This window comes from Brachyhypopomus gauderio, unplaced genomic scaffold, assembly GCF_052324685.1.
Source record: "Brachyhypopomus gauderio isolate BG-103 unplaced genomic scaffold, BGAUD_0.2 sc51, whole genome shotgun sequence".
Taxonomy (NCBI): Eukaryota; Metazoa; Chordata; class Actinopteri; order Gymnotiformes; family Hypopomidae; genus Brachyhypopomus; species Brachyhypopomus gauderio.
The window spans coordinates 1,457,640-1,569,160 of NW_027506876.1; the positions used below are offsets into that span (position 1 = coordinate 1,457,640).

General features: G+C 42.5%; 2 protein-coding genes and 1 long non-coding RNA gene across 10 annotated transcripts; 2 read left to right on the forward strand and 1 right to left on the reverse strand.

Moving 5' to 3' along the window:
* Positions 1-4,178: 4,178 nt before the first annotated feature.
* Positions 4,179-99,681, forward strand: LOC143487843 (uncharacterized). 8 transcript variants are annotated; one of them, XR_013124397.1, is made up of 4 exons: positions 4,179-4,442; positions 26,029-26,167; positions 26,907-26,966; positions 30,666-32,899. XR_013124397.1 is itself a non-coding variant. In XM_076987067.1 (4 exons), the coding sequence occupies exons 1-4, from the start codon at positions 94,405-94,407 to the stop codon at positions 98,895-98,897; spliced, it is 516 nt and encodes a 171-aa protein (XP_076843182.1). In that variant the 5' UTR covers positions 92,080-94,404; the 3' UTR covers positions 98,898-99,681. The 8 variants fall into 8 exon arrangements, 4 of the variants coding, with proteins under 4 accessions (XP_076843181.1, XP_076843179.1, XP_076843180.1 ...); XR_013124398.1 differs by having other exon boundaries at positions 26,032-26,167; XR_013124399.1 differs by lacking the exons at positions 4,179-4,442; positions 26,029-26,167; positions 26,907-26,966; positions 30,666-32,899 and adding exons at positions 50,138-50,395; positions 97,735-97,887; positions 98,226-98,318; positions 98,670-99,681.
* Positions 89,581-90,750, forward strand: LOC143487845 (uncharacterized). Its single transcript, XM_076987068.1, has 3 exons — positions 89,581-89,940; positions 90,247-90,378; positions 90,480-90,750. Exons 1-3 carry the CDS (start codon positions 89,856-89,858, stop codon positions 90,725-90,727), a joined length of 465 nt encoding a protein of 154 aa, XP_076843183.1. The 5' UTR covers positions 89,581-89,855; the 3' UTR covers positions 90,728-90,750.
* On the reverse strand, positions 95,235-96,128 carry LOC143487886 (uncharacterized). The gene is made up of 3 exons (XR_013124406.1): positions 96,081-96,128; positions 95,673-95,763; positions 95,235-95,343 (listed from the first exon to the last, which is right to left on the reverse strand). It is a non-coding gene; the product is annotated as an uncharacterized LOC143487886 (long non-coding RNA).
* Positions 99,682-111,521: the final 11,840 nt, after the last annotated feature.

Here is a 111,521-nt window from a genome sequence, read left to right on the forward strand (position 1 = left end):
TTTAATAATATCTAAATATTCTGCATACGCAGTCATTAATACTTCAAGCTACAGTGGTGTGAAATACGATGCTCGGCTGATTTTTGCGTTTAAGTCCATGATAAATCCTATTTATCTGCGTTCCATTAAGAATGCCTTTTATAGTTACGCGTGAACGCGCTTCTGTCTGGGTCAACCTACTCAGAGTTGAGCGACCCTGATTACTTTAACTCCAATCAGCCGTTTTGGAACCGAAAACTCTGAGTATGTTAGATCGGGGTAAGACAACTCAGAGTTCAGGGTTAAGTTTAGAGTTTGTTAAACCCGCTTTCTGGAATAGCCCCCTGGTTTGTTCACAACAGAAGTAAACTTAACAATAAAACCTCTATTCTTAATTAAATAAATCAAATACCCAGTCTGGTAGACATTCAGGAACTTCAAGTATTTTCTTAAATAATGTTTTTATCGCCACCTTGAAAATGCAAATTTTTCTTCGGCTTACTCCTGAGTCCCCATTTCTGACTCTTCTCAATTTGTGTCGTGTGTCACTGGTGTGCTTCGGCACGCGTGTAAAAACACTGGCTCTGATTGGCTACCATAACGCTGCCTTAGCCAATCGCTTACTGACTTGTTAAGTTAAACAGGTGTTACACCGATAACTGTGACTATCGAGATCTGTTACTCCTCACTAGCCTGGGCAGTGGTCTGCTCGGATTACTGTTAGTATATCAATATATAGTAACGCACCGCTTTTAATGACCAGTAACGTCAACGGCGTTGTAACGACAGGAAAAGTAATTAATTATATCCCGTTACTGACAAAATGACGCCGTACCTAACGCCATTATTTTGAATGGCGTTATTCGCAACACTGGTTATTCGTGATAGAAGGGTGTCGGCTAGAATGAAAGGAAAGATCTATAGGACAGTAGTGAGACCTGCTATGTTGTATGGATTGGAGACAGTGGCACTGACAAAGAGACAGGTGAGGGAAATGGAGATGTCTGAGATGAAGATGTTGAGATTCTCATGTGGAGTGATGAGGAAGGATAGTATCAGAAATGAGTTTATTAGAGTATCAGCACATGTAGCATGTTTTGGAGATAAAGTTAGAGAAGCGAGATTGAGATGGTTTGGACATGTACAGAGGAGGGAGGAGAGGTATATTGGTAGGAGGGGCTTGAGGATGGAACTTCCAGGCAAGAGGAGGAGAGGTAGACCTATGAGGAGGTTTATGGATGCAGTGGTAGAGGATATGAGAGTGGCTGGTTAAAGTGTTTTTATAATGGATGTTCTAGGACTAACTAACCCAGCCAGATAACGTAGCTACTTATTTGCTACTATACGAATATAATTCTATTTGGTTCTTTTGTTTAGTAGCTCAGTGGTTCCTGTTATAAGATAAAAGCTTATATGCTAGTTATATTGTATGGTTTTAAGATACAAACGTCGGCTGAAGTTTGTATCTTAATCATAAAGGGTGTGTTCACGTTGCGTGTTTGCTCCGCACTTTGTTTAACAGAGATGGATGAACCGCATGAACATGGGATCATAAATTTAAGAATTTGTTGTTTCCCATACTGATTTTGTTAATGAATGTTAAAGTAAAGAAACAATATTAAAATAAAGAAAGCATGTACAGTTTGTACATAATTGATTTTGTCTACATTTCTACTATATTGAAATCCTATCTTAGAAAGACTCACAGGCAGTTTCACAGGCATAGTGATGGCCTTATTCACAGCGGGCCAGATTAACCTGTTTTTCTTCAGCTTTTGGTTGATTTGTGTACTATGCATTAAAGTTCCAGTGATTTTGGTGTCAAATGTTTAATATTTTGGTTTATAATGGTACAATATAATAAAATATCAACTTCCTAACAAAAAGAAAAAAAAATCCTAATCCATAGGGTTCAATATGACGTTGGTCCACCCTTTGCAGCTAGAACAGCTTCAACTCTTTTGGGAAGGCTGTCCACAAGGTTTAGGAGTGTTTTTGACCATTCTTCTAGAAGCGCATTTTTGAGGTTACATACTCATAATACTGATATTGGACGAGAAGGCCTGGCTCTCATTCTCAGCTCTAATTCATCTCAAAGGTGTTCGATCAGGTTGAGGTCAGGACTCTGTTCAGGCCAATCAAGTTCATCCACACCAGCCTCTGCCATCCATGTCTTTATGGACCTTGCTTTGTGCACTGGTGCACAGTCATGTTGGAAGAGGAAGAGGCCTGCTCCAAACAATTGCCAAAAAGTTGGGAGAGGGAATTGTTCAAAATGTCTTGGTATGCTGAAACATTCAGAGTTCAAATTGCCCATTTGAATCAATTCACCTGTGCACACGATTACTCAAAGTGCCAGGTAAATTGAATTGAAAGTTAACAAATATGTTGGTGTCTTTAAAAGGTACTCCTGCTAAAAGTATAATAATACATTTTATGTAATGGCGCTTTTCTGACACTCAATGCCGCCTTACACAATAAAAGTATAAATATGGCAATAATAATAAATAATAAAACAACAAAAAGAGAGAAACAGTCTTCAACAAAAATGGATAAAATGAAGCGTTATTGGGGTCAGCGTTATAGGCAGCTCTTAACAAGTGCGTTTTGAGACCCGACTTAAATTCCTCAAGTCAGTAAGCAAAGCATTCTATAGCCTAGGGACAGAGCTACTACAAGCCCTACTCCCCATGGTGCTGACACGTATGGTGGGAACAGACATGTAGATAGAGGCAGATGCTCTCAATGATCGCTATAGTGAGAGGTGATATTAATAAGGTCTGACATATATGGTGGAGCAAGGTTGTGAAAATTTTGTACATGATATGTTGTCTAACCGGCAGCCAGTGCAGTTGATGTAAAACAGGATATGGTGATATGGTGATATGGTGAAAAGAAGGCGTTCTTGTGCCCTGTCCGTTTTTAACCAGACCCGTCATTAAGCGGGGACTCACTGTGTAAGCGAGATCTACTGCCATCTTCTGGTGAAATATATAATAGATTGTATGCTAGTTGTATATTGTACAGTTTTATTACAGTAGCTTTAATGCACGATTTAATTGATTTTATGCTGTTGATAAATTGTAATGATTTGTACACATACATTCTCTTTCATTTCACCTGACACATGGTGCTATTATAGGTGACACAGAGGCCACTTTATGCTTTATGCAACATGCCAAACAGGGACCAAACCATTACAGGATACTTGGCAGAAAAACGCACTTCCCAGTGACCTCAGAGATGTTTTATGATTGACGAGATGCGAGTTCGATTAGTTCTAAGTTTGTTTGCTCTTTCTAAGTCCCCTGGATATTTTCCCGATCTGAATTTTTTGGATGTCACAGACTTTTTTCAAGAAATCATAGTTTTGGGTAGGGGTTCTGGTGAAACTGATTTATCTCCATATTAACTCCATAACTCTCCCTATTAATTACAACTAACACAGTTGTGTTTCCACTGTAGTTAACAGCCCTGTTGCAAACTATACAGCTTGCTGTAGTTTCATTTTCTGCAATAAAATAAAGCCAAACGGCGCATGTCTTCCTCTCAGATATTTCAATACTCCGGTGGTGTCTCTCTCTCTCCGTACTGTAAGGTGTCGACTCGGGGAGAGCGCTGAGTGGGCGGGGCCAGGCGGAGCCTACCTGCATGGTTGCTGAGCAACGTGACGGTGTAAAGACTAAAGACGAGAGGGGGCGGGTGCGCTGCTCCGTGCTGTGTGACTATTTTAAAGCGACTAGCGACAAATCTAGCGACTTTTTGTGATGTTACTGGAGACTTTTGTAGACTCTGAGATGAACACACATGTTCTTCAGTTACTGTCCTGTTACCAGTCTGACAGTCAGAGCAGATCCGCACCGCTCCACGTCCACGCTGCAAATGAACTGCGCATGCCCAAACCCGCCGCTGATTGACCCCGCCCCGTATTTACAGAGCAGGATGTAAATATAAATGCGTCTTCAGTGTAATACAAAATAAATCACTGAATTTAACTCACACAGTCTCAGTCAGTCCCTGTAAAATATTTAGTGTATTTTTTACTCATTTTTCTCTCCCACAACGTTATTATTTTACAGCTTCAAAAACACATATTATGCAAATTAAGCGATGACGCCATTTAGAGACTTTTAGGACAGCCAATAGCGTCTTTCCTTACTGAGGAGTTGGCAACGCTGCTCTTACAGACAGAGAAGAGTCTTTGATGAATCCACGTACGCAGCAGTCGGTGTGTGCGAGAGAGTTAAAAAGATTGAGTATTAATCTTTTTACACGAGTATTGCTCCAAATCAATAGCAGCGTTGGTATCGATATTTGGATCGATCCGCCCACCTCTACCTACCATCACCATCGGACATTACAGACCACAGGTTTCCTTATTCTCAATATCAGCATCGGGCGTTTAGTGGAGTTGCGCCTATTGTCGTGTTGGTGTTTGGAAGTGTTGGACTACTGGTTGACCTGTAAGTACTTAACTTAGTAATACGTACCACTAACACCTTTTAACCACATCTTAACCACACTATTTTGTTCGTTCCGTTACCTCACGGTTGAATCTCGTGTCTTGACTAAGTTGGTGGAAAATTCAATGTGTTAAAGTGTTTTTATAATGTATGTTGTAGCGCTAACTAACCCAGCCAGATAACGTAGCTACTTATTTGATACTATACGAATATAATTATATTGGGTTCTTTTGTTTAGTAGCTCAGTGGTTCCTGTTACAAAGATAAAAGCTTATGTGCTAGTTATATTGTACGGTTTTATTACAGTAGCTTTAATGTACGATTTAATTGATTTTATGCTGTTATAGTGGATGTATTGTAATGTTAAATACATTTGATTTAGTTTGGTTATTCATTGGAGTGTTTTTACGTTTAGGTGAAATCATATAGATAGATATATACGGGTGTACTTTTCCTAAGCACAATAACAACATTTGGGAGAAGCTTTGACGCCCCCTCAGGAACTCCTTTAGAAAATGTTTACTGTACTGTATGTAATGAGAACCGGTTAGTGCAAAAACTGTAGCTACTCTACTGTTGCTGTTGTCGCGCGCCACTAACCACGAGCAATGCCAGTGCCGCGCGACAGTTGCCCGGTGGCTCACAGCGTTGTCTCGCGTCAGTTCTGGAGCGGTGGCTCGCCAAAGTTCTGTTGGCTTGCGTTCGGTGTCCTCTAAACAAGCGTACTTGCCGCGCATGCGCCCCGCACTTTTTGTAAACAAAATAGAAGAAAATACTTTTGGTAGTAATTTTCGGTAGATAAAACATGGGAGCTACAAATATTCGATCGAACAATTCCGTGGGATATCGTTAGGGTACACGCCTGCACGTTATAAATTTCTTGAATGTTTTCAAATGAAAATACAGCATACGTTAATTCGATTTAAATGGAAATAATTCTACATTCTGCAAGCCGTTTACAATTTTGCTAGTGTACATAAACAGAGATACTGTCATAGTTCCTACAGCCTATTTGGCTATTTTCGGTATGCAATTGTTTGTACCTTAAATAAGAGAGAGAGACTGAGACAATTGTCCAGTGTTGGATACCACAGTCTTTATTTCACATAACCAAAAAGGAAACAAACTAAACAAAAACAATGTAATTATTTTTCAGTGACAAAATATTGTAAAAAAAAAAATAGAATGTTTTCTCTTATTAAATATAAATAAAAATAGATAATAAATAAATACGGTAAAAAAAGATTTTAAAACTTAAATAAAAGATTTTTAAAGAATCACCAGAATTTAGTTTGATGCGGAATACTTACATTTCTAGTCATTATTCAAGTGTAGAAACTGACGCAATAAATACCTCAGCCATGTACCTTGAGAACCCTTCATGTTTGATGAGGATGTTGATGATCACCATTTGAAAAACAATAATGAAAACGATTTATATATTACATCAAACATAATAGCATCAGAGATGTCAAAACCAAATACAGGAAATAGTTGTGATTAATAAAGGAAAAAAATGTGGTACTGACCATTGTTGGTGACTACCAGCACCAAATAAATGTGCAATGTTTCACATGAAATAACATTACCAATTCTGTTTTCCCACAATAATTATTTGGCCATATCTTTGACAACATGCACATTAAATGTATAGACATGCATGCATATTTTGTATGCAGTAATGCAATGAACATATAAAAGCAGAAAACGTTTGTGGGCAGTACATCTTAATTAATTAAATGCATACATACATTCTCTTCACTGAAATGGCAAAACTTTGGCTTTAAAAGCTGCTTGAGTCGTAATGATGTTGCAGGATGTTTCCAAAGATACATCCGACTTGACTTTAGCTCTTCTGAATGGAGTGCTCGATGGACTTTCTGCCAAGAGGTTGTATGCAGAGTGTTAGACATACAAAACAGTTTTGATGGTGTGTATTTTCCATATTTGCTTAGTGAGCTAGACTTGCCTTTATATCCTCAGTGTCAGTTAGACCCTCCATTCCATCTTTATGCAGTATCATAAGAGTCCTACAAACAATAAGTCGTCAAACATTCATAAAAGCCTAAAATGAATAGGAGACTGAGACATTTAAACTGGAAACAAGAGAAAACCAAAGTAACCACATACCTATCAACATTTAGTGGCATTTTTTATCTGCAGCCACACATGAAAGGATCCTTGGTAGCCTCGTCACTCACGCCAGCACAATCTGTGTGTAGCCATTCCTTGCAGGATTCACACTGCACCCAGTTGAGATGTGTTACCTCAGGGTAGAGTGACCTGGATGTGGAGAAAACATATTATAAAAGCCCAAAATCTACTGCCAGTATTCCTATAGAGAAGAATGTTTTATAAAGTACCACCCTTCCTGTCCCCAGCTTTTGGAAGACACAGACGTTCATATCAGCTGCCATACACTCATGTTGTCGATTTTTCAGAACTTCTTGTTAATGTAACACATGCTCACAATGCAATAACATGCTGTTATATAATCATAAATGTGTCAACATTCTGATGTGTGTAATTTTTATGTGAAGTTTTCAGTTTGCCTTTGTATTTACATACTTTATCAGCTAATCCCTGTCACACTGTGAATATTTTTCTCTAACCTGGCTTTGGAAGTTTGTGATTTGAATACATGCCCTCGATGTTGCTACGTGCCTTTGTTTTGAGCACTGTTTATGATGACAGTAATGGTCCCTCTCCTCAGTAAAACTAGATGTTAAACTCATCTACTTACACTCTGCCTACAACTCACCTGTTACAGTACTGTATTAAAAACATTGTCACGTACCTCCACATTCACATCACAAATTAAGGTGGTTGCATGATATCGACGGAGATATTGCAGCTGAGAAACACTCAGTGTCTCTTCTCTTAGTTTTATCCCCCGCACCTCCATTTCAGCCATCTACGCAAAAAAACAGAAAACATAGAGGAATAAAGAATACTCTAAATATTCTATAAAGTATAGAGAAAAAAAAAGCAACACTTGTTTACTTACTCTGCATACGAAAACACCACCGTTTTGGGAATCCCTTTGGAGCCACTGTTGTGGATACTGTATGCTCCATTCAGCAAGGTTCCAGGTCTCCTGAAATCCCTGTCTATATATGAAAATCAAAGTTTTTTAACTGAACATAAAAATGCTTTCTTAACAAAACTAGTATATTTTAGTTACCTTAGTATATCTGTCAGGAATGGCAATCATACCCGTGACCGCCAGAGGGCACCATCGCCGGAATACTGACCAGCACACCTGACTCCAATGAAACACTCACCACACCCTACTTAAGGACTCTGTACACACACACCATTGCGAAGTATTGCCTCTCTGAGTGACTTTACCAAGCCTTATTTCTTGCATTACATGTCGGACTGATTCTGGTTTTTGATCCTCTGGTCTTTTGTTACCCTCCTGTTTCGCCTAGCCCTTTTGTACCTCTGCCTGCCTTCTGAAGTCTTTTGGTTTTTTGACATTCTCTGCCTGGTTTTTGACTCTCCTTTTTTGCCTTGCCCTTTTGTGCTGCTGCCTGCCTTCCCTACGGGGTCTGCTATTTGTTTATTGTTATTAAATCAAGTATAGTCATACCTGCTTATGGATCCATCTCTACCCTCGGGTTCACCACCGTTACAGAATACTTCGCCGTCACCGGATCCAGCAGGACTGTCATCGCTCCAAACTGCAGTTTTGAACCAGGGACGCATGCTAGGAGGACATGAGCAACTACTCACCCAACTAGTGTCTGCAGTCGGTGACTTGTCTCGTACATTGCAAGGACTCACCCTGTCTCCGGCCCAGCCAGCCATTCCGCAGCACTCACCACCACCTGAACGGGGCGGAGGGGGAACAGGAGCCTGGTTTGGGGCACTCTGCCCCTGTGCGTCTAGCGATCCCCGATAAGTATGACGGGTCTCCAAGTCTCTGTCAGGGGTTTCTGCTACAAAGTTCGTTGTATTTTAGCATGCTGCCAACAGCTTTTCCCTCTGATGCCGCTAAGATTGCTTTTGTTATGTTGCTACTTACGGGGAGAGCCTTCAAGTGGCCTACGACAGTTGTGGGTGCTGCCTCTACGGGTCAGACTTTTGCGGAGTTCGAGCTAAGATTCAAAGAAGTCTTCGACCACTCTGAGACGGGTAGGGACCCAGATGAGCAGCTTCTGCGTCTCCGCCAGGGTCGGTCCTCTGCCGCTGAGCACTCTCTGCAATTCTGCACCCTCGCAGCAGCCAGCGGTTGGGACGAGAAGGCTCTGCTCACAGTTTATCGTCAAAGTCTGAACTATAGTCTCCGGGCTGAACTGGCCTGTAAGGACGATAACCTTTCGTTGGATGCATACATCCGCCTGTCCATCAGGTTGGATAATTTGATCCGGTCACGGAGGTGGTCGACCACAACCACCGCGGCCCCAGTATCCCCCTCGTTTACCCAGCCTGAGCCCATGGAATTAGGACGCGCTCGCCTGTCGCAGACTGAACGCCAACGCCGTCTCCAAGGAAAACTCTGCATATACTGTGGCGAGCCAGGTCATTTCAAGGTGGACTGCCCATCACTGAGCAGTGGGGAGAGGAACCGACCAGTGAGTCCCATTGCCGCTCTGCCATATGACACACGAAAAATGACTCTGCCCGTGAAAGTAATGTGGGGTGTTTCTGCGCCTGTTGTTGCAGCCTTGGTAGATTCCGGAGCAGCTGGGAATTTTATTGATCGCCAGTTCGCCACCCATCTGTCTATTCCACTAATCCCATGCACTACTCCTCTCCGCATCAAGGGGATCGACGGTCAGCTCGTCGGATCAGGAGTAATCACAGAGCGCACCATACCCATCAGCATACGGGTTGGGTTATTACATACTGAAACAGTTTTTCTCCATGTTATACACGCCCCAGAACACCCCATTGTATTGGGTTTTCCGTGGTTAGCATAACACAATCCCACAATTTCATGGACGTCAGGAGAACTGGTTAAGTGGAGTGAATATTGTTATGAGCATTGCCTGCACACGGCGGTCAGAACGACTAATATTGAAAGCCCTATCGTCCACGACGCTGTTTGTCTCCCTCCCGAGTATACTGACTACACTGACATTTTCAGCAAAGTGAATGCAGCGAAACTGCCCCCTCATCGTCCCTCTGATTGTGCGATTGAGTTGCTGCCCGGAGCTATTTCACCCGAAGGACGGGCTTATCCCTTATCGATCCCCGAGACAAGGGCTATGGAGGAATATGTGGGTGAAGCATTGAAGCTAGGCTACATTCGCCCCTCAGTGTCACCTTGCTTATGGATCCATCTCTACCCTCGGGTTCACCACCGTTACAATATCCATTTCCCAGTCTTTTGGAGAAAGATAGAGGCTTAGAGTCATAGACTCTGATTTGTTTCAAGACACCGTCTATAACCTAATGTTAGGATTGAAAGAACATACAACAACAATTTAACAAAAGTTTTTGGCCAGTTTTAACGTGGTCCTTTGGTCAGATATACCTTAGTATACCTTAGGTGTTGTATAAAATCTGAATACTTACCCAAATAATAAAATGGTTCCCACTTTCAGGTGATTTGCCACCAACAATCCTGGGGAACAAGACGACTGTGTCTGGTGCAAGGTCCTGTTGGTATAGTTTTAAATGACATAGTACAGACATTTAGGGCAAGTCTTATAATTAAGCTTTTTAAAGACTCTTGATCATGGGTTAAAGTTCTCCGTCACTACGACGGATTTCCGTCATTTGATTTTTTTGGGGAAAAAATCCGTCAAATCATAATAAACCACACGCGCGTGCGTGCTATCTTTTGTGGCCGAAATATGATTCTCACTGGCGCTCATCAGCGCTGGATGGATGACGGCGGTGTCATTTGATTGACTTGCGGGTCATTCCGCCTTCAGATTTACGGACATTATGTAGAAAAGTGACCTCCCTCCTGCCTGGCGTGACCATAGCGCGCGACTCTGTGCACCCCGTGAACGGGGCGGAGGGGGAACAGGAGCCTGGTTTGGGGCACTCTGCCCCTGTGCGTCTAGCGATCCCCGATAAGTATGACGGGTCTCCAAGTCTCTGTCAGGGGTTTCTGCTACAAAGTTCGTTGTATTTTAGCATGCTGCCAACAGCTTTTCCCTCTGATGCCGCCAAGATTGCTTTTGTTATGTTGCTACTTACGGGGAGAGCCTTCAAGTGGCCTACGACAGTTGTGGGTGCTGCCTCTACGGGTCAGACTTTTGCGGAGTTCGAGCTAAGATTCAAAGAAGTCTTCGACCACTCTGAGACGGGTAGGGACCCAGATGAGCAGCTTCTGCGTCTCCGCCAGGGTCGGTCCTCTGCCGCTGAGCACTCTCTGCAATTCTGCACCCTCGCAGCAGCCAGCGGTTGGGACGAGAAGGCTCTGCTCACAGTTTATCGTCAAAGTCTGAACGATAGTCTCCGGGCTGAACTGGCCTGTAAGGACGATAACCTTTCGTTGGATGCATACATCCGCCTGTCCATCAGGTTGGATAATTTGATCCGGTCACGGAGGTGGTCGACCACAACCACCGCGGCCCCAGTATCCCCCTCGTTTACCCAGCCTGAGCCCATGGAATTAGGACGCGCTCGCCTGTCGCAGACTGAACGCCAACGCCGTCTCCAAGGAAAACTCTGCATATACTGTGGCGAGCCAGGTCATTTCAAGGTGGACTGCCCATCACTGAGCAGTGGGGAGAGGAACCGACCAGTGAGTCCCATTGCCGCTCTGCCATATGACACACGAAAAATGACTCTGCCCGTGAAAGTAATGTGGGGTGTTTCTGCGCCTGTTGTTGCAGCCTTGGTAGATTCCGGAGCAGCTGGGAATTTTATTGATCGCCAGTTCGCCACCCATCTGTCTATTCCACTAATCCCATGCACTACTCCTCTCCGCATCAAGGGGATCGACGGTCAGCTCGTCGGATCAGGAGTAATCACAGAGCGCACCATACCCATCAGCATACGGGTTGGGTTATTACATACTGAAACAGTTTCTCTCCATGTTATACACGCCCCAGAACACCCCATTGTATTGGGTTTTCCGTGGTTAGCATAACACAATCCCACAATTTCATGGACGTCAGGAGAACTGGTTAAGTGGAGTGAATATTGTTATGAGCATTGCCTGCACACGGCGGTCAGAACGACTAATATCGAAAGCCCTATCGTCCACGACGCTGTTTTTCTCCCTCCCGAGTATACTGACTACACTGACGTTTTCAGCAAAGTGAATGCAGCGAAACTGCCCCCTCATCGTCCCTCTGATTGTGCGATTGAGTTGCTGCCCGGAGCTATTTCACCCGAAGGACGGGCTTATCCCTTATCGATCCCCGAGACAAGGGCTATGGAGGAATATGTGGGTGAAGCATTGAAGCTAGGCTACATTCGCCCCTCAGTGTCACCTTGCTTATGGATCCATCTCTACCCTCGGGTTCACCACCGTTACAATATCCATTTCCCAGTCTTTTGGAGAAAGATAGAGGCTTAGAGAGTCATAGACTCTGATTTGTTTCAAGACACCGTCTATAACCTAATGTTAGGATTGAAAGAACATACAACAACAATTTAACAAAAGTTTTTGGCCAGTTTTAACGTGGTCCTTTGGTCAGATATACCTTAGTATACCTTAGGTGTTGTATAAAATCTGAATACTTACCCAAATAATAAAATGGTTCCCACTTTCAGGTGATTTGCCACCAACAATCCTGGGGAACAAGACGACTGTGTCTGGTGCAAGGTCCTGTTGGTATAGTTTTAAATGACATAGTACAGACATTTAGGGCAAGTCTTATAATTAAGCTTTTTAAAGACTCTTGATTGAATCACTGTTAATGATAGCTTAAATGTTACATAATTTTGCAAATCTCCGTTCCCTTTGTTTCCCAAAATCAAAGACTAGATCAACAAAATAATTTAGTAAATGTATAATACTTCCATGATCTTTTTGTTGCGGGATGTAATTGATCCTGAGGTTCTGTAGTTACGCCACCAGCAAACAATTTCAAATGTTGGGAGAACCTTGAACTGTGAAACAAAAGAATTTGTAAAATTGTTTGTTATGTGAAATTGCACATTAAGTAATGCATAAGCTTACCTTATATCCATCTGCTAACTGACTAATCCTGCAGTTTGCAATCTGTGAACATATAGGTTGGAGTTAAATGATATTCACATCATAATAACAGAGGTGGAAAGAGTACTGAAAAGTTGTAATTGAGTAAAAGTATCTTTACTTTGCCTAAATTCTACTCAGAGTAAAAGTAAAATTACCCATCTCAAAATTTACTCGAGTAAAAGTACAAAATTACTTCATTTAGAATGTAATTTGAGTACAAGTTACTTAGTTACTTTCAATTATTTAATGAAAAAAATCAAATTCAGCACAAGTTGTTTTAATCAATTTCAAAGTGCATATCCACACTGCAAAAGATCAGCTGGGCTCAGGAACATACATACATACATTTCTCACAGCACAAGGACAATGACAACCTGTACCATAAAGTGCAAAAAATTCAGTCCTATTGTCCAATGGACAACACTATGATAAGAATAAAGAAATTGAAATTACAAATTATTCAAAAAACAAAATGCACACAAAATTAAATGCCCACAAGATACCACAAATCAAACTAAAATGCCACAGCTAACCCTAAAATGCTAACCCTCAAACAACTCAAAATAAAACAATATAAAATGCCCACAGGATCTCACCTCAAAAAAAAAATGCTCATAGGATCCCACTATTTTAAAGTTCCCACAGGATCCCACTATTCACAATAAAATGCCCATAGGATGCCACATCTCAAATTAAAACAAAATGTGCACATGATACCACTATTTAAAACGTTCACGGATCCAACTATTCAAAATACAGTGCCCACAGGATTCCACTTTTCACAATAAAATGTCCACAGGATCACACAGATCCTGATAGATAGAAGATTTAAAGATAGAACAATCTCAGCCTTTTGGAAAAAAGTGCCCCGGATTATGACCTGATTAGGAGACAATGGAAAGGGCGCATGCAAGGCAAGGCCACGCATGTAACGTCGGGTGTACCCAGTGGCGCAAAAAGGGGGTATGCAGCGTATGCGACGCATAGGGGCACTGCACTAGAGGGGGCGCCGAATCGATGCCAGAAAATTGTTTGTTGAGTTGGTGGGGGTGGAGTGCGGGGGGCGCACACACACACACAAGCAGCAAAACCAATCACACGAGACACGGAATCAACTCAACGTGTAGAAAATAAGCTTGACCGCAAACACACGGGAGAAAAAATGCAACAGAAAAGACGCGGAGAAAACGAAACTTTTGTTTCGTCGCAGAACGCCGAGACGGGGCAGTCATGGCCTGGTGATAGGGAACTGGTCTTGTGACCGGAGGGTCATGGGTTCGATTCCCAGACCTGAGGCCATGACTGAGATGCCCTTGAGCAAGGCACCTAACCCCAACTGTTCCCCGGGCTAGGGCTAGGGCTGGCCACCGCTCTGGGCATGTGTGCACCACAGCCCCCTAGTAATCACTGGTGTGTGTGTGTGTGTTAACTGCACAGATGGGTTAAGATCCTTACATCATCAGTTGGCAAAGGATGATGTGCCAGCTTTCCCTTGGCTAAGTTTTCCAAATTCTCCACAGGCAGAAGAGACCGAAGATCTGGTAATCTTGCATGACAAAGGTCGAATTTCACCAGTGGCTGTTTCACACTATTGACCTTCTTGTGTAATATCACAAGCTTTTCCTTTGAAAAAAATGCATAGAATTATTTATTCAGAGGAGGGGCGCTAGTGAGTACCAGATGGAGTAGACACGTTTTTCTGAGCTCCTCTCCACATCGTAATATAATTGGGCATTTAATCTACAATTTGTCAGTTTACCCAACCCTTTTGTTGATTTAAGTGATTACTAAGAGTAATAAGATGCGAAGAGCGAAGGCAGAACGTGAAAAGCAGGATAAAGTTGTGTCGGCAACCCGTGCTTCACCGGAGCTAACTTCGCTAGTACCTACATTAGTGGGCGCTGAGGGCTTCACGGATTCCGGAGATACTGATGCAGACTTGGGCAGCATACTTTTGGCAATACAGAGCATGAACAAAACGATGACTGACAGATTTGATACATTAGGGCAGACCTGGGCAAACAACGGCCCGCGGGCCACATCCGGCCCGTTGTGCGTCCCTGTCCGGCCCGCGAGAGGCCAATCATAAATGAAACAAATATCTATGTCGTGCGTGCAATACAACTATGACGCTTTTATTTTGAAAGCGCTATGTTTGTGTTAATTCCGTGTGGACGTACCTGCGTGTGTGTGTGAGCTGTGCGAGAAACACTGTAGGTGATCAGCGACAAGTTGAGGCTGAATTTATACTTTCGGGAGTGAACGTTGCACCTCGCGCGAACCTCCGCAAACGGCGGAAAATTTACGTGACGAATTTTAATTGTGCATTGTGTTCCAGGTTTGAAAAGTGCTGGAATTTAGGCTAAAGTACTTGAAAATGCTTGAATATGTAACTGTTTTTCGATTCACAACAAATAGCTGACTCAACAGAGGGGTATTCCAGAAAGCGGGTAAGTAAACTCAGAGTTAACGAAAGCTCAGGTTTTCCGTTCCAGAAACCAAGCTTTGAGAGAACCTGAGTCAGCTGGGAAATATTGAAATGGACATTGAAAGTGCCGTAGAAGTGCTTTAAAGCTAGGTTTAAGCCTGGTTTATACTTGACGCGTGCGAGGGTCCGCGCGGCGAAAATGACGTAATTACGGTGGCCTCGCGCGCTGTCGATTCGCGAGGTCGTGCACCTCTCGAATTTTGTAACTTCGCGTGCGCCCCGCGCTTCAGCGCAATGAACAAAGTCATGTTTGCAGGGTTCATACACCTTTACAAGGTGGAATATACGTCACTTTCAAGGTCCATTTCAATATTTCCCAGCACGTTAAACTTAATTAAGTAAAATATTTATACATATATTCAAAGTGATCCGAAATAATTAGCTTTTTTATCACATTATTTAATTATTGTTTATTTTCAAAACGCCCAATCTGTCTTCACGTTCTCTCATGTTTCGTCCTGGAATTACAAGAGGCTCGTATTTGTTAACGTAATACAAGAAAACTGTTAATTCAGATGGCTATTTGTTGTGAAACGAAGTAGTTACAATTTCAAACATTTTCAAGTATTTAGCCTAAATTCCAGCACTTTTCAAATCTGAAACAAAAAGCAACATTAAAATTGGTCAGGTAAATGTTCCTTCCCCTGTTTTAGATGGGTGTTTCTTTATACCAACACACATCGTTTCGGAGAACACTGCACAGAATGTGACGCGGAGGTGGGCGGAGCCACTGTGATGACGTCATTATTGTTTGTGTGGCCCTCTGACACAATTCAGGTTTCTCATGTGGCCCCTTGTAAAAATTAATTGCCCACCCCTGCATTAGGGGCAACCTTGGCGTCCACTCAAGCATCTTTGTTGAGTCTTGGAGTAGCCACAATCGAGGAGGCTAATTCCAGTCAAGACATTCGCTCACAAAAGTTGAACAAACTTGCATGGAACTGCAGAAAGAAAACCGCGCATTGTACGCCAAAATAATCGATCTGGAGGCTCGCTCTAAACGTCAAAATATTAAGATTGTAGGCCTACCTGAGAAAATCGAGGGGGCGCGCCCTGTGGATTTTTTTGGAGAAGTTTATCTCTGATCTGTTAGGTGCCAGTGGTTTTCCAAAACCTGTTGTGGTGGATCGTGCGCACCGCCTGGGGAATAGATCTAATGAGGACAGCGAGGCACAGCCGCGTGTCATGATAGCCAAGATTCACCATTTTCAAGTCAAAGAGAAAATACTGCGATTATCTCACCAACAGTTTCCTTTGACATACAACGGGAGGGCAATTCATATTTTCTCCGATTATCCTGCAGAGGTGATCAAGCAATGCCAGGCGTTTGAGGGAGTTCGTAACAGGTTGAAGGGGGCTGGCGCCAAGGTCGGTTTTCGCTACCCAGCTCGGCTCAGGGTTACCGTGGGTACATCAGTGCAAGTTTTTTCTACACCGCAAGAAGCCGAGCAGTTCGCAATGACATTGGCTTGAGTGCAGGCGCAGTGCACGCTTTGAGTCGATGCATTTTCTGGTATGTAGCCTTTTATAATTACAGGTCAGGACATTTTTTCTTTTCTCCTCATGGACGATATTAGATCATTGGGTTTTTTTTTTTTGAGAGAGGGCTTGGGGCTCTTTACTTGCACTAAACTGTTTATTGCAATGGTCTGGCAGCCTCGATGCTTACCTGTGGGGGACCCAAATTTCTTTAGCAAGGTCTTTGGTTTGCTGCCTAATCTTTCAGACACAAATGTAATTGTTGGGGGTGACTTCAACTGTGTGATTGATAATTATCTGGACAGATCTTCTCAACCAACCCAGTTACCTTCTGCTGCCTCTGTAACTATAAACAACTTGATGTCATCTTGATGTCATCTACGAAATATGGAGACTTCAGCACCCTACAGATAGGGATTATTCTTTTTTTACCACAGTGTCACAAATCCTTCTCTAGAACTTGCTTGATTCAAACCTGATATCAAATGTGATCTCCACCAAATATCACAATATCCTAATCTCAGATCGATCGCCAGTGGAGGGCGACATAGATATGGATCGGAGGTAAATAAACTAGTTTCTTTTTTCTCGCCGTGTGAAATCGGAAGTGTGGCGTGTGAAGACGGTCAAATGCGTGTGTCACACGCTCAATGCGTGAGACTTGAGAGCCTTGCAGAACACAATTAAACTTAAATATGAATATAATGACATATTGTCTGCCCAGGTACAGAACCAACTATTTAAATTGAAACAAAAACAATTTGAACTGGGAGACAAACCTCAAAAACTTCTGGCACTACAGTTGAGGGGACTGCAGGCTAACAGAGCCATACACAAGATAAAATCGAAATCAGGAGATCTTGTTATTAACCCTTGAGATATAAATAAGTGTTTCAGGGAATATTATGAACAACTGTACACATCTAAATCTACAGGTGACATTTCTACATGGCTGGAGGATTTGAACATCCCTAAATTAAGTGATGAGGCATGTGAAGCGCTTAATGCTAATATCACCGCTGAAGAAATCCTTGAGGTAATAAAATCTCTCCCCAATGGGAAAAGTCCTGGGCCGGATGGATTTGGCATGGAGTGGTACAAGACACTCCACAAACAATTAACTCCACTCTTGCTTAGGATGTTGGAGCATTCATTTGAAAATCAAAAATTTCCTAACTCCTTATACGACGCTAACATTTCTCTAATTCCAAAGAAGGGGAGAGACGAGACTGAACCCTCATCTTACTGCCCAATTTGATTACTGAATTCTGATTTAAAAATTTTTACAAAATTAATGGCAAATAGGTTAAAAAAACATATAACCTCCATTATTCATAAAGACCAAACAGGTTTTATTCCAGGCAGGTTTTCATTCTGTAATGTTCGAAGGTTAATGAATATAATGTATCATAGCTACAAGAATGATCAGGATGTGGCGGTTTTGTGCCTGGATGCCGAGAAGGCATTCGACCAAATAGAAATGCCATACATGTTTAGGGTGCTGGAAGAATTTGGGTTTGGTCATCGTTTTATCTCATGGATTCAAATTTTGTATGTGAAACCGTCCTCTTGCATCCTTAAAAATGGAGATAGGTCCGCCTCATTCCGACTGCAGCGAGGGACGCGTCAGGGATGTCCCCTTAGCCCGCTCCTCTTCGCAATATGTATTGAACCCCTTGCAATCCGTATTAGACAGCATGAAACTCTCAACCCCATCCGTCTAGGAGGCGTGGACCACCATCTGTCCTTATACGCTGATGATGTGGCAATCTTTATGTCTCAGCCTGAATTATCCATTCCTATTCTGTTAGATCTTAAGTCATTTGGGGCCATTTCTGGGTACACAATCAACTGGCAAAAAAGTGAGTTCATGCCTCTGGGGAAAAATCCCAAATCACAGTTTTTGCATAGACTACCATTTAAAGTTACAGACAGGTTGAAGTACCTTGGAGTAACCCTCCCGAAAGACCCAAAATTAATTTTTAAATTGAATTTCTGTGAAAAGGTGGAAAAACTAAAAGCAGATATTGGAAGGTGGCGCACGCTTCCTCTCTCAATGGTGGGCCGTATAAATGCCATAAAGATGGTTTCGCTGGCAAGATTTCTTTGTTTGTTGTTCTTTATTTGTCCAATTTTTTAACCAAGTCTTTCTTCAAATTGTTGGACTCAATAATCATGCCATTTATATGGGGGTTTAAAGCCCACAGGATATCAAAAAAACATCTTCAAAAAACAAGAGAAGAAAAGGGTGGATTTGGACTGCCATGCTTTCAGCATTATTACTGGGCAGCGAACCTCAGAACTCTTGCTTACTGGGTTGAAGGTTACAGTCCTGGTGTTTCAACAGACACTCCAGCCTGGGTTGCCATTGAAAAGGCTGATGTTAAAAACATTTCACTCCCAGCTCTTCTTTTTTCAACACCTAGTCTTCTCAACCTAAAAGTAAATAACCGATTAATTCGTAGTAGTTTGAGAATATGGCAGCAAATTAGGAAGTGTTGCAAACTATCTGGTACCTCTGTTTATGCTCCTGTGTGTCATAATCATGCATTTCCACCTTCACTGTCTGATGCAACTTTTCACACTTGGAAATTAACAGGCATAGTTGCTTCAAAGGATTTGTACATCAATAAGCATTTTGCTTCATTTACTCAACTGCAACATAAGTTCTCCATCCCAGCATCACATTTCTTCAGGTACCTGCAAGTTAGGAACTATGTACGCCAAAACATAGATGATTTCAAAATTCTTCCTGAGATTTATAATCTTTTGTTTGGCCCACCAGATTCAAGGCACCTGATTTCAAATTTTGTTAAAATATTCTCTGAACAATTGGATTGTGCCACCCAGTCTGTGAAGAATGCTTGGGAAGAAGAGTTGAGTATCCAGATTGATGATATTGTTTGGGGGGAAGGTCTCAGTAGGATACAACGTTGTTCCATCAATGCTAGACATCACCTTATTCAGTTCAAGGTCATGCATAGGCTCCACTACTCTAAAACCAAATTGCATAAAATATAACCAACTGTCTCCCCTTTGTGTCAGAGATGCAAGTCTGCAGAGGGTACCCTAGCCCACCTTTTCTGGTCATGTCCAAAACTGTATGACTTTTGGTGTAGTGTATTTCAATGGTTTTCTGAGCTGTACAATTGTGTTTTCAAGCCCGACCCACAGGTGGCACTTTTTGGGTTCTCAATGTCTCTGTTGCCGCAAAGTATGCGTGTACAACATGCCATAATGTACGGAATGGTTATTGCAAAAAAACTAATTCTAATGCTCTGGAAGTCTGAGGCAGTGCCCCTTTTTAAGACATGGTTGTCTGAGCTCACATCTCTATTGGACATGGAGAAAATCAGGTACAATCTGTCTAACAATCTCAGAGAATTTTACAAGATATGGCGGCCATTCTTGGACCATCTCGAAGAGTTTGATGGAGACCTTGAAATAATGTGACGGGCTACCCGCCTCTTACTCTTTTCTTTTTTTTTATAAATGCTGGCTTTGCACTAGTGAAGATATGTCATTGCCTTAGTTTTTACGCCCCTTCTGTTTTGTTTTTGTGTGTGTTTTTATTTCCCTTTTTTTTCTTTCTTTTTCTTAAGCATATTGTATTTTTTCAGCTGGTTACCTGTCAATTTGTACATAACAACATTTCTGAAAAACTGTAATAAACATATTGATAAAAAAATAATTATTTATTCATTCATTCATTTACCTTCTAAACCACTTAATCCAGTTCTAGGTCATAATGAGCCTCCCTGCAGCCCTGGGCACATGTTATGAACCAGCCCTGGAGAATGTGCCAGTTCATCACAGGACACATGAAATGTGGGACAAAACAAGAATACACAGAGGAAACCTACATAGGAACAGAGAATATGCAAACCACACAGGCACTGGCTGAACCAGGAAATAAGCCTGAATCACTATAGCTGTGTGTGTATGGGTGCGTATGTATTTACATCAGTAGCGAACCGTGACCATTACACCTGGGCCCGCTCCCACCCCCCAAAAAAAAAAGTTTCCTCTCCTAATTAACTGCAATAAAAATAATAATAAATTGAGATGACAGTACAACTTTAGAAACGCAATAAACAATAATATCTGTACTAGATAACTTCTTAAGCAAAATAAGGTTCCAAACAAAATAAGGTTCACAGCTCCGTGTTCCTCGGGAGCGGAATATGTAAACAACACGAGGGCATCAAAGGCCTGAATCGAAACTAGCTAGCGGTGGTACGCTAATGACAGCAGACCTCTGAACTTGCCCCTTTGAACCATTTCACCTGTGCGCTTTACTCAATATGCCATGTTTCCTGTTAGACTTGAGGCATAAAATGACGGGCCAGGCCAAAATCAGGTTCCGGCTGTCTAGCATTGCTAGACTCTTCCGGCTTTCAAGAGAGGCGGTCGCACTTGATCTCTGCTCCTGCCCTGCTCAGCTTAGATTCTGTGTCTTGTCTTAGTAACCTGACGCTACTCTTCGAATTTTAACAAGAAAATGGATTTGATCAGGAGGTCTCAACTAGTGTTGTCACGATACTAAGAATTACAACTTCGATACGATACTTTAAAAAGTATTGAAATTCGATACGATTTTCGATACCAAAGTCAGATACTGTGCTCATTTCCGTTTTAAAGGCTTTTTATTTATTTTTTATAAACAAACAAATGAATATTGTATTTTGTTTCACAAATGTCAAATAAATAAAAGGTGTAGTCCCTACCACATTAAAACAGAAAAATAAATAATTGCACATTAATATAAATTAACATAAATAATAGTAGTGCACTCTGGAATTCACATTTAGAAGTTAAAAAAGGCTAGTGCAAAAAGTGTATTTTAAGTATACTTTAAACAACTTTAACTCTTTAAGTAACTAAAACTTCAGTATTCATAGATGATTGATCCATTGTAGTACGATCACTCTTTTTTTCTCCCTGTATGCTGTCGCACTTACGGCTCTTAAACCAAGAATATGACATTTGCTAGGATACCATAATCGGACACATAATTTTGTATGCTATAATACTAGAAATGGGAATAATCACCAACCTCTTGGAATGTTTTGTACAAATATGCGTGCCTTCAGGTGTTTGGCCAGATTTGTTGTGTTAAGCTAGGTTTAAACTTTCGCGAGTGACCGTAGCGCGCGAGTCCGCACACCTTGTCCGCGTGCTTGAAAATGCTTGAAACAAATAGCTGTCTGACTGAACCATTCTCTTGTATTACGTTAACAAATACGAGCCTCTTGTAATTCCAGGACGAAACATGAGAGAACGTGAAGACGTTAAAATTGAGCGTTTCGAAAATAAATAACCATTAAATAATGTGATAAAAAAGCGAATAATTTCGAGTATATGTATAAATATTTAACTAAAGTTTAACGTGCTGGGAAATATTGAAATGGACCTTGAAAGTGACGTACAAGTGCTTTAATTCCTGACTGTTCATTGCGCTGCGGCGCGCGCTAAGTTACAAAATTCTAGAGGTGCACGACCTCGCGAATTGACAGCGCGCGAGGCTACCGCGATTACATCATTTTCACCGGGCAGACCCTCACGCTGCTCGCGGCGCGTCAAGTATAAACCAGACTTTAGCGCCCTTCGTTGAAATGTTCCGAAAGCACCGCCTGCAAACTGGCTTGTTCATGTCCTTCGGTTTTCCATCTGTATCTGCTTCGGATCCAAAGTATTTCCACACAGCACTTCTGCTGCGAGCTGCGAACACACTGTGTTTGCTTTAGCTGCCATTTCAGCATTACCAACTGTTCTGTGCATTACGGCACCTTGGGTGGGTCAAACGAAAGCGCATTTTATGTAAAAAGAATCGATTGGCTCCTTTGGTTGGTACAGCTTTAAAGCACCGTTTGCAGACCGGTTTTGATGTGTCCACGGGGTTGCCATGACTGTCTGAAATGTATGCAAATAATTCCATATTTCGCTTAGTGCGTGTAGTTTTTCAACAAGCTGAGGACGGTCCGCAATATTGCTTGTATTATCAGCCATCGTACACCGTTTCTTCTTATTCTGCAGAGAGGAGGCAAGCGCTGCACTGCTGTACGCGCACACTGCCTCCGTGTGGCACTCTTTGGAAATACTGCTCTTTAAAAAAAAAACGCACTTAGTCCTATAGCACCGATACTAAGCAAACTGGGTATAGTACCGTTTTTAATGACGAAGTATCGCGATACTACTCTAGTATCGGTATACCGTGCAACACTAGTCTCAACACAATTGACACTATTTTTTCCACGAGAAGTCATGGTGCGGGAGAACCCACATGCCCGGACGGAACGTCCTCAGCTGGATATGTGCATGACTCATGGGGGACCTGGCGTAGTTTGTGTCTTGTGCCTCTCTCCCTGGAAGATGTTGAGGACGTGTACTTATTTGGAACTTTGATCGCGGTGGCTCTGCTGATTGGATTAGGCGTTGCCCTGGTGTATCGGAAAGTTGATAGAGTGGAGTCAGCTATTGAGCGTCCACGTCAAGTGCTCCACATGATTGATGCGGTGGGTAGAGCTGTTGGAACACAGACTGTGACTGTTGGAAAAAGCTTGGAGACGATTGTGGATGGAATCAATGCTCTACGTGCGAAGTTGGATCAGTTGGGAGACAGCCGACTTTAAGAGGAGTTCGTGCTCAAATTCTCAAGGACGAGCTCCTTGCTAAATTCTTAATTCTTCTTATCTGCATTGGCGCCCAAACAAATTTCTCCCAGAAGGTCGTCGTCTTGGTTACCTGCTCCTACCCCCACACAGAGACTGTCAGAGATGGCTCTCGCCTTCCACCGCGAACTTTGACACAAAAACTCTGTGCCAGGCTTCTGGCTCCCCCTCCCCATCTGAATGAATCACACCTCTCACTGCTTACTGTCTGTGTTATCAATGCTGTATGTGCTCTGGGGATTTTTTGCATGCACACAGACTGTTGTCCTGTTGTGAGAATAATCTGTGGTCATATTTTTTTGTCTCCTCCCAATGTTATCTCTATGTTTTCTCTGCCACTCTGCGTAAAGGTGGCGCCGGTGGCAGCCGCCGCTCTGGGTTTTCGGTGCTTTAACACTAGGCCCTGGGCAAAGACGCATTCCTGGTCTGTGAACCTGTTCATTGACAATGGCAATAAAACCCCTTTCTGATTCTGAAAATGAGGTTTCTCTTACAGATAGTAACCGTTTACGTATGATGCATGTGTTATTTGTCTGGCCCGACGCCTTATAGGCATACAGCAGGCCTCTGAACTTGCCCCTCTGAATCATTTCAGCGCGCTTTCGGTGCGCCTAACTACTCGATATGCCGTGTTTCCAGATAGATTTGAGGTATTAAATGATGTTGGATCAGGCTAAAATCAGGTTCCTCTCTTAGGGAGTGACCTGTTCTTCATGATGCATTTGTTATTTCTCTGGCCCATCATCAATAAGTCCTTCAATAAGCCTCTGAACCTGCCCCTTTAAATCCGTTCATCTATATGCCAACTGCTCGATATGCCATGTTGTGAGCTGGTATTTCTTCTTCCAATTCATTTGTGTTCTAGAACAGCATTTCTGTGTTTTTAGTTTTCAAATCTAAGAATGTTTCCTTACGTTAGAAATGCTGACGAATTCAATCATCATGTACAAATTGTGTACAATTGGATCGACTTGAATTAGAAACCATTTTAAAAAAGGAATGCTTTAATAAAATTTTTATTTTTTTCTACATTCACAAAATCAGTATGGGAAACAATAACCTCTTAAATGTATGCTCCAATGCTCGTTTGTTTAATCTATCTCTTTTAAACAAAGTGCGCAGCAAACACGTATCATGAACACAACCTTTTTGAATAAGGAACCAACTTCAGCCGCCGAATAAGGAGCTGCGAATAAGTAACCAAACTAATCTAAAACTGCGAATAAGTAACCAACTTCAGCGTCATCAGCACAGTGGAGTGTTGTGGGGTGTTGTGTACGATAAGCTGAGGCAGCGCAGCCTCCACCGGGGGGGGGTGGCGGCGAACGTAAAATGGACACAGATTAAGTGTTATATCGCGATCTATCGATCGCCGGTGGTTGGCGCCAGAGCGAACTAGTAACTCATTGAATCATATATGTGGATCAGAGGTAAATGGACTGGATTTTTTTTTCGGCGTGAGATATCGGAAGTGTGGCGTGAGAGCGTGTGAAAACGGTCAAATGCGTGTGTCTCACGTTCAATGCGTGAGAGTTGGCAACCCTGCGCTTAACGACGAAAGCTGCTTTACGACGGACTTTTCAGTCTCTAAACCCAAGCGGGGACTCATTGTACATTTAACTGAACTGATCAGTTTCTGAACTGTGCCCGATGGTTCAGAGTTCATGCCTGTAAGGTCTTTCGGCCGGTGTTGTGTTGAATTCCGACTCCCCTCGTTTATCTGCGCATAAAGACACTACAGATTATATTGTCGATTTTATGTTTCTATGCATAATTAAGAGCAAGACTTTAATTATCCATCACAGCAAACGGCACGGAATTATCTATGTCCAAAGCCACACTGGCTCAAAGGTGTTAATTATTTTAAATAAAATACACACTGGCTATACGAAGTTCACCTCTGACCACGACTTTGCAGTAGTACAGCAGTATTATGTCTAAATATCTAGTTAGGATAAAACAAGAGTGCTCAATGAACTAAGTTATAATCACTGTAACTCCCTAATATCCTCTGTAGCGTTTTTATGCATGTGCAAACGAGGGGAGTCGGAATTTGGCACAACACGTTCGTTTGAAAAAAAAAATCTCCGTTGTGCCTGCAGCTTGCATGTGTTAAATGAAAATGAGCACTTTCTTCTTTGATTTACAACTTTGTCCTACCACCTGATTGACTTTCTGTTCCACCCCTGACGGGTGAAGAAACATCTACAGAAAAGCCACACCTCATTATAAGTCGCATGTTTCAAAGCGTGAGGGAATAAGTAGCAGTTTATAATCTGGAAAATACGGGTAGCAATCGCGGGGGCTCCGCTGTGGCGGGTCGAGGTCACGTTCCGCTCTTCAGCTCTGTTTGCAGGGTTCATCCACCTTTACAAGGTGGAATTCAAGCACATGTACGGCACTTTCAAGGTCCATTTTCAATATTGTCCAGCACCTTCAGCTTAATTAAGTTAAGCATGTAGTCGTCTGTAACTGCACCAGCCTCAATTTGTCCAATTAGACTGTTTATTTCCTCTTTTATTCTGTCATGAAAAGACATTTCTGCTGCTTTCAATCTCCAAAACCTTCCTGTTTAGATCTGCTTTTAGTTAACTCTGTTCCATCTTATTTACTTTATTACATTGTTGTCTATTATTTTATAATTTGTCACTTTATTACATTATTTTATTGTGTTTGTTTCCTTTTTATCTTTCATTTCTGTTAATATATTCTTTGCTTCCTTTTAATGTTTTTTTTTATTTATTCTGTAAAGCACTTTGAGTTGCATGTATGTATGAAAGGTGCTATACAAATAAAGATGATGATGATTATTATTATTATTATTATTACCAGCAGGATAGCGGCAGTTTCTCATCGCACAGCAACCCTTGAATGTCGCATGGCAGTAGCTCAGTGGCTCGAGACAGTGGTCAAGTGTTGCGTGGCACTACCAGCAGGACAGCGGCAGTTTCTGCTCTTACCACTACTGAATGTAATTTACGCCCTTGATTTCTAATTATTTTCCCATTGGTAATCGGTTTCGCTTTTTGTAAATATCCATCACATGATAGAAAATTATCTCTAAAGGAATCTAGTCTTGTAAATAGTCACCCTGCAAGATTCTTTGTCTTTTTCAAATCAGTATTTATATTTCAGAGCAAACAAAATAAATGACAGGAATAACATGTATTATTTTAAGCTTGCATGTTAAGCATGTTAATGTTGTCACCCTGAGTGCATGTAGTCTTGGTGAAGGTCGTAGTGATCTGTGGGATCGACATTTGAGTTTTCAACCAATTTGTCATCTTCTCCAGTTGTTTATATGTTGTTATTTATTAGTGACAGCCAATATGACATCAAATGTACATTTTACTAAAATGTTATGTTGGTGTTTATAGGAAGTTATGCTTTAGTGCAGCCTTGTCCAAAATTTGGACCGGGGGACAATATGCGGCCCAGTATAAAATGCCCTTGTACAAAAAAAGCTATTTTATATTTCACCAGAAGATGGCAATAGATCTCGCCTATACTGTACGTAGATCTCAAACACCTTTTACAGATACGCTGTAAAAATGACATGACATTTAATAAGAAATGGCATGGAGATCTATGTTGAGAAACAGTTCGAATGAAGTAGATGTGTTAGATCTACATCAAATGTGCATGTTTTACTTTTGTTATTTTAATAATTGTGTGGATTTTTAAAATTATTTTATTCTAATCATTTTCAGTCCAACAGAAATGTTGAAGAAGTTGTCTTAACAGTGAGAGATTTGAGATCTTCTGAAGAGGTGAGTTATATTTTAAACCTGTGACTGAAACATTTTTCAGTATAATCCAGATAAATAAGCAACAGTTTAAAGCACACACACAGGTAACCTGTAGGCCCAATTGTACCTTTTGGATACATAATGCAGCCTTTGTTGTTTTTGGGTCTTTGAACAGGCTCCCAATCTCAATACACACACAGGCTGGATTAAACATCCTTTTACACAGTATTATCACAGTATCTCTCAATCTCATTGCACACACAGACTGGATTATACATCCTTTAACACAGTATTAACACCGTATCTCCCAATCTCATTACACACAGGCTGGGTTATACATCCTTTTACACAGTATTAACACAGTATCTCCCAATCTCATTATACACACAGACTGGATTATACATCCTTTAACACAGTATTAACACAGTATCTCCAAATCTCATTATACACACACCGGCTGGGTTATAGACCTTTCTGAACAGGACAGCAACTCTGCTATGGAGTTATAATGCTGCCAAAACATTGTAAACAAACAGAACATATTCCGCCTATATACTATTAGCTAGCAAATACAAAATGTGATTCATGACTTACAAATACAAAATGTGATAGTTGTAAATTCATATGTGACTTTCAAGCAAATGCACAGCAACTTTCTAATATATCACACTACACGCACAAATACGTACGTACAAAATATGTCCTTTGTGGATCATGTGACTTTTTGCACACTTTTAACAGGAGCGCTTTCTAAAGAGGCCATCATCATTTTTACCTTCAATCTACCTGGAAACAAGGCACATTGAGTAATCGTGAAGTTGATGAGCCCTACAAAATAAAAGTCTCTATAGAGCATGGGTTAAAGTTCTCCGTCACTACGACGGATTTCCGTCATTTGATTTTTTTGGGGAAAAAATCCGTCAAATCATAATAAACAACACACGCGCGTGATATCTGTTTTGTGGCCGAAATATGATTCTCACTGGCGCTCATCAGCGCTGGATGGATGACGGCGGTGTCATTTGATCGACTTGCGGTTCATTCCGCCTTCAGATTTGCGGATGTTACATAGAAAAGTTTTTACCCCCCTCCTGCCTGGCATGACCGTAGCTCGCGACTCTGTACACCTGCGCGAACGGTGGAGGCTACTTGCTGCGTCACATTCTTTTTGCAGTGTAGTCCGAAGCAATATGTGGTAGTATAAAGAAACACCCCTCAAAAACAGGGGAATGAACATTTACCTGACCAATTGTAATGTTGCATTAGTGCTGGAATTTAGGCTACATACTTTACAGCAGGGGTGCTCATTACGTCGATCGCGATCGACCGGTCGATCGCGAAGGAAGTGTCGGTCGATCGCGAAGGAATGTGCGTAGATCGCGTCACATAAAATAGTAGTAGATGAATCGCACATCTGCTCTGACGGTTGTATTTTGATTGACATTCACGGTAGCCAATCCACTCAACAAATTACGTTCGCCCCCCCCCGCTCAACAAATTACGTTCGCCGACACCCCGGTAGATCTTTCTGACTTGGTCATCTTATAAGTAGCTCGCAAGCTGAAAACTGTGAGCACCCCTGCTTTACAGGCATGAAAATCTGTCACCTTTCGGCGAAATTCGCCGTTTTGAAGTTGAAAAGGGTTGAAAGAGGCCAAATAGCGTTTCAATCATACGAACGTTCATTCATGTTATTAATTTACTGCTAAGCGGGACGAGAAGCAGGACCTAGTGCTACACCGCGGACAAGGCAGAAGAGCGAACATTTACCACTACATTTACCAGATCGTACATTTACCACTACATTTACCAGATCGTATATTTACCAGATCGTACATTTACCACTACATTTACCAGATCGTATATTTAACACTACATTTACCAGTGGATTTAATTGGGTTATGGTTTCAATCGTTTTCATATTTTGCGGTAAAACAAAGTTACTGCCGTTCGCTACAGCGTTGAACACAGTCAGAGCCACAAGCTCTTGTGATAAATAGGTAGATAGATAGACCTACTAAGTTCACGTCAACCCCGTGTAGTTAACGGAGACATAAAATAAACACGATTTTTTTTCTAGTGTGTCTGTAGTTGTGTGAGGGGGATGGATATATATGTTTATTATTCAGAGTTAATTTCATAGTTAAAATTAATAGTTAAAATGTATGGGTAAAATGTGGTGATGCAATATGTTATACGTTATATTATACAAGTTCCGTAGCACTGTACTGCAGTTTGGTTCATTTTAGTTCCGATGGGCTGACTTCCCAGTGGGGGGGACTAATGAAGGGACACCTGAGGGGCTGACCTTGTGCTCGCACGAGAGGAGTGTGTGTACGTAGTTGCGCTACGAGTTTTTCCCAGTACTGAGCTGTTCGGCTGGAAATAAAGAGAAATTCCTTTATTTGTAACCCGACTATTTTTCCTTCCCACACCTCAGAAAAGAGACTGGAATAAGTAAATTCACGTTATAGGGTTGGGTGAGGGAAGGGTGAGGATAACATTCGCACCAGGGCTGAAAAGGTTGAAGATGAAGTTGTAAACTCTTGTTGTTTGAGTCTACCCTGTGCTTTAGCCCATGTTAGAAAATAAAAACACGAGAACCCTGGTATATTTTACACTCATTTGGTTCCATACATTGAATCCATTGACAAGACAGTCAAAAAAAATTTTTTTAATGGATTTTACTATATTTTACGGAGACCGTAAGGTGACATCATGTAAAAAAAAACGCGTGGCCACGACTTATTAACGCGTGGGAACGAGATACTAATGTCGCCTTTCACACGCGGCAACAAAGTTTATTTTTTCACAGCAAAGCAAGCAGATCCCAGGGATGTTCGTGAACTGACTGCCCAAGGAAGGTAAACCTGGCTTTATATAATGTAATACTTAATTATCTTGTTCGCACGCATTAATTATCTCGTTCGCACGTGTCAGTAAGTCGTGGCCACGCGTTATTATATTTTTTACATGATGTCACCTTACGGGCTCCGTAATATTTGGCATCACCTGTCGCTGTACCCCCGTACACCAGCAACCACCCGTCAAGTATAAAGGCTTAAACCAGGCTTAACATGGATGGTGTTGTTCTGTTTGTATTTAAAAGCTCTATCCAGTGGTGTTAATTTTTTTGTAACATACCTACTTAAAGCAGGTAATCTTACGGCTTATGTTTTTGCGATGGTGAATCTGATAAAAACAAGAGAGCTTCATACCTCTCACCAGGATTCACTAAATTTGACTTGATCTTTAAATAATTTTCTGGAAGAGGACCCCCAGATAACTCCCATTAAATACACATTTATGTACATTTATTGCTCAGGTGTTCATTCTCTCTTCTCTCCTTACACAGGCTGTTTAGATAAATATACTTTATAAATGTGTTTATTGTGTAGAATTAGGCAAAAGAGGCCGTGTCCCAACTACACCACATTTTCAGTAATTGCTGGCATTGTCTTTTGCCAGGAAAAATTTTTCAGTCAAATGAAAATTTCTTGCTTTAACCCATGCTATAGAGTGGCACTGAACGAAACGGACAGAGACACATATCACAACATAGACAAATGTTTTCATTTTAGTGAAGTAATGAAGCCTAGCACTGTCTCCTGATGGTCTTTAGCATGAATGTCTTTACCATTATGCAGAGCCCAAACGGTTCTTTGTCATGATTGTTTCGTCTTCATCTCGCAATGAATTTGCAATGTCTTTTTCCTCTAGGAATTAATGCTCTCCACTTTTCCAAACAAATCTGTGAGGAGTATGTCAGACTGCTGAAATCAGTAAACATGGAAAAGGAGAAAAGCTACAACTGCTTACAGTGTGGAAAGAGTTTTACTACACAGACAAATCTCCAGCAACACCAGCGCATTCACACAGGAGAGAAGCCATATCACTGCTCAGAGTGTGGGAAGAGTTTTACTCAACAGAGTAGTCTTCAACTGCACCAGCGCATTCACACAGGAGAGAAGCCATATCACTGCTCTGAGTGTGGGAAGAGTTTTATTCATCAGGGTCATCTCAACGTACACCAGCGTATTCACACAGGAGAGAAGCCGTATCACTGCTCAGAGTGTGGGAAGAGTTTTACTCAACAGAGTAGTCTCAATGTACACCAGCACATTCACACAGGAGAGAAGCCATATCACTGCTCAGAGTGTGGGAAGAGTTTTACTACACAGAGTAATCTTCAACGGCACCTGCGGCTTCACACAGTAAAGAAGCCATATCACTGCTCAGAGTGTGGGAAGAGTTTTACTAGACAGTTAAATCTCCAGGAACACCAGCGCATTCACACAGGAGAGAAGCCATATCACTGCTCAGAGTGTGGGAAGAGTTTTACTACACAGAGAAATCTCCAGCAACACCAGCACATTCACACAGGAGAGAAGCCATATCACTGCTCAGAGTGTGGGAAGAGTTTTACTAGACAGAGTACTCTCAACGAACACCAGCACATGCACACAGGAATGAAGCCATAACACTGCTCAGAATGGGAAGTCTGATGCTTCTAGCTACAATTCTAGTTAACTGTACATTTTCTGTATTGCACTAATACTGCACTGTATTAGTACAGAATGAAGCATGTTGGACAGACTACATATGATCTGCAGTAAACAGTAGTGGGAGACTGAGCACAGACGTTTGAACGTTTCCTCATCAGTCATGAATGATTTTAGATTACTTATGTTTTCACTCTCCATGGCCAGCAGGCTAACTGGAGTATTCATATGCATCAGTGTCCCTGTTTGGTTAAGAATGATGTCAGTTTGTTAGTGTAAATGTGGATCGGCACATAAGAGATAGTAATTGGTAAGTGAACATGACAAACGTTACCGGATAACAATACAGAGGTGAATATACGAAAAACCACATGTACAAATATGCCCCGTACCCCCCAAAAATGTTTTGGTACCTCTGGGGATTCTAGGGGTGCCACCAGGGGCACATGAGCCGCAACAGGTCCTATAGAGCATTGTATTGATGTAGACTCTTGTTAGCAGGTCGGGGCTGCATTGTACAGCCACAGACACTCGTCCCCTGGCCTTTGATGTACACTGTAGCGCTACAGATTTGGAGCAGTGAACTGTAGGCTCGTACTGAACAGCCATATTAACGTCCTGCTGCTCTGTCCTTGTAGCAGGTCTCTTAGTAGTTGGGGCTGTGGTAACCTTCTTGGGTACTGGTGCCTGTGCTGAGACTTCCTCTCTGTGTGCTCTAGGTGGAAAATGAACAACCTAGGGAGCAGAGAATGCACCAAATTCAAAATCATCAACAGTGGATCCACTCTTGTCAATTTTTTTTTTATTGTTTGCTCTGGAGAATGAACCCCTCCAAATTATCCTCCTCGTTGAACTCGTGAGAGGGACAAATTGAGGAGGGTAGCTCAAACGGTTCACCATCCATAACCTGTTTAATCAAGTCCTCAAACAAGATACGCATTGGAAGATAACCGTAATCCTCTTCCTGATAATGCCTCACCTCGTAAGACTCCCTCACTGTCCTTTAATGGTGGATTATTCTGTGACGTGGCAGGTGTTGTGCAATCAGGAAGCGCACACAGTCCCTGAGGTTATTGTTTTTTATCAAACGGGTTTTACTTTGACCATATGGGGTTGCACACAAATTGACAATAGACACACGAACAGCATGAGCACAATGAGGCATAATAACACTAACGGAACTAACAGGTTAACCTACAAAAAACATGGACTACACTTGCTTGCAAAGTGAACATACAAGTTACTGTGTGTTTTGGATTCCTGTAAAAATATTAGGCTTTAAATTTCAATGTGTTTCAATAATTTAATTAGTTTTTAATATGTGATGAAAGCTGATGAGAAATGTGCATAAATGTATTAACTGGGAGTCCATGGAAACCATGGTGGTGTTTTTGACCCTTCGGAAAGTCTGTAAATGCTCTAGAGACAGATTAAAAGCCATACTACACAGCAGACCTTTTAGTGTCTTGTTTTTTCTTCAGTTTGTTACACTCAGTTATATATATAGTAACGAAATAGAATAACTGTACTAAAAGTACTAAAATGCTGTATCTGTACTTTACTGGAGTATAATTTTTTTTTCTCCTACTTCCACTTTTACTTCACTACATATTTTCCATTAGTTTAATACTTTTGCTCCGATACAATTTTTACGTGCTGTATAGTTACTTGTTACAATTATAAACATGTTAGCTGGTGTTGTCACCGGGTCAAGCGAGCAGGCTGTTTTGTGAGAAAACTGCGACTCATGAGTCCGTGCGGCAAAAATGACGCAATCTCGATGGCTCCATCCATGCGCATTGGCCCCGCGCGGCCGTGCCCCACTCAATTGTTGTGTGTGCAAAGTTACAAGGAGGAACGAGTGATCGTGGTGGACAGGGTGAGGAAGGAGACAGCCTCTGGCCCTACCTAGACACGATGTTTGCATTTGCCGGAGTGAAATAAAATTCCTATCTGATGAAGTGCCTAAAGAGTGTGAAATATTGGCCTTCAAAAATTCAAATTTGAACTTGAAGAAACGCATCAATGTAAGTTACAAATATAACGCACAGAAGACACACCAGCTTGAGCTGTCAGTAAGCGCTAGTTAGGTTAGATATCTTAGCTGACTAATTATGTTCGTGACGTGCTGCAGTATTCACTTAACATTAGCTGGTAATCATAAAGGTGATGTCATGCTGAGTTGTGTTTTTAGCAACAGTAAGCCGTGTCTCTTCGTGCTGACTAATCATGTGTCCATGTTTATAGTGTAGTGTTTTTATAGGGTAAGGGCATTTATTGAGGGTAAACGCAGGGCAGTAGGCTCACCCTTAGAATCCGAAGGACGGATTTTACCTCCAAAATACACCTTGTTTTCTCAGCCAAATTAAGAATCTAAACTAATTTTTAAGTTGCTACTTGTTTTTACATACAGAATCAGGGTGGCCGCGGGTCCTTAAAAAGTCTTAAATGGTATTAAATTTCATTTTTGTCAAATAAGGCCTTGAAAAGTCTTATTTTGTCAACCGAAATGTCTTAAATTTGCGGAGCTAAATTTAGGGAGGAATAATTCTGTTCTGTACTATGAACGTGGGGGTTCATAGTAGGAAATAAGTTCCTGGAGGTATTCAGGAGCAAGCCCGTGCAGTGCTTTATATGTTAATAATAGAATTTTAAAATCAATACGGAATTTAACTGGGAGCCAGTGCAGAGCTGATAGGACTGGTGTAATATGTTAAAATTTTCTAGTTCTGGTCAGAACTCTGGCTGTGGCATTTTGAACTATTTGAAGTTTATTTAGATTCCTATTTGAACATCCTGACAGTAGTGCATTGCAGTAGTCTAATCTAGAGCTAACAAAGGCGTGCACCAATTTTTCTGCATCATCCTGTGATAATGCATTTCTTAATTTGGCAATGTTGCGGAGATGTAGAAAAGCTATCCTAGTAGTATTATCTATGTATTTATCAAATGATAGGTCGGAGTCGAGTATGACACCTAGGTTTTTGGCTACTGTGCCAGGTGTAATGGGATAGTCTGCAAGATTAAGCATTAGATCTGGAATTTTTTGTCTTGCGGCCTTAGGGCCCACAAGGAGAACTTCTGTTTTGTCCTCATTTAGTTGGAGGAAGTTTAGAGACATCCAGCATTTAATATCTCTTACACAGGCCTCAATTTTTTCTCAACTGAGTTTGTCATCAGGTTTGGCTGATATGTAAAGTATTTTTCTTTAAAAAGAAAAGCACAGAAATAGTTTAAAGTAAATATGGACCAACAGGAAATCAAGGAAGTATTTGAGTTCAAATATTTGGGGGTTATTTTAGATTCTAAACTAAAGTTTGGTTCTCACATTAAAAAATGTCCAAGATAATAAATATTAATATAAACTGTTTCCGTTTGATAAGACTGTCACGGTAGGCTGGCCCGGAGGCCGCCAGAGGGCGCCCAAACACACGGGTTAAGCGGTTAAGCGGTTGCAGTGGACTGCTACGGTGGAGCAGGCTTTCGAGGCTTTAAAAAGGGCATTCGCAACGGCTCCTGTGTTGCATCAGCCCGATCCTAGCAAGCCCTTCATCGTTGAAGTAGACGCTTCGGATGTGGGAGTGGGAGCTGTGCTGTCCCAGCGTTTCAAGAAGCACAGCTCTCCCAAGCCGATCGCTTTCTTTTCTAAGAAGCTGAGCTCCGCTGAAAGGAATTACGGGGTAGGTGACGATGAGCTGTTGGCGATGAAACTAGCCTTTGAGGAGTGGAGGCATTGGTTAGAGGGAGCGAGACATCCCTTCAGCGTTATTACGGACCACAAAAATCTGGAGTACCTGAAAACCACCAAGAGAATGAATGCACGACAAGCCCGCTGGTCTTTATTCTTCTCAAGGTTTCGTTTTCAGGTCACCTACCGCCCCGGGGATAAGAACACACGAGCCGATGCCCTCTCTCGGTCCTTTCCCGAGAGCAAGGAGTCCACGGAGGAGGAACCCATACTCCCTGCGGAGTGCTTTCTCAACTCTGTGGAGTGGGAGATCGACAGGGCGATCTCCGCGGCCAATCCGCATCCCCGATGTCCTCCTCATCGCAGGTATGTTCCCCCGGCACAACGCACTCCCCTCATTACCTGGGCTCATTGGTCTCTTGGCACAGGACATCCCGGGTCCACCCGTACGTCGCAGGTGCTGGGAGCCCGTTACTGGTGGCCCGGTATGCATCGAGACGTCTTGCGCCACGTTGCATCATGCGCCGAGTGCGCGCGGAGCAAAGTGCTGCGCACTCCTCCGGCTGGCAAGCTACTGCCGCTTCCAGTCCCCAGGCAGCCCTGGACGCACATAGCTGTGGACTTCGTCACGGACCTGCCTGTGTCGGAGGGTAACAACACCATCCTTACCGTCATAGACAGGTTCTCTAAGATGGTGAGGTTCATAACGCTTCCAGGGTTGCCAACAGCGTGGGAGACAGCGGAGGTGCTGCTCCGCGAGGTGTTTCGGCTTTACGGAATCCCCGAAGACATCGTTTCCGATCGAGGACCACAGTTCACCTCTCGGGTCTGGAAAGAGTTCCTCACAAAGCTGAACATCACGGTCAGTCTGACATCCGGCTACCACCCACAGGCTAACGGGCAAGTAGAGCGTGCAAACCAAGAGCTGGGACGGTTCCTGCGTGCCTATTGCAGTGAGTATCCCGACACCTGGAGTTCGCTGCTCATGTGGGCTGAATGCGCTCAGAACTCCTTGGTTCAGTCCAGCACCGGACTAACACCCTTTGAGTGCGTTCTAGGGAGACAGCCGGCTCTATATCCCTGGAACGCTGCCACATCCGACCAACCGATTGTGGAGGACTGGTGCAGGAGAAGCGAGCGAGTGTGGGCTGATACGCAGCCCTGAAGCCGTACCGGGAGGGTCCTCTGAGCGCGGAAGCGAGACCGAGACCGCCGTCTCCGTTACAGCTGTCAGACGGACCTGCGCACCACGTTAGAAGGTTGCTGAGCTCTCGGCGTCTGGGTGGAGCACTGCAATATATGGTGGACTGGGAGGGCTACGGTCCTGAGGAGCGGTCGTGGGTTCCGGCTTCTCAGGTGCTGGACCCCTCCATGCTCGCCTCCTTCCATCGAGAGCATCCCAGTCTTCCTGCTCCGCGCCGTCCGGGACGCCCGAGGAAAGTCCGGCTGGAGGGATCCTTGGGGAGGGGTTCTGTCACGGTAGGCCGGCCCGGAGGCCGCCAGAGGGCGCCCAAACACACACCTTCGGTCACACGCACACCCACAACCACACGCAGCACACCCTCGCAGCCTCGATCACTCCCACCTTCCCAATCACCAGAATACTAGCACCTGTCTCTAATCAGCTGGGGTGTATTTATTTCCACAGGTCGCGCCGTCCAGTGCTGCGCATTTACCTGGCTACCCCATCTCGCTCCGTGGGAGAGAGGAGTATTACTCACCTGTGTGCCTTAGTCTTTGTTGCTCGCTTGTCTTCTATATTTCTTTTGCTTTACTGTTTCTACTGCCGTGGTGCCTGAGTTCCTAAGTTTCCATGGAGAATAAACAGGTCACCCTCAGCCTCTGTCTCCTGCTGCTTCTGTCCAAACGTCACAAAGACCCTGTATATATACTCAAGCAGCTCAAATGTATATGCATGCAATGGTAATATCACATATGTCGAACTGCTCTATCATCTGTAGTTAAGCCATTAATGTCATTATACAAGCAAACCCTAAAAGTGTTTGATAAGAAACCAGTAAAGTGGCATCATTGCCAAATTATTCAAAAATATAATTTGCTGTGTTTTGATAATTTCCTTAAATTTTCATTTATAAAAACAACATTTAAATGTATTAATGGTCTTGCTCCTGAAGTAATTTGTCAGTTAATAGAAAAAAACATAATAATTAAGTTGTGAGAACGAGAGCTGGGGTCAGCATTGTATTTATTTATGTCATTCTCCTTGAATGTTTAGATTAAAAGCCTAACCTGGGACAAGGGTTGTAAATTAGCCTTTGTCTAGAATCCCTGTTTACGTTGCATCTTTTGCCCATGGGTGATAATGTTTTGTTGTACTGTCCCTGTAAAAATAAATAATTAAATAAAATAAATGAGGAGAGAATGACCATCAGTGCCACAAGTACAATGAAAATGTTGAATTATTGTACGAACCTGTCGTGTGCTTCATCGCAAGTTCACAGGTCTGTGAAGGAGGCCCTGGCAAGGACGTTGGGGACAGAGGGGAAGAGGCCCATTCTAGATCTTCTTGGTGACCTTGACATAAAAGAGCAACTTGGATACATGCCAGCCACTATAAAAAAAAAGTCCATGAGAGCCAGAGCAAACAAACACATGAAGAGTACGCTCAGTGAACACTGGCAGCACATGTCTCAGTATATGTATCAGTGCTTTTAGACAAAGATGAAACTGAATTTGTAAACCTGAGTTTGGGGAACACGGCTGTCTGTGCAGCATCATGCACAATAACATTTAGATTTACAAATCGAACATGGTTGAAATCAATGTAGTATAAAAGAAGGGTGATCTGGGCGCCTCAGCTAAAGTGGGAGGAGTGCAGATGGGGCGTGGCCGCACTCCAAGCACAGTGGCTGTCAAGAAAGATTAACGCTCACCCGGTACAGTACACGCTCCCAAAACAGCAGATACCTTGAAGGACACAGTTGAGAAGGAGGACCTTAGAGACGTAGAGGAACAGCAAGGAGACTTTCCCATGGTCACACACACAGACACTGATGTTTATAGAGTGAACTTTCAGTGCCAGGGCAATGTTGCCTGTGCACTGGCTATACTTCAGAAACAAACACTGGAGGTCGAAAGGCCTTGTTGGATCTGTCGAGCTCTCTCTAGGAGATGGAGCTCAGTTCCACTGACACACCACATGTTAGAGAATGATGGACTTTAGTTTAGACAACATCCTCCTCTCAATCACTGCAGTCAGGGAGTCCAGCTCAAAAAGTGAGACGACTGTGGCCCTTCCTGTAGATCAGAGGTCACAAACAGGCGGACCGCGGTCCGGATCCGTACCCAAACGCAGTCCTATCTGGACCCAATCTCATTCCTGATTGAATCTGCAAATTTCTATTTCCGTGGTCCGCAACCAACGGACCACGAGAGTTTTAAACCGGAGCATTTATTTCAGGATATTGAAAAAACACTCCGTCACAAGTGTTACGTTCGCGCAAACCACCCCCCCCCCCCCACCCCGGACCACAGGTCAGAGCTATCTGCCAAATTTGGCCCGCAGAAAAATATAGTTGATTAGTCCTGTTGAGTGTTTTGGTGTTTTTACCCCAGTCCGGTTTATTGTCTTTGTACACTCCCAGGTATATGTAGTCCTCGACAGTGTCCACAGTGACCCCACTGATGGACACAGGGGTAGATAGTTTGTAATCCAGGACACGAAGGGGGTGTCTACTTGCATCACCATCAGCTTCTCACCCAGAAGAGCAGGCTGGATGGTATTAAATGCACTGGAGAAGTAAAAAAAACTTGTTCAGGTGAGCGTAGACTCGGTCGAGCAGGTAGATGATGGTGTCCTCAACTCCCAGGCGGGGCAGGTAGGCAAACTGGAGGGGGGGTCTAGGAGTGGTTGAACTCTGGGCCGGAGCTGATCCAGGACGAGCATCTCCATGGTCTTCATGATGTGGGACGTAAGTGCCACCAGTCTATAGTCCTTGACGTCACTAGGGCGCGGTGTGGGACCATGATGACCTGTGAGAACTCCCACAGTAAATAATAAGATGGAAGTCCTAGAGCAAGCAGTTCAAAATTGGGGCAACAGGTCCTTTCCTTGATGGTAATGTGACCAGGGTGAAACCAGCGGTTATTAATAAGCACAGTGAGACACCCCCCCCCCTTTTTCTCACTCGCCGCGCTGCACCATTCTGCACGAAGAGTGAAATCCATCCACAGAAACGATGTTATCCAGAATGTCCTGGTGTAGCCATGTCTCCGTAAAGCACATTAAACTACATTCCCGGTACTCCCGCCGACTCTTTGTTAATGCTGTAAGTTCGTCCATTTTATTCACCAGCAATCTCACGTTGCCCATAACAACGGAGGTGACGCGCAGCTTAAATGCTTTTTTCTCCATAATTCGCCGTTGTCTCACTCTCACTTTGGCTGTGTGCTGGTTAGTGCCACCTCTGCTTCCCCTGTGTGTTCACCTCCTTAACTCTGCTGGGAATTGTGTTGTAAAGTCCGCTATGTCGGCCAGCTTCAGTGCAGTCAGCTGGTCCCGGCTGTACACAGAGCAGACATGTTGCTGCGCTGCGTGAGTGAAAAAAGTAAAAAATAACCTCTCTACTAACATGAATCGAGAGGGCACAGATTCACAAAGTTACCAACTAAGCATACAAAAGTTTAAATAAAGAAAATAAGTAAAAGCAGAAAACAACAGACGAGCAACTGTAACAGGCTGCATGCAAACACACGTCTGAGCACCAGTCCCGTGTATTGTGTATAAAAACCTGATCAAAACAGATTAACTCAGATGCACGCTGTGACAGATGTCACAATGTACCAGCCAACCTGACTCATATGTTTTGTTCATGTCCCAGCTGGCCACCAATGTCACCGGAATTTGATTTTTGGTTGACTGTTGGTCATGACGTCGCATGACAACAAATTAACGTCAGGATAACGTCTAATATTAACGTCAATTTGACGTAGAATTGTGACGACATATGATGCTGATATTTTGTTGGTTTTAAAGTCATGATGTTATCTAACCTAAATCCCGCGTCTTCCAAACATCATATCCTGATGTGAAATTGACGTAAAATACCAACAATTAGTTGTGGGTCTGGTAAACCCAGCGTCTGGTAAACGTCGGAATCTTAACGTCTACTCGACGTTACATTCTAACATCAATAGACGCTGGTATTTTGTTGTTTTTGTGTCGTAATGATACGTAACCAAAATCCACCGTCACTCAAACGTCGCATTCTTATGTCAAATTTATGTAAAATACTGTAGCGTCGGGCCAATGGGGGGTGCCAGAGGGTGACACCATTACCCATGAGCCCTTGCGGCCCCGGCCCTGTTATGTTTAATTATGCGATGTTTATGTTTGTATTGTGTTTTTAATGATTATTATTGTGTTTTATTAGTTAAGTCACCCCGGTCCATCCTTTTGTGTACCTGTGCATTATCTTAGTTTCCCCTCCATGTATGTGTAACGTTGCCGTCGTCATGACCTCCCCCTGTGTTTCATGTGCAAGGGGGACCTCATTTAGGCCTCGAGTTATACTGATTGTGCCTGTGAGTGCCAGTTTTATTACAAAGATCAACAAAACCTCTGTTCTGTTTGGAGAATGGACTTCTCTGCAACTTCTTTCTACCACCCCACGCCACAACTGGTGTCAGAAGTGGCTCTCCGTGATGAAATATTCCACCTTTCCGGAGAGCTCGAACGGCTTGAAGCAGGGCTGAGAGAGAAGCGAAGGAACGGCAGGAAATCGGTCAGACGTCATCTTGACGGGCCAAGCGACATCGTACCACCGTCCCTCGGACGCAGAACGACACCCGCCGGGACGTGCCACACGCGCGACGAGATGTTACCACCACCCGCTGGGACGCGCCACACGCGCGACGAGATGTTACCACCACCCGCCGGGACGCGCCACGAGACGTTACCTCCCGCCGCCACGCGTACATCGGCAACGGAAGCGACGACCGGCCCGACACGCCGGCTCAGCCTGCCTGGCTATGACGGCGAAGCGGATTGGGCGGCGTTCGAGGCTCAGCTCGATGCCGTCGCCAACTACGAGAGCTGGTCGGACACTGAGACGGCGGTTCAACTGTGCCTGGCGCTACGGGGACCTGCGCTCAGGGTTCTAGTCGGGCTCCCAGCGGAGGACAGGAACGCACTGACGCCACTCAAAGCGGCACTGAGGAGCAGGTTCGGGCGGCAACCGGACGAGTCGACGGCGAAGCAGCTCTTGGCGGGACGTCGCCGTGCTCGGGGAGAAGGCCTGAGAGTGTTGGCATCGGAGCTGGCACTGTTGGTTCGCCTGGCCTACCCCCTGTTCCCACGCGAGGCCCAACGGCAGTTAGAACTAGATTTTTTTCTGGGCGCGGTGGAGCCGGCTGAGCTGAGGAGACACGTCCGCCTGTACAACCCGACCACTCTCGACGCTGCCGTGGACGAGGCCGTCAGGGCAGAACAAATCTTCACCGGTGACTGCCTTAACAGGATGCCCCGTCAGACCCGCCCACACGACCGCCAAGCAAGCCACCGACTGGTCTGCTGGAATTGCGGGGCTCACAGCCACAAAGCCAGCCAGTGCAACGGCTCGGGAAACGAGCAAGGAGCCGCCCGGTGAGGGGCGCGGTGACTCCGGTTCTCACTGGCCACCCCTCTTTCGTTGTTTCGAGAATCGCCGGACAACGTGACTGGCATATTTCATGTAAGTTTGGCGATATCTCTGTTACCGCTCTGATTGACACGGGGTCTTCGGTCTCGTTAATTAGGCCTGAACTGATTAATTATTGCTCAGGGGGGCCTGATGCTGTGGAGTGGGTCCGGGGGAATTTAATATCAGTAACCGGCGAGCGGTTTGAGCTGCTAGGGCGCACCAATGTCTCCTTTGACTTCGGGCAGGGACCCGTGGCGCATGAGTTCTGGGTCGGGGATGTGTTTGATCGCTGCATCCTCGGTAATGACTTCTTGGGGAAGAACGGGGCTGTTATCAACTATAGACAGGGGGAGTTGTCGCTAAACGGGCGAAGAGTTGACGTGTGCTGTGGAGATGATGCAGCCTCACGTTCGTGCGTTACATCAGCTGTGCCAGTGAGTCGAGAAATGCTGTCTCCGTCACCGGGGGACCCGGTCCATGAGTTGTGGCTTAGATGTAGCGTGGGCCTGTCCGCGTCGCAGGGCGAGCTACTCAGCGAGCTGCTGAATCACTATAGGGGACTGTTCGCTGTGAGCGAGCGTGATTGTTCGAGGACGGGGCTGGCGAGCCACGCGATTGACACGGGCGACGCCAAACCTGTCCGCCTGAGACCGCATCGCCTCCCTTTAACCAAGCGTGTGGCAGCCGAACGCCAAATCCGCGCAATGGCAGCGGCCGGCGTAATTGAGCCTTCAAATAGTTCATGGTCTGCCCCCGTGGTCTTAGCCAAGAAGAAGGACGGTTCATGGCGGTTTTGCGTCGACTACCGACGTTTAAATGCTGTGACTAAACTCGACTCTTACCCGATGCCGCGAGTAGACGACACACTCGAGTGGTTAGCTGGCTCAGACTGGTTCAGCTCCCTGGACCTGCGTAGCGGGTACTGGCAGGTCCCGTTGGACGAGTCAGCGAAGGAGAAGACTGCGTTTTCGATCGGTGCAGGTCTCTGGCACTTCAAGGTCCTCCCCTTCGGGCTCTGTAACGCGCCGGCCACTTTCGAGCGGTTAATGGAGCGAGTGTTGTCTGGGGTTCCGAGCAGTAAATGTGTGGTGTATTTGGATGACGTGCTGGTCCATGCTACGGGCTTCGAGTCTGCGCTGGCCAACCTAGAGTTGGTACTGGGCTTAGTGAAGGAGGCCAATCTGTCCCTCAACCCGGCTAAATGTAACCTCCTTCAGCGTCGCATTAATTTTCTCGGGCATGTGGTCAGCGGAGAGGGCATAGCCACTGATCCCGGCAAGACGGGCGCGGTCCGTGAATGGCCCACTCCGCGTACGGTGCGACAAGTTCGCAGTTTCCTCGGGCTCACGTCATACTGCCGCCGTTTTGTAAAGGGCTTCGCGGACATTGCTGCCCCCCTTCACCGCCTGACAAGGGGTGGCGGAACGAGATTTAGCTGGCCTGACGACGCCGAGTGTGCTTTCCGTACACTAAAGCAGAGACTGTGCAGTGCGCCTGTTCTGGCCTATCCTTCCCCCACTGAGCGCTTTATTGTCGACACTGATGCAAGCGACCACGGGTTGGGTGCTGTACTGTCACAGGTCCAAGAGGGCTCAGAGCGCGCAATAGCATACTTCAGCCGCCGCCTGGACAAAGTTGAGAAAAATTATTGTGTGACACGGCGCGAGCTGTTAGCAGTGGTTGAAGGGCTTTGGCATTTCCGACCTTACGTGTACGGCGTACCTTTTCTGCTGAGGACAGACTATGCTTCACTGCAATGGCTGTTGAACTTCCGGGAGCCTGAGGGCCAGCTAGCGAGATGGTTAGCCAGGCTACAAGAGTTTAACTTTGGTAGAGCACAGACCGGGCAGAATCCACGGGAATGCTGACGCACTGTCTCGCCGGCCGTGCACTTCCCACGATTGCAAGCACTGCCAGCGCGCTGAGGGAAAGGCAGAAACTGTCGGTGTATGTGCAGCGGTGGGCCGGACTGCTGTTGCCCCTCCTGTGTCACCCTGCATCTCCACTGCGGAGCTGGCTGCGGCTCAGAGGGCCGACCCGGAACTGGCGTGGGCGCTGGACGCTTTGGAGGCGGCCGCCGTGCCGGACTGGGATGACGTGGTACGACGGGGACCCGTAGCTAAGGCGTTGCGATCCAACTGGGACAGCCTGAGAATCGCTGGGGGCGTCCTGCACAGAACTTGGGAGGACCCGAGCACTGGGAGCCGCTTAACTCAAACTGTGGTACCGCAGGGCCTGCGTGACACTGTTCTGCAGGCTGTCCACGGTCTGCCAGGCTCAGGCCACTTTGGCATCACAAAAACTCTTCACAGACTGAGACAGAGATTCTGGTGGCCGGGCTGCAGAGCTGGAGTTGAACTGTTTGTCCATTGTTGTGACACATGCGCTGCCAAGAAGGGACCGGCGAGAGTCTCACGTGCGCCCCTCCACCCCATGCAATCCGGCTGCCCCATGGAGAGGGTGGCAGTGGATGTACTGGGGCCGTTTCCAGTGACTGAGTCGGGCAACTGCTACGTGCTCGTGGCCATGGACTACTTCACGAAATGGCCCGAGGCGTATGCGGTGCCCGACCAAAGCGCCGTTACTACAGCAGAGACCCTGCTCCATGAGTTTTTCTGTCGCTTCGGCGTCCCAGAGGTCCTACATAGCGACCAAGGCCGAAACTTTGAGTCGGACGTCATGACCGAGGTTTGCCGCCTGCTGGGGGTGCACAGGACTCTAACAACTCCTCTTCATCCACAGGGTGATGGCCTGGTCGAGCGGTTCAATCGAACCCTGGCTACTCAACTGGCCATGGTTACACAGGAGAACCAGCGTGACTGGGACAAACAACTGCCTCTCGTCCTGTTGGCATGCCGCTCCGCCTTACAGGAGACTACTGGTTTCACCCCCGCCATGCTTATGTTCGGCCATGAACTGCGATCACCTGTGGACCTGGCATTTGGGGCACCTCCCACTGATGATAATGTTGAACCTGGCCCTGTGTTCGTTTCTAGGCTGCGGACAAGAATACTCGACGTCCACATGCGAGCCAGGGGTAGCCAGGCGGGGGCCGGACTGCGCCAGAAATGCGCCTATGACATGCGCTGCTACGGCGGGCCCCTGCCCGTGCACTCTGAGGTTTGGCTGTACAATCCCCGTCGAAAGAAGGGACTGTGCCCCAAGCTGCAGTCCGCATGGGTGGGGCCTTGCACTGTGCTCGCGCGTGTCAGTGACGTGGTCTACCGGATCCGCTGGGGCCGGCGGCGCCTCGTGGTGCACCGCGACCGCCTTGCCCCGTACCGGCCTAAGGTGCAGGGTGCTGGACGCTGCCCGGACTCTTCATCGCCTGTCTCCCCGGTTATTGGTCCTGCTACTTCCCCTGTGGCCGGTCCGGCCAGGCCACAGCGCACGCGGAGGCTACCGCGGCGCCTGCAGGACTGTGTGACATAGATTGTTCTGTGAACTGCCTTGTTAACATTCTGTTCTTTCTATGTGTGTACATATATATATATATATACACATTTTTAATTGTGTCTAACTATTGATTGCCTTATGTACTGTTCTCCCTCTGTTTGTTATGCCAAGTCCGTTATGTGCCAGGTGTTTATTGTGCATTGTGGTGATGCCTAATCTTTTTGATGCCACCTTGACAACGTTACCGTACTGCTGTGCTCATGTTCAACGCCGGGAGTCGTTATGTTAATGCCTTGTACACGACATGCGTATGTCTTGAGTTGTACTGCCCTTGCTGTTTTTTTCTTTCCTCCAGGATTGTATTTGCGCTTTACATGCGCGTTGAGTAGGATCTGCCTCATCCGGCTGTAATTGTGTGTTTGATGCCATGTTTCTGCCCTTCTACGCTACTGGACTGTCTTGTGTGTGGTCGCTGGGATGGCTGACCTCTTGGGGGGGGGGCTGTGTAGCGTCGGGCCAATGGGGGGTGCCAGAGGGTGACACCATTACCCATGAGCCCTTGCGGCCCCGGCCCTGTTATGTTTAATTATGCGATGTTTATGTTTGTATAGTGTTTTTAATGATTATTATTGTGTTTTATTAGTTAAGTCACCCCGGTCCATCCTTTTGTGTACCTGTGCATTATCTTAGTTTCCCCTCCATGTATGTGTAACGTTGCTGTCGTCATGACCTCCCCCTGTGTTTCATGTGCAAGGGGTACCTCATTTAGGCCTCGAGTTATACTGATTGTGCCTGTGAGTGCCAGTTTTATTACAAAGAACAACAAAACCTCTGTTCTGTTTGGAGAATGGACTTCTCTGCAACTTCTTTCTACCACCCCACGCCACAATACAAACAATTGATATAAGATTGATATAATATTATTATACTTGACTTGGATGTTTGACATCTAATTTAAAACATTTGAAAGCAATGTCAGTTGTCAGGCAACAGAACTAGTCCCTCCACTCTGAAGTCATGCGGCGGAAAGATACAGGACTAAGGTGCGCCTGTCGGACATCACGCACAGTTCACGGGAGCTTAGTTCTGAGTTTGTGGACGGTGAAGGTGAAGGAAGGTGAGGAAAATATATAAATTCATTTTGGTCATGGGTTTTTATTTTATGGGACATGGCTATTGAGCTCGCGTTTTATGTGATTCTTTAGTTCTCAGCAGTTGCTTTTTGGTTAACTGGCGCCATTCATAGCCTAAAATAGTATAGCTATTAGCTAATATATTAGCTAGCTAAAGTTTGACTTCACTGTTGTCACAGGTGAAAAGCATATATCCTTTTCTTAGTATAAACATGCGGATACTAGAAAAACCCGATTACATTCTTTGTTATCTTGAAAAAAGGAAGCTGCTGGCATTCACATAATTATGCCTAAATTTAGCCAGCTGGACTAAGAATGTATTAAATGTGAATGGCCACCAACAACGTCTACAACTTGGTGATTTACTGCTTACTGTATTCTGTATTACTCAAAGATTTACAAATGCAATTCATTCTTACAGAAAGTGTCCAGAGGACCACGGATGCAACGGAGGCAAACATTGCAGCTGTGGCGATAGAGTGGGTGGAGGCGGCAGAAAAAAAAAACTTAAAGGACTATTTTGAAAGACTGCTGTGGAGATTGTGTAATTTCTGTTGGTGGTGGACTTCTGTATAGTTATTTTGAATACTGTTACATTAAACTTTGTTTTGTGAATATACTGCTTAAAAACAAGGTAAGCATATCATTTCAATAAAAGGGTTTTGATATCCTGTTGTTTATGCCATTTAATCCAAACATTAGTAAAGGTTAACTTCTCTGCTTAAAATTAATAACTCTGGTTTATATTGTTAATTAAATTAACATCCAGTTTTCATTTCCAACCATTATTCAACATCTGTCTAACATTGGATCTTGATGAAAACCTGACATCGGTTTTCGACAAATATCTGACTTTGATTTCCAACTGAAATTCAATGTCTATCTATTCTTAGAGTTTAATGTCAAGATAACTTTGGGGTGTAACGTTAGCTTGACTTATTTCCAACTTCAGTCAAATGTCTAAATAACATTAAAAACATTGTTGGTTTTTGACTGATAATCCAACTTTTGTTTCTAACCAAAAATGAACATCTCTCCAGTAGTGAAGTTTGAGGTCAACCTAACTGACTGATAACCAACCCTAATTTTATGTCTCCATAACGTTAGATCTTGACGTCAACCTGATTTTCATTTTCAACTAAAATGTAACGCTTATATAACGTTGAGCTTGTCGTCAACCTGACGTTAATTTTTGAGCAATAACTGACTAATAACCAACCCTAATTCAACGTCTCCTCAACGTTGGATGTTGATGTTAATATGACGTCGGGACGTCAACCCGATTTTCATTTTCAACTAAATTTAAACGTCTGACCAACGTTGGAGGCCAACGTCTGGCTGACATCGAAGTGACGTCCTGTGCCTGCTGGGAACCAACCCTAATTCAACGTCTCCTCAACGTTGGATGTTGATGTTAATATGACGTCGGGTTTTGACGTCAACCCGATTTTCATTTTCAACTAAATTTAAACGTCTGACCAACGTTGGAGGCCATCGCCTGGCTGACATCGAAGTGACGTCCTGTGCCTGCTGGGGTCCGGCTTTGGCAACTTATTGGTCTATGATTTTTTTTATTCTGTCAGAAGCTCTCAAAATTAATCTCCATCCCAACCCAATAGCAGGCATTTTTGGTGTCTCCGACTGTAATAGGATAAACAGACACAAAACCATTATTGCTTTTACAACACTACTCGCTCGAAGAAGAATATTATTGCATTGGAAGTCAAAAAGTCCTCCCAAAACATCTATATGGCTGAGTGACTTGATGCAATTCATACACTTGGAGAAGATAAAATATTCACTTATAGGCTCTAAGAACAAATTCACTTCTACTTGGGAGCCTCTTCTGACGTATTTAGGTAAACTTAAATCTATGCTTGATAGCACTTAGAAGAGCTCTGGCACTGAGCCTCTTATCTCTCGTAGATCATATATTCATCTGCAACACTGAAAATACTGGTATAAGACATAATCTGAAATGTACTGCCCTTTACAGTGATATTTTGTATTGCTTTATGGATGTGTTTGTATGTTATGTGTGTGTGCACATGTGTTTTGGTACTGGACTCAGATATTGGTTACCTCTTGTTGTAACAACAGTGGTTTGTGTATAGGGGATGGACGGGCAGATGTACAATATTATTATAATTTTTTTTTCCTTCAGGGGGTGGATACGCATATGTTATGCGGTGGGGAAGGGGGGGTTGAAAAAGAGTGAAAATTGAAACTGATTAATGAACGTACTGTACTTTGTATGTATCCAAATTTCCAATAAAAAAAATCATTAATAAAAAAAAACAGATTAAAAAACATTTAGAAATTGCAATGAATCAAATACACACAAGTAACTATTCCACAATATGTGAACATTTCAGAAATGCTGTGTCCTGTGTACTGTGCACGGTGCATATGCCATTTTGACTACCATCATTATCCAACGTTGTAAAACTACAACAAAGACATAACAAGTTGAAAATATAAGTTGGTGCATTCAACAATAATTTTGTAATTACATGTTCTAGTCATTCTAACAATTGCTAAAAAAAATAATTTTACATTTTTTATTTTTTAATTTTAAATTCTGCACCTGATGACCGGCACAATAACAAGGGCTGTTTTACAAACGCATCTTAGCAGAAAGATGTATTTGGACCCATACGATTGTTAACCTTGTAAATCCTGTAAAGATTGTAAAGCTGCTTTGTGACAACATGTGTTGTGAAAAGCGCTATATAAATAAATTTGATTTGATATATTTACCACCTCTCATGTTATTCTTGCAAATGTGTAATGGAAAGGACGCTAGACCGCACATTTGGACTAAAATAACCAATTTATTATCTAAAATTCCACCTTAAATGGTCCCACCATATTCATGAAGCTGTGAATAAGAAAGCTAGAGTTGACTTCACCTCACCATTATCACATTAAATTCAAACTATAAGCAGGCATGTTTCGACATCGAGTTCTGGATGTATTTATCTCCATATTAACTCCATAACTCTCCCTATTAATTACAACTAACACAGTTGTTGTGTTTCCACTGTATTTAACAGCCCTGTTGCAAACTATACAGCTTGCTGTAGTTTTATTTTCTGCAATAAAATAAAGCCAAACGGCGCATGTCTTCCTCTCAGATATTTCAATACTCCGGTGGTGTCTCTCTCTCTCCGTACTGTAAGGTGTCGACTCGAGGAGAGCGCTGAGTGGGCGGGGCCAGGCGGAGCCTACCTGCATGGTTGCTGAGCAACGTGACGGTGTAAAGACTAAAGACGAGAGGGGGCGGGTGCGCTGCTCCGTGCTGTGTGACTTTTTTAAGCGAGTAGTGACAAATCTAGCGACTTTTTGTGGTGTTACTGGAGACTTTTGTAGACTCGGAGATGAACACACATGGTCTTCAGTTACTGTCCTCAGCGAGCAGCGGGTGCTGCCGTGAGCCCCGCCCACAACACTCACAATGCAGTCTGACAGTCAGAGCAGACCCGCACCGCTCCACGTCCACGCTGCAAATGAACTGCGCATGCCCAAACCCGCCGCTGATTGACCCCGCCCCGTGTTTACAGAGCCGGATGTAAATATAAATGCGTCTTCAGTGTAATACAAAATAAATCACTGAATTTAACTCACACAGTCTCAGTCAGTCACTCTAACATATTTAGTGTATTTTTTACTCGTTTTTCTCTCCCACAACGTTATTATTTTATAGCTTCAAAAACACGAATTATGCAAATTAAGCGATGACGCCATTCAGCGACTTTTAGGACAGCCAATAACGTCTTTCCTTACTGAGGAGTTGGCAACGCTGCTCTTACAGACAGAGAAGAGACTTTGATGAATCCACGTACGCAGCAGTCGGTGTGTGGGGGAGAGTTAAAAAGATTGAGTATTAATCTTTTTACACGAGTATTGCTCCAAATCAAGAGCAGCGTTGGTATCGATATTTAGATCGATCCGCCCACCTCTACCTACCATCACCATCGGACATTACAGACCACAGGTTTCCTTATTCTCAATATCAGCATCGGGCGTTTAGTGGAGTTGCGCCTATTGTCGTGTTGGTGTTTGGAAGTGTTGGAGTACTGGTTGACCTGTAAGTACTTAACTTAGTAATACGTACCACTAACACCTTTTAACCACATCTTAACCACACTATTTTGTTCGTTCCGTTACCTCACGGTTGAATCTCGTGTCTTGACTAAGTTGGTGGAAAATTCAATGTGTTAAAGTGTTTTTATAATGGATGTTGTAGCGCTAACTAACCCAGCCAGATAACGTAGCTACTTATTTGATACTATACGAATACGAATATAATTCTGTTTGGTTATTTTGTTTAGTAGCTCAGTGGTTCCTGTTACAAATGTGGCCAGGTGTAGAAGGAGGGAATCACACAAACCAGACAGCTCTAAAATTAATGTGGGGCTTTTATTTCCCGACTGATCCCAAAAGGAAACAGCATTAACTTTGTTTGATTTGGATACTTAAATTAACAACTATAAAATTAACAAGTACTTCATAAAAAAAGAAAGACAACTGTAGTGGACTGTTCATTCAAAAAAATACAGACAGCCTCTTTAACGGAAGGACACACACTCCAGTGGACAGTATTATCTCCCCTCTAAATCAAACAAACAAAGATACATCTATATCAATAAAACTCATTTTTACATTGTTACCACATATGACACAAACATTTAATAAAACTTTGTTGAAACACTTTGTTACACACTTGAAGAAGAGATGGGACTCCAGGTGTGTTTTATGGAATTTAATATCTGAAAGATATCGAACATTGCAGTACATCAGTATCTGCCACCTTCATCAGCATAGCATTCACATTGAATACATACCCAGCCATCACCATGTCTTTGGATGTCTTAAGACATGTCTAAAGACACATTATGAAGACATCTCAAGACATCTTGAGGCATGTCTTAAGAAATGAAGACATGTCTTTAAGACGTGTCTATAGACACTGATCTTAAGATGTCTTGACTATAATAACATCTCAAGATGTCTCAAGATGTAGGATAATATTTATTGTTTAAATTTACTCTAAAAATATTTTAAAATATTTAATGGAAAATTGAACTGTAAACATTATGCATCTTTTATTGCAAGGTATCTAGTAAATAATTACAATAAAATAAATTTTATTAAATGTATTGTTTTATTTTTCTTTGTTATTCATAATAAAAAACACAATACTATTATTTTAACACATATTACTTAACAGACTGGCAAAAATAAACCAATACATGTATGTATATATATATATATATACACACACAAACATTATATATGCAAGTATGTACTACAATGACCACAATACCATTTTCAGAACAAATGTAACATAAGTAATAATACGTAGCGTAATATAAAACAGTGTCAAGTCAACTGCATACAACATATCACTAAGCTAACAGAAAAATAAAGTAAGATGACAGAAAGATTAAGATAAATACTATTAGTAATAAATATGCAATCATACCATAAAATGTAAGTGAAAATTAAAGATAGTAACAACAAGGAAAAGAAGAGGGGCAAAGACCAAAAAAAGATTTTAAAGAGTAAAGTTATTCTAAGTGGGCATGAAGATATCTGTTTTTTATGTAGCACCTGTTGTTTACATTGTGACTAATCTGAGTCCCTGTTCTTACACAGTAGTTACCATGGCTAATAGTATTTGATTTTGTCCCTATCCCAAGATGACGTTGAGGCTGCCAAAAGCACTTGTGGTGGAGATAAACGAGGGTTTCTGTAATGGCTGAAGGTGTGAGCAGAACCATAACCCCCTCTTTGAATTCTTCACAGCCTGTTAGAGGATCCTTCCTATTTAATGGCTGAAATGTTATACCCTCAATCAAAAGCTGAGGATTTTCTGTAACAGAAGAGTTCAATTGGTTTCTGGCCCACATACAGCATATTTCTCCAATCAATTTTAAAATGAAAACCTTGCATTCAGAAAGATGATATACCTGACACAGAAGCCCATATGCCTGTAATTTTGACAGGTTGAGACAGGTTGTGTCTTGCACTTTCTATGTTTGCTTCTATGTATGATCCAACTCTAATTGTCTTGATGTCAAATCTGAAAAAAAAGTTAAAATTAGACATTGACTGCTTAAGTCATGGCCTGGCGGTTAGGGAACTGGTCTTGTGACCGGAGGGTTGTGGGTTCGATTCCCAGACCTAAGGCCATGACTGAGGTGCCCTTGAGCAAGGCACCTAACCCCAACTGCTCCCCGGGCGCCGGGCTAGGGCTGCCCACCGCTCTGGGCACGTGTGATTCACAGCCCCCTAGTAATCACTAGTGTGTGTGTGTTCTGACTGCACAGATGGGTTAAAAGCGGAGGACAAATTTCGATTGGGGTGTAAAAATCACAATTGACAAAATATGGCACATTTCATTTCATTAAGAACACCTGCAGATGTGGACTAATGGCACAAAGAAATAATTTCACGCATACTTGTAATGTCTGGGGGACAATGTTGCACTTTGGTACTGCATGTAAAGCTGTCCAGGGCCAGCAAGAGCATTATTAATGTTCTTCACAACCGTCTTTCCTCTAATCCAGACCTATGATAATTTATTTATATAAGGTAATCATTTATAAATTCTACATTTATATGTGCAGCAGCAAAAGGATATAAAGCACTCAGAGTTAGAAATAGAAGATCAAAAATATACAATATAAACAGACAAAGAAATCACAGTATTTACTGATATATACAATTTTTATATATTTACTTCTACACACAATAAATAGGCACATAATTGCACTCTGTGCTGTGCCGTGTCTGCCTGAATGGCAACAATTAGTTGTTTACTATAAGTTGTTAACATGTAACATTTAAAGATACAGGCTTCAAGCCCAATAGCCAATTCCAACCTTTGCTCCCAGGAAAATGTTCTCTTGTGCCAAGATTCTGCTACCCATATGCTCAACAAGGTCAGGCTTTCTTAACTTCTTACAGATTTGTAGGTTTAACACTTCTTGCCAGATTCTCTGATCATGGGATCTTAGATCTGTATTGAAACAGCAGGTTAATTCTTATTATACAGGCAAACAGTATTGGCTTCCTTAAACATTGCATCACTCCTTCTACAAGTAATCTAAGCATATTTCAGAGCACTTTTATTTGTGTATCTCCTAGGTAGTGCTGCAGTATTTGTGACCGGACTCAAGCTCACAGAATATCTGACCCAGTTAATGAGGGAAATGTCTACCTACCAAAACCTTGTCTTTGTCATGTCACTGGCTGACATCAGTGTAACAGATCCAGATTCTCCATATATGGGGGCATAGCCTGGCAAGCCATGGATTGATGTGGCATCTGCAACATCTCCAGGCATCAGCAATTGGTAGAGGGCATCTAAGATCCCAATCCTTTTGACCATGTTCCTCTCCATACTCACACCATTCTTGTGGGCAATAAATTGAGTACAGAATATTTTCATGAACTTTTAAGTAATTCCATGTCATTCATGTCATTTCAGTTCTAACTTGATACAAAAACACTTACTCTAATATTTAAATAATCATTTCATGTTCATTTCAACAGTAGGACCATTCATTTGTCCATGTTCTTATTTTAGATTACATAATATTTTATCTTCTTTCTAATCTGCTTTTCAAATCTGCATGGTTTCACAAAAGTAAATAGCAGTTATATTAATTAAATTATCTATAAAGGATCACACATATTAAAGTATTATCCATGAATAGTTAATATTAATGAAATATTATTTTTGTAGAGTTGTTGTAATGTCTGGGTGTAGGAGGCAGGCACCAAGACGGTTACGGTGAACATATAACGTTTATTGTGAAGACATGAGTAAGCTCTGTGCGGAGCGCAAGCAGAACACACACACACTCACGCTGACACGTAGCTTTAGACAAAGACGAGCACAAGACACTGCGCGAACGCACATTAAATAGGTGAATACACAGACCCACGTGACCTCGAGACAAGGCACAGGTGTAACAAACGAACACGCAACGAACAGCCCCCCCCCCCCCCCCCGGCTTACGTCATTTGAATTTTCTCTGTAGCAGACAATCCTTGTGTTAGGTTATATAGTATATAATACAGCCACACATCAGCTGTTTCTGACAGCTGACTGGTTTATACTTGACGCGGCGAAAATGAAGTAATCGAACCTGCGCGAGGGTCTCGATTCTTCGCGAGGTCGTGCACCTCTCGAATTTTGTAACTTCGCGCGCGCCGCGCTTCAGCGCAATGAACAAAGTCACGTTTGCAGGGTTCATACACCTTTATAAGGTGGAATTCAAGCACTTGTACGTCACTTTAAATGTCCATTTCAATATTTCCCTGAACGCTAAACATAATTAAGTTAAATATTTATACATATACTCGAAATAATTTGCTTTTTATTTACATTATTTAATGGTTGTTTATTTTCAAAACGCCCAATCTTAACGTCTTCACGTTCTCTCATTTTTCGTCCTGGAATTACATTTGTTGTGAAACGAAGTAGTACTTTAGCCTAAATTCCAGCACTTTTCAAATACATTAAAATTCGACTTTCTTTTCTGCGCTCCAGATTTCTGTATTTACTTTAACTATCCACCACTGTATTTCCCGCTGTTGGACGGGTACCAGCCAGCTACGGTCGATGCTGGATCAAACCATTTTTCAGTGGGAGGCGGGGGTGTATGCACTTAATGGAAAATATGCAGATAGGTAAAAAAAACATATATTTTAGCCATTGAGCTTATGTTGAGTACAAAAATTTATATTAATGAAAGATTTCAAGATTATTTAAAATTATAGACTTTAAATAAAAAATAAATTGCTGGGCTCTTTGATGGGCCCCCCTGGCCCTGGGGCCCGGGACAACAGACCCGGTTGTCCCCCCCTGTCGACGGGGCTGCCCACGGAAGTACAAACATGGACATAACCGCACGCAGACGACATTCTGACACGCCCACGGGGAAGGGTCCGGAGCTGTTCCGTAACAGTTGTATTTACATTCATTCTGCAATTCTGCATGTACAGTACAATTTAGATTCTCATGGAGCAGACTTTGAAAAAATCATTACAATAATTATTTTGTGTATGGCTTTGAACATTTGCTTGGATGCATGAGTTCCATTTAAATTTTCATGGAAATCTATGACATGACCTGACAGAACTTGGTCTTTCAGACAGGACCAGTAATGACCTATGTCCTTCACTCTGTGGTGGTACCGCTCAAATCTGTTACAGTCACCTATCATGGGATGGCCCAAGACATTTATCTGCTCTCCAGTATGGAAACCACAGTGAATGTTTGCACGGTTTGCAACCTCAGCTTTCCAGATCTGGACAGCAATAACACAGAAATGACATAACATGCATACAACGTACAGTACATGGCAAAGGCATTAAGGGGTTTCAAAGTCAAGCACAGAGCAAACAATTTCCATAGATAACACACTGTCTTGTTTTTTTTTTTTTTTTTGGGGGGGGGGGGGGGAGATGACATGACAAAAGGGAAGATAAGATGAGGCCTTATCACCCAACATTAGCACCTCATCTCACTGATACTGTTATAGAGGAATGAAGGCAAACCTCCTCATTGATGTTCATAAATCTACTCAAAAGCGTTCCATGGGCATTAATGATGGTTATCATGTTCAAGCAGATATGTTCAGGTGTGCATGTACATTTGGCCAAATATGTAATCAACAGGTGATAAGCATTCAAACTATTGTAATTCTGTAGAGGAAAAATATCTCACCTTCACAAACAGTTTGTGGTGTTCACATATTGTTTCCTGTAGCTGCTTTCCCTGATATTCGGTAAGACTAGCAGAGTGGATCAGAGATACATAGTTGCTCAACAAAATATTGGCTTTTGTTATTAGCGAACAATTATTGCGGCCAATGAACTCGGCTGATGCAGATGTAAATGCTTCAGGATAATATATAACATCTCGTGTGATGACTGGCAAGAGCTGAAGAAGATGGAGTACTTCACAGCCAGTGGCACATGCTAAGTGGTCAAGGTCTGGCAGCTGAAATTAAATAAAAGAAAGTAACGTAATATTAGCATAACAGGCAAAAAACCAATGAGATTGATTGCAGTGTGTCCATACAAATTGTGTTTTACCTGCTTGATCCAGTGAGGCCTCTCAATAGATGCAATGAGGCTAGACAGGAACTGCCTAACTTCACTCTTAATGTTGCCTAATCTAATGCCAGACTAATCTGAAGTCTCCCCACACCAAGTGGTCAAGTCTTGTCTATAGATAAAGAAAAATTAACAATGTTACTGTAGAGATATTAACCCATTACTGCATGGTGATAACATATAACAACAATTACTATTAAATTAAGATTTAAACAATTCTGCCACACTAGAATGTGAATGTAAGTTTATTCTTTTACGAGCCAGATTTATATCAACATACATAGATGTTAATGGAATTTTAACACATAATTGGCCTACTGTCATTGTATGAATTTCAATGTTATATAACAAAAATATAATACAAAATATAATAAAAATACAGTAAGTGAAAAGTGAAAATGGAACTAAAATCCACACTAAAATCCACACTGAATCCTTTTTATTATGTTGATATTGAGAAAACAATTTAAATTATGTTAGAGAGCAGCAACCAAATTATAACAATGACTTTTGTTCATATAAATCACTGGCACAGGGAATACATTTGTACTTTTTTGTGTATTTTATAATTCATGAACCTAATATCACCCAATGCACATTACCTGAATGTGTGGCTCAATAATAATTTCGCTGGAAAACAGCTGATTTTGTGGGCTGAACAAGGTGCCAGTCTCGGTTTCTTTTGCTTTCCTCTCTACTGTTCCTATCTCTAACATCTGTGCAATAATGGCATTTGTACTTGTCTTTGTTCGACGGGGTGCATTCATGGCAGCCTGTTGATCTGAGAGTTCAGCCTTGTCGACTGTGCAAAATCTGCACCTAAGAAACATATTTGTATTTATTGTAATGTCAAGACAACCAATTCAAGAAAGTGCTGCTGCAACAGTGTACCTCTTATTTGCTGTAGAAGATAAACAGTTTGCACAGTGGTTTGCCTGGGGCATATCTGCATTGATCTCACCAATCCCTCCACAAACAACACCTTCCCTCCATAATAGGGGCAGTTGGCAAAGTACCCCTCCTGAAGCTTTTTTACATATGGAGCAATGGCACCCATACACAGTTCAAATGATGTACCTATATTTTGAAACCATAGTTACATTGTATTTCCATTTCATGTACCCCAGTAAAATGCAAAATAGTTCAAGTCTACTTAAGATGTACCTGGTTCTCCAAGGCCTATAATGCCTATATGTTCCCTTTTAGCACCCTCCCACCGTGGCAGATTCCCAAGAGAAAAATGCATCCCATTGGTTGAGTGGTATTTCCTCCTGTAGAGTCCAAATCCATCAAAGTACAAATGGATGTACAGAGGCAAAACTGGAACACCTTTGATAGAAAATAAAAAAGCAATTATATGCACATGTTTGCCGTTTGTTGCATACAAAATAGTTCAAGACATTAAATATGTCTTAAAATATTAATTAACATTACTTGTAGGAATTCTCTTTTCTGGCCGTCCTTCACTGCAATGAGGAGGGAGAACTGTTGAATTTTTAATAAATCTGTTGCTTGGCTCTTCAAAACCAGTGGCAGCATGGTCAGAGTGCAGGTAATAGCCAGTAAACTCATTAATCATGTTCATTTTCCTGATGACAGCATCAACTCTGACTGATTCAACAGTGTCAGATATGAAGATCTGCTCTCTTACAGGGGTTTGACTCCGATACTGGTAATGATGCCTCATCTCAAGGCCACGAAAAATAATTCTGCATCTGAGAACTAGGTCCTCAATAACTCTGTCAAACACAATAGAGTCCACTCTAGCAAGACGTGGTCTATGGTTGACTGTAACTTTATTGTGTGACGCCGAAGGCGTCGGAACAGAGGCAGCCGGAGGCGTGGGTGAGACAGAGGGACGTTTATTCTCCATGGCTTTAAACGGCAGCTCAAGTAAAGCTCGTAGCGCATACAGAGATGCAGAAGTAATGCTCGTAGCGCAAACACAACACAGTGATGCCCAAGTAATGCTCTTAGCACATGGGTTAAAGTCATGGGTTAAAGCAAGAAATTTTCATTTGACTGAAAATTTTTCCTGGCAAAAGACAATGCCAGCAATTACTGAAAATGCGGCCTCTTTTGTCTAATTCTACACAATAAACACATTTATAAAGTATATGTGACGGGCAGGGTGTGCGAACCAAAAGGAAGCGATCACGCCAAGTCTCAGGGAAAAAGGATGGTTTAATAGAAAGTGTGCAAACCTAAAACCCGTGCAATAGATCCAAATTAAGGATATAATGACCAGCGGTCAACTGGTACAAAGACAAGACATATATAGGCAAACAAACGACCCTCAGGTGAGACGGATCACGGGCTCCGCCCACCTGAGGGACGCACATGACGTCACCAAACAACAACAACAACAGCCGCTGTGGACGGAGGCGGCCGGTAGGGGGCCGCCTCACCGTGACAGACCCCCCCACCAAGCCGCACTCCCCTCCACTGGGTGCGGCTACACACAAAACATGAAGGGGCAGGAAGGCAGAGACAGGCAGGAACACACCTCCTGCCGTCCGGGAGCTGAAACATAAAACACAAAACATTACACAGCTCACCTCCCCGGGCGGGACCCTGGACCGACCGGGCCGTTAACAACACAAAACCACGCCCCGGTCGGTCACAGGGCCCTCACGCCCTAACCGGCATTCAGCTGGTAAGCCCCATGGGTGTGAGGACGAGGGGCTACGGCTCCTCTCTCGTCCCTCGTGTGTGTGTGGGTGTGCAGGCTACCTCTCCAAGGCGTGGCTACTTCACCTCCTGGACCTACCTCCTCCCAGAGCTGACCCCTGCCTTCTGCTAGGGGTCACCCCAGCCTCCTGGGGAGCCAACCCCTCCCGGGGCCTCTCATCTCAAGGTGGACTCCTCCACCCAACCCAGGAGCGCCAGAGACCGAGGCCCAGAGCACCCCCGACGCGGGCTAGGGAGCAGCCCCAAGGGCCTCCTGGTCACCCCGGGCAGGAGGGAGGATCTCCATCCCCAGCAGGAGCTTTTCAGACCGGAGCCCCATGGTCCCCAAACATCCGGGGGCCCCAGCCCTCTAGGGAGGGGCTCTTCACGACTGGGCTCCGGTCACCCCACAACACAAGGGGGCTCCTGCCAGGTGGAGACCCCCACAAGGTCCAGGAACACTGCCAAGGAGAAGCACCTGCACAAAGAACACAACCTCACACACACACACACACATATACAAACACAAAACACAAACGTGCCCTACCCTATTCAGGGCCTCCCTCGGGAGAGACGCCCTCCGTGCCACACCCCATGGCACGGGACCACAGCCGGTCCCCCCCCAAACACACATTTAAGGGGAGGAGCATGTGTGGAATTACATTTAACAGTTGACATCACGCTAGGACAAAACACACACGCAAATACTAGACAAACAAAAAACGGTGTACAAACAGACAGACGGAACCCATCACATGCGCGCTCTGCTTACACACACACACACAGTGACGCGCGCCGCTCAGAGCCGCAGTCGCTCCCCACATTAAACACACGACACACGGGGAGCGAGGCGACAGTGACGAGCGGCAACCGCGTCACACATAAAACATTCAACATAGAACATAACGAGCACGCACACTGGTCCACACGTCCGTCACCCGTACACACATACAAAACACACACGAGAGTCCACCAGGCAGACACCCTGGTGTTCGCTGTGCCACATATACACAAGCGCACGGCGAAACTCCCGCAACATACAACGGACACGAAGAGCTGTCTCAGGGCAGACTGCCCTGGTCCTCGCCGTGCTACACACACACACACACACACACAAAACACAAAAGCACGGCGGAGCTCTTCAAACAAAACACCACGCAGACAAACACTTACCACGAGACATGACCACGAACGAAGGAGAAAGAAAAAGAGACTCGGCGGCTTCCGAAGGGTGGCTGGTCATTCTGTGACGGGCAGGGTGTGCGAACCAAAAGGAAGCGATCACGCCAAGTCTCAGGGAAAAAGGATGGTTTAATAGAAAGTGTGCAAACCTAAAACCCGTGCAATAGATCCAAATTAAGGATATAATGACCAGCGGTCAACTGGTACAAAGACAAGACATATATAGGCAAACAAACGACCCTCAGGTGAGACGGATCACGGGCTCCGCCCACCTGAGGGACGCACATGACGTCACCAAACAACAACAACAACAGCCGCTGTGGACGGAGGCGGCCGGTAGGGGGCCGCCTCACCGTGACAGTATATTTATCTAAACAGCCTGTGTAATGAGAGAAGAGAGAATCTATGAAGCGACAAAATGCAACACCTGAGCTATAAATGTACATAAATGTTTTTATAATGGAGTTATCTGGGGGTCCTCTTCCAGAACATTGTTTAAAGATCAAGTCAAATTTAGTGAATCCTGGTGAGTTTTAAAATGGTATGAAGCTCTCTTGTTTTTATCAGATTCACTATCGCAAAAACATAAGCAGTAAGATTACCTGGTTTATCTTACAAAAAAATTTAATGTCCAAAAATGGCAAATTAAATCGCACCACTGGATGGAGCTTTTAAATACAAACAGAACAACACCATCCATGTTAAACTGGCTTAGAAATAAAAAAGTTGACATTTCAAATGGAAGAAATGCGCCTTTTTTCTTCGACTATTAAAGCTAAATGAAGAAAAGTCTGTGATCGGTGGAGAGATTCTTCAGTATAAATAACCATAACTTCTATATTTCACTACAAATTCAAATAAAATTTGAAATGTAGTCACTTTATAGTATGGACATGACAGAACAACACCATCCATGTTAAGCCTGGTTTAAGCCTTTATACTTGACGCAGCACGAGTGGCGTGAGCAGCGCGAGGGTCCACACGCCGAAAATGACGTAATCGCGGTGGCTCCACCCGTGCGCGATAGCCTCGCAGTCGTGCACCTCTCAAATTTTGTAACTTCGCACGCACAGCGCTTCAGCGCAGTGAACCAAGTCATGTTTGTCAAAGGTTAACATATTTATTCGCTTGACAGTAAGGGCTGTCCTAACTTGTGGTAAGTAAACACTAATCTTGGTTATCTTAATCTTGAAAGATACTTCTTCTGCTGGACAGAGGTATCAGCCTCTTCTAGGTCACTGCTCGCAGACTCAGAGGACTGACGATCCTCCTCATTACTTTGTCTGTCTGGGATCTCTATGTCCTCATGCTGCTGGTCCCCTTGGAGAACTTCTTTCTCAACACTTGAGCCTCTTTCTACCCCTCCATCTCCTAAGAAGGGAACTGGCCCTGAAGCTTCATCTTGACACTCCTTTAGTCTTCTGTCCTCAGGTTGTAATCCAATGATGTCTGTCCAGTCTTCCTCGTCGAAGTCAGGGTACCCAAGGACTGGTGGCTCAGAGAGGAAATCAATTAACTGGCTGATGACTTGTTGATGCTCTTGTGTCCAAACAATCAGATGTGATGATGACAACTGCCCCCCTTTTGCCTGTGTCCGTTCCCTTTTTTGTCTTTGTCTGCTGACTTTTGGTGCTTTATCTACACACAGGAGGTCATATAGTGGCGTGGCAATGCGAGAAAAGTTGGGGATATAGTTTCAATAATAGGAAATAAATCCCAGCAGTTTTCTGACATCTCCAATTGTCGTGGGCTTCCTCTCTTTTAAAGCTTGGACAGGAGCAATGTCTGCAGGATCCATCGTATATCCCTCTTTAGTAACTAATCTCCCCAAGAATCTGACCTGGTTTTTGAAGAGCTCACATTTCCGTGGTGTAAGCTTGACTCCGTGGTTCTCATAGCTCTGTAGCACACTCTGTAGGTCTTTCAGGTGGTCTTCAAATGTTTTGGAGTGGACCAGATTGTCATCTAGATAGGGCAAGCAAATCTCATCTCGCAGCCCCATCAAGCATTCCTCCATGGACCTCTGAAATTCGGCAGGGGCTGATGACAGTCCAAAAGGGATTCTTACCCATTCATACAATCCCCATGGCGTGATGAATGCTGTCATAGGGTGGCTGGACTCCTCAAGGAAGCCCTGGTGATAGGCCTTTCCTTGGTCAAGCACCGAAAACTAGGAACTTCCTTTTAAGGTGTTGAGCATATCCTGTAGGTGCGGTATAGGATGGCGGTCAGGGATGGACTTTCTGTTTAGTTCCCTGTAATCACAGCACAAACGGAGACCACCATCCTTTTTCCTCACACACACAATGGGACTGGAATAGGGTGATTTGGACTTTGTTATCCAGCCTCTGTTCAAGAGGTCTTCTAGATACTCCTTGACCTCTTTGTGGAGTGGCTTTGGTACAGATGTGTAAGTCTGTCGTACTGGTGTAGGGTCACTAAGATGGATTTTGAGCTGCAGTGACGGTATAGTGCCCACATCATATTCATCTCGAGCAAAAACATTGCTTATCTTTCTCAGTAGCTGTCTCACTTGTAGCTGCTGTGAGGGGCAAAGGTGACCAATGGGGACTGGGGGGTCCCATGCATCATCACTTTGTTTACGTGTTCTGTTTATTTGTTCAGCTGTCAGGGTTTCTGTTGGGGGTAGTAAAGCTTGTTCGGTATTTGGTGTTCCATTCATCTGTGTTATGTCCCTTGTTCCTGTGTCTGCCGGATATACTGTTCTAACTACTTGGGTTTGTCCTAGTTTTGTTCGTGGAAACAGGAGAATCTCGTGGGCACTACAATTCGTGACTGGCAGAAGGACGCTGGACCGAGTCCCTCATTGTAATCGTACCACATTTTCTTGAATCTCTAAGCCTTCTGGGAAATGCAAATGAAGACCGGGCTCAAACAGAGCATCTTGTTGTTCCAGGAGTGGACTTGTCCTTATATTACATCTGACAATTTTTGTTTGGCCCGCAGGAAGGTTAATTAATTCTTTTCCTGTTTTCACTGTGCCCTCACTAAGTCCCTCCTCCTTACTTCTCATCAATTTCAAAAATACTTCTGTTTTTTTACAGTCAAAGGAAAATGCAGTACTCACCGCGTCTGCCACTGCACGTGGTGGGTCTATGTCTCTGTCCACTAGGTACTCAATAACATTGAACCCAATGATTGGTTCCTCGGCTGCCCCCTTTCTGTCAGTTACTAGCACTGGAACTTTAAGCTCTAAGGGTGTGGCTTCTGATGCAGGCAGATCAAACTTGACTTCAACCCACCCACTGAAAGGAATAGGGGTTTGATTTACTGCCCTCTAACGTACCTGGGCCTAAAATCTCAGACAGACTCCTCACTGTTGCATGTGGAATATTCTGCTGTTTCCATTGTTCATTGATTAGGCAGACTTGTGATCCTGTATCCCAAAGTGTCCTTGTCTCTATTCCTTCAAACCTGCAGATAATTAGGTATTTCTTGCCAATCAGATTGAGGAGTTGAGCTTTCCGTTTTGGGGACAGGAGATTGACACTCACAGCTGTTGTTAACTTTTCTTCGACGTTCGCTGCCACTTTAGTTTCAAGATACTGGATACCGTCTGTTATGAGTTCATAAACATTTCGTTGTTGTTCACTTTGTTTAGGTTTTAGAACCAGTGGGGATGGGAGGGCTGTTACTGTAGGCTGACATGCCTATTTGTTCAGTTTGGTCAGTGGGTTTCCTCCGGGCTCTACATCCTCTTGACAGGTGGCCACTTTGCCCGCACTTAAAGCAATGGTCACATTGTTCCTCTTGATTGCGCTCTTGACACTTCCTACAGCCCCGTTTTCTGTTTGGACGACTCTTCTGTTTGGGAAGATCTTTTTGACTCATGGATGGCTGCTTTGATTTCAGCTATCTCCCCTTTCAGTTGGTTTATGATGTCAAGAAGTTCTGATTCCCTCTGAGTCACACTGGATTGTGGCTTTTCCTTTGTAGTCACTGGTGCAGTCAGTTCACGCCCACCCACTGCACCAATCACTGCTCCCTGTACAGGGTTCTTGCAGGTTTCAGTGAGTTAAATTTAAGACTTTTTTAAGACCTTTTAAGACCATTCTCAGTGAAATTTAAGACCAACACAACATATTACCACAAACAATCCAATGATCCCAGAAACTCTTAAAACATTTTATTTTGATTAATTTAGTTACAGGATTACATTAATTCAATATTAAAACAGATAATCAAAATAGTAACATTCTCAACCCAAGCAACCTTACCAACACAACACTAGCATATCTACATACAACCTCACCCTACATATCTCTGAGTTCTTCCTTTTCAGTACCAATCTCAGCATTTGACTTGGAGCTGAGCCATCTTGGATCCAGCCTTGCCCTCAGCTTCTTCTGCAAGAGAATTTGCCTCTCTAGCAAGACAAGTGGATACGTCTTCCAAGCTTTTCTTCCTTTTCTTAAGGTCCTCTAAAGACTGCTCAGTCAGCTCTCTTTTCTGGCTCTGGGATTCATTTTCTTTCCTGATTCATTCCTGATCCAGAAAGAGTCAGTATTTTGACCGTGCTGCACCCACAGATGCTAAGAGTTCCTTGGTGAGGGGAACCTGTGACACCTCCATGCATTGTGACAGTCACATACGAGTCTGTGTGTGCCAGTTGTGTCCTCTTGCATGTTTTCTGCCTCCACCTCCTTGTTGGAAAATAAGAAATAAAAAGATAGACGTACACCATCAAATTAAATAATCATACACACATTATACATTTAACAACATGTAGACTCAGCCTATCTTCAAGTATGTCTAAGGCATGGTTTGACCAAAATCCTCACACCCTGCAGCTGATAAAATTTATTAAATGTTACATTTTGGTTAAATTACTGAAATAAAAGAAATTATAAAATTAACTAATTAAATAAAGGCTCAGAATTTTCTTTCCCCAGGCCATCTGTATCTTAAAACACACAAAACTTTTTTAACCCCCTACCTTCTTTTCTATTTATTATCCCGATGAAACCAACTTACTTTGTCTAGCCATGCTGAATATGAATTTGAATGTTAACATTGAAAACGTTGGGACACACTACCTGTTTTTACCCTATGTATATATGCCCACTAAAAGGCAATACATCAGTACAATGTAAATAAAACCATGTGCAATCCATGAAACAGAGCATGGGACAGTGGAACATGTTTCAAAACATGACATAACCCATCTACAGGGCATAGTTGTTTTTTTTTTTTACATTTTACATGATTTTACACAGTAAATATATTTTTCCTCTAGCTGGGATTTTTCCTCTATATATTTTCTCTAGCTGGGATTTAGCATGCATTGAAACATTTCTCTAACTCAATGCCATGGACAGTACATGGTTCTGAGATGTTTTTGTATTGTAGCCTAATTGTATAAAATGGTTAACACATTGAAAAGAAGACTGTGGAGCATAAGTAAGGATCACTTACTTTGATAAGTTTTGGTAGATCCTGCGCTGTTTCATGGCCCATGAAATGAGAGCCCATGTACCTCGATTGCACATATCCATTGCTCCAGAACCGAACATGAAGATCCAGCTGTTTGGATTTTGTGGTTGAATTAAAGCTTTCATCGAACATTAACACATACGGCCCGGTAAGAGCGTATCAACTCTCTCTTGATGAAGTCTGCCAAGCCAAATCTAGCTATATATGCGATTTGTTTAGTCCACACGAAAACTTTTTCGCGATATTCGAACCAGGGAACATTGCCGTCACTCTATCCTAATGTAGCCCGAATATCATTAGCCAAAGCACTAGTGATACTGCGGTGGAGTCCGGCGGGACCCGGCACTGACGATAGCGAAGACGGCGGGGACGAGGCACAAAATTGCGTGAAGGCTTTTCGTGACAAGGGCCGTTTCCTGCCTGCGGTTATTATGGGTTTTGTAGTTTAATTAATTAACACGTACCAACACCTGTAGCCCCGCACAAACACAGACAACACAGAACTGACTTCCGGACGTTTCGATTAAACTACACTTTTCTAAAATTAACTAAGGTAAAATTTTAAGACCTGACTAAATTAAATTTAAGACCTTGGATGAAAATCTGGCTGTTTTTTAAGTCTTTTAAGGCCTTAAATTTAAAGTTTTGAATTTCAGACATTTTAAGACTTTTTAAGACCCCGCGGGAACCCTGCTGTACAGCTTGGGGTTCTGCTTTTATTTCTCGGATTCTTGTTCTTTACTGGTTTTTCTGAATTTTTGCTGTCTCTCCCACTCTAAGCTTGCAGATTCATTGATCTTTGCTATGAGGACTTCGTCTGTGACAGCTACATCATCCAGGGAATTTTTGATTTGATATTTCACATTGTCATTGATTAAACCAGTGCCCACTGCCCTTAAGAACTTTCTTTGAATTAGTTCTGCACTGTACTGTTCTTCGGCTCCTGGTTCTCTTGAGGGGGGGGGGGGGTGCCGGCGAACGAAAGTTGTTGAGCGGGGGGGATTGGGTTCGTGTGCGCGTGTCAATTGCTAAGCGGGAAGACCGCTAGCAACCGCGGACAATCGCTAATAGCAGCAAAAACATAAACGATGCAGCGCTTTGGTGCATGGCAATATAGTGAGCTGTTTTTAAAACAAGCCCGCGGGCGACTCATAACGTCCTCGCGGGCGACATGGTGCCCGCGGGCACCACGTTGGTGACCCCTGCCCTAAAGAGAAAGTTGAAACGGCAGTGAAACAGGTACTGCAGGGGCTATAATTGGACTTGGCTCTAGCTGAGTTGTTCCGAGACTTAGTTTTGCCATTTCCTCTTGTAATTTCTTTGAGGCATTCTGAAAGCTTGACTGCAGGGCTTGATATTGTTCCTGTAAACTGGCCAATGCTGCTGCATCTTTACTGGCCAGTTAACAGGAACAATATTTTTTTTACTTTACTTTTACTTTTTTTACTTACTGTTGCATTAGCTTTCTCTTTTCTTTCCTTGGCAAACGCTGTTACTCGGACTAAGAACTCACGTGCCACTGTTTCATCTTCTTCGTCAATAGCCTCCTCAACTGCTTCACTTATTGCATTGCATTGCGTGTACTTCTTGGTCCGGTTTTCTTTTGCAATTTTACTTTAACTGTACTAGGATTTCACTGAGACGATCCTGCAGTTCCTCCAACTCCATCTTTTATGCTTGTCACTGTTCACAGCAGCACCGCTGATCCCACTTCTGACACCAGGTTTTGTTACACACTTGAACAGATGGGACTCCAGGTGTGTTTTATGGAATTTAATATCTGAAAGATATCGAACATTGCAGTACATCAGTAGCTGCCACCTTCATCAGCATAGCATTCACATTGAATAGTAGACGGATGTTGTCTTCTTGTAGTAATTACACTAGCCCCAAATAAAATCACAAATAAGATATTAATTAAAGAAAATCATATCGTATAAACATAAACACATCTGCGTTTCCACGTTTCACTAAAACGACTTATCGGCAATTCCACATGTTTAACCTGGTGCCCTGTTAGCAGTTAGCATAATTAGCTAACGCACTAAACGCACATTCTCAGGTATACAATTACAATACGCACAGTGAAAAACATACGGCCAACCTGTCTCACTGCTATCTCTAAACTACTCTAGATTCATTCATTGGTTTTAACCACGTTACCTGAAAGATATCGAACATTGCAGTACATCACAGAGGTGGGTAGGAACGCGTTACATTTACTCCGTTACATTTACTCAAGCTTTTTGGACAAAAATGTACTTGTAGGAGTAGTTTTAATATGAAAGACTTCTACTTTTACTTGAGTAAATATGTGGTGAGAAAAACGCGACTTTTACTCCGTTACAATCGGATTTGCGCCGCGCTACCGTTACTTTTGTTTTGTAAATAATTTGTCTTTTTAGTGAGAAGACTGACCAATGTCTCGTCACCTGAGTATGAGTGACCAATCAAATGAAGCTGGTCAATCACGTGATCACATACGCAAACTTTCTCCACTGGTAGCAAGAAAGTGACAGAAAAACTTACCGAGCATCCCTGACCTCATACAGCCAATGTTTACATTACAAACGTGTAAAAGGACAGCTATATTATGCGCTGCAGGGTTGCCAAATTTTCAAGATCACTTTTAGTAAACCGGGGTGGGGGTTGGGGTTTGGGTGGTGAGCGTAAATTGTTGACGGGGGGGGGGGGGGGGGGGGGGTGTGTAAAATGGACACAAATTAAGTATTATATCGCAATCGATCGATCGCCAGTGGTTGGCGCCAGAGCGAACTAGTAACTCATTGAATCATAGATGTGGATCAGAGGTAAATAAACTAGATTTTTTTCGGCGTGAGAAATCGGATATGTGGCGATGTGTAAGCGTGTGAAGACAGCCAAATGCGTGTGTCTCACGCTCAATGCGTGAGAGTTTGCAACCTTGGTGCTGCCAATTGTGTCCAGAGTTGTATAGTCCAGGTTCAGAAAGTAAAAGTCCTCACCAGGATTTTGCTCAGGCTTCCTGAATTGTGTTGATTCTAGGGGTGACCTGCAATAGTCGCTGATTCGACTATAGTCGACTATACCCCCTAGTCGACTATGAATGTCATAGTCGAATGTACCATTCTAACTGCATGGGGTGCCCAAGGACGCTGCTAAGCATTAGTTGTTACATTAAATGTCTTTGTTTTTGTTATATATAGCCTTTTGTCAAATAAAATCATCCTAATTTCTGTTAATAAATATTTAAAAATGATGTGTGCGCATTAACAATAGGCATCTTCCTTACTACACATTAATACATCACACCCTGCAGTTGCACAATCCAAACGAGCGGAGCTGAACACGCTACAGGATCAGCGTCCGCCGAGATTATAATGTCTACTAAAAAAACTTCAAAAGTATTTTGAAAAAGATAAAGATGAATCAAATAAAGTAAAGTGCAAGTTATGTCGTCAACGTCTTTTATTTCGCACGACAACAACCAACATGGCATACCATTTAAAACGCGTAAGGCGAAAAAAAAACGTTTGCCGTTTGTCGTCTCGTCGCGGTGCGTCTCGGCAAGTAATCCTATAAACATTTATTGTTGTTGTTTGCTTTTAAACCCCGTTACTTGAACCTTTCCTTATAATTTGTTTGCTGTTGTGTGGAAATGTTTTATATATATTTTCAGGCAGGCATATTTTATTTAAAATATTTTTGACATTTTGCACAGTGCCTGTCTGACAGTTCGATATGCGCACTGACGGTTAATGTTCTCTAACGTTTCATTAAAAAATAAATAAGTAATAAATAAAAGCTGAATAAAGACAACCTACCATGTTTATTCATTTATCTGAGTGTTTTAGGTTTTTACTTTGAAGTGGAAAAAAGTCCTGAATGAGAACGGGATCCCGTTTAAGGTGCTCTTTAAAAAAACCCTGATTCGACTATTAGTCGACTAAAGGGAAAATCTGACGAATCAGATTCGACTATGAAAATCCTTAGTTGAATACACCCCTAGTTGATTCCACTCATTTTACCTGTATTGCACTAATTAGAAACCTAGCAAGCTTTAGCAAAATCCTGGTGAGGACTTTTACTTTCTGAACCTGGATTATACAACTCTGTGTCTGCAAACGTGTGGACATTTCAGCCTACAAGAACTCAACATCAAATATGAGGAAACACGATGCGATAACGTTTGTATGATGTAATTATTAAATGTAACGCAGTGCAATACTAAAAACCAGTTCTCACACTGATTGTACACACTAGCAATATAGGATGATTAAGTCTGCTACAAATTGATTCAGTTGGTGTCAAGTTGTAGCTACACATATTGGCTGACAGTCTCATCAGTTAGTGCCTTTGTGGAACACATTAAAGTTACACAGGCCTAATAATTAGGAACAAACAAAAATACATATTATTTATAATAAATAATTTATATATATAATATTTATTTATAATACATTATTTTTATCATTAAAAGTCATTGTTTCCCATAATTCAATTTCCCATGATGTAATTTACTGACACGAGACAGTACTCATGCATTTACTCACTACTTGAGTAGCTTTTAATCAAAGTACTTTTTTACTTTTACTCAAGTAAATTTTTGGGATGCATACTTTTACTTTTACTTGAGTAACATTTGGTTCTAGTAACTGTACTTTTACTTGAGTAAAATTGTTGAATACTCTACCCACCTCTGGTACATCAGTAGCTGCCACCTTCATCAGCATAGCATTCACATTGAATAGTAGACGGATGTTGTCTACCCCAGTGTAAATGCGCTCATTATTGGGTATATACTCTGGTGGTATAAGTCAGTATTACTAACCGAACCGTTTGAAAGTGTAACTCCTTATGAATGTAATTCGAAGCGGCATGCTGAAATAACTCGGGCAGTACTGGAGTTCATCGTGAAAGACATGATGTCCGTTAATATAGTGAACAAGCCCAGCTTCATGGTTTTGTTAAACACACTGGAGATGCGCTACCAAACGCCCTCACGCACATATTTTAGCCAAGTTGCTATACCTGCAGGGTTGGCAACTCACGCATTGAGCGTCTTAGACTAAAAAGTTACTAGTTCGCTCTGGCGCCAACCACAGGCGATCGATTGATCACGATATAATAATAATACTTAAATTTAGTCCATTTAACACCCCCCCCCCCCCAACAACAAATTACGTTCGCCACCTCCTCCAGGTTCAAGTATCACTCCAAGCGATCTTGAAAAGTTGGCAACCCTGTATCTGAGCTGTATAAAAAAAATGCCAAAACTGTTTTCCTGAAAACAGTGGGGAAAAAATCGCGATTTTAAATCGCAATCGCAATTTATAGATAAAAAATTGCAATTAGATTATTTTCCAAAATCGTTCAGCCCTACTATAAAATGAACTGATACAGTGTGAAATGAAATAATTACAAATGAAATAAATTATGTATCTTACCAAAAATATGTGGGGTGGCCTCTTTTTAACAGATTGATCATTTTTCCCATACGTGAATTACTACGAACCTATGAATTACTAACAACTTTACTTGCTATTCTCACAACTGGTCAGCTCTGATGCCCTGTTAGAGTCCTTCTCCCCAATTGGTCGTGAGGAGCTTATTTCACTGGTGAAATCTGCTAAACCCTCCACATGCATACTAGATGCTGTACCAACCCATCTACTTAATTACTGCACAGCAATGTAGAACCGTTGCTTACTATAATAAATTATTCTCTGAGCCTGGGCTACGTTCCCAGTTCATTTAAACTTGCAGTCATCAAGCCGCTAATTAAAAAACCTGGTCTTAACCCCCAAGAACTGTCCAACTATAGGCCAATTTCTAATCTGTCATTCATATCCAAAATTTTAGAGAAAGTAGTTTCTTCACAACTCTCTTCCTTCTTACAGACAGAACATGTCTTAGAGTTATTTCAGTCTGGATTTAGAGCTCATCACAGCACTGAAACAGCACTAACTAAAGTACTGAATGATCTCTTAATATCCTCTGATAAAGGACACATTTCGTTTCTCATACTGCTAGACCTCAGTGCTGCTTTTGACACCATTGATCATAATATTCTACTTAATAGACTGGAGACACTCATTGGCATAAGAGGTCAAGCACTCTCCTGGTTCAGGTCCTACCTGACAGATCGTTACCAATTTGTGCTAGTAAATAACGAATGCTCTGAGCATTCTTTTTTTTTAATCAATATTTTTCTTTATTAGTCACACATTAAATATTACTTGTACACAATAATGTTAACAAAGTTGTCAAAATTATCCCCATCCCCACCCCCGAACAAAGGAAGGGCAAAATTAAATAAATAGATAAATAAGGAAAAAAGGAAAGAGAAAAAAAAAAAAAACACTGCGATGTCTATATTCACATGTTGGAAGCACTGTAGTAATGTTAAGCTTCATATCTACTTCAAGGTCCTTAGTAGCTGTAAACACCAATCTTCTTTTAACAGATGGTTATGGAAAGTTGGAAGAGGACATAAAAGTAATAAAATTTCCCCAGATTGTTTCGAATGTCTTTGGCTTTTTCCTTAAATTGTACATAATCTTTTCAGATGGAACATAAGAAGAGAGTTCTTTCACCCACATTGATAGACTTGGAGGCTCACTGCTTTTCCATTTTTGGGTTATACATTTGTTTGCAGCAATTAAGGCCAGTTTAATAAACCTAACATTAGCTTTGGTATTTACTTTATTTACTGAGAGCGAAGACTCATCCCCTAACAAGGTCAGCCTAGGGCATAAGGGTAACTTAACACCAGTTATAATTTCAATAAGTCTCTGTATCTCCCTCCAAAATCCATCAATGTGAGAGCAAGACCAGAACATGTGAAAGACAGAACCTGTTTCGGTCTTGCATCTTGGACAAAATTTAGAGTATCTACAATGTATCTTGTTAAGCCTCTCAGGGGTGTAGTATGTTCTGTGAAGTAGATTAAACTGGAGGAGTTTGTGTCTGCTATTGAAATACGTTCGGCCTATTTTACAAATATGCTTCCACTCTTCTGCCTCAAAGGAAAGATTTAAATCAGGTATCACCAAATGGCGGACCGCGGTCCGGATCCGGACCCGAACGCCGTCCTGTCCGGACCCAATTACATTCCTGATTAACTGGATACGGACCCAAATGCCAAAAAAAATTTAACGGGAGACTATATTTTAAACCGGAGACGAGTGTTACGTTCACCACCCATTTGAGTGTTACGTTGCCCCCCCCCCCCCCCCCGCTCAACAACTTTCGTTCGCCACCGCGGACCCGGACCTAAGGTCTGAGCTATCTGCCAAAAATGGACCGCGGAAAGATTTAATTGATTACCCCTGATTTAAATCTTGCTCCCATTTTGTCTTAATTGCAAGTGTTTCTGTATTGGTTAGTTCCCACAGTATTCTATACATGTAGGAAACAAAGCCCTTTGCGGTATGATATTCCAGCAGTTTGGTATCCAAGACAGCAGGTGATAAAGCTTCTAATCGTCCTCCTTGTTGCACCCTAATGTAATTTCTGACTTGTAGATATTTGAAGAACTGTTTTGTCATGCAGCTGAAATGCTTGTTTTATTTGGTCGAATGTCATTAAGATATTGTCTTGGTATAATTGGCCAAATGTATGTATTCCTTTGTTAAACCATATATGACTGCTACTGTCTCTTAATGGTTCCGGTAAGGCTGGGTTGTTATGGAATGGCGTGTCTGGATAAACTAGTTTCTGGTTTCTGGTTTTTTTACGTATTTCCAACCACAACTTACAATTATGTATAATATGGGGGTTGCTAGTGGCAGATTTAAGAGTGTGATATTGAGGAATGTAGGGTAAACTGGATAGAGATGTATTAGCTACGAAATACTGTTCCAGTTGCACCCAGGCGGGAGGATTTTGAAAATCCGCTTGCCAGGCCCATATTGTTATTGATTGGGCAGCCCAGTAGTACAGCTGAAAGTCAGGTAAACCAAGCCCCCCTTCATGTGTAGGACGACATAGCACCTTAAGTTTAACTCTTGCATTTTTGTTGTTCCATAAGAAACTTATAATTGAGCTATTGAGACGTTTAAAAAAATACTGAGGAATAGAGATAGGGAGATTCCTGAAAAGATATAAAAATTTAGGAAGAATGTTCATCTTTATGCAATTTACACGTCCAATTAGCGAAATGGGCAAACGTTTCCACCTTTCTAGCTCCTGTTCTGCCTTTTTTTAATAGTGGTGTGTAATTAAGCTCAAAGGTGTGGTTTACTTCCTTAGATATATGTATACCCAGATAAGTAAGCTGGTGCTTCCAGGAGAAGGGAATATTTATATGGGAAGTCTTTTCTGCTGCTGAATTAAGAGGCATGATGACACTTTTGGTTTTGTTCACTTTATAGCCTGAAACCACCCCAAACCTATCTAGCAGTTCCAATAAACCCCTAACTGATTTTTGGGGTTGAGTGATATATAACATGATGTCATCTGCAAATAGTGAAATGACATGTGTCTTGTCACTGATATGTACTCCATGTATTTTTGAGTGTTTCCTAATGCCAATAGCTAAGGGCTCAATTGCAAGTGAGAACAACCCTGGAGACAAAGAGCAGCCTTGCCTTGTACCCCGTGTTAGAGGAAAAAGTGGGGAAATATCATTATTAGTTTGAACACAGGCCATGGGGTGTTGATATAAAATCTTAATTATTTTGAGAAAATTTGGGCCAAAATTCATGTTCTTTAATAATGAGCTTAGGTAGTTCCATTCAACATGGTCAAATGCTTTTTCAGCATCTAAGGAGACTGCAAGGACTGGTTCATCAGTGTGTTTGGCATAATGTAAAATATTGTAAAACCTTCGTATATTATCTGTACCAGAGCGTTGGGAAATAAAACCAGTTTGATCATGAGCCACCAGCTTTGGTAGAACCAGAGCCAGCCTACTGGCAATTACTTTTGTTAAAATTTTGTAATCCGTATTTAATAATGATATAGGTCTGTATGAACCACACAATTTTGCATCTTTTCCTGGTTTTAAGATTACAATAATTAAAGCTTGTTCCAATGTTTCTGGAAGTTGACCATCTTCAAACATTCTATTGTACATTTCTATCATAGGGTTGATCAATCTGGGTAAAAACTTTTTATAAAAATCTGTAGAAAAACCATCTAATCCTGGCGATTTACCCATTGGTAGATTTGCAATAGCTTCTGTAATTTCTTCCTTCGAAACCTTAATTTCTAGGTTCCCTCGTTCCTGATCGGATATTGCTGGAGTTTCAAGGCCATCCAGAAAAGAATCTATATCAGCTATATCACTATTCTGTGATGTGTAGAGTGACTTATAGAATGTTTCAAATGCTGAATTAAATTAATTTAGGGTCTTTAGTGACTGTACCATTTATAAGTTTAATAGTAGTGATTGACCTGTGGGCATCTTCCTTCCGAATCTGCCATGCTAACAGCTTCCCTGCCTTGTCTCCATGTTCATAGTATTGAGCTTTACTTCTGAGGATGGCGTTTTCAGCTTCACGAGTAATTAGAATATTGTATTTAAGTTTTTTAGCATTGAGTAGTTGGAGTATCTGTTCATCTTTTGTGGTGCTATGAGTCTCTTCTAGTTTTTTTATTTCTAGTTCTATGGAGCGCAATTGTGTTAAGTGGTTTTTCCGCCTATTTGCTGAGTAAGAAATGATTAGACCTCTAAGGTATGCTTTCATAGATTCCCAAATTATAACCGGAGATGCAGAGCCCTTGTTTATATTTAGGAAAGTGTCTATGTTAGTGTTTATAAATTTCACAAATTTTGAGTCATTAAGAAGATGAGTATTAAACCTCCACCGCTTGGGCCTAGATGATGCATATTGACTATCCATTGACAGCAATAAAGGAGAGTGATAGTTCTGGCTAGATATTCACATGATAATACTCTAGGTTCTCTCCCGGTGTGTATAAGGAAAAGGTCAATTCTAGAGTAACTATTGTGTTTATGTGAATAAAACGAATACTCTTGTTTGGTTTTATTTGATTCTCTCCATATGTCTATGAGGTTATGACTCAGTATTTCTTTCTTTAGTGTTTTAGCTGCCTGGGTTAGGGGTGCCTGTATTGTTGATCTATCCCGCATATCTAACACCAGATTCATATCTCCTCCGATTATTAGTTCTGTGGAAGCATACATTAATTTAAAGAAAATGTCTAAAAAAAATTTTGGTTCATCGTAATTTGGCCCATAGATATTCACCAAAACAAGTGGTTCTAAGCCAACAAGTCCTCTAATAATTATAAAGCGTCCACCTGCGTCTTTTTCAATAGTTTCAGGCTGAAAGGAGATCTTTTTGTTTACCCAAATTGCCACCCCTCTGGATTGTGATGTAAAGGATGAAAAAAACAGCTGCCCTGGCCATTGTCTTTCAAGTTTTTTATGTTCCTCGTTCGTTAAGTGGGTTTCTTGCAGGAAGGCAAAATCTATCGTTTGGGTTTTAATATAGCTCAGTACTTTCTTGCGTTTTAAGGCATTATTTAAACCATTGACATTCCATGATAAAAATCTATATATTGAGGGTGTCCCTACCATCTTTTCCTCTACCGCAAAGTTCGTTAGAGCCTGTTACTACAGCTACTAGCAGAAAAATAAATGACAAGGAAATTAGCAAATACTCATCGCTACACATCAGCAGTGCCTTCGCACAGATACAAAAAAGTGAAAGTGAAACCAGACTTTCATTTAGAACACGACGATAATTGAGTATAACCAAATATATAAAAAGGATCTTGCCCCTCCACCCTCTGGGTCTACATACCCCCGAACAAACTGTAGACCTAGTAAACTCCCCTATAACACGCTCAGGTGAAGCGATCGACATTCTCGTCACCTATATCGGCCTAAGCTCTGCATAGATAAATAGAACTAAACAAGCAGCAGTCCGTCTTTTACATGGTATACCTTTTCCTCATGGAGTTCATATTTACGAACTTGGCCTTCCCTGGAGCAGCTGTGGATGGTGTTGCTGAAAGTAGTTCTCCGCTGATGATGGGGATGAAAAATTGCGGCGTCCCTCCGAGAAATTCACCCTAAGAGTAGCCGGGTGGAGCAAACTGTAGGTGATGTTGTGGTCTCTCAGTCGTCTCTTTATGTCGTTAAACGCCCGTTTTCTTTTGTACAGTGCCGTGGACACATCCCTGAAGACCATAATGGTTGAGTTTCCGAACCTCAGCTCGCCTTTTCTCCGGGCCGCTTGGAGAATTATTTCGGTGTCCCTATAGCGGAGAAAGCGAGCAACCAGTGCCCGTGGCTTCTCGTGCTCGGCAGGTCGCTGTTGGAGACTGCGGTGACATCTTTCGATTTCGAATGATCCTGCCTGTTCGTCACTGATGTCGAGAATTTTTGGTAGCCACTCTCGGAGAAAACTCGCTCCGTCTTTACCCTCGACACCTTCAGGAAATCCCACAAGGCGCAAATTCTTGCGTCTCGCCCTGTTTTCCATGTCATCAATTTTTTCCTTCAGCTCCTTGATATGTTCGTCTTGGATTTTGTTAGCATTAGCCAGCTCTGCACGAAAGTCCACTATAGCGGTTTCATACTCGGTTTGCTTTGCTGAAAGTTCTTGTAGTTTGGTGTTAATGGCAGCTTGATTCGTGTGAATTTTTGCAATGATGTCGCCGAGCTTGCCAAGACGGTTATCCACCATGTCTTGAATTTTCGAAAACCCCTTCTCCATTTCAGAGAGGAACCATGACGGTGGTGAGCCGCTCGCCTCGCTAGCCAAATTCTGTTCATCCGATAAGCCTGCCTCTTTCTTTTTTGCTGGCATTTTCAACTTTCAGATGAGAACAATAAAACCAGAAGTGTTTAGCTCCTTTAAAAATCTAAGTTTGATGAACTGCTGCGTTGTTGACAGGATTTAAGAGAAAGTATCGCAGAGCCGATCGAGGCGTGTCTGTTCTCTAAGCTGCCATAACCAGAAGCCCCCGCTCTGAGCATTCTAAAGTAAAGTATGGTGTCCCACAAGGATCTGTACTGGGCCCCATATTATTCTCATTATATATGCTACCACTGGGCACTATCATTCGTAGGCATGGTATTAGCTTCCATTGCTACGCAGATGATACTCAGTTGTATATATCTTCTAATCCAGATGATACCACCACAACTCTCAAGATTGAGAACTGCGTCCAGGATATTAAAAACTGGATGGCGTCTAATTTTCTTAAACTAAATTCTGACAAGACTGAGGTACTGATTCTTGGGCCTAAAGCTGTTAGAAGCAATTGGGCTGATATTCCCCTTACCCTAGATGGTTTTTCAGTAACACCAAAATCTACTGCAAAAAGTTTAGGTGTCACTATTGATTCTGATCTTTCATTTGACACACATGTATGCAATGTCACTAAGGCTGCCTTTTTCCATTTACGTAATATTGCCAAGCTGAGACACTTACTTTCATTAGCTGATGCAGAGAAGCTAGTTCATGCTTTTGTCTCGTCGAGATTGGACTACTGTAATAGTCTTCTAATTGGATGCTCTAAACAGTCCATAAAGAAGCTACAACTTGTACAAAATGCCGCAGCTAGAGTGCTAACCAAGGCTAGGAAATTCGATCATATTAGTCCCACTCTCGCCGCACTACACTGGCTGCCGATTAAATATCGCATTGAATTTAAAGTTCTCCTGTTAACCTATAAGGCGTTAAATGGTCTTGCCCCACAATATCTGAGTGAACTCATTGATTACTACAACCCATCTCGCCCTTTGCGCTCCCAAAATGCTGGATTTCTCGTAGTTCCAAAAATTTGTAAAACTACAGCCGGAGGCAGAGCTTTCTCTTTTAAAGCCCCTCAATTATGGAATAGCCTTCCGGCTCCAATCCGAGACTCTGACACAGTTCCAATCTTTAAATCTAGACTTAAGACTCACCTGTTTAGTCAAGCCTTCAGCTAAAATTCCCCTTGTAAGGTGTAGGGGCTTGGGGGCCCCCAGACGTTGAGATTTCTGGTGATCTGAGATGTTGATGCTGTCATCCAGCTGTGTCTTGGCATCACTCTATTTGTGACTGACTTGACTGGAAAGCAATGTCTCAGTGAGCCCTCATGCCTGTGGTCACCTCTGAACCCCTCCCTTTAGTTATGCTGCTATAGATTAGTCTGCCGGAGCCACATGCTGATCACTGGCACGTGAGCTACGTACATTTAAATCAACGGTGGTTTAAATTCATGTCCACTCAGTCTGTATTATCTATCTTCTTGCATGGCTCTACCCAAGACGATTGGATACAGGCACCTGCAGGCACCTGGGGGATGGTCTGGCTGCCGGTGGATGTGCTGATACCGGGGTTCACCTGGGGAGTAACACTGCAGTCGGAGCCTACAATACCAGCATCACTGCTCCGACACGGAATGAAAGCCTGGCATTCATCAACAGACATTTACAGTGACAATATCAAAACCCAGAACTTTCAATTCTAACTTTTACCTAGTCTGATTGTGTGAATTATGTGTGACTTGTGTATTTGTGTGTTAACGGGCCGCCCAATGGAGGATGGGTTCCCTTTTGAGTCTTGGTTCTCCCGAGGTTTCTTCCTATTCCCCACCATCATAGGGAGTTTTTCCTCGCCACTGTCGCCTTTGGCTTGCTCATTAGGGTTCTGGACCCATAGTATTGTTAACCTTGTAAATCCTGTAAAGCTGCTTTGCGACAACTTGAGTTGTTAAAAGCGCTATACAAATAAACTTTGACTTGACTTGACTTGACAACTTACGCCGACACACTACTTCACGGTTTATAGAGAGGCGGTTGGTGATACTTTTCAACGTCTCTGTCCGTTACAGTTTCAGTTAGGCTCTCGTGCTGGGTGACGTCATACGTGCAATTATATACATGCACGAAAAACTGGCCTATACTACCTCTCAACAGTGCCACCTACTGGATACTTAAAATAGCATGCGAGGCAAAGGAGAGAATGATGACCATTTCATATGGAAATAATAACTTTATTATTCACCTGGCTACACAAAGATAAAAGCTTATATGCTAGTTATATTGTACGGTTTTATTAGTAGTTTTAATGTACGATTTAATTGATTTTATGCTCTTACCACTACTGAATGTAATTTACGCCCTTGATTTCTAATTATTTTCCCATTGGTAATCGGTTTCTCTTTTTGTAAATATCCATCACACGATAGAAAATTATCTCTAAAGGAATCTAGTCTTGTAAATATTCACCCTGCAAGATTCTTTGTCTTTTTCAAATCAGTATTTATATTTCAGAGCAAACAAAATAAATGACAGGAATAACATGTATTATTTGAAGCTAGCATGTTAATGTTGTCACCCTGAGTGTATGTAGTCTTGGTAAAGGTCGTAGTGATCTGTGGGATCGGCATTTGAGTTTTCAACCAATTTGTCATCTTCTCCAGTTGTTTATACATTGTTATTTATTAGTGACAGACAATATGAGATCAGATATACATTTTACTAAAACGTTATGTTCGTGTTTATAGGAAGTTGTGCTTTAAGTGCAGCCATGTCCAAAATTCGGACTGGGGGACAATATGCGGCCTGACAGCACAGTATAAAATGCCATTGTACAAAAAATCTATTTTATATTTCACCAGAAGATGGCAGTAGATCTCGCCTATACTGTAGATCTCGAATACCTTTTACAGATATGCTGTAAAAATGACATGACATTTAATAAGAAATGGCATGGAGATCTATGTTGAGAAACATTGAATGAAGTAGATGTGTCGGATCTACACCACATGTGCATGTTTTAATTTTTATGTCATTTTAAATAAATGTGAAGTGGAAATTTAAAATTATTTTATTCTAATCATTTTCAGTCCAAAAGAAATGTTGAAGAAGTTGTCTTAACAGTGGGAGATTTGAGATCTTCTGAAGAGGTGAGTTATATTTTAAACCTGTGACTGATACATTTTTCAATATAATCCAGATAAATTAACACAGTATCTCCCAATCTCATTACACACACAGGCTGGGTTATACATACTTTAACACAGTATTAACACAGTATCTCCCAATCTCATTATACACACACAGACTGAGTTCTAGACCCTTCTGGACAGGACAGTAACTGTGCTATGGAGTTATAATGCTACCAAAACATTGTAAACATATTCCGCAAATATTCTATTTGCAAGCAAACAATGTGATTTTCAAATGAAAACCATGACTTACAAATACAAAATGTGATAGTTGTTAATTCATATGTGACTTTCAAGCAAATGCACAGCAACTTTCCAATAAATCACACTACAAGTACAAATACGTACGTACAAAAAATGTCCTTTGTGGATCATGTGACATTTGGCACACTTTTAGCAGGAGCGCTTTCTAAAGAGGCACATTGAGTAATCTTGTGCACAGGTGAATTTTCTGTGATATATTGGTGCTGCCCATAGATTAATTCTCTGATGCACAATAATTTAAAAGATCAAATCACACTGCTGGAACTCATAAGGAGCTTCAACAGACCAAAGCAGCTCTGTAGCACCATGAGAGAAAAAGGAAGGAAAAGAACAACTTTGAAAAAAAAGTTGATGAACCCTACAAAATAAAAGTCCCTATAGCAGGGGTACTCAACTGGCGGACCGCGGTCCGGATCCGGACCCGAACGCAGTCCTGTCGCAGTCAGGACGCAGTCAGGGCTATTGAAAAAACACTCCGTCACGAGTCTTACGTTTGCCACCCCCGCTCAACAACTTACGTTCGCCACCCCCCATCCCCCATTGTAACTTCGCGCCGCGCTTCAGCGCAATGAACAAAGTCACGTTTTCAGGGTTCATACACCTTTATAAGGTGGAATTAAAGCACTTGTACATCACTTTCAAGGTCCATTTCAATATTTCCCAGCATGTTAAACATAATTAAGTTAAATATTTATACATATACTCGAAATAATTCGCTTTTTATCACATTATTTAATGGTTGTTTATTTAAAAAATGCCCAATCTTCACGTCTTCACGTTCTCTCATGTTTCGTCCTGGAATTACAAGAGGCTCGTATTTGTTAACCTAATACAAGAGAACTATTCAGTCAGACAGCTATTTGTTGTGAAACCAAGTAGTTACAATTTCAAGCATTTTAAAGTACTTTAACCTAAATTCCAGCACTTTTCAAACCTGAAACATATAGCAACATTAAAATTGGTCAGGTAAATGTTCATTCCCCTGTTTTGAGGGGTGTTTCTACCACATATCGTTTCGGACAAAACGCCTATCGTTGCGGAGAACACTGCAGTGACGCTCGCGAAAGTATAAACGCCTCCACCGTTCGCGCACCGTTCCCCCCCGCTCAACAACTTACGTTCGCCACCCCCGCCGCACCGGACCTCAGGTCACAGGTATCTGCCAAAATTGGACCGCGGACAAATTTAGTTGAGTACGCCTGCCCTTTAGACTGACACATAGAGTGGTACTGAACCAAACAGAGAAAGACATATATAACAACATAGACAAATGTTTTCATTTTAGTGAAGTAATGAAGCCTAGAACTGTCTCCTGATGGTCTTTAGCATGAATGTATCTAGCATTATGCAGAACCCAAATTTTTATTTGTCATGATTGTTTCATCTTCATCTCACAATGAATTTGCAATGTCTTTTTCCTATAGGTATTAATGCTGTCCACTTTCCTCAACAGGTAAACGTTACCTACATAAACACATTTATCTGTGAGGAGTATGTCAGACTGCTGAAATCAGTAACCATGGAAAAGGAGAAAAGCTACAACTGCTTACAGTGTGGAAATAATTTTACTAAACACAGTGATCTCCAGAAACACCAGCGCATTCACACAGGAGAGAAGCCATATCACTGCTCAGAGTGTGGGAAGAGTTTTACTCAACAGAGTCATCTCAACGTACACCAGCGTATTCACACAGGAGAGAAGCCATATCACTGCTCAGAGTGTGGGAAGAGTTTTACTAAACAGAGTCATCTCAAGCAACACCAGCGCATTCACACAGGAGAGAAGCCATATCACTGCTCAGAGTGTGGGAAGAGTTTTACTCAACAGAATAGTCTCAAAACACACCAGCGCATTCACACAGGAGAGAAGCCATATCACTGCTCAGAGTGTGGGAAGAGTTTTACTACACTGAGTCATCTTCAACAACACCAGCTCATTCACACAGGAGAGAAGCCATATCACTGCTCAGAGTGTGGGAGGAGTTTTACTCAACAGAAAAATCTCAAAACACACCAGCGCATTCACACAGGAGAGAAGCCATATCACTGCTCAGAGTGTGGGAAGAGTTTTACTAGACAGAGTACTCTCAACAAACACCAGCACATTCACACAGGAGAGAAGCCATATCACTGCTCAGAGTGTGGGAAGAGTTTTACTAGACAGAGTACTCTCAACGAACACCAGCACATTCACACAGGAGAGAAGCAATATCACTGCTCAGAGTGTGGGAAGAGTTTTACTAGACAGAGTAGTCTTCAACTGCACCAGCACATTCACACAGGAGAGAAGCCATATCACTGCTCAGTGTGTGGGAAGAGTTTTACTCAACAGAGTAATCTTCAAAGGCACCAGCGCATTCACACAGGAGAGAAGCCATATGGAAGCCGTGGGGAAGTCTAATGCTTCTAGCTACAGTTCTAGCTAACTGTACATTTTCTGTATTGCACTAATACTGCACTATATTGGTACAGAATGAAGCATGTTGGACAGACTACATGTGATCTGCAGTAAACAGTAGTGGGAGACTCTGAGCACAGACGTTTGAACGTTTCCTCATCAGTTATGAATGATTTTAGTTTACTTATGTTTTCACTCTCCATGGCCAGCAGGCTAACTGGAGTATTCACATGCATCAGTGTCCCTGCTTTGTTAAGAATGATGACAGTTTGTTAGTGTAAATGTGGATCAGCACATAAGAGATAGTAGTTGGTAATTGAACATGACAAATGTTACCGGATAACAATACAGAGGAGAATATATGAAAAACCACATGTATAAATATACCCTGTATCCCCCAAAAATCTTTTGGTACCTCTGGGGATTCTAGGGGTGCCACCAGGGGCACACAAGCCGTAACAGGTCCTATTAGGGCAGTCATGGTCTGGTGGTGGGGAACTGGTCTTCTGACCTGAGGCCCTTAACCCTCAATTGCTCACTTGTATAAAAATTAGATAAAATGTAAGTCGCTCTGGATAAGGGTGTCTGCCAAATGCCATAAATGTAAATGTATTGAGCACTGTATTGCTGTAGACCAGGGGTCAGCAACCTAAGGCACGCGTAGGCATAATCTGAGGCATAATAACTGGCACGTGCCATGCTGAACCAGCATCAGCAAAAAAAAATAATAATAAACAATCTCAGATAGAGAGCACGATCCTCCAATTGAAATCGCTCCTCAACGCTCTGCACTTGGATTCTGCCACATACCCATGTTTAAATTTAGCCAAAATCAGTTAGTCTACCTGATAGCGTTAAATGTGCCAACAGTCCAGCTCTCTTAATGTAGGGTGACTAAACGTCCGTATTTCCTGGGACATGTACGTATTTCACGTCCTGTCCCGGGTTTTTTTTTTAAGTGAGGAAATGTCCTGGTTTTTAAATTACCTTCATTGGACCATTAAAATGTAAAAGTACAGGTACTACGACCGCACGGCGCTGCATGTGATGTAATCCCTGAGCCTTGTCAAGGCTGGAATATTTGGATTATACTTTCGCAAGTGACCGTAGTGCATGGTAGTATAAAGAAACACCCCTCAAAAACAGGAAGGAACATTTACCTGACGAATTTTAATGTTGCTTTGTGTTCCAGGTTTGAAAAGTGCTGTAATTTAGGCTAAAATGAGGGCAGCCCTGTTCAGAATGTAGACAGCATCAGTACGCAACCCCCCCTCTCCAATTTTATTTGTTGATAGTGGCACATTCATTGACTACAAATGTTAAAGTTGGCACTCCATGTATCAAAGGTTGCCGACCCCTGCTGTAGACACTTGTTGGCAGGTCGGAGCTGCATTGTACAGCCACAGACACTCGTCAGCTTGAAGAGGGTAGCTCAATCGTTTCACCATCCTTAACCTGTTTAATCAAGTCCTCAGACAACATACGCATTGGAAGATAACTGTAATCCTCTTCCTGATAATGTCTCACCTCGTAAGGCTCCCTCACTGTCCTTTAATGGTGGATTATTCTGTGACGTGGTGAATCAGTGTTGCGCCATCAGGAAGCGGACACAGTTTCTGAGGGGATTGGTTTTTTAACAAACAGGTTTTTACTTTGAACATACGGGTTTGCACACAAATTGACAGTAGACACTCGAACAGCACGAGCACAATGAGGCATGATAACACTAACGGAGCTAAGAGTGTCATTAGACATAAAGACAACAGACTCGACCAGCAACCTGACATATAACAGAACACTAAAACTTTGATAACAAACTACACAAATGGACATCTACAGACATGAGAAGCCATGAACAAAACACAAATATCGAAAGATTTTTGTATTAACCAAATCTGACTTCCAAAACGCAACAGACTGCACAAGACCACAAACGATGACCATCATTTTTACTTTCACAATAAGTTTCACTATATTAACCATCACCTTACAATAACCCACAAAGACTGAACAACACCGATTAAATTGCAGAACTAAATTACAAATGAGACACAGCTGAAGGGGGAGTAACACAGGGCGTGACTGAACACACTAAAAAGTGATACATGATTGACAGGGAGGCGGGGCTAGGCATGACACCCTCCTTAAAATCTCAGCATCACCTCTATTCCGTGACCTACAGAAAGCATGGACTACACTTGCTTGCAAAGTGAACATACAAGTTACTGTGTGTTTTGGATTCTTGTAAAAATATTAGGCCTGAAATTTCAATGTGTTTCAATAATTTAATTAGTTTTTGATATGTGATGAAAGCTGATGTGCATAATGTGCATAAATGTTTTAGCTGTTTGACTATTTGGAAACTCTGTAAAAGCTCTAGAGACAGATTAAAAGCAATACCACACAAACAGACCTTTTAATGTTTTGTTTTTTCTTTAGTTTGTTACACTCACATCACGCTTGAATGTCTTGAACATATAACAATCGAAACATTACTTGCTAGCAAATAATACACTGAAAATAAATACCACTTTGCATTTATACAGTATGAATTACATTGTATTGTGATTGCATTATGATACTTCCCCTGGCTATGTCTCCACTAGCCTACTGTCAGTCCCGCCTCCCTCCGGTCAGTCATGTTTTCTGTGTTTGTGTCTTTTATTTTGAAATTCCTAGTTGTGTCTGATTTCACTCCCCTGCCTTGTTCTCTGCTCCTCGTTATAGCTGTCTGGTGGGTCTTGTTGAGTCCCTTGTTTGGTTAGTGTATTTAAGTTGTGTTTAGTCTCTTGTGTGGTCTGTTATTGTAAGTACCTCTTGCTTGTATGCTATTTGGTATCTTGGTTTTTTGTGTCTGTAATACTAGTCTGTATGTACTACTTGTATTTTGCATTCTCTGTTAGATGTACTTTGTGTGACTGGTTTCTCTAGTGATTTTGAATGTTGATGTCTTTCCTTTTCTTTAGCCTTGTCCACCCAGTTATTTCTGTTGTTGTTTGGTTCATATGTTAGGTGTTTGATTATGTTTGGTGTATGTTCTGTGTGCTCTGTGTATATGTATTAGTTTTGGTATTAAATCATTGTTCAGTCCGCACTTGCATTCAGCTCTCTCTCTCCCAGTTGATACACCTACATTGACTTTGATCTATTTAAAGAAACTGACCGGACCGGCGTTAAGACCACCCAAAATAAAAAATTAAAGTCTGTGCATGGAGGAGCAGTGGCAGCACAGTGGAGTGTAGTGTAGTGGAGTGTTGTGGTGTGTTATAGAGTGCTGAGGAGTGTTGTCGAGTGTTGTGTACGATAAGCTGAGGCAGCGCAGCCTCCACCGCAGCCCATCTCGGTAACGCGATCGCTCTTTCTCACACTGTATGCACACACGAGAACATGGTTAGTTTTTTATTATACTGTATTTACGATCAAAGTGTATCTACATTTAGGGTCATGCTTCACAACGAAAACTGCTTTACGACAGACTTTTCAGTTTCTAACCCCGTCGTTAAGAGGGGACTCACTGTAGGAATATGCATTGAACAAATGTATACCGCCCGACCACCATAGTTTGAGGCACCGCGGTAAAGTTGGCTCAGCGTTGGAAGAAAATCTCTCCTCAGATTTTGAATTTGAATATGAAGCACGTGTTGTATGAAACACACAGCAGCATTTTCATTTGGTTGAGACATCATATACTGACGACACCGAATTTATTAATTTATTATTTTTTATTCTATTGCCAAATTCAATGTAATAAGCTATGACGGGCAGGGTGAGCGAAACAAAATGGAAGCGATCACACCAAGTCTCAGGGGAAAAAGGATGGTTTAATAGAAAAGTGCGCAAACCAAAAACCCGTGACGTGATCCAAATGGAGGATATAATGACCAGCGGTCAACTGGTACAAAGACAAGACATATATAGACAAACAAACGACCCTCAGATGAGACGGATCACGGGCTCCGCCCCCCTGAGGGATGCACACAATGCAACAATACAAACAACAACAACCGCTGTGGATGGACGCGACCGGTAGGGGGCTGCCGTACCGTGACATAAGCCATGTTAACTATCTTGTATCTCATGGTTGTTATTTATTACCTGTTCAATTTCTTTACTTTTGATATATATTTGATATATATTTTTTTGCATGCAGCTGTATTCTATCCAGTTAACTACTTACCAGGGGCTATGCTCTTTTTCAACTTGACTTGGATTTACCAAAAAAAAAAAAACACGGAAATTGGAGCTGTCGCAACTTGTTCTTATTTTGGCCTACGCTACCGTCAGTACCCCATTATGTTGTGCACCCTTTTTATTCCCGCAGGTCGTTCGGTCCAGTGCTGCACATTGGCCCGCTGGATGTTCCACACTGGACCTCTCTCCGCTGCTGCTACCTTTTGCGTGCTCATTTATTACTTAGAGTGGTGCCAACACTGGCTGTTTGCAGTGCTATTTTTGATTGCCTTTTCTATTACGCTTATGGATAATAAACTTCCTCAGTTGAAACCCTTGCCTCCGGCCGCCTCTGTCTTTGCACAAATGCTGTTTGACAGAAATGTCATCATGTCCATTGAGGTAGGTAAAGAAGAACTAAGTGGCATAAAGGGTTTAATGTGCAGAGGGGCTGGTTCTGTTGCTGAGTGCAACAGCTCTGGAGAAAAAGCTGTTTGCGTGCCTGGTTGTGCTGGTTTTGATGGCCCTGAATCTTCTGCCAGAGGGGAGTGGTTGGAAGATGTGATGTCCAGGATGAGAGGGGTCAGAAGTTATTTTTTGTGTCCATCTATTGACCTTGCTGTGGTAGATGTCCACAGGCTGCAACCAATGATCTTCTCCGCTGTCCTGACTATGCGCTGCAGTCTGCATAAACCAGATGGTTATGGATGAAGTCAGTACAGCTTCGATGATCGCTGTGTAGAACTGTACCATCAGATTCTGCGGGAGGTTGAATTTCTTCAGCTATCTCCGAAAGTACAGTCTTTGCTGAGCTTTCTTGGCAATGGTCACTGTGTTCCTCTCCCACTTCAGGTCTCTGGATATGGTGGTACCCAAGAACCCAGGAACTTAAGTGACTCCACCATGGAGACCTCGGAGCCATTGACAATCGTCTATCACCATCTCCACCGTCTCTGCTGTGTTCAGCAGCAGGTGGTTACTGTTGCACCAGGAGATCAGCTGATCAACCTCATGTCTGTAGGCAGACTCATCGCTGTTGTTTATGAGGCTGATCACAGTGGTGTCATCTGCAAACTTGAGGATTTTTACGGACTGTTCTTTGGAGACGCAGTCTTTTGTGTACAAACTGAATAGGAGAGGTGAGAGGACGCAACCTTGCGGTACTCCTATACTTGTGGTTCGGATGTCTGATGTGTGTTTACCAAGACGCACCTGCTGTGTCCTGTTTGTCAGAAAATTCATGATCCAGCAGCATATAGGATCAGGCACTGACAGCTGTAACAGTTTGGTGAGAGAGTCAGTGTGGGGGAGTAGGTTTGATTGCTGAAAGTAGCAGTTCTAACAGTTCCTTTTGTGTGTTCAAATCTGCAGTAGAACTCATTCAGGTCGTTGGAGAGTTGACAGTCATTCAAGAGAGGGGATGTTCTCACCTTGTAATTGGTAATTTCTTGGAGGCCTTTCCAGACTGAAGATGAGTCGTTGGCAGCAAACTGGTTTTTCAGCCTTGCTGAATAATCATTCTTTGCTGCTTTAACACCTTTCTCCAGCCTGTATTTGGCCTCTCGAAAGAGAGTTCTGTTCCCACTTGTAAATGCAGCCTCCTTCTCCTTATGAAGTTGTTTGAGTTCGGATGAGAACCATGGTTTGTTGTTGCTGAATTTCACCCGTGTTAAGGTTGAGATGCAGCTGTCTTCACAGAAACTGATGTAAGATGTTACACAGTGTCTGATGTGTATGATGTGTATTTGTCTAAGCTCCCTGTTGCCTCTTCAAAGACCAGTCAGTAGACTCAAAGCAGCCCTGTAGCTTCTCTATTGGCGCATTTCCACTAGGACCTGCTTGGCGCGGTACGGTTCGATTCGCGACGGTTTGTGAGTGTTTCTATTAGTACCAGGTACAAGTGTGCCGATACCTTCAGGTACTTTTTTCGTACCTACTTGCTCGAGGTTCTAACCGTTCCAAAGCGGTACACTTCTGTGACGTGGAGGAAGAGCATGACACTGATTGGCCAGGGAGTGTCGTCACAGGTTGCGTCACAGGAGAACGACTCCTCCGCTATCGACTCCTCAGCCATTTTTGAAACCCAAGGAGAGAAGAATGGAGGACCAAAAGTCTGTTCCCTGGTCAAACGCCGAGGTACAAACCTTTCTGTTAATAATCAACGATCAAAAAATCCAAGGCGAACTGGACGGGGCCACTAGAAATTTAAAGGTTTTTAATGAGGTTTCTGCGCTAATGGCCACTCATGGCTACCAGCGGTCCGTTCTGCAGTGCCGGTCCAAGCTAAAAAAGCTTAAAAGCGATTACCAGGCGGTGAAGGACCATAACGGATGCAGCGGAGCAAACCGCAAAGACTGGAAATGGTTCAAGCAAATGGATGCCATACGGTCACCGACCAGCCAGTAACGGAAGAGAAAACGTGCTGGACACAGCAATGTCGGTGCTGGAGGCCACGGAGAATGGTGAGTGTATTGTGATTTCACAGTTTTACTAGGCTCGTAAAAGATGTAATATGAACATAATATGAACGCATCTATTGTAAACACAGGAATTTAGAGCTGTGTTTGTAGTTAATGTTACCACCGTCACTACTGTACAATAGCTAGCTCTTAGCCACAGCATGGAGCCTTGCTAGTTGCTAGTTAGCTGTAGCCATAAACAAAGCATGAGCAGCGATGACGTGCTACACATTTTGTGCAGTTACGCTATATTGTTGTTGCTTTCACGGGAATGCTTGTGTTTAATATTTGTTCTTTTTTACGTTCAAGATTCCCCTTCCACTGACGAGGCAAGCGCCTCTTTGGAACCTCCCGCCTCCCCCGTATCATCCGTGTCATACACGAAACCAGCGGTCTCTACACCGGCTGGATCTCAAACGCCTGTCAGGCAGCCCAATAAAGGTGAGGAACACAAAAAAACATGTGAAGCACCGGAGTAGCATGAGTACCGAGTGCATTTCTGTTTTACTAATCAACTCCCATTACCCTCTTTTTTTGTCAAGGCAAGCGACAAAGGACCCAGACGGACCTGGATATCGGCACACATCTTCTGGAGATGCAGGCACAGGATGTGCGGATGCACGAGCAGCGTGAGGAGCACATCCAGCTGCTGCTCCGTGATTGTCGTGAGGCCCGTGAACAAGAAGCCGAGCTGAGGAGAGTGGAGTTGGCGGAAAATGTTTCCTTCAACCGGGCTTTCCTCGGGGTGCTTGGCGAACTTGTGAACACCATGCGAGACAGACACCAGTAAAAGCACACAAAATGTTGCTTGTAGTACTATAAATATTTATTTCATATAAAGCTATATGTTATTTTTTGGTAATTTGCTTTTTGCACTTTTTTTTAACTATAACTATATTATTTACATATTTTGTACTTTAAATATCTATATTTCATAATAAAGTTTGATTTCATTTGATTGTACGACTGATGCTTTTTATGCAGGGAGTTGTTCAGCCTGTTTGAGTAATACCAAATTATTACCAATAATTAGAGCAACCACATACAATAATGAAGATAAAGATAAATAAGATACAGTAATGGTATGTGTTAAGGGGCATCATGTTCTTTTAATTGTCTTAACATAATTAGCAGCGGATAATGAATTTGACAATCACAGCTTTATTGCTTTGTGTACGTGACACAGGCAATGGCAACAATTTAACTGTTGCAACTGTTATGACAGATATATTGCATCAGTGCATTGCGAGCATCTCTACCATAACACCCCTCCACACCCTCTGCCATTGCTGCCACTGGCTGCTGTGCAGCAGTAGCTGGCACATCCCATGTAGTGTCATATGTCTCTCCATAACTTTCACACAAATTATGCAGAGCGCAGCATACCAACACCATTGATTTCACAAGTTGGATGTCACAGTCATTCCTTTTCAGAAGGCAGCGCCACCTACCCTTAAGTCTGCCAAAAGCACTCTCAACAACAACACGTGTGCGACTGATATGTTGATTGAAGATCTGCTGCTCTTTTGTAAGGTTTCCGGTGTCCTGAAATGGCTTCAAAAGCCACTTTTGTAAGGGGTAGGCAGAGTCTCCAAGGATGTAATAGCCAGCGGGCATGGCACTGGCATCATGCATACTCCCGGGCAGTCCAGCCATTACATTCCAGAAGAGGCCCTTTCCGTCGACTACACCTTGGAGGATTATTGAGTGCCAGCCTTTGCGGTTGAAGTAGTCGGTGTGACACAGTCGTGGGTAGGGATGTCCCGATCCAGCTTTTTGAACTTCCGATCCGATACCGATATTTATTTGCACTTCCGATCCGATACCGATATCGGCCGATACCGATACCGGCCTATCCGAGCATGTATTAAAGTTTAAAGTTATTTAGCCAACTTACTTTGTTGTCAAACTCATGTTGAAAAGCGTTTTACTCTTGATAACAAGTAGCCAGCTGAATTAGGTGTGTTTGAATAATACACAATGGTTGGTAAGGAGAAACTGACCTGTTTATTTAGCAATTAATAAACTCAAAATAGACAAAATATTAAATAACAAACAGAAATAGCATCAGTAAACCAAGGATTAAAAAGCCACAAGTGCAAATAATATTGTAAATTATATTTAAAAAAAAAAACACACAACCTGAGTGGAAAATAGTCTATTATTAACATTAACATTAACATCCATCAGTGCTCTTGAACAAGTGTAAACCAAAGCTTAAAAAAAATCCGTGCACATATTGTAAACTAATTAAAAGCAAAATGCCTTCTACTCCACACTTTGCTGCTCCATCCCCATCTATACACTCCCTTCAATTCAAACGTTTCTGCCAGTGTTAGTTGTGTAGGACCTTTCTTTTTGTCTTCGGTTTTCATTAGAAACTCGTCATGTTGTTTATGGTGGTATTTCGCTAAATGCTTGATTAGATTGGTGGTATTAAAAGTTCTTACAGCTTTACCACAACGCTTGACTTTACTGTGGCATATGTTGCACTCTACCTCTTCGTCTTTGTCATCCTTTAAGGTAAAATAATCCCACACAACTGACCGATAACTTCAAATTTACACGGCGGTCCGAGATGCCACGGAGCTAAATTGGGGCAGAAACTACGCTCGTGTGCTGAAGGTATGCTGGAAAATGCGGACCGGATTTTACTCTCACTAGCAAAAACTGGAATGGATTATCTAAATGGGTGCGCAGGAAAACCGGGATCGGACTTAAAAAAACTGGATCGGGAGTCTGGATCGGCATTTTCTCGTGTCTGCCGATCCGATACCAATACGCATTTTTTGCTAATATCGGCGGCCGATCCGATCCAAATATCGGATCGGGACAACCCTAGTCGTGGGGCAATGATGGGTACCCCCACGGGTATGGGCACACACTCTCGAAAAGTTGTGTCTTATCGCTCCAGGGCTGGACGCAATTTGTTGCTGAGGGAGTCAAACGCTTCTCGGGACATCCTGAAGTTCTGTAGCCACTGTGTGCACGTGAACTCAGGAACAATAACGTCCCACCACTGAGACGCTCGTCGGAATATCCACACTGAGGGTTTGCGACGGCTATTAGCCAACAACAAAGCCATCTGTAACGCACACACACAGAATGCATTTTTTACTGCGTTAGCTTTACACGCTTTACACATTTATCTCGGGGAGAAAGACTGATGTTAACTGGCGTTAGCTTAGCTTACCAGCCTGCGTCTTTTTCTCCCTCTCCTGACGTCCTCGGCCTGATACTGCTGTATGGTCTCAAGGAGTCTCCGCTCCTTTTCTTGTGTCGTGCGTCTCGCAAACTGCAACCTTCTCTTGCTCGCTTCATTTGCACGTTTCCGGAATAAAAGCCATAACCCTAGCACAAGGTACACGAGTCCTTCCATCGCCATCTCGTCCATTGTTGTACGGTGTTGTGGTCACATACAAATGATGTCGCGACACTACAACCCGCGCGTCAACAGCGACACCACATTGTGGTGGTCCACCATTGTAATGGAAACACAACGCGACTATACCGCTCCGTTGCGAATCGATCCGTATCGAACCGTACCGCGCCAAGCAGGCCCGTGTGGAAATGCGCCATATATCGTCACTGGTCCACTTCTTCACTGTAGTTATGACAGGTTTGTTAGTTTTAAGTGTTTGCCTATATGTAGGTATGAAGTGGAGAAGTGTGTGTTCGGAATGACCAAGAGCTGCGCGTGTCACAGCACGGTAGGCATTTTTAATAGTGGTGTAACAGTGATCCAAAATATTCCCATCTCTCGTGGCACAGGAAACATGCTGTCGGTATTTTGGCATTTCTTTAGAGAGATTAGCGCTGTTGAAGTCCCCCAGAATGATGAGTTGTGAGTCCGCATACTTCCTTTCTACTTTCATTAACTGTTTGGAAAGCTGTTTTTGCACTTCGCCCGTGCGCGCACCCAGCGGGATGTAAACGCCAACCAGAATGAAAGAAGAAAACTCTGACAGAGTAAAACAGTTTACAGTTGATGACTAGAGTCTCTAGAAGAACACTGTGCCGAGCGCACGAGTGAAACCCCGTATCGGTGCGTGTATTGCTTTAAACAAAAATCACGTGACCGATACAAGAAGCGTATCGTTTGGCTGTGCCGCGCCAAATTGTGTTTATAAGGAAACAAACTGTATCGGCATGTCGCGGGTTTGTTGGATGGAGTTTTACTGTTACTTTTAGATTTTGTATTTTTGCCCTCACGGATCTAACAAGAAAATTTTCCACTGTCTGGAATCATTTTGATCTTTTGACGCCAAATAAGGTATTGTTTCTCCTTTGGACATTATTTTTTATTAAATATGTTTGTACTCTTTTCTGGTAAGGGTTTTTAATTGTATTCAGATAAAGTCACTTTTGATTTTATTTTATTGTAGGTGAAGTGTCGACTCTGCTCCATGGAGCTGTCTTACATCAATAAGAGCACTTCATCAATCCTGAGGCATTATAGAGCTCGGCATGACAATGAAGAATCAGCACATACTGGTGAGAGTAGCACAGGTGTGTTAAAATTCTCAAATAAAATTAAAATGTTTTAATCTAAAATTGTTTATTACACACAAAATGCTTTGTGTAACTATGTAATATTGTTTGTAAACTTGTCAGTACTTTAATAAGGCAAAAAAAATTACATTTCCTAACAAGCAAGCTGTGGATGAGGCTGTGATCAACATGATCATCAAAGACTGTCAGCCTCTCTCCATCGCACTTAGATATTTATGCACACCATCTTCGTCTGTACCCTGTGAAAGAGTTTTTTCTAAGGCAGGAGAACTTGTATCTAAGAGGAGAAATCGCCTTGGACCCAACACACTTCACACTTTTGTTCCTCAATAAAAATACATAAATGAATGAATTTCTTGTCATTTTTTGTGTTTTATATTATTTTTCTTTTTCATTAATGAAAATCCTTACATAAGTTGCACATTTTAGCTGAATTTTATTAGACAAATTTGCTATACTTTGCAGAGTTGGTTTAGCATTTACACAAGGTTTTAAGCAAATTTTGGACTAAAAAAAATGAGCAAATGAAATTATAAAATAATGAGATCATATTTTAAGTAAACGAATGTCGATTAAATATTTCACGAGTTGATGTGTTTTCAGGATGCTTTTTCAACTTTATTTTGTTTACCTGCAATGATATTATAAATACTGCAGGGGTCACTATTGAGTGACCAACACAGTGTCAATACTGTGTCAACACAGTTTGTGTAGTGTGTCGATACACTCCTTGAGGTATCATCTTCCCATCACTAGTCTTTACACCAACGTTCATTAATTTAAAAGCAGATTCCTCCTCTGCTTTTGCCGCTAAGCTCCGCATTTCTGTCCGCTCTGTGCAGAAGCCGGGAAGGTGCAGCGCGCTGTTCGGGCACAGTTCAGAGGTCCAGGTCTCTGTGAAACAGAGAGCAGATGCATTAGAAAAGTCCTAGTTGGTTTGATTAACGAGAAGCAGTTTGTCCAGTTTGTTGTGCAGGGATCGTAAATTAGAGAGGAATAATGATGGTAACGGTGTGCGAAAACCCCGATATCTTAAGCGCACGAGCGCTCCGGCCAAACTGAGCAGTCAAGATTTCCAAAAAATCTGAAGGTATTCCAATACACTCTGGAATTAAAGTTGATGGAGCACTGTCTCTGATGGACAATAACTGCTCTCTACTCCAACTGACTGTGTTTACGTGCAATACCAAACAAAAAACAACAAAAACAAGCACAAAACGTACAGAGCTCTCACCGAGGCTGCCATCCGCAGCTCCATCTTGAATCGAGACTTGACTTGTCCACCCATGTGATCAAGACTCGTTTCAGTCCTGTCTTTGAGTGCATACATATAGCAGTACATGTCCTGTTAACTTGAACATTTTTATTTGTTTCACTGTGATGACAGACAGACAGATAGATTTACAGTTTTGGTCTGCCATATTTATTCACACGCAGTGCAGTGTGGACAGTGCCAGTCATGTCCACTTTGATCAAATGTCTCCCATTCATCATGATTCATTGCGAGACATTTCTGGTGGAACCAGCAGTTGTAAAGACTTCACTGTATCTATACAGTTAAAAAAATCTGTCAGCCAGTGTTATTTATAGACAGACATAAGCTTATGAATTACAAACATTCAAGTACTTACCCACTCTGTGTAAGAAGGACATGACTTCCGTGCACACGTGACATAAATCATCCAGTCTGTCTGAAATTAGTAATTTTGGAGAAAATGTACTTAACACATTTGTAAATGAGCTTAATCGTGATTGTGCACCAGTGAACTGAAGCCATTTGAATGTCTAGCATTACCTGAACTGCTCAACATGTCTTCAGCAATTTCCAGCCTGCGCTGGAATCCAGATAAAACAGAGCTAATAATAGTTGGGTCTAGGGCAGCGAGAGACAGGATACATAATGTAGCATTGAATCTACATTCCTTTACTATAACCCCCAGTGCAGAGGTAAATAACTTAGGTGTTACAATAGACCCAGATCTCTCGTTCGATACACACATTAATACACACATGCTTCTTGATCTTAGTGCATTCGACACAATTGATCATAGGATCTTGCTAGAAAGGTTAGAACGCTGGGTTGGAGTCTCTGGAACAGCCCTTTCATGGTTTTATTCTTACTTAACAAATCGCTATCAGTTTGTAGAGGTCAATAATATTCCATCCAAACGTACAATAGTTAAATATGGGGTCCCGCAATGCTCCATCTTAGGACCACTATTATTTACATTATATATGCTACCATTGGGCACAGTTATAAACAAACATGGTGTCAATTTTCACTGCTATGCAGATGACACTCAACTTTACATATCAGCCAAACCTGATGACAAACCCAGTTTAGGAAAAATTGAGGCCTGTGTAAGAGATATTAAATGCTGGATGTCTCTAAACTTCCTCCAACTAAATGAGGACAAAACAGAAGTTCTCCTTGTGGGCCCTAAGGCCGCAAGACAAAAAATTCCAAATGTAATGCTTAATCTTGCAGACTATCCCATTACACCTGGCACAGTAGCCAAAAACCTAGGCGTCATACTCGACTCCAACCTATCATTTGATAAATACATAGATAATACTACTAGGATAGCATTTCTACATTTCCGCAACATTGCCAAATTAAGAGATGCATTATCTATCACAGGATGATGCAGAAAAATTGGTGCACGCCTTTGTTAGCTCTAGATTAGACTACTGCAATTCACTACTGTCAGGATGTTCAAATAGGAATCTAAATAAACTTCAAATAGTTCAAAATGCCGCAGCCAGAGTTCTGACCAGAACTAGAAAATTTCAGCATATTAGACCAGTCCTATCAGCCCTGCATTGGCTCCCAGTTAAATTTCGTATTGATTTTAAAATTCTATTATTAACATATAAAGCACTACACGGGCTTGCTCCTGAATACCTCCAGGAACTTATTTCCTACTATTAACCCCCACGTCAACTAAGATCACAGGGTGCTGGTCTTTTATTAGTTCCACAAATTAATAAGGTAACAGCAGGGGGAAGAGCCTTTTCTTATAAGGCCCCCCAGCTTTGGAACAACCTCCCAAATTGCATACGGGACTCTGACACAGTCACAATCTTTAAGTCTAGGTTGAAAACCCACCTATTTGGTTTAGCGTTTGATAATTAACATCCCCCCTTAGATAAAGGTACAGATCCAGGGATTCATAGATGAAGGGTTTTATGGTAGACTGGGGCGCTGGTGCTGTCGTCCTGTCACTGCTCGTGGTCACTTCAACTCATTTGAACATGTACATGTTGTATTTTTACATGTTTCAGGTGTGTCTGGAGTTCAGCAGGGTGGCTGGTAAGAGCCTGAGACTGGAGTTCTATGAGGCCCTTGACCATCACAGTCCTAGGCTCATGGAAATCTTCAAAGCAAAGAGGGGGCTCACAGGGCAGGTTTTGGCTGACCTGATGCAACAAACAAAGGTTAGTAGAACATGTGTAAATAAATGTACTGACAATGTGAGCTATCCTGTTTGCAGATGCTTTCTTTTCCTTGATATTTAGTAGCCTATATGTAATGGAGTTGCCTAAACTAACTCCTCAGTCCCGTCAGAGTAATTAATTACCATCTATCACATTAGTTTGCCAGGTTTTGCTAGTTGATCTGTAGATGAGGTAGGCAAATAACTACCTGTATGCATAATGTCAAGAACACTGTGTGAGTTACCAGGTGGGGTCCAGTATGTGCTTGTAACACAGGGTAACACATGGACCCTGTGTTAAGTGTGTGATGTCCTCTCTGCTCTCTCTCAATCCACCAGGCTTCGGATGTGACACAAGCCAGATGCCTTGTTCTGAGGGGCCTTCCTATCATTCTCGGTGATGATCCATCTGCCTTCTTCAAGGCCTGCTTTGTATGCAACTTTGATTCTTCTCTACCTTCTCTCCTCCATCCCCCCCCCCTTGCTTCCCCATCCTCTACCTCCACTGTTCTCTCCCTACTATACGTATTATTTTAAGGTGTGCACATGTTAATAGTTTATTTATTATTAAAAATAACTTCTCTGGAGGAGGCAAACTGTGACCTGTGTTCACTCCAAATCAGTTGTGGAGGCCTCTCACACCTGTCCTGAGTGATTTTCTATAGCAGTCGCTGCAGTGGGCAGACACTGGACACGGCTGACATGGGCTTTGTACCTATTGAGGCTGTTTGTAGCACAATGTTGTCATGGTGATGTGATTTCGTGCACTATTCTTTCTTGCAGTATGGTGAGGGGGGTTTGTACAGTGATGTTCCAGTGGGGATCCTCTGCCATGAACAGGAAAACATCACTCCACACACGCAGTCCCTTCACCACAATGCAACCTCAGTGGGAATCATCTTGGAGGGAAACATTGTGATGGCTGTTGAGAGCCTGCCCCAAGCCATGTACATTGTCTTTGGACTTACCTACGCATCTCAATTACCCAAAGTACATGAAGAACACTTTTGATTTTTTTCAGCAGATACTTCTGAACTTGGGTAAAGTAAGATGGATCTGAAACCTAAACTTCAAACACTCAAGAATCAGCTTGCAATGTAAGATCCAGCTTTTTCTGTTTCTGTTTTTTTCTTTTGTTTTTGAAAAAAATGATATGTTCAATAAAATAAAAATTTGGATCAATGTAATGCTGCAGTTGTATGTATTTTACATGGCTCTGTTGATTGAAATACATATTTTGAGTTTCAGAAGCTAAAAAAGTTAAGTTTGTTCTGTTAGAATACACCATTTAGTTGAATTAGTGATGTAGTAATGCTTACTAAATGAGCTGAGTTAAATAAATGGGTGGGAAATGGTTGTATAAACTAAGTATCTTTAGTTACTGTAACTTGGTTATTAGTACATTCAGCTTAAATGTTCTATTCCATTCCATTAGGAGCTTCAAGTACATTGAACGTAGTCCAATTCACTTACTTAACTAATGCTTCATTACTTAAAAAATTTAAGGCAACGAGTTACCTCCGTTTTTTTAAGTAGTCTACTTATCTGGGTTTACAGTTAGTACTGTGGTTGTGTCACGTTGAGGACCCCGGCCCCTCCCTTTTGGGCGTGTGTTCACGTTGTCCACGTGCATTGTCTGCGTCTGTGGATCTAAGTGGTTATGGTTATGTCTTGTGGTAATTCGTCTCACTTGTGACTCATCTCGTAATCACGTGGGGCTAATGTGGTCTGTCTATTTAATGTGCGTTCGCGCAGTGTCCTGTGCTCGTCGATGTCTATGGTTTATACATAACTGTGTTGTATGAGTGTTCTCCGTGCGCAAATAAGCGCATTTTTTGTTATAAATAAAAGTGACGTCTGTCGCAGCAAGGATCCCGTGACTCATTCTTCGCCACGAGCCGCCACGAATGGTTGTTTACCACTTGCTAGTAAAATCTCATGTTTTTGGAGGTGATTTACCTCCCCATAAATGTCTTCATGCACTGTAAAAAAATCTTTGTTTGCTTATGTTCTGTGAATATAAAAATTTATGTGGGCAAAGCATGAAACATAAAAATAGTTACTCCAAAAACAAAAAACGAGTTGTGCCATCAGCTGCTGCATTTTTACCATTCAACTTAATATTTTGTGTTCAGTGAATGAGCATTATGGTTCTCAGTCAACATGTCAAGTCCAAAGTAAAAAACTGTGTTGGGCGAGCAATAGTGGTAGTGGTGAAACTAATGCGCATGCTCGAGAGAAGATTTTCTTGGCGCCTTCTGCACCAAAACTAAAATGAAGACCCAGCGTTTCACCGTTTATCTAGAGGACTTCAAACGTTCACTGAGTGAAGTAAATGTGGATCTTTACTAAGCTAACACAACTAACTTGGTGGTGTTTGTTGAGTTTGAATTTGAACTAGGTCGTATTTCAACATATTTTCCAAACGTAGTTATCAAAACTAGAGCTAAGCCAACAAGTTGTGTTTAACTTTGCTATGAGTTTAGTAATGTTAGTGTTAATACTGTTGTGGTTGGCAAGGACAAGCTACCGATTAACGGTTAATTAACCGTTACGCGTTAACTGTCCGTTTGGAATTTAACTTTACCTCACGTCGGCAAACTGTTAGCATGCGGACAAACGTTAGCTAACTAGCTAGCTAGAACTGCGTAGTAATTAAGCATTTGCTGAAGCCCAATCGATTTCTAATTAAGTACTTTTTTAGATACTTTTTCCAACCACATACAGTGTTAGCATGCGGACTAACGTTAGCTACCTAGCTAGCTAGAACTGCGTAGTAATTAAGCATTTGCTGAAGCCCAATCGATTTCTAATTAAGTACTTTTTTAGATACTTTTTCCAACCACATACAGCTCTGCGGTCAGTTCTCCCGTTTCCCTGGATGTGTGTTGTATGCGTGTTAGTGTCCCCCCTCCCTTAGAACCAGTGTGTTTTTGCCGTTAGCGTATTGCTAATAAATTAGGGTAGAGTAGTGTTCCGGATCTGTTCAAAGCTCTTGGGGTCCAGCCATGCCAAATCAGCTAAAAGAATGCCATGTGTCACAAACCTTCTATGAATGGCATCAAGAGCAGTGTCCAGAATTCTATTGTGGACATTGACTTTGAATGCTCTGTCAGCATCCATTAGAGGCTCATCTTGAGCCATTTCTCCTGCTCTGTTTTTTTTTTTCTTCCTCTTTTCTTGGGCAATGCACTCTCAATTTCAACATCAGTTTCTTCCTCTCTTTTCTCAATATTGTAATTTGTCCATTGCACAAAAGTGTCTGCAGCTTCTTTCACACTTTAAAAATCTCTGGCAATGCTTTTCAGGCCCTCTTGTGTGGCAATCACCATACTATGAGCCGAAAGGATATCCATGCCTTCTGTCTGAAGGTATTTAGACAGAGGTGTTGTTTGCTGAAATATTCTTAAGAATGTCTGAGCTGTTAATATGGTCTCATATTTCAAGAGGCCCTCTTTAAATCCACGAGCTTTGGCACGTACAGTTGCTTTTTCATGATCTTTGTCTTCTATGGCTGCCAGTGTCAGGAGTGCATCTGTGTACAAAGCATTCTGTGGTTTCCCAAAATGTCCAAACACTTTTTTGAGAGCATCATGTTTGGACCACCACCTTGTTTCCCCAATTGGAGAGAGGCGTCTGTGGCTTTTATCTTGTGCTTTGTTCTCCCATAGATTAACCCTTTGATATGAGTCCTTGATGAATACAGCAATGTCATTCAGTAGACTGAATAGTGATCCACTTTCAATGACAATTTGTGTTGTATCGGACATCACCAGATTAAGTACATGTGCATAGCACCAGACATGGACATGAGTGGGTGACAGAGAGGTCATCAGTGCTGAAAATCCTTTGTAATGGCCTTGCATATTTGACGCCCCATCTGTGGCATTTCCTATGCACATGTCTTTATCCAGCTTCAGATGGTCCAATACATCTGAGACCAAGTTTACAAAGTATTGCCCAGTAGATGCCTCACATTTCACTAAGGCAACAAGCCCCTCGTGCACAGTGTCAGTAACATATCTTAATAGCATTGAACACTGATCTTGAAAAGTTATGTCCTGTGTTGTGTCCAGCTGAATGGAGAACATTCCAGCTTTTTGCACATCTTTTGAAATGCAGTCTTGAATGAGGTGCCCAATTGTATCAATTACTGTATTGACTGTAGTTTTGGAGAGCAGGGTGATAAGAGACCCTCGACCTCTTGTTCCACTGGATTTATGTAATTTTTTGCTCTTTTCAATACAATCATCAAGGTGCTCTTTTAGGCAGACATCATATTTTCATAATAAAAGGATAAGTTCCAAAAAGTTCCCATGGTCAATTGAGTCATTATCCAGTGTGTAGGCTGCCTCATTCTCTGTATGCCTATAGCTCAACCCTCTCTTACCTAACACTTTTACCACATCCACGACACGCTCCAATACCCGGCGTCTCTTTTTGACCTGTTCCCTATGAGCAAACAGCTGATTACCAGCAAACATGCTGCTGATATCTGCTTTTGAGCTCCTTAGTAAAAAAGCTTCGGCACAGATTCGGTGTGCACTACTCTTTTCATGCTCTTCTGTGCGCTGTTGCACATGCCTCCAATTAGACATTCCAGTAATAAATGTGCTTGTGTCACTGATCTTCCCAAAAGCAATACACACAAAACAAAATCATGTGTGACGTCTCTTACAATATGTTAGCCACATCCTGTTGGTTTCATTTTTACTGGTGAATACCCTTTGCACCACTGGATTTTTTGCATTTTGTTGTGGGTGGTGAGACAAAAAGCTCTGTAACACAGAAGGCTCTGGACGGGCAAAGTAATCTATGTCCTCCTGCTCTCTGCTCTCCTCTCTCCCGCTGTGTCTCTCCTGACTCTCACCGACTCTCTCCTCCCTTTCACAGACACTCTCCTCTCCCTCACTGACACAGTCCTCTCTCTCTCCGACTCTCTCCTCTCTCTCACTACTCTTGTCTTCTGGGGATGCTATTTCATCAAAACATGAATACAGACTCTGGGGTGAGGTTGGGTTTTTTGTTATGTTTTTTTTTATCTCAACATAAGGAATTAATTATTGCTGTTTTATCAGAAAAACAGACACACAGCTGCATTGGCATAATACTGGCAAAAAAAAAATTGTCATTGTAAAAAATAAGATTTTCTTTAATTAGAGCCTACATTTTCTTTAGCCAGCTAGGCTAAATGCCCCCAAACACATCCAGGCGAAAAAGTAGCTAAACCTAGGCTTACAAGTTAAACAATCAATGGCCTAATAACAAAATCAGAAAACTGCCCAGTAACTCAGTTTAATTGAATGGTGGCTTTAAAAATACACCTAAAAATACTGGATTTATGAAGATTTGTGAAGAGGCACACAGCAGCATTGGCATATGGCACAGGCAATAAACAAAATTACCATTTTAAAAAGTGTAATTTCCTTTAATTTCTGTACATTGTCTCTAAACACCTCCATAAAAACTGGCCACCGCCACCACTGTCATCAGCCACGGGAGCTGATGAAGGCCCTGCTGTGGCAAACATTTGAGTAATTTTTATACATTTGGCAGCGTTTACTTGAAGTTCAAGCTTCTTTTTGTCGTAGTTTCTCTGCACCTCCTTTGCGCTTTTTCTCCATCTCAGATACTCACATACGTTATGTTAATCAACGTTAGATTGCACTACGCACCGGCGCATGGAGGAGGGGGTGTTTGATGATATGATTGGTGCAGCTCTGTGTCAGTAAAGAAAATAACCAATGGGCTGCATACCAGCGTGTTTAAGGACCGGTAAACTCTCGCGCTGACTTTTTTTTGCCAAATGCATTATGCAGGCAACAGGAGCATCGCGAAAGGTGTGTTAATGTGATTTGCCAGCCCAGTGTCAATCAGCCTGCCTCCATCTGAATCGGCCCACTGATCTACTTGTTTTATGGGCCGGTCAGACCAATATATAAATAGATAAAAAAGTGTCAGGACTGTCGGCCCAAATAGCACGTCGGCCCACCGGGAAAATGCCCGGTATGCCCGATGGCCAGTCCGTCCCTGATTATAGACCAATTTCTAATCTACCATTCATTGGAAAAATTATAGAAAAAATTGTCTTCAAGCAAATTATGCACTTTCTGTCCACAAATAGCTGTCTAGACCAATTTCAGTCTGGCTTCAGACCTAATCATAGTACTGAGACTGCACTAATTAGGGTTATCAATGACATTCGGCTAAATACAGACTCAGGAAACATGTCTGTTCTTCTACTGCTCGATCTCAGCGCTGCCTTTGACACCATTGACCACAAAATTCTCATAAATAGACTTGAAAACTGGGTTGGACTCTCAGGAACTGTCCTAAAATGGTTCAGTTCATACCTTAAAGAAAGGAACCTCTTTGTGGAAATGGAGGGTAATGTTTCTGAGACTGTGCCAGTGACCTGTGGTGTACCCCAGGGTTCAATTCTTGGGCCACTCTTATTTAATTTATATACGATTCCTCTGGGTGAAATCATGCATACTTATGGAATATCTTACCACAGCTATGCAGATGACACTCAGATCTACATGGCTCTTTGCCCAAACGACTACGGTCCCCTAGACTCACTGTGTAAATGCCTTGAGCACATAAACAAGTGGATGAAACACAACTTTCTGCAGTTAAATAAAGATAAAACGGAGATTATTTTATTTGGGAAGAGCAATGAAAGACACAGACTAGCTGCCTATCTAGATTCGAGAGGCCTAAAATCTAAAGAACTAGTACGTAACCTTGGTGTACTAATGGACTCTGATCTCACCTTTAGCAGTCATGTCAAAGCTGTCACCAAATCAGCTTTCTATCACCTCAAAAACAAACAAAATCAGAGATTGTATGGCTAAAGCAGACCTGGAGAAACTTATCCACGCCTTTGTTTCTAGTAGGATTGATTACTGTAATGGGCTCCTAACTGGACTCCCAAAAAAGACAATTAAACAGCTTCAGCTGATTCAAAATGCAGCTGCCAGAGTTCTCACTAGGAGTAAAAGAAGGGAGCACATCACTCCCATCCTTAAATCCTTACACTGGATCCCGTATGTTACAGGATAGACTTTAAGGTACTATTACTGGTCTATAAATGTCTTAATGGTGTAGGACCAGTATATTTATTGGATGTGCTCCAACAATATGAGCCGAGCAGAACTCTCAGATCATTAGGAACTGGTCAGTTAGTGCAGCCTAAGGTAAAAACTAAACATGGAGAGGCGGCGTTTAGCTACTACGCCGTTCAGAAATGGAACCGGTTGTCAGAGAGCATTAGAAGAGCCCCAACACTAGATACCTTTAAATTCAGACTGAAAACCTTCATGTTTGAGCAGGCCTTCAGCTCAGTTTAATTACCTTTACTCTGTAATGGCACTTTTATCTTCATTAATTTAACATACTTTAAATCTACTGTTTTAATCATGCTTCCTATTTTAGATTTTATTGTGTTTGTTTCTTTTTTTATGTTTAAGTCTAACATTTTATTTTTACTATTCTTATCTTTGCTCCCCCTTTAGATCTTATTTACTTTTTATTATTTTATTTACTGTACTTTTTACATTCTATGTTATTTTATTATATATTTTTCTTTATATATGTGATTAATTTCTTAAATCTATTGTTTTACATTTTTCTGTGTTTTCTTTTCATTTGTAAAGCACTTTGAATGACCGTTGTGTATGAAAGGTGCTATATAAATAAACTTGCCTTGCCCTGCCTTGCCTTAGGTTTTTACTTTGAAGTGGAAAAAAGTGCTGAATGAGAACGGGATCCAGTTTACGGTTCTCTAGATAAAAACCCAATTCAACTATTAGTCGACTAAAGGGGAAATCTGATTAATCAGATTCGACTATGAAAATCCTTAGTTGAATACACCTCTAGTTGGATGTGAATCCTCCATTCATGTCCCTTTCTCTTACCTTCAAGCTCCTCCCTCTCTTACACCTGGTAGCTGAATTGTCATGATGTAATTGTCCTTCATTCATCAGCTTTGACCTAAGTATGACGCTAGTAGGAAGCAGTTGAAGCAGGCTTTGACCCAACTATGACCTATGACCTCTCAAAGACTGTGGGTTGATGCTGAGGCCTCAGGCCCATTTAATGCTTTACATGGTTCCTTACAGTACACAATAAGGTGATGGAAGTATTCTGCACCTCAGCTGGTATGCAAAACCATAACTGTATCAGTCCCCTGACAGTCCATTAAAACATAACTGTATCAGTCCCCTGACAGTCCAATAAAACATAACTGTATCAGTCCCCTGACAGTCCATTAAAACATAACTGTATCAGTCCCCTGACAGTCCAGTAAAACATAACTGTATCAGTCCCCTGACAGTCCAGTAAAACATAACTGTATCAGTCCCCTGACAGTCCACTAAAACATAACTGTATCAGTTCCCTGACAGTCCCCTAAAACATAACTGTATCAGTCCCCTGACAGTCCATTAAAATATAACTGTATCAGTCCCCTGACAGTCCAATAAAACATAACTGTATCAGTCCCCTGACAGTCCATTAAAACATAACTGTATCAGTCCCCTGACAGTCCAATAAAACATAACTGTATCAGTCCCCTGACAGTCCATTAAAACATAACTGTATCAGTCCCCTGACAGTCCAGTAAAACATAACTGTATCAGTCCCCTGACAGTCCACTAAAACATAACTGTATCAGTCCCCTGACAGTCCAATAAAACATAACTGTATCAGTCCCCTGACAGTCCAATAAAACATAACTGTATCAGTCCCCTGACAGTCCATTAAAACATAACTGTATCAGTCCCCTGACAGTCCAGTAAAACATAACTGTATCAGTCCCCTGACAGTCCAGTAAAACATAACTGTATCAGTCCCCTGACAGTCCACTAAAACATAACTGTATCAGTTCCCTGACAGTCCCCTAAAACATAACTGTATCAGTCCCCTGACAGTCCATTAAAACATAACTGTATCAGTCCCCTGACAGTCCATTAAAACATAACTGTATCAGTCCCCTGACAGTCCAATAAAACATAACTGTATCAGTCCCCTGACAGTCCAGTAAAACATAACTGTATCAGTCTCCAGACAGTCTACTATCCCACAAAAGCAGGTAAAACTTTGTCAACACAGAAGTCTGGTTATTAATGTGGTAAATATTGTGCAGGGAAACAAAAACGTTTTTATTACTAAGGAATTAATATTTGTGAAACTGGTAAAAAGCTTATTTAATCTACCAGTGGTAAAACAGGAAATCTGAGCTTTGATGTGTTTTCACAAATGTGAGATGTGTTTCACAAGTCCAGATGCACATGAAATTGCTCCGTGTATGTACTTGATACATTAGTGTTTATAGGTTCACATGTTCAGTTGCACATGTTTAAAAGTTGTACACCATGACTTTTATTTTGAAAGATGTCTTGCCATTGAAGCGCTTAAGCTTGAAAAAATATCTTTTGAATTTTTTAACGCTTGAATTTTTTTTCATTGTATTTTATTAACCATGAATAATAAAAGTGAAAACGAGTTCTTGAAAATTCAAGCATTAAATTTTCAAAAGCAACAAAATTCAGATGCATAATTTCAGTGCAAATAAAAATCAGTGCTTCAAATTCAAGGGCAAAAAAATTCAGTGCTTCAAATTCAAGGGCAAAAAAAATCAGTGCTTCATATTCAAATTCAAAATCTGATGAGACAGATTTTCCACCATAAACGCTGAGCCAACTTTACCGCGGTGCCTCGAACTATGGTGGTTGGGCGGTGTACATTCGTTCAATGCATATTCCTATATACAGTGAGTCCCCGCTTAACGACGGGGTTAGAGACTGAAAAGTCTGTCGTAAAGCAGTTTTCATTGTGAAGCGTGAACCTTAGATACTTTGTTCGTAAATACAGTATAGAAAAAAACTAACCATGTTCTCGTGCGTGCGTACAGCGTGAGAAAGAGCGATCAGATCATGGATCAGAGGTAAATAAACTAGATTTTTTTCGGCGTGAGAAATCGGATGTGTGGCGTGTAAGCGTGTGAAGACAGTCAAATGCGTGTGTCTCACGCTGCCAATCGTGTCTGCAAACGTGTGGACATTTCAGCCTACAAGAACTCAACATCAAATATGAGGAAACACGATGCGATAAGTTTGCTGTATGTATAATTTTGTGTAATGCTATATCTCTGAGGCATAACGTTTGTATGATGTAATTATTAAATGTAACGCAGTGCAATACTAAAAACCAGTGTATAGAGTGTATACACTAGCAATATATGATGATTAAGTCTGCTACAAATTGATTCAGTTGGTGTCAAGTTGTAGCTACACGTATTGGCTGACAGTCTCATCAGTTAGTGCCTTTGTGGAACACATTAAAGTTACACAGGCCTAATAATTAGGAACAAACAAAAATACATAATATTTATAATAAATAGTTTATATACATAATATTTATTTATAATAAATTATTTTTATCATTAAAAGTCATTGTTTCCCGTAATTCAATTTCTCATGCGAGACAGTACTCATGCATTTACTACTACTAGTAGCTTTTAATCAAAGTACTTTTTAACTTTTACTCAAGTAATTTTTTGGGATGCATACTTTTACTTTTACTTGAGTAACATTTGGTTCAAGTAACTGTACTTTTACTTGAGTAAAATTGTTGAATACTCTACCCACCTCTGGTACTAACAATATTGAACTCACTTTTTTATGTATTGACGCACACAACTTTTAGATGAAGATGAGACACACCGTTGCACAAAGTTATCTCTCCTATCCTTTCGGTAAGGACCAACGGACGCTGTACATGCGCATTCTACAAGCCCGGACTAATGTACTGCAACGCAACGAGAACAAACTTCTTATATAAAACAACAAGATAGAGCGACAGTCTTTCGTACATGGCCGCCCCCAAATCCATCCATCCATCCATTATCTGAACCGCTTAATCCCGCTAGTCGGGGTCACGGGGGGGCTGGAGCCAATCCCAACATCTCCGGGCGAAGGCAGGGTACACCATAGGCAGGCCGCTAGTCCACCGCATGGCCAACACACACGCACTTACTCACACCTACGGGCAATTTAGCATGATCAATCAACCTAACACGCATGTCTTTGGACTGTGGGAGGAAACCGGAGTACCTGGAGGAAACCCACGCAGGCACAGGGAGAACATGCAAACTCCACACAGAGCAGCCCAGACCGAGAATCGAACCCAGACTGCCTTGCTGTGAGGCGACAGTGCTAACCACCACACCACCATGCTGCCCCCCGCCCCCAAATTTAGTGTTAAATTTGTCCTTATGCTGTACATTAAAGAAACATTAAATCTTTGGACTGTCCTCATCATCTGTCCATGCCGGTAGTCTGACCAGCCATGCTGGTCCGATCCTTGACCTGCACCTCTGCTGTACGGACAAGTCCATCTCCACCTGGGAAAACATTAATCAGCTGTGCTCCAGTGAGTGCTGCACACAATTCTAAGCGCGGCATAGATATCTGTTTGCGAGGAGTCACCCTAGATCTCGCCATAATGAACGACACATGTACATGTTCTTGTATACACTGCGTTCGAAGATAACCCACGGAACCATAGGCTCGTTCTGAAGTGTCACCGAATATGTGAGCTTCAATCCTAGACCCGCCATTTTCTGCGCAGGGAGGATGGTAGCATCGAGGAATCTGCACTGAAGGTAAATGTTTGAGCTCGGCTTCCCATGCCCTCCATCTCTCTAGCAATCCCTCATTAGGTATGTCAGTTTATTTCTGACTTCCAGTGATCTTGAACCAGGACTTTAGCTCTTGTTGTGTAGGGTATGAGGTACCCTAGGGGGTCGTACTGTGTTGCTAGAACTTTATATACATTTCTGAGAGTGGGCTCTGAATACTCTACGGGTCTATGCCTGTAACCCAGGCAGTCTGTGAGACAATTCCAGCGCAGTCCAAGAGTCGACTCTTGAGGATCCCCACACTGTTCGGAGAACCACAATTCTGTATTGGTAGCTCTAGCCTCAGTTGGAAGATGTTCTACTACAGCTGGAGTATTGCTGGCCCACTGTCTTATCTCAAACCCTCCCAGAGCCAACAATCCACGCAGCCAGTCTACAAGGTCTCGACTTTGGAGGCAGTTGTCCACATAGAAGGCTCGTTCTATTGACTGCACAATGTCCTTGTTGCCTTCTCTGTGCTCTCTCACATGGTACTGAAGTGCATAAGTGGCACAGCATGCATTTTACGCAAGATGGCGTCGCGATTGTACCGCGAGGCTCGGCATCTTACCCGTATTAGCAGTATAATACTTATTTACCTAACTTTCTTCAGTTTTTTCGCGCGAATCACTCACGCGAACTACACTTTTGGACATTAATATTCGCAGCACAAACATCGGACTCACACATCAGTTCGACTTCAACCAGCTTCCTCCAGAACTGATCCGGACACCGGGACCTAGCGAGACACCTCTGCCGACTGGAAGTGCCCGACGCCGGCGTAAACAGAGACGGGGTAAGCGCGGAGGTTTGCGTGCTAAGCTAAGGCTAAATCCACACCGGCCGGCGTTACCGAGCGTTTTTCTCGCCAATGTTCGCTCACTGACGGGGAAGTTGGATGAATTAAAGATCTGGACACAGAGATGGCTAAGGGACTGTAATTTATTCTTCTTCACGGAAACGTGGCTAAAGAACGAGGTGGCGAACAGCCTGGTGGAACTGGAGGGGCGTGCGTTGTTCAGAGCTGACCGGTCAAACGAGATCACAGGGAAGACCCGCTGCGGTGGAAACTGTATCTACGTAAATAAAGCGTGGTGCACAGACTCTACTATAGTGGAGACCCACTGCTCTGCGGACCTGGAGTTCCTGTTCATCAAATGCAGACCCTTCTATCTGCCCTGTGAGTTTAGCTGCATTATCGCCGCTGCAGTCTATGTGCCTCCTGATGCTAATGCTAACTCGGCCATAGAGGCCCTCTGTGCTACCATCAATAGACTGCAAACCATACACCCAAATGGAGCCTTTATTGTGGCAGGTGACTTCAACCACTCTGATTTAAAAGCTGGATTGCCAAGATTTTTCCAGAATGTTTCCTGGACCCTGGACAAAGTCTACACAAACGTGGCTGATGCATACTAAGCCACACCCCACCCCCATCTCGGACTCTCTGACCACATTTCTGTGTTCTTACTTCCCAAATACACTCCAGTCATCCAAAAGATCAAGCCAACAACCAGGACTGTAAAGATCTGGATGGAGGGGGCTGACTCCTACCTTCAGCACCAGTTCCAGCACACTGACTGGAGTGAGTACGCTGCCCGGGCCACCACTGATTCCCACATCCACCTGGACACCTATACTAACTCTGTCCTGGAACACATCAACAAATGTGTGGACAGAGTGACATCACAAAAGACAATAATATTCCCCAATCAGTGGCCATGGATGAACAGAGAAGTTCGCTCTTTGCTCAAGACCAGAGATGTCCTACGAACTTGTGCCAAGGAACTCTCAGGTGTCTTTGCGCACATTTTCAATGTCTCACTGGCCCAAGCAACCATCCCATCCATCTTCAAGTCTGCCACCATTGTGCCAGTGCCAAAACACTCAACTGCCTCGGCCTTGAATGACTTCTGACCTGTTGTACTCACCCCAATCATTTCCAAGTGCTT

Bases quoted from the DNA above. Each gene is read 5' to 3' on its own strand.
- LOC143487843 (XM_076987066.1), top strand. From the start codon at position 82,430: ATGGAAAAGGAGAAAAGCTACAACTGCTTACAGTGTGGAAATAATTTT.
- LOC143487845 (XM_076987068.1), top strand. From the start codon at position 89,856: ATGCCATACGGTCACCGACCAGCCAGTAACGGAAGAGAAAACGTGCTG. The intron at 89,941-90,246 runs GTGAGTGTATTG...TTTACGTTCAAG, and splicing joins GCTGGAGGCCACGGAGAATG to ATTCCCCTTCCACTGACGAG. The intron at 90,379-90,479 runs GTGAGGAACACA...TTTTTTGTCAAG, and splicing joins TGTCAGGCAGCCCAATAAAG to GCAAGCGACAAAGGACCCAG.